This window comes from Chelon labrosus (genome assembly GCF_963514085.1).
Source record: "Chelon labrosus genome assembly, chromosome: 14".
Taxonomy (NCBI): domain Eukaryota; kingdom Metazoa; phylum Chordata; class Actinopteri; order Mugiliformes; family Mugilidae; genus Chelon; species Chelon labrosus.
The window spans coordinates 3,962,829-4,107,007 of NC_140347.1; the positions used below are offsets into that span (position 1 = coordinate 3,962,829).

At 41.7% G+C, this 144,179-nt stretch overlaps 1 protein-coding gene across 1 annotated transcript; it reads left to right on the forward strand.

Annotated features, from left to right (window-relative positions):
* The first annotated feature begins 8,454 nt into the window (after positions 1 to 8,454).
* On the forward strand, positions 8,455 to 117,339 carry col12a1b (collagen, type XII, alpha 1b). The gene is made up of 77 exons (XM_084560728.1): positions 8,455 to 8,616; positions 9,280 to 9,391; positions 13,016 to 13,132; positions 14,681 to 14,824; positions 16,731 to 16,790; positions 17,708 to 17,971; positions 18,066 to 18,230; positions 19,881 to 20,054; positions 20,460 to 20,750; positions 21,084 to 21,686; positions 25,149 to 25,430; positions 25,562 to 25,837; positions 32,844 to 33,113; positions 34,849 to 35,118; positions 36,421 to 36,613; positions 36,961 to 37,085; positions 40,498 to 40,647; positions 40,765 to 40,884; positions 41,380 to 41,544; positions 41,680 to 41,826; positions 43,573 to 43,715; positions 47,014 to 47,143; positions 48,665 to 48,804; positions 49,704 to 49,833; positions 51,165 to 51,301; positions 53,666 to 53,795; positions 54,052 to 54,191; positions 56,696 to 56,828; positions 56,950 to 56,967; positions 59,257 to 59,396; positions 63,329 to 63,458; positions 63,880 to 64,019; positions 64,264 to 64,393; positions 65,429 to 65,568; positions 65,656 to 65,785; positions 65,869 to 66,008; positions 68,149 to 68,278; positions 68,543 to 68,682; positions 69,213 to 69,342; positions 69,863 to 70,002; positions 70,092 to 70,221; positions 71,647 to 71,786; positions 72,824 to 72,953; positions 73,398 to 73,537; positions 74,033 to 74,162; positions 76,193 to 76,335; positions 79,636 to 79,765; positions 80,744 to 80,886; positions 82,125 to 82,254; positions 83,184 to 83,303; positions 84,401 to 84,547; positions 84,834 to 84,950; positions 88,138 to 88,290; positions 89,530 to 89,604; positions 91,137 to 91,276; positions 92,433 to 92,556; positions 92,640 to 92,783; positions 93,749 to 93,913; positions 93,998 to 94,036; positions 94,127 to 94,265; positions 95,058 to 95,200; positions 96,255 to 96,364; positions 101,467 to 101,625; positions 102,680 to 102,757; positions 105,649 to 105,735; positions 106,850 to 106,903; positions 107,195 to 107,290; positions 108,786 to 108,839; positions 110,688 to 110,741; positions 110,843 to 110,896; positions 111,123 to 111,194; positions 111,272 to 111,307; positions 112,389 to 112,455; positions 112,539 to 112,724; positions 113,807 to 113,875; positions 115,685 to 115,855; positions 116,371 to 117,339. The coding sequence occupies exons 2-77, from the start codon at positions 9,316 to 9,318 to the stop codon at positions 116,373 to 116,375; spliced, it is 10,557 nt and encodes a 3,518-aa protein (XP_084416854.1). The 5' UTR covers positions 8,455 to 8,616; positions 9,280 to 9,315; the 3' UTR covers positions 116,376 to 117,339.
* The last annotated feature ends 26,840 nt before the right edge of the window (positions 117,340 to 144,179 follow it).

Here is a 144,179-nt window from a genome sequence, read left to right on the forward strand (position 1 = left end):
ATATGAACTTACCATGTATTGTTGAGGAGGCTCACGGACCTCTCAGAGCATGGGGATGTGGCTTTATTTTGTGATGTATTACCGATAAAAAGAAAAGACATTTTAAAGTTATTACTGTTATTAATATATATTTTATCTACATACACTGAAATATGACGACTGTTAGTCAGCCTTAATGCAAAGTACCAGAGAGCAGAAAACAATGATACGAACAATATTCCACTTAAATAATTGTGAATTCAAAAATGAAATGGTGATATTACAGAAAAAGAAAATGCACATGCAATGACTGTGATTAGTTGAATTAAAGCCTTCATTCACCGAGTTAAATGATGTCCCCCACTGTATTGCACTCCTCAAAGCCACCAAACTCCACTTACAAAAACAGCAATTTCACTAAGCAGAGCATCTTAAAACACTTCAACCTCACCAAAATTGTTTGAGTTTGTCTGTCCAATCACCAACTCTGGTTAAGTAGTAAGAAACCCTTAATTCACAGAGTTATATGTGAAAACATTATGGCTCTACGCGGTTTTCCCACCTACATTTGTAACCACGCAGATAATCATGAAACACAACTCATTCAAACTCGACAGAAACCAAATATAACTTACCAAAACAGTAGTGGTGGGCAAGTGAAGCCTTATGAAGCCTGAGGCTTTCCCAGCAATTGTGTTGAAAAAGCTTCAACGCTTCAGTGACGGTGACATCTGGTGGCCAACTGAAGCCATAGCAACCTCTCAAGAGCATGACTGAAGTACTGACACTGTTTCAATCTCATGTCAGCAATAAAAGTTTGAGTTTAAGACTGTCTGGTCATTTACGTGTTTTGTTCATTAATACTCGCCCATACTGTAAAACAGCCCAGATTAAGCAAACAGATAAATCTAAATGATATGAAGGGTTAAATGCTGGTTAAGGGTTTATTTATTTGATCATGGTATGTGAACTCAGAAAAATCGTTTTTGTATTAAGTGTTTTACACCGGAGTCCAGATAATAGTTTGTCATAGGAGATGTTGTATGGTCGAGGAGGAATGTTTATGCACAGAAGCAGACAGGTTTTTGGTCTTCACAGGTTTTTATTCAGAAATAGATTTTTTTCCACTGTGGCAGGCTTCACAGTCTGCTCCTCTTCTGGCTCACGAGCTCCCCGGCTTTGGAGAAAATCCTTTCGCAGGGAACGGATGATGCTGGGATGCACAGATACTTGCATACAAGTTTCCACAGTGTAGGGTATACAGTCCTACGTGCCACCCAGTACTTCAGGGGATCGTCTGCTCTTGACAGAATTTGCTCCTTCAAATACCTATGACACAGACAGAAAGACAATGAATGACTGAATAAAATAACTGATGTTTCAGCAGTAATCAACATGCATACCTCTGGATCTCCACTGTAGCACTGGCAGGTGCACTGCTGGTGCGGTGCTGAGACTCAACATAGTTGTCCAGCAAAGCCCACAAGTTGTAGTTCTCCTCACTGGCACTGGTAGATGCTGTTGCAGTCTCAAGTGGCACTACTTCGGGTGGACCCATCGATAAGGCTGGCACACTCTCGTGACAGTCTTTCAATAACAACCTGAGCATTGCTTGGACCACTAAAGGCAAGCCTGTTTGAACCGTGGAGCCAAGATGGTGGCCACAGACAGGGAGGTCACCTTTTCCAAGCCACATAATTTTTCACACAAATTATTCTTTAAGTGGTTGGCAAGTGTGGCACCAACACAAGGAGCCATTTGGGCGCATTCAGCTGAAATGACGTATCTTAACATTTTCGCAATAGGAATGACCTTTGACCCTGACACTCACCTTTCCTCAGACAGCTCCACAGTTGCCTGATAGAATGGCCTTAAAACTGTGAGGCATTGGTTTATTGCTGCATATTCATCAGAAGTGAAAGGTACAACATCAGTGCTAAGTGTTGCCAAGGTTCTCTCTGCTCATAAAGCCTATGAAGCATGGCGTAAGCGCTGTTCCATCTCGTTTCCACCTCTTGGACGAGCTTTTTTTGTGCCATGCCCATATTGTCTTGATTTGTAGACAACTTCTCTTTTGCTTTTGTGCTGGACTTGAAGTGTCCGACTATTTTGCGTGCCCTAGTGCGCATGTTGTCCAGATCAGATGTCTGACAGAGTGATTTTTTTTACAATGAGATTCAGCATGTGGGCAAAGCAATAAATGTGTCTAATGTTCAACTGACTCACGCTAGCCACGATATTGTGAGCCCCATCTGTGACCATCCCACAGACCTTTTCAGTGATTCCCCACTCAGCCATCAAATTTGCAGTGGCTTCTGCAATATTAGCTGCTGAGTGGGTCAGAGGAAAATATTGCACACCTAAAAGCACAGTAGCTAGCTCTTGGCTGTCTGACACATAATGGCAAGTGACACCAAGGTAGGCATCCATGTTGACTGATGTCCACATGTCAGCAGTCAAACTAACAGCTAAACTCTGCTTAATTTCTGCCATGGCCTTCTCCTTGGTTGTGGTGTACCTTGCTTCCAACATTGCCTTTATAGTTTTGCGGCTTGGAATGGCATATGATGGGTCAAGGATTTTAATAAAATTTCTGAACCCTTCATCCTCAACGATAGAAAAAGGCTGGCCATCTTTAACTATCATGTCCACCAGGGCCTCATCCAGCTTCTGCTTTCTGGACACTGTGTGGGAAAAAGGTTGCTATATAAACATGATATACAACATCTACAGTATATATACATATATATTTAACTTACAGTCAAGAATCCCAGTGTTGACAGGGTCACGGCTTTGCTGGGCATGATTGTCTTCATGCCTGGCACGCAAGTGTCTCAGCATTGATGACGTATTGTTGCTGTAAGACAACTCTTGCAGATCTGACTTGACGTGATGCATGCTGGGATGGACGCAATGCATACTGGGATGGACGCAATGCATACTGGTTAGAAATCCTGTCCGACTTGTGTCAGCCGGGGAGGGACTTACCACCACGTCACCATGTCACATGACCTTAAAATATCGCGGGAGTCTTCGCCTGCAGTCAGATCTTGCAGTTGCTTTCCACGAACTGCACGACCGGAAACCTGCCCTCATGACGTCAGTTCAAAGACGTGATTGGGCAGTTTGGGAGGAATCTCCTCATGACGATTTTGACGTTTCTCGCTTCGTTATGTTGGAATATGCGAAAATGAACAGAAATCGAAGGGATACCTTCTTATATGTGATTTCTGCAACAATGGTAGGCTGGCCTACTGAAAACGTTGTACATCTGACTGCAGTTCAATACAGTGTTCATTTCTTCGATTAAACAGTAAAAAGGCATTTTTAACATGTTGGTAACAGTAGAATAAGCGGGATAATGGACTTCACTCCATTAGACTATCCGAAAATAAATAGCCTTGGCTATTGGCTCAACTGTCAGCACGCTCGCCTCCCAATCCGAGGTGCTGCTGATTCGAGTCCGGGCGTGTGCAGAGCTGAATCGCGCAGGTTACATCTTGTTAACGGTTAGTAGATTTTTGGGGTTCTTCTTCACACCTGTCTGTCCAAAAATGAAAACAAATGGCATTTAATCTCCATCTCAATATCTTTCTGTGAATTCGTTTCATGGTTGAGTTGCAGGTGCTAAACGACTTTGGGTGTAAAAGTAAATATTCAAATAAGTAGCCTAATCAGCAGTTCATTTTCGCCAAGATTGGAGACAAAAGCACTATGCTACTTAATCCTTATAATCCAGTAGATTTGCTGCTATTCACAATCCTTTGCATACAGCATGCTTGTTGTAACACGGGTATAAATTCCGGTAACTCCAAAGCTTCTATTTCGTCGGCAACAACGAATGCAAACGCCGCGAGATCCGCCATTGTTTACACGAAGTTGACCGTGTCCGACTTGTCTGCAGCCGTTTTATGCTCCAAGAAAAGTGCTAATTCTGATGGAAATTAATAAGATTTTCATGAATAAAAATAATCAAGGTTATAACCAGAGGGTCCTTTGCACATATGTATTGTTATTTTATAGGTTTATTTTTATTTTTTTATTAATTTAATGATTATATGCTGGCCCAATAGCCTACAAAACCAGTTGTCCTCAGATAGGAGATAATCATTTCAACTTGAATCAAAAAAGTAATAATTGAATTGAATAATATCTTTACCACATGAAATAGTACGTTGTAATGTGTGTTAAAAACTACAAACAGTGAGTTTTGAACAATATTTACTATTGTTTTGTAGTTGCTCAAAATGTGTCCCACATGTTTGTCACCACCGTCAGATATTTCTAAAAAGCAATAAAATCAGGCAACTACAAAGTCAACTACATTCCTTAGGACCCCATTTTCAAACCTTCAGGTCTATTGAAGGCTTCCAGATCACTCAAGCTCCTTTAAGTTTGCTATTTTCTGTTAAATTTGTTCATATTTTTGGACATTGCTACTGTCGCAACCATAACACGTCAACACCGTCAGTTTTGTATAAAAAAATATTACATTAGATTATGACATAAATGTATACTTTTTAAGAAGAGGTCTGAAGTAGCTAGCAACAGAGGGGAAATAAGGCGGCTAATGTGAACAACTGATGCATATCATGTGAAAGAGCTGGTTTTTGTCACCACCGTCAGACGTCACCATCGTCAGGTTTTCTGTCTGACGGTGGTGACGTACAGTCTGACGGTGCTGACCAAAACCTCCAAATGGTTCTCAGTGGAGGCTAGAATATAATTGTTGATCAAAATAAATACCAATATGACCTGTAATGTTTCATTAACCTCTTTTATATTTTTATTTATTTAATTCCCCCTATATTTCTTCCATATCGTCCAACAATAGGGAATGAGGTGTGCCTTCCCTCTCTCTCAGTTTATTGTTATGCCATGTTCATTTAGCTTACATCATTTGGGATGCACATAGTGCACCTACTACTAATCTACGTAGCACATAATATACAATATCCGTTGTAGGCTATGCATCTCCAATGAAAGCCAAATGAAAATGGCATGACAACATTAACCAAATCTAACATTCACTGTAATTCCGCCCAATTTCATAGCCATTACACTCAAGTTTGACTTTATATATTTTAGGAAGTTATGGTGGAGGAGAGTGCCACAGTGCTCACAATTGTTATTTGTTATCTGTTCTTCACGTCAAATATACAGTGTACAGAAGAATATAATGTATTATTTTATGACTAGGGGGGACTAGATGACAGTTTAAGATGACAGTGATACATTGTACATTATTCCTACTGGTAATGACTTTATTTTTGATGATGATGATTTGATATTTGATTATATGGGGATGGGGTACTTTTGACATTCGTTAATACACAGAATTAAATGTTACAATCCCTTGTGCCAAGATCCCAGGCAAAACACATTTAGAGGCCCAGTCCAACTGAGAAACTCTAATAAACCTACAAAGCATTAAGAGATATGACGATTAAACTTACAATCTAAATGAACCAAGTAAATGCTGCTGGCTTGTAGGCCCACTCAGCAGCAGACATTGGACAATTCAAACCTTGTGAAAAGCTAACCAAATGCTGCTGGCTTGTATGGCCCGCTCAGCAGCTAACCAAACAAAGAAACATCGCTACCAACCAACATGAAGACATCAGATACCTGGCCTAGTCAACAGCAGTATGCAGCATGTCATTGGGGTTTTCAAGTGGGCACCTCCCTTCCCCCATGTTTTGTTAGTTAGGCCCACAACACCTCAAGAAGGGTTAACAGTGACATCCAGCATCCTGGAGTTACCCCACGCTGCCACTGCACAACCCCGTTGTTCTCACCATTCAGTGACTATCAACAACTAATCTGTCAATCAGTTAACCTAGTCATTTTATGGAGCAATCAGAGCAAATAATCAAACGTACCCGAAACGTTGATGCGGGCTGAATCACGACCCACACAAATCTACCGTGGTTTGCCCCATTGATGATGATATTGCTTAATTGTACATTATATTCCTTGAAAAATGTTTATCACAGTGCTCATTGTTATTTTTTGGATCAAATAGTTAAATGAAGTTGTTAAGCAAGAAGCAATTGACTTGAGTGGTATACATTTTGGAATTGTATGTTGTAATGAGGCCACTGTCACCACCGTCAGGTCTGAAGTCACCACCGTCAGAGGGAGTTTTATTTGTTTTAAATGAATGTGCTTACAATATGTTCCGTCAGTGCTGTTGAGTTATTAAAGCAATAGTCTCTTTTAACACTAAAATGTGTCTGTTAAATAAAAAACATTACTTTTTCTGTTTAGGCTTAAAGTAAACGTTGTATGATGTTAGATCTTTTACAGGAGTACACGTGAAACAGTGTAAAAAATGAACAAAATTGATGATTTAAAAACTCTAAATACATATTAGACCAAATAAATAAAAAATTATTTTCTTTTTATTGTGTCTGATGGTGTTGACAAAAACAAAGTAATAACTGGAAAACCTATTTTATATAAAAAAAAATACAAATCTGGGAGGTTGCACCTGTACATTTCTGAACAGCCAAGACCTTGGTCTATAATGATATACTTTCAGATTTTGTAATTTTACAAATTTTTTATTTTCAAAATTAAAACCTGTTTTAGGTCATCAAATTTATACGTATTTCAGTTTAATTTAACAATCCTGCAGCATTTTAGAATTTCACAATGTTCAGGAATATGTTCCTATCCTTGTGAAGGAGAAAAGGAGAACAGATTTTTTTTTAAATTTGTTAGATTTTTTCTTCATTATCTTTTAAGTTTTTTAAAAAGGTTGCACTAACACTTCCTGCCACCGGCCACTAGAGGGCGACGTTTCCAAAGAGAAGAGCAGTCCTGACTCTCAGCCTCAGGTCCCCATTAGTGTTGTAGGGTTAATAATACACACATACACACACACCCACACACACACATCGAGTCCAGATGTGTAATTATTATTACATCTTGTTATTAGCTCCTCCGCATCTGTGTGAAGAATCCAACAGGAAACTCTAAATGTTTCGTTTGGCAGATGCTTCGTGTTCATCTGTGTTGTCTGTTTTAATTTAACCCAGCATACAGATGAAGGCGAGGGGCCCCGGGGCCACCTCTGATATCTGACCAGGCCCCCCCCCCCCCCCCCCACATCATCCTGTAACACTTTATAACTTCTACATGAAATGTCAGGATGAAAACCAGGACCAGATGATAAAACTGTTACCTGCACAGGTGTTTGTTCATTTATTTTCTCAGATTTTAAATAAACCTTCAATCAGCATATTAAACATATATATGTATATATATGTATGAATTAGACAAATTATCTATCTATCTATCTATCTATCTATCTATCTCCTCTGCCACCAGGGGGCGACAGAACTCTTTCTTCTGTCTTTGGTCCTGATGAAACTTTAAAACCTTTAATTAATCCTTGGACAGAGTTTAACATGAAAACATTTCACAGATTCACAAACAGAACTTGTGGGTTTTGATTTAAAAACAAATAAATAAATAAAACTTTTTATTTTATTGGCGTCTGGTAAATCTGGACCCGAGAACACTGAGGAATCTTTTCAGGAATAAAGGGAACGATAAAACTTTTTGGAAACCCTTTGGAAATGAAATTCCAAACTCGTAATTTTGGATTTAGACGAAAAAACTGAATCCAGTTTAGATTTTTATTTATTTTTAATAATTTGTGTTGGGCGTCAACTAAATATTGTGATGTTGGGATTCAGTAAAGTCAGTTCTGGATCAGCCACAGAGAGGTTTAGGAGCTCTGGGTTCATTCTTTTGGACAATGACAACCTCTCACATTTAATTTGACGCAGGATTTTGCTGCAGTACCACGTTTCTAACACAGGGGGTGCTATAACCAAGAACATCTTTGAGTGAGTGCAGATTTTGGATTCATTTTCACACACTGTGACACATTTTAGAGGACTTATAACATTATGTCACGTAGAGGGTCCTTTAATAAAGTGGATGGAAACAAATAAACAGGTTTGATGTTGTTTTAATCTGAACCAGTCCACCTCTACTTTTATAATGTCACAGTTGTTGTCTGTATTTTCACTTTGACTCTGCTCATGATGACTTTTCTTGCTCCAATGCGAATAACGTCTCAAGAATCTGGAGCTGGAAAGCGATGCATTAAAAGGGAAAACTCTGACTTGTAGGGGTTGAGTTTACAAGACCGACTAATATTTTCCCACTGATTCACGAAAAATGAAAAAGGGGGTAAAACGCAGCCCCGCGCCGCTGCTGCTGTCTCCTTGTGGCCGAGACGCACAGAAGCGCTCCTCCATCAGCGGAAAGGAATGCAGAAAACTATGTAAAAGTTTCCGAGTGAGCGTGTGTGTGTGCGTGTGTGTGTCTCCCCAGCCTTTCCAGAGGGTTACGCATCATTTTTTTCTGGCCCGGCTGGATGTCGTAAGAGCTCTCGGCGGGGCAGGCAGAGCTGGGAGCAGCCCCCCTGTTAAGTAGCAGACTGTGTGGAGAGTCTTCCCACTTGGAAAGAGGCTCGCCGACGCGTCTGGGAACCAAAAAACCTGCTGAGCTTCAATTCAACGCCGGACCACCTCTCTCTCTCCCCGTTTTTTTTCTTCCCTCTCAGGCTAAAACGTTTATTTCATTTTTTAAAGACATTCTTTCAGTCTCTTCTTATAGGTCAGTCCTGCATGGTTTATATTATAATTATTCCACATTCTAAGATCTTTAAGATTTTTTTATTCGGGTTAATTGTGGAGGCTGTGTGCGGACTGTGCCCTGGCTCTGCGGTGCGTAATTGCGCACGGCGCCAGGGTTTGGTGCTCCGATATTGCGCTCAGTGGGAAGACTTTTACTCCATGAGTCTGTCTCATCGGGTGGTTTGATAGTAATAGATGCTTGTCTGGACTCTTTGCAGAGTGAGAGAAAAGGAAGAAACGTTATTTATTTATTTTTATATATATATAAAAAAATGAAACAGACAGATTTGACTTGGTGCGTCTTTAATCCAGCAGCTTCTCCTTTAAATTAGATCAGATTATTTATCTATTTATTGACATTTAAAGCCGTTAAGTTGTGGATTTTATTCTAATTTGTCAACATAGAGTCAGTTATTTAATATTTTTTATTTATTATTTGTGGAGTTGAGGCTGTAGTTTCCATGCGTCAGGTTTGTGGACAGATGGGAATGATTCCTGCTCTGAAAGCTGCGTTTTCTGGCTCATTTATGGATTTATGGTGCTGAAGTAGATTTTAAAACGAGGACAGAGTTTTATATTTCTGAGCTTTCTGAGCGGCCAAGGTCTGGGAAGTCTAACCGCCTCCCTCGCTCCTCTCCTCCAGCTCCATTCATGCGCTGCTGAGCCGGAGGAGCTGAAGATGAAGAGCGGGCTGTCTCTGGCGGCGGCTGCCCTCCTGGCTCTGCTGCTGTCCTCCTCTCAGGCCCAGGACCAAGGTAAAGCCTCTCCTCCTCCTCCTCCTCCTCCTCCTCCCCCTCCCCTCCATCATCATCTTTCTTCCATCTCCTCTCACCTCTGCCTCTTTTTCCCACTCCTACCTTCATTTCTGATTGTGCAGCTGCATATTTTAGTCTGAATAAAATCAATCACAAAGCTAAAGCAAATGTCTTCCTGTGAGTTGTTTATTTTTAACCTGTTTTTACCTTTTCAGTTTCATCCTTGATTGATGATTTACATATTTTTTAACAGAAATAATTCACTTTTCCACCAGGAATCTGTTTAAAGAGAAAAATGTCTGCTATTTAAATTAATTGAAGAGAAGAATTCTACTTTCTGATGTAGATGAGACTCAACTATGTCACAAATCGTGGCCTCTAGATAATGATTAGGTCACTACCATGAAGAAAAACTTTAAAATGAAGCCGTCTGGTTCTTCTTTGTCAAGTTTCCAGTTTTGGAAAAGAGTAAAATGCCACAAAATAATATAAAAGTAGGAAAAGTGATGATTTTATCCCCGATTTGATGGCATGAGAAGCTGTAGGATAAGACAGAAGTAGTTTGATCTTTTTTGTCCTTTAACACCAGGAGGCGCCCTTGCTCATAACCTCAGACTGTCTATCACTATAACCCACATTTCTCCAGTAAAAAAAAAGAAAAAGCCCAGACGGCTCCTGGCCAAGTTTCCTCCCTATGTCCTTTCTCCTGATGGAACGGAAAGACAAAATATGAGTTTCACATTATTTTCCAGAGGGTTTAGAGGTTAGGAGATGAGAGAACCTGGCTCTGGATTCCCTCAGAATAGAAAAAGAAGATGAAGAAGAAAGGAAAGGGGGCGGTTAAGGAATCTGCCTGAATCCTCTCGGCTTCCAGGAGAGTTTCTGACCTCCTGTGACCCTCGCTCTATAAAGACCCACCAGGGGCCCTCGCTGCCGTCCCGGTGCAGTAATAGTGTCGTATACATATCCTACCTGTTGGAGTAGTTTGACATGTTGAGGCCCGAGTTACAGGCTCAGACACCTTGAAGATAAAAAAAACCCAAAACATTTTACAGAGTAAAACCGTTTAGAGCCTCTCGACGTCGAAGGCTTTGGAGGAGAGCGTGGATGTGAGTGTGGATGGGTAGTTTATCCATGTGGAAACAGAAGCAGCCTCCCGTACAGCAGCACTTTGATTTTAAGTCCCCAGGTTGGTGGTTCCTCCATTTTAAATTTTTTGACGTCCTTTGTTCCCCCCCTCCAAGTCAAGCCTTGACGAGGTCTGCTGACCCCGAGTCTTGGCTTCACGACAATATTTTACCATGATATTCTTCACTGCTCCACTCACCGACCGGTTGGCTGGTGGTCTAGAAACACAGGCTGCTAAACTAGATCTTCCGGGGTGTATGGTTTAGATTAGTTAAGATTACCTGCTGCACACACTAACAGCATGAAACCATTAAGAATCAGACGTTAGGTAATGTTCCAGTTAGAAGAGCTCCTCTTACAGTCAACAAATCCCACCAAGAGACGACGACCAACAGTGAATCGCTCCAAACTCTGATCTCCCGCATCTTAATACCCTCAGATACGCACCAGAGCACCAAATGTGGATGGATCAATCTGCCACAGATGCAACGTCTCCTCCTGTTTGTTTGCAAAAAACAAAATTTTTTAGTCTTAGCCCTAGTCCTCAGATGAAAAAGCTTATTAGTCTTAGTCACAGTTTAGTCATTGTTGTCTTTTATAGGTTTAATAAATGAAAAGTTCATGGAGACAACAACTAGTAAAGTTCTTACATGAGACTAATTTAACTTCATAGTTATCTTACTGACCGTGATGGAGGCTGCATCAATATCAGAGCGATGCTCCTTCGAATGTCGTGTTCTTCCACCTCATTTATAGCCACAGGGCGTTTAGCAGCCAGCTAGTTTTGGTAGCTAACGGTAACTGAGATCAGATTATCCAGTCACATGACTGGGAGGCACACTTTGAAAGACAGTCAGCCCGTATGAATGTCCAGTATTGAAATAATATCAAATCAAATAGTTTTTATCATCATATATTAGTTTTAGCTCGTCACCATCTCGGCTCAATCACAGAAAATAATGGTTGTTATCTTGGCTAACGCAATTAACACTGATATGGAAGCTGTTTGTGGGATTTTTTGACAGTAAAGAAAATACAGAAAGTTCTAATGGGACGTTTATCCTTCAGAAATCATCAGATCCACTAAAGCTAATCTTGTAATTTAGCTCTAAGATGTTAAATTGTATGTGTTTTAAAGTCACATCAAGGCCGAATGTCTTTTTTAAAGTGTGTCTTTGCGTTCAAGGTAGTGTATTTTATACCGTTATAGCCAGCTAGACTGTCAGAGTTCTCCACCCCAACCTGAAGAATATCATTCTAAAATATTATTTTTTAAAAAAAATAACCAGTCTGTGGTCTCTTGTGTACATGGAAACTTTTTGTCTGTTGATCCAAGTTGTTGCATACAACTTTCCATGTACACGTGCACGATCGTCCATGTCAGAGATCACTCCCTTAGTGTTTGTTTGTTGACGTACACGTGTCTGCTTGGACATCGTGTATTCTTTCACGAGGTTTGCAATGGAGGCGATGAAAGCCCAGATCTTTATCCATCGTATAATCAAGACTGAAATACTAGATTTATTTATTTTTTTGTCAATTCAATAAGAGTTGGATTGAGATCATGGACACTCTGGTGGATGTCAGCCAGTCCATGTTTTAGGTTCTGACAGGAGTGGATTTTTCTTTTTTAGTTAAAAAATAGAAGTAACTCTGTATGGAAGCAAAGACTGGCCAAAAAATGTCCATTTTTCTAAGCAACTATATCGTCACTATGAAAGACGTAATGTTAAACTTTCAGACATTTGAAATATTTTGATTTGAAGACGACTTTATTAAGTTTTAGCTCTGTAGGATCCAAATTCAAACAACCATTAAAAAAATTGAAGTTGATCAGATTGAACTGGCCAAAGAAATTGTCCAACTGTGTAACCGAGTCCGTTAAGTCCAGAATATTCTTGATTGATTCTCAAAATTAAATTTTGAAATTAATTTCTAAATCTTTGCAGTTTAATCCTTGCTGGTTGTTCATTTTTAAATGAATGAAGTTTGTGAAACTGAAAATTATACCAAACCATATATGTTGAGCAAAATCAGCTTAGCACCACACAAGTCAAGTAGTATTAAATACACGTCACAGTTGGTTGTTCATAAGATTTGGCCCTTGGTTGCTTCTGCACATTTGATCACAGCTAAAATTCACCAACGTTTTCATTATTCCTGTTTGTGCTGAACGTTGTAAACCGTAGGGAAGGTAGCGTTGTGTTGTTTCTTGTCTCGGTGTGTCGTTGCTTGAGCTGTTGACTGTGGCTGCTAGCTGCTAGCTGCTAGCCACACAAGCTCAAACAGAGGTCATTTTGTCTTTGTCCTAAATGGCCTCCTTCACATCTGTATTTTGGTTTGTCTTGTTGTCTTGTTTGCGCCAACAGTGAACTTACCTAACTTCATCCTAGAAGTGTTGACTGTTGGGAAAAAAACACTCTTATGTTCAGAATTACAATACAATTACCGCTTAAAGCTCGAAGGATTAACTGTGCTGATGTTTTCTGTTCACAGTGGATGCTCCGTCAGACTTGAGGTTTAAGATTTTAAATGAAAACACAGTACAAATGATCTGGAGTCGACCGCAGTCGAGGATACAGGGCTACAGAATAGAAGTGACCTCAGACACAGGTGGGTGCTCATTAAACCGGCGAGTTCTATCCTGCCGAGGCCGTAACATTACGAGTGTCATAAACTCATCGCTCTGCCTGGCAAGACCCAACACTCCCTCCAATTATCTGAAGATTTCTGCAGACACATGTTTAGCTGCAGGAGCTCTAATGATAAAAGAAGGAAAAACATTATGCGTGGATGAGGGTAATCATCAGCAGTAACTGTCAGCGGTACTTTGGCTCAGGAGAGTCTTGCTGTTCGGTTCATTTGTTTCAGAAAATTCCTATCAGCTGCTTCTCGACAATCACCCAAAACAAAACTTTAGCACCACACAAGTCTTATGTAAATAAAGGTTAACATTAATTAAATGCTAAGTGTATCTGTTAGCAAAGCAACACAGAAACAGGACTGAAACAAACGTTAGCTTGCACATATACTTTTCTTAAGTTCCTGGTTTAACTGTTATGCACATTAACTGAAAAAACGACCGTAGCTCTGTACTAACATTTATTAAGTTTAATGTCACATTCTCCTCATGTGGGAGGGAAGGTAACTATTAAGAAAAACTGTCAGAATTAATGTTAGCTTGCATATAAATACACCAATTAAGAGCCAAGTTATAGACTGTTAGCTGGCTAACTGACTGAACATTAATGTTAGCTTGCATATTTATATTAACTAATAGACATATTAGTTAATAATAGACTAATGTTGGCTTGCGTGGTTTCGTTGATTAAGAGTTTAACTGTTTAACTGTTTCAGAATATTAGCTAACTATGTGAACTGGCTAACTGATAGAACATTAATGTTAGCTTGCATATTATTACATAATTTTAGCTAACCCATTAAACTAGCTAACTGACCCTACAAATGTCAGCTTGCATGGTTACGTTAATTAACCGTAGGCCTACATAATGTTAGCTAACTAATTTAACTAGCTAACTGACAGAACATTAACGTTATTTTACATAGTTACATAAATCACAAGCATGTTTACATTCAATAGGAGGCAGGTGTAACTGTGAACAGTGTTAGCCAACTAACGGTACTAGCTAACTGACAAAACATCTCACCATGGGTAACTGTTGGTAACTGTTGTTGTATACAAATAAGAAAATGTTGCATATGGGCGTGGGGTTAATATCAGTCTCTTCCCAATATTTGCAAGAAAGCAAATAAGCACGTTGCTCAACATGATGTGACATGAACTAATCTTTAAATGTTAATATTCCCATTGACAGCATGTAAGCTTGTGCAGCACTTTCAGGGAAATGTCCTTTTAACTTTTACTGCTGAAGTCGAGGGATTTGTAAAGAATGATTACCCTTAATTTTATGGAAGAATTGAAGGTGTTTAAGGGTTAAAACAACATGTTTTGGTTTATAGTAACACGGAAAGTTTTCATTAAAGTGAATCATACTGTTGTTGCATGTTTACACCGCTATTCCAGTCCTCAGGTCAACCGTCGGAATCAGGTTTTTCTGATGCCTTGTTTTGACTCTCGCAGGAATGAAGTAATGCAATAGTTTCCTAATGGCTTCCCTCTGACTTTGTGCACTTTTGTAGGGGAACCAAAAAGAGAATTTATTCTGCCTCCATCTGCGACCAAGACCTCCATCTCAGACCTGAGTCCAGATGTGGATTATGTCGTAACAATAGCCGCGTACGCCGGATCGGAGGAGAGTTTGCCCATCTCCGGCCAGATCACACGTGAGTCTCCGTGAACTGACTGTGTAGTTTCACAAATTAGAACTGGGCATCCAACCAACAGCTGGTCAATTTTGGCAAGAAGTCATAGTGACCTGATTCAGTTTAACAGAGTGGATGAAATAACAGGGACACACCTGGCAACGTCGTATAGACCGGTATGTTTCTATTATTTGTTCCACTCTCAGTTTTTATAAGTGCATTCCTTTATTTGTTGATTAGTCAAGAAAACAATCTTACAATAATTTAGTAGCTGCTCTTGAGCTTTTGATCATATTAAATGGTCCTCTTTAGTGTGCTCAATTTACTTTTTTCTTCTTGATTGCTTTGAATTTCTCATCAGTCTTGGCTTAAAAATTGAGATTGTAATTTCATCCTTGATTTTGATAATAGCAGCTGACCGAATAGTCTCACCAAAAAGGTCCAAGTACGGTAGTCTGAATGGTGCGAGTGGTGGGACCGTTTTCTAAATTGCTGTTTTCAGCAGTTAATCAGGATAGAAAATAGACTTCATCATTGGCGGCAACAATTCAAAATCAGATAAGACGAACAAGACATCAACATTAAAGGGTGTTTTAAAGGTATAAATCTTCCTAAATTATGGAAGGGATCAGTTGGACTGCTTAGTTACTGCCTGAGACGTATTGAGATAAAGCAACAAGACAATTAAAGAAATAAGAAAGACATAACCAGTATTTTCCATTCCAAAGTTTTCCTTTTGTCTAATTGAAATCAGTCAACTTCTTACTCCTTTAGGGTCCATGAGGGGTCACAAGAAGAATGAATGAATGTGACTTGTTTCCATTGAAGTTGTTTGAACACTAAGGTCCTGTAACCGGTCTAATATAGATTTAAAGGGGTTGTATTTATAATCTCAATGAGCAAATGTGTTTAAACGTTTCAGCAACAAATGACAAAACCGTGTTTCTTAATCGGTTCCTTCAATGGTTCAAAGGCGTTGGTCGGTTCTTCTTGAATTCATGGCAGATGTTACTTTGCTACAAAGCAAAACTGGTTCAGCTACCAGTTGTTCCCCAGATCTCAATCCACTTAAAATGTAGGACTTAAAGTATCTGCTGCTAACGTCTTGTTGCCAGAGACCACATCTTCATGTAAAGGAGTCCAGGCCTCGACGGGTCAAGGCGGTTTTGGAGGCAAAAGTTGGACCTGGACAGTATAAGGCAAATGGTCATACTGTCATTGCCATGCTGGTTGTTGAGTGGTGATATGCAAACTGCTCTTTGCAACATTCACAGTCAACTTGTTGGTCTTTCATTTTAACTAAATGGACGACATCAGCAACTTCTTTGATATGATGTCAAGTTGTTTGGGAAATTAAAGTTGACATAAGTTGGACCTGAGCAGCTGGTTCCCAGTTAACGATATTTATGGTTCTCAAATCAGGACAAAAACCTGGACCTGCCATCTCGATCAAAGCTTGTGAAATGTGGATATGATGTTCCTAACTCCCTAGCTCCCAACTTCCCAACACAGTTCAGTCATTGTCATGGCAGCAGTGTAGGGGGGGACGCTTGGCACCGCCACAAACACTAATGACCCGAGAAATCCTCTAAGCTGCGGAGACTCCCTGGAAATCTTACAGGATCTATGACATCAACATATTACTTTTGCCATTTGGGAGCTCGAGTTGCACGTTTCGTTGTATCATTGGGAAGTAAATGTTGTTCAAAAAACCCTTGAGATGAGCGTTTAAGTCTCTTGAATGGAAGCAAAAACCACGACTCGTTCCAGATTTAGACGTCTGCCATGAGTTGAAGAAAAACGGTGCTAATAATAACAGAAAATTGTTCAGAGTATAACATTAGAGTAAAGATATTAGATTTCTCAGGATCATTTCAACACAATAACAGGATTGTCTTTGACTTTTACATGGTTGTTTTTCTTTCAGTTGAGTCGAGTGGCAGCGCAAGAGGACCCCCGAGGAAACCAGACCCTGCAGATTCAGTCAGTAAGTCAACCCTGTTCAATTATTATAAACCTTAATGTGATGAGGGGTTTCACTTCCTGTACAGATTATGAGTTACAGACATTCAATTCTTTGCTGTACCTCTACAAGCCCTCCTCTTTTTGTTCCTGAGTTTTTTTTTTATTTCTGGGTGGCGTCCATCAGCGTGAGCTCAGCAGCAAAGGGAGGCTCCCACCACACAACACCCCATTGTATAGCAATAATCAAAATTAGGCCCCCGTAAATCTCCGAAGTATTCGGTCATCAGCTTGGTCCCCTGCCGGTCAATTATGCCAGTGCGGAGGAAGCTGCACATGCTCAGTGGTCACGGTCGTAGGTGGGGTTGGAGGCTGCCGCTGAGAGCTCAGGGAGCAAGCCGAGAGGAGCCCAGCCCTGAAGTGCTGAGAAAAGTGGAAACCATTACAGATGCTGATTTACAAGAGCGCTGCTGCTGCCCTGGCCCCCGTTTTGCAGTAGATGACGGCCTTGTGGTGATTTTTTCCTTCTTTTCACGAGAGGAAAGTCACGAGGAAACTCCCTGAAAGTAGGGCACAGACGAGAGGCCTCTACTTCTACCTGCAACAGCACAGTTAGATTCAACAACCAGTGTCCTTTATACAGTAGAGTGTATCACAGACCAAAACCTGTTATAGTGGTGTAGGTTCTCCTTAGAAAAGCAACTACTTTGAGATACTAAGACCAAAACAACAATATTTCCTTACCATGTTATAGGAGCATGGACAAAAGTGAACAAGAGGGCGATTTTAGATGAAGCTGGGCCTTAGAAGGTAGAGTGGGTTCTCCACTAACCACAGCGGTGGACCACATGCCAAAGTGTCCTTGAGCAAGACACTGAATCCCCTAGTTGCTCCCAATGTTTAACACAACTTTTACCATCTTCCCCTTCTTTCCTTTCCTAGAATGCTCAGCCAGCACCTTCGCCGATGTGGTGTTTCTGGTGGATGGTTCCTGGAGCGTCGGCAGACCGAACTTCAAGTACATCCGTAATTTCCTCTCAGTGGCCGCCGGAGCCTTCCAGATCGGTGAGGGCAAAACCCGAGTGGCTGTGGTCCAGTATAGTGACGACGCCCGAACCGAGTTCAACCTGAACGAACACCTGACCCGACCGGCGCTGCTGAGGGCCGTTGGTTCACTGCCGTATAAAGGAGGCAGCAGAATGACAGGTGGGATCTTAGTGGCGTTTATTTCTTAAACAGATTTGTTGTTCACTTTCTTTTAATTCCAGTGGAATAAAACCGGTCTGTGTCTTCGGTCTAGGCAACGGCCTCGACTACCTCCTGAAAAACGCTTTCACCGAGTCGGTCGGCGCCAGGAAGACTTTCCCCAAAGTGCTGGTGATCATCACAGACGGCAAATCCGAGGATCCAGTGGAGCGTTACGCCAGGCAACTGAGGAGCAGGGGCGTGGAGATCTTTGTCCTCGGTACGCCGCCAGAACAAGTTTATTACCGTCCACGTCTTAACATTTTTCCATTCGCATTTAATGTTTTTAACAGTAGTCGGTAACAAAGGCAACCCGTGGTGATGTAATGACAGAGCAAGCTTTAGATTCCTTCGTCATTAACGTTACAGGCGAGTGATAGCAGGTTTTATGAATGTTTACGCTCTGGCTTCTCTCAGACTTTCCACTAATGTTGATGGAGGAACAGGGGCCGGGCTGTCGCCACGGAGATAAGGAGAGCTGAAATAATAATCACAGCTCATCGAAAATAGAAGTTTCCATTTTTTTTTTTTTTTTTTTTTGCAAAAGGAGCCGATAATATGCAGGAGTAACACCAGAAACAGACCTCTATCAGTCCGACCATAATACTTTCAAAGACCAGTTGACACAGGAACTTGGCTTTTTGTTCAGCTGCTGTTAAAACTAAATTTGTGATTGAAGTCAGCAGCTTTTAAGATTTTGCAGTTTTCCTTTTAAAGTGGCAGAGACCAGATGATGCAGGCATCAAAATGAGCTGTAAAAACAGATGAAAATATCCAGGCACAGAAACATAGAGATAGCACAAACTTACTTAATATATTTATAAATATTAACGCATAAAAACGTCAAAGTAAAAGAACTAATTGTGCAGCTGTTCTTTACTGTTAAATTATAATATATATTATACTCCTGGCAGGTATCCCTGCAGTAAAACAGTGATTTTAACGCATCATGTTAATTTATATGAAGTCTTATCTTATCTTATTATACTTGGATAATAATAACTGATGCATGAACATGTGGGGTTCTTTAATGCTGATCATTTGGTAGCCAAGAATCCAAATTATCAGCATGAAAATGGAAATACTCCAGTAAAGTCCATGCACCGTAGAACTCCATACATTGCTAAAGGACTTCCCACAACTCAGTAAGTAAGTATTAGCAGTAACATATGGAAAGAAAAGCAAACGGGATGAGGTCACATTGGCAGATTTACAATTAATCTTAAATTTAATGTAAAAATCTGTTTGAAAAAAAAGTAAAATAGCTATACTTGAGTAAACGTATTCAGATACTTTCTATGGCAGTTAAGTTTTAAACTTTAAATGCATTATGAATGCAGTCCGTCAGTGAAGAAGAGTCTCCATTTAATGCATTAAGCTTTATTTTGAAATTCTCAATCTGCAAAGTGAGCAGCGACAAGCCAAATTTTTCTGAATATGACTTTTTTGAACTTTGAATAAACTTTGTAAAGTGTTACAGCTCCTCCAACAGTGTCAAAGGGTCACGGAGGATTGGAAAAGTTTTTTAAATGGAGTCCAACCTGTTTTCATATTTACTGCCCGTGTTGTCAGACTTTCCGGCCAAAGCTGGAGAACTTTTAATATGCTAATGTGGAAAACGACTGTTCGCTCTGTTAAATATTGCTTATTTCATCCAGTATTTACAGACCTGGATCGAATACGGCCCGTTACCTCTGACACACTTAATTTTCGCATGATGCCAGTGGCTTTACAAGGATGGCTGTGAATTTGCTGGCGTCGCCTCTGTCGCCTCTGTCGCTGCCCGACTAAATTTTGGCGGGCAGTGACGACCACAGAGTTATACATTATGCATTTTCCGCAACTCTGATTTGCTTTGGTCTATCTTTAGGTATCCGACAAGCCGACGAAGAGGAGATGAAGCTCGTGGCCTCGACTCCACACCAAAGCCACATCTTTAATGTCGCCAGCTTCGACACAATCAAGAGGGTGCAGAAGGAGCTCATTGCCCAGATGTGTGCCGGTGTCAACGATCAGCTCAGCTCATTCGTCAGCGGGGACGAATGTGAGTTGTGATAAAAACTACTTCTATTCCTGCTTTATGTATGCTCCATTATATTGTTTCAGATGTGGTCTAAAGACGATTTAACTGAACCAAACAATTTAACCAAAAAAACAAGCTGAAACAAGGGCTTCTGGACTTGTAGTGTTTTAAGAAACCTTATAAGTCTCTTGAAGGGTTGAATGGTTCCTCAAGGGCTTCTTGAAACCCAACAAGTCCAGTTGTCCTTGGTTCCACTTGATTTGTGGACCTATCATGACCTGGATGACAGAAAACTTTCTAGGATTCTTTCGGAGACACCACTGTTCAACACTTGGCAGCGCTGGAATGAGCTAATTCTATGGGTTTCTAAATGGGTTTTGTTTTTCAAATCTAGGATTAGTAGTTCTTATTCTGATTTTTTTGCAGTGATTGAGCCAGCCTCTAACCTTGAAGTCGTGGAGGTGGCCTCCAAGTCCATGCGGGTAAAGTGGGACGCCTCCACTGGGGACATTTCCATGTACAAGGTTCAGGTAATGCCCATGATAGCCGGCAGCAAGCAGCAGGATCTCTATGTGCAATCGACCCAGACGTCGGTGGTGGTCAAACAGCTTTCCCCGGACACACTGTACCAGATCAGCGTGTTCGCGATGAAGGACCTGGCACCCAGCGAGCCAATCACAGCCATGCAGAAGACTCAGCCAGTCAAGGTTTCAGTAGGTTAGTGCAAAATAAACAGTATCTTTTGGCCTTTTTGTGAACCTTAACTTTGATCTAAGTTAATATACAACAGCTGAGCTTACCAAGATATAATTACACAGATAAATACATAGGTTAAGGTTTATTTGAAAAATCAGAGTCACAAACATGTGCTGATTGGACCAAATGGGAATGCTACCAAAATCACCCTACATCTTCTTTTAAAGTCTTTTAAACATGTCTCACTAAGGGTGACTAGCTTTATATACATTTTAATGTTCTGTCGTTGAATTGTAATGGCATTGGTAGTCAGCTGTACCTTTGTACTCACCTTTTTTTTCTTCTCCCATGTAGAGTGTTCCCTCGGCAGGGATGTGCAGGCCGACGTTGTCCTCCTGGTTGACGGATCCTACAGTATCGGCCTGGACAACTTTGCCAAAGTGAGAGCTTTTGTTGAGGTGTTGGTGAACACCTTTGATATTGGTCCAGACAAGGTTCAGATCAGCTTGGTCCAATACAGCAGAGACCCGCACACAGAGTTCTACCTGAACACCCACCACGACCTGAACGCCGTGGTCAAGGGGGTGAGGACTTTCCCGTATCGTGGCGGCTCCACCAATACCGGCAAGGCGATGACTTACGTGAGGGAAAAGATCTTCCAAGCCAACAGAGGAGCTCGAGCTAACGTTCCTCGAGTCACCATCCTCATCACCGACGGGAAGTCTTCTGACGCCTTCAGGGACCCGGCCACCAAGCTCAGGAACGCTGACGTGGAGATCTTTGCTGTCGGTGTTAAGGACGCTGTACGAAGTGAGCTGGAGGCCATCGCCAATGAACCTGCAGCGACCCACGTGTACACCGTCGAAGACTTTGACGCTTTCCAGAGGATTTCCAAAGAACTCACACAGTCCATCTGCCTGAGGATCGAGCAGGAACTTCGCAAAATCAACCAGAGACGTAAGTAACATTGCTCTAATCCTCTATGCAGATGACACTGTGCTTTGTATTTGTATTTGACATCCTTTCAGCAATCTGTTGTTGCTTTATTCTTGGGTACCAGTTCTCCTGTTTGATTCTGGCTTCTCCTTCAATATTTGACCAGATTCTGTATTTGTAGGGACGTCCCGATTGATATCAGGCCTGATCAAGGTATTTTCAAAATTATCGGACTGGTTTGAACTGTTTGAGCGTGTGTTTATTCCCTTTATTTCATTGGATCAGGGATGAGAGGTTGGACTGGCCTATTAGACCATGCTAGAAGATAATGGGAGTCGGTCAGTTTTGCATTCACTGTCAACGTCAGTTTTTGGTTGGAATATTGGAAGTTTTTTTTTTGTTTATTCATCATTTATTAGAGAACTAATGTGTGTGCTTCACGGACAAGCTTGTTTTGATTATTGGCACAAGATAATTTTAGCAGAATTACACTCGTTTCAACAATGATCCACAGTCAGAGATTAATTTACATATTCTAAAGGTGTGAACTTTTACTAATGGTGTTAAAACTGCAAAATGAGCTAAACACGTTTGTTGCCATCATTTCAGAGACTTATCAACAATTTTTATCTGTATTAATTCTTATCTAAGTTTGTCACACATTTAAGTGTTTTTTACTCCGAACTACAGCTTCCTCTACATAATGTCATCAAACACCTGCTTTTACTTATTTGTGAGCTTTGTGCTTTTTGACGTCTCAGCAGATTAGTTTGAAATTTGACCACGTGTTGCAGAAACTTTAGATCATTATTTGGATCACATGTAGTAATCACATCAACCTTTTAAAAATGAATTAGTGCCACAGTCAGATGTAACTCTACCGACCTTCCTGGTGGCGAGGAACACACATCAGCACCACTAGTCGTCCATGTGCACACAATTACGTTCATGTCACTTCTTCCAAGCGTGTCTTTTTTCAACTAAACCCTCTTTTTTTTTGGCCTCAATGTGTAAAACACATGTCCACCTTTTGATCTCTCAAGGGCAGGGAGAGTTCCTGCATGTGGAAATAGTAGAACTGGGTCAAATAGTGTTTGCGGAGACGTGTTTGCATTTGTTTAAACGTCCAGATGACTCGCTGTTACCACATCAAGCCAATCCATACTGTCAGGTGTCCCGTCTGTCACGTTGCTGTAAACAAAATTCGACTTTGAAATGCAATCTTGGTGCAGAAATCATCAGACAACCCCCCCCCCCCAAAAAAACATCTGGTAGTCCGGTTTTAAACAAGCGAGAACTCTCAACGCTGTTTCATCCACTTAAAAAGGCAAATAATCCTTTGCCAGCATTAGATGTGACTCACACCAGCTTTGATTACAGATTATATAATCCTTATATAATAATGACTTTGAGCAGCACAGTCACAGCTCCCATCCAACAACACATTGACTCGAAGAGCTCTCACAGTTTGATGTTTCACAGCAGTCATTATAATGGTAGAAGGATGGATTGTTGCTTCTACACCTTTATTAAAGGTATTTACCAGGTCTGCCCCCCCCCCCCCCGCGCCCCATTCTACTTTCTTTTTCCTTCAGAAGAAAGTCAAGGTAGTTGTTCTACGCTCCAGAAAGAGATGAAGGTTTAGCTCAAATTTTCTTCTTTTTTTTTTACCATCTGCTTTTAATCTACACTCGATCTGGCACAATATTAAAAGCACTTCGACAGGTGCCGCAACTTAAACTCATGCACCCACCTTTATCGGTGTGGCTGACCAAGCACCTCCACCCCATAGCAAGGTCAGCGGGATCATACCAAAAAAAAATAAACCCTTCTCAAATGACATAAAAAGTCGGCTCCAAACTCCTGATCAAGTGTCCAAATGCTGTTTCTAATAAACCCTACGAGTCCAGTTGTCCTCAATTGAGATTTATTTGTCATTTATACCATGACCTGGATGACCGAGAACCTTTACAGACCTATTAACTGTTAATAATTAGCTTGTCAGTCTTCAGGTCGAATCGTCATTCTGCTCAACTCTTAGAGCTGACCCTAGAATTGACTAATTCATTTGTCAGCGGAGAAGAATGTGAGATATGATTAAAAAGAACTACTTTTATGCAGTAGTATATAAGAGATACTGTTCATTATATCATTTTAGAGTTGGGTTAAAAGATCCTCTTGCGAAAAATACATTTACCAATCTCATGTAGCTGAAACAATGGCAACTGTAGGGTTTCTTAAAAACTCTTGTTTGAACTTGTGTTTTGCTTTTTTTTGTAAATATTACTAAAAATGTTACTTAAATGTTAAAGTCACCCTTACAGAAGGCCAGTGTCCATTCCCTGCGGAGTCAAAACTGTTTTTGAGGAACAAGAAAGACCAATCCACTATTAGGCAGGTGGTTTTAATGTTGTGGCTGATTGGTGTACACTTGGAGTAAACTGTAAAAGATTTTTTTTTTTAACGTCTCAAGGCTGAAGTAGCCCTGTTAAAGCAGAACTGACTTCAGTGAATTAATTCGTCAGGGTTGTGTTCGGTCTAATCTCAAACGACTTTTGCGGTGAAAACGCGCCGACCATAAAATCTGTTACAACAGGAATAAACGGATCTTTTTCCTGACGAGGCATCACCACACATTTCACATCTGGGGCCGGTTTCACAGAAACACTGTGACCGTGACCGTGATTAGATTTAACTTACAGACTTCACACAGATATCTATTTTTTTTTTTCTCCACCACATTAAGCCCTGAAATGAAAACTTTCAGCTGACTGTCCTGCACTGCACTGCTTCATTTATCACGTCGTTGGCTTCAATCAATTCGCATAATTTATTACATCAGTGTTATAGAACAAATAACTAAAGAAAGAGGACAAACAGGAAACCTTAAGTATTTTAACAGGATTTAACTTGAGTACCAAAGAACTTCTCGTTGATGGAGAAACTCCAGACCATTTTAAGATGAACCAACAACTTTTTCCACATTGAGAAAACATGACCGACTTGGTTGACTCCGACAGTAACAAGAATGTTTTACTGAACAACACTTGGCTTCTCAGTATAGATGGCTCTGCATAGTTTCCTTGAACAAACTAAACCCTCGTTGTTGTTTATTTCCGTCGTGCTACTGTCAGCTGCCTTCACTTTGTCATTGAGTTTTTCATTGTGGTACAACTTAAGTCTTTGGTTAGCAAGTCTGTCTTATTAGTTGCAAAATTTGCAACATTGCAGTAGTAAAAATGCAGAAAAAGAACAGGCCCGACACTACCGATAAGTCTAAATTATCTTTGTTAGCTTTGATTTAAGCGTTACTGAGAAGGTATAGTTGAATATTTGTCTGTTTTTGATTATTTTTTCCTACTTGTTACTGTCCAACCATCTTTGACATCAACTGAAAGAGTCTCTAATATTGTTTAAATTGTTTTTTTAATCATGAAATTCAAGAAATCTCACCTTAACTCTATCATCTTCCATTTCCTGCAGAACTCCTCCCACCAACGTCCCTGACCTTCTCGGACATCGGACCCAGAAACTTCAGGACCTCGTGGGAGTCTGACGGCACCAACGTCGAGTCCTATCTGGTTCAGTTTAAGCCGGCGGACGACCCCGACGGACATTACGTGTCCATCTCTGTACCCGGGGACACCCTCACCACCATCCTGCCCCCTCTCCTCAACCCTAACACCCGCTACGAGGTCAACATTTACGCTCAGTACGAGAAAGACGACAGTGTGCCTCTGACCGGATATGAAACCACTTTAGAAGGTGAAAAAATTTACATAAGAAAACCATCAAGAGCAACTGTTATACATAACATTTTAAACAACAGATTTGTGCAGGGAAGTGTTTTTGCAGATGAAATACCAGTAAAACACTAACTCATACACATGTTACAGAGCAAGGCCCGGTGCGTGACCTCAGAGTATCTGAAGAGACGACAGACAGCTTCAGAGTGTCATGGCAGCCGGCTCCGGGGGGCGTCGCCCGCTACCGCGTGACCTACGAACCAGTTGGGGACAAGAGCAAGAGGATGGAGACGACGACCTTTGGCTTGGAGACGACCACCGTTCTGCAGGAGCTTCAGCCCAAAACCACCTACAGCGTCACCGTCACGCCTGAATACCTGACCTCCTCTGGAGAGCCGCTTCAGACCGAAGGCACCACCAAAGAAGGTAATTTCTGTTTGCCTCATACTCATCAAATTTAGGCTTTTAGACTCAACAGTATCCCGTGTAATTTGTGTTACTGGTGTTTCCACATCAGTGGTGTTGGGTAGGGTTACCCAGATATTCAAACTGAGAGTTGGGCACCAACCATGATCCTGAATTGGTCTCTTTTAGAAATTAGTTGAAACAAGGACAACTGGACTTGTTGGGTTTCTTGAAGGAGTTTCATCCAAGTCTTTCGTTCTAAAAGACTGGTGGGGAGTTTAGGGTTTAGTTCTGTGGGTGATGTCTACCAATAACTCCTAAACTGACTCATCAACTTACAACACAGTCTGAACAACTTCCCCAAAAGGTGTCACCCCTGTTCACACCTTCAGACTGGAGCCTCTGGACATTAAAGGTACGTTAGAGTGCCATTCACTGTGGAGGGAAAACAGGATCAAAATAGATTCTTCCTATCACAGTTTGAGTATCTGGTTGTTAACAGACTCTAGTCATGTGAGTTTCAGGTGGACACCAACCACGGATGTTCCTGTTTAAACCCCAACCCCCCCAACCCTAACCCTAAGTCTTTTAGAACTGAAGACTTGGACGAAACACCTTCAAGAAACTCCACAAGTCCAGTTGCCCTCGTTTTGTTTGGATAAACCATGACCCATGACCTGGATGACTGAAAACCTCCACAAACATTTCACTTGAGCAAGTCAGACAGCATAGACTCTCGTAAACACAACTGGATAAATCGACAATGTCATCCAGAAATATCCCTTCATTATCAATTAAATGTTTTAGTGTGCTGAAACCTACTGCAGACAAATCAAATACTACATAAAGAGAAATAGACAACGCAGCTCACAAAACTATTTCTAATTGCATAGTTGCGTAGTATCCACTGGTGAGGAGGATTAGTGGGATGTTTGAAGCTTCAGTAGGTGGCAGTTCTCTAGTTCTAAACCTGAGCTGACATTCTGGGTGTGTTCAGTCTTTGCATCACCAGACAATGAACAGTTTATTCTAACGTCCTCAGTGAATCTATGCGTGTGATTTATTTTTTATTTTTTTTGGGTTTGCTTGTATTCCAAACTTGCCTGGGAGTGCCAGGAGTCCACACATTTCTGACCCCAGCGGAAAGTGAACTCCTAACCCTGCAGTGTTAGTACAAGCTGCCACCCATTGAGATCTGTCCTGCCTTACAGGGAAAGGAATGAAAAGCAGACAGAAGTGTACTCAGAGGTGATAAACATAGAAGGGAAGTAAACTGAAGATGCTTCTCAGTTAACAGTGCATTATGCAACAAGGGGCTCATAACTTTGCCACTTGTAAGTATTATGTATTGTCTAAAGATACTTAAGATTATAAAAATGCTGAGCACAGAGCTGGAAATGAAAAAGAAAAAAAACACTGTTTTCCAGTGTACCATGGTTACCGCATGTCTTATCCTTCAGTTCCTCCAGCTCCCTCAGACGGGGCAGCTGCTCGTCGTCTGAGGTGATTTTGATGGTTCGTGAAACGAGACGGCATTAAATCCACCTCACACCTCTTTGACATGAAACACCCAGCTGGCTCTCAGATGAATTTATGTTTTCCTCCCCAGTAAGGCTCACAATATTGTCCCCATTACAGTGTTTACTGTACCATTACACTATCTCACAACTATGAGTTGATTCTGTGCCATGAGGTTTTGCCCTTTTTCCTTGCTGTCTTTTCCATCTACTCTGGAGTTGGGAAGTAATGCATGGTTACATGGGAGCCATTTAACTCTTTATTACATTTTTCCTTCTCTGGAAACAGAATCAGTCTCTTTGTGTAAGAAGAACCCATTTGCAAATAACTACGAGCTAATACTTAGCTTTTAGCTAATGTGAATTCATCTGTGATTTAACCTGGAATCCAGATCAACTTCCCTCACCGACTTTTTTCTGTGGTGGAAAGTTGGTCTGGAGTCTCTCTGTTGGGAGAGAAGGAAGAGATCTGCCGGGCCAATCAAATCGTTTGGGCGGGGCTTTATGCAGTGAGTTGGGGACATGACACAAATTTTGGAACAAGCAGTAATTAATTTAGGTTTCTTTGGTTAAATTTGTTCTAGATTAAGATTCTGACCTTTGTTAAAGTGGCTGTTGGACGGAAAAACTTGGTAAAACCTGGCAACAAAATGAGTAGAAGTTTGTTCATGAAGAAATGGCTGCTGTTGGAGAAACAAGATGTTTAGCTTCTGCTCCCTCATCATATTGGGAATGAATTCAATTTAAAAAATGTAATTTAAGATGTAAAACAAAGATTTATTTCCCAAAAGAAACATTGAATAATTTCACAAATCAGAGAGTCTGGATCTCACAGCTAATGTGAAGATGTAAAATTAACGACACTTTATTTCTCTGTGAGCTCTCGCAGGCGGCTGATCCTCCCAGATTATCATTATTATTCTTATTTTAATATTATGACTGCACAGCTCCACAGCTTCTAAGTGTTTGTGGTTTCACTGTAATTGCTGTGACTGAGCCCTGGAAGGCACCCAGATCATCACAAGTGATTTTTGCTTCCCCTTCTTGGTTTTAGTTTATAGTACAGCTAAACTACTGAAGATCAGTCTTGACTGAAACCTGATACAGATCCAGTCATTTTAAAAGTGGCCTGGATTGGCCATCCCTAGCAGGGAGTGTGAGTATTGGTGGTCTGCGTGAAGGACATGTTGATGCAGGTTTTGTTTTGCAGACATGGGCAGAAATATTGACGTTTAAAGCAGTGAAAATGAGATCTTTTGGGGTATTGCATTGTATCCTGAGTCATCCACATCTAGTTGCAGGTATTTAAGCAGTGTTTGGTCTGATAGATTACAGTGGACTGAGCAGATGAAACACAGCAAGACTGGACAGGAATGTAACCCAGCTGAGAGCAAGGCTGGAAGGTTAGGAGGAGCCGGGAGGACTTCACTCATTCCTCTGTCTCCATTTACTTCCCCATTTTTCTCTGTTCATGTCTCTCTAAGTCCGGTCGTAGCCAAACCAAATCTGGAAGCTCAGACCAGTACGTTTCAGTGTGTCCTCACCTGTAGCCTCTAAAACACACCTGGGAAGGCCAAGTCATTTGACGGGTTCAGACGAGTCCAGGCCTGACACAACCAACAGCCACAGCGACAAAAAAATGAACCTATTACGAGCATCTCTTTGTCCAGTTTTAGATTTTACAAGGTGAAAGTTTTGAGTTTAATAGAAGAAAAAGTCATAAAAATATAAAGAACGACACTTAAAGCTCATTAGCATGTAATCAGACGATAAAACCTGTCTCCAAAACCTCTTCAAACGCACCTCGTCACTGCCTCTCTGCTCATTTTGGAGTTTTATTGTGATTTATCGCTCTGGTTTAGCAGAGTTTTCTTTTGTTTGTTTGTCTTTGTAGAAGCCATTCACAATGAATTAGGTAATTTCAAAGATGCACAGTCATCCATCTGACTGCGGCTTTTGTGGCTCCTGAATCATTCCCTCAGCTTTAAAAAGTTTTCCATCTCAGGAAGTCCTGCTTCATGTCAACTTTCTGCGGTTCTTCCAGACGAGTGTTAAAACCAAAGGCAGCAGCTGCAGCTCCTTTATATCTCGGCTGTGGACAGGTTTACGCCACACAGCTGAGCGAGTTGGACCCAATTTATACAAAATGTCGTTTGACTTTATCCTGGGATCTACTTTGCCATTGTTTGAACAAATCCTAAAGAATGAAAACAAATCCTTTGTACAGACGTTTGTGTAATGACCTGAATTAGGAGTGATGTATCACAGAAAACACTGTAACCTGCGGATGTTTGGCACCAAGGTGAGTTTTCCATTTTAGCCTCCATTTGGTCATAAACTTAAAATCTCCTGCTGACAAACGAGGCCCTGACGAAGCTCTTACTGTAAAGTTGGAGGTTTTACAGAGAAAGCATAAGCGCACTGGTTTTAATGTAGGTATAGTATCAGAGCAGCAGAGTTTCAGATGAGCAGATAGACCCTTTGTTGGCTTCTGATTGGTCTACTGATTCACCAACCAGAGGGCTCCTACCGTTGCTAACTGTACCTCTGGTTAGAGAAAGAAACCCAGTGGAAAAACCTGGATAAAAGAAGAGGCGTCACATTTGTTGACGTAATTCTCAAATGGTGATTTGGTGTGTAATGGTGGTTGGTCTCATGGGGGGAGAGATGTCCTGATCAAGTTGGTCTCCTGTAGCTTCCTAAAGTCTCTTCTTGTCTTCCTTGTCTTCTCCTAGAGTTGACTGGATTCAGTCCAATAAATCTTTCTGTCAAAGTTAATGTAGTGTGGAGAGGGTAGCTGGTACCTTGTGTTCTCTACTCCAGAAATGTTCTGGTCATCCAACACTGCCATAAACTCCCTAACCCTCTCTGGAAGATGTTTCTCCTTGACGCTGTCTCCAGGAAACTTTTCTCTTCTTTTAAACGTTCAGTATGGAAGACCTTAAATAAATAACCTCAAAAGATCAGACAAGGCTGAAGCCTGATACCGATCTGATCATTTTAAAAATTCCTGAATCTTCCCTGCTATCGATCGAGACGTCACTAATATACAAAAACAACACAGCATACAAAAGTATTAACCATAAATACACCTCAGCAAGTACCAATAAAGATCTATTTGGACACAGCAACCCAAAACATTATTATAGAAGAAATGAAAGAGAAATCTATCCTGACAAAGATCCCATTTTACATTTTATCATCTGCTCAGTCAGCGTCCTGACGTTCCATTGCATTCAAATGAGCCTAAACGCTCAAAATGGAAACTTAACTGAGTTGGACAGTGTTTCATCCTGTGATGTTTCCCTCTGTCTGGGCCACCCGTACAAAGACAGCAGTCGCTCTCCACCTTTCAAGTGGCATTAAACAGCTGATGGTAGTTGGAACATGTCAGGAGGCCAAGTTTAAACAAACTAATGAGTGGAGAGACTTTCCAGTGTGACTGTAGGCCTTCAGCGCAGAGAGACCTCCTCAGACCTGCTAGCCTAGCGTAGCCACGCTCACTTCTTATCAGAATAACTGGTAACACACCAGCAGGCGTGTTTCAACCGATACAGAGAACGCAATTGATGGCCGTTTGCTGGCCTTCTGATTGGTCTGCTGAGCCACCAACCAGAGAAAATATTTCTAGTATTAGTGGCTCTTAGCTTATTGAAATAATATTTGCCAAATAATATTTTCTGGTGCACAAGCATTCAGACGTCTGTCAATGTGCAGAGGAAGCTTTCTGAATACAGACCAGATACAGATCCTTTTTTTTCCGACTATAAACATTTGGAGAGCTCAGCGTTTTCCTTTCTTTTCTTTTTTCCTTCCTCTCTAACTGAAGATCTGGATCAACTTGCAAAAAAAATTGTTCTGCTCACGCACTTAATTATATAGCTGGCTCTAATACGCTGTGATAATTATCACGTTGTGGAAACATGGATCCTCAGTCTTTCCAGCCTCTGTACATGCTGTCGACTGCTGTTCAGACACGATATCGACTCTTCTTTCATCGTCATATGGCTGTGTGTAAACACATTGTTATAAAGTGAAGTCATTTTAGTTTTTCTTAATTTTACTTAACTTCTTATAGGAACCTTAAAGAAAAATTAATTGAGAACATCTTCCAGAGGTATCATATTTAACACATCAGGGTTTTACAGGCTTTGTTATTTTTAATTTTAGAACAAATTAAAAATACACTTCGTTGTATTTGGAACATTTAATTAGGTTTAAACAATTGGCTTTTTCATTTTGTCTAGACTAAACAAAAACTGTTCTGTTCCTGTTAAGACAAATATGGACTGAAAGACAAATGTGTGTGTGTGTGCCTCTGATTTTCTAAATATTAAAGACAATGATTACCAAGTGAACCTCTGCAACATTAGAATAAATGAATGCATATACTAAGATGACATTTTAATATTTTACATTTATTTAATTTGAAAAAATTGGCATAACACAGACAGCATCATGAAACGCATCAGAGTATCATATTTAATACAATCAACTTTCAACATGACTTTACTATAATATAATGTATAAAGTATGAAGTATTTATTGGTTGGTTCAGTAAAGTAAATATTCATATTGAAATATCAAATATCAAAGTTTGAGGAGAAAACAGAATGAATGAACCCGTTTGTCTGAAAGATTCATTTTCAGACATTTTTGCATTGAAAATCCCCAAACATATATTTTCCAACAAATATGTTAAAACCAGATTTTTCCAGCCATCAGAGGAAGCAAGGGACTCAATCTGTACACAGGATATATATTTTTTTTTACTAAAATGTTTCCCTGGTTTAACTGGAAACAGAACCACGAAAATATGATGTTAAAAAACTGAGGTCAGAGTTTTATAATACTTAAGGTTCATAAAACCAACGAAATTTAACTTGAGACTTTGTTAAAGATAAAAACATCAAAATGTAGAATATCGGTAAAGGCCAGACTATAGTCACGATCTGATGAAGTAAAGATGTCCAATAAACGACAGTGAAGTGATTTCCTCTTGGTGCTGCTGTGTTGGCTCAGTGGACCCTAACAAGTTTTATGTCTTTCCTCTTTCATGTGTCCCCTCTCCTCTCTAATGAAGCCGAAATGTCTTAAAATATCCTCAAAAAAAAGAAAGAAAAAAAAAGAATCCATTGAGTCTGGACAGCTCTTCACATGTGTTTATCCCGTCGTCTCTGCCCTTTATAGCTGTGGTGAGCTGTTTGACTCCGCCGTCCACTCCACAGCCTTTTAATAGTTTCCATTTTAAAAGATAATTTGATCTGCCGGCCCGTCCAAAGGCTTCCTTTGTTTTAAAGCAAAGATGGATTTAAAAAAAAAACTAAAAACTGACAAATACTGGAAAGAACATTTGAGGAACTCAGCCAGCATTGCTCACAGTTGACTTTTAAAACATCTGGGAGGAAATCTGGGGGTGTTTTGGTAAAATATCAATATTTATCTCATTTTGATATGTGTTTAAATGAGTAACATTAAAAAAAAAAATAACCTTCACTTGTTGTTTCCAGAGGTTGGCCCTCCTAAAAACCTTGTCACCAGCGATGTAACCGACACCAGTTTCACGGCATCCTGGACGGCAGCGCCTGGGAGCGTGGACATGTACCGGCTTCGATGGAGGTCGCTGTTCTCCTCAGAGGGCGGAGAGAAAACGCTGCCGGGGGATGTTACCAGCACCGTGCTAGACGGTCTGAGTCCAGAGACGCTTTATCAAGTCTCTGTGGTCGCCGCCTACAGTCACAAAGACAGCGACCCCCTCACTGGACAGGAGACCACAGATGGTAAGACACCACTGACTCTGGATCTATGATCTGGAAACAGAATCAGTCTCTTTCTTTAACCTGTAATAAAACTGATTTATTTAAAAAAACAAGAGTCCAAAATAGGAATTTAAATAAACGACAAAAAGAACTGAACATATTTAAAAGAACAAAATAAATGCTACTTAATACCTAGCTTTTAAATTATGTGCATTTGTCTGCGATTCAACTTCCGTTGGTCTCTCCGTTGGGAACTGATTCTGCTCCTGCAAAGATCTGCCGGGCCAATCAGATCGTTTGGGTTCAGGGCTTCATGTGGTGATGGACAGAAGAGCAACAGTATGCACGTCATCTGTTGGACAATTTTGAGAGTCTAAAGCTGTGAACACACAACGTTTACGAGTTGAGTTGTTGGGTAATTAAACACGGGGGACGAACCGTGTGACGACACGGAGCATTGATAAAGACGATGAAGATATTCATTGTTTTTTTGTAATAAAACTCACGTCCAAGCAGCTAACTCTGCTGCTCTGGAAGTTTGACAAATCCTGCCTTAACACATCCTAGAAGTCAGCCTGACTTTTACCATAAAAAAAACTAATAAATTAGTTTGGGAAAGTTGTTCTGGAGTCTCTCCTTTGGGAACTGATTCTGCTCCAGCAAAAATCTGCCAGGCCAATCAGAAAGTTTGGACGGGGCTTTATGTGGTGATGGACAGACATCGACCTCACTGACTGGCTCTGATTGGTTGGAGGACTATCCAATTAATTTTCTCTGTATCGCCCTATAATTAAATCCAGATGGAGACTCATATCCTGATCTAGTCTGATCTAAGTAGGAGAAGTAGCTCCATTGATCCAATTAGATTTTAGGTCAGGTTGTTTTTTGTGATTGGTTAGTTTGAGATCAGCTCTGCAGCACAGGTGTTGAAATTCATTGGAAGTGGTCATGAGCCTTTATCTTTAACCATCAAAGGGAAGTTAAGGACACTGTGGCTTTTGTCAGTAAACGTTTTATAGAAAATACTTAGATCACCGATTGCAAGGTCACATGATTACGAGCCAGTTCAACGTTTTCTTTTGTCTGGACAGTTCTCCAAAAGAGTTCTGGTTCCTAGTTTATGGATTTTCATTTTAAATTATTTTCAAACTGTGATTTAGAGTGAAAACCGACATGGTTTTTGTTGTGTTATGTTCCTGTGACCTCATGCAGACGTTAAAACTCTTGTCTTTCCGTGTGGACTCACGGGAAATCAGAGCGACATGTCGATAAACGTCCACACCTTAGTACGCATTGTTCCTCCGTGCATCCTTCCAGCAGCTACACCGCATCTCCTGCTTTTGTAGATTTGTTCAAATCTATCGGCACATTTAAAAGTTGGACGCAGTATTGTTTTTTCCAGCAATAAAAATCCTCCGGAGTGAAATCAAGTAGTTTGAAAGACTTCACAAGGGATCATTAAATGTACACATTATTCCATTGCTAAGCTTTCTTAATCACTTGCAGAACCATTGGAATGAGCTGATTTTATTTTACGGGACTTCGTTGTTTCGGGGTAAAAGAAAAATGTGGTTATCATTTCCTCTGGATTGATCACTTGTGGGTAAAAGCCTAATTTATAACCAATTAGTTTTGGCTTGATGTGCATGGCGTTGCTCAACAGTCATGCCTGAAGTTATGAATGCAGAACAAATACAAACAATACAGAGTAGGAGAGGCGATCGGTTGAAGCTTTAAATGAACTCTTTGATTCCAGCCTCTGCTGCCGGGAAGACACTGAGAGTGTCGGACGAGACCGAGCGAACCATGAGGGTCAGATGGACGCCAGCACCGGGCAAGGTGGTCAACTACCGGCTGAAGTACGGCCTGAGCCGCGGTGGAGGCAAAGAGATCGTCCTGAAGATCCCCGGGACGTCCACGTCCACAGTCATGAAGCGCCTGCAGCCCATGACCACCTACAACATCACCGTTCTACCCATCTACAAGCGCGGGGAAGGCAAAGCAAGGCAAGGAGTAGGAACGACACGTACGTTGGTCCATAATTCAACCCTCTGAGAGACAGTACACTGCAGAAACACGTTCCATCTTAACCAAGACGTTTAAACCTGTGCTCAGTCTAAAGATAGCTCAAATTCATAGATCCCTTTGAAAATTATGAAGAGTTCAGCTCAAAGGTTGGACGTGATGAATCTCAAATTAGGGATTAGGGATTTTTTTATTGGTTGATTGTGCCGTTGCAGATTCTGACCTGCCTGGGGGGTCCAATCTGGCCCACAGGATAAATACTGAAGAGTGAAAATTAAGAAAATTAAGACCTAGAAGACGTTGACTGCAACTTTTCAATAAAAGTAGCTGCTAATCCTAATCTGTCCACTAAGGATGCCACTATTTTAGTCAGAGTGGTGGACATAACACAGCAGAGACCCAGAACAGTTCACAGCAATGCACTGAAATTGCACTCATTTAGTTCTTATTAAATCATTTTAGGTTGCTGATAAAATTCTTTGTAAAGGAATAGCTCAGTAAATGTTAAAAAATTATATTGTAGTTGTACGTTCTAAAACAAAGGAAAAAATTTGGAGTTAATAGGTTATTATGATACTGTTACAGCCTGCTTGAGATTAAATTGAGCTGTACGTGGCCCCTGAACTAGAATGTTCAGTTTTAGGGGTCGCTCCCAAATTTCTCCTAAATTGGACTTGCAGCACCCTTTATACCTCCGTGCTGTATGGATTTCTGTACTTCCAGTACAAACTAATCAGATCTTTTAAACATAACCCTGTTCCCATAAGACCAGCATGTACAGTGACGTGTTGACCTCCATCTCAGCCAGTTTCCCGGCTGTTCTCTTTGATTGTCGGTAAATGGAAATGGAAACCCTTGGCTTGTTTTTTGATTTTATCACTCGATTGAAGGGAAAACTTATGACCGCAAGTCATACTGCCTTGGAAACAAGTGAGACTATATTATCCAAATTGTAGATTTTGTTTTTGGTTCCCCCCTGAAAAAAAAGTCTTGATTTAGAGACTGACTTCAAGTTTAAACAACCTGTTAAGATGAGTACTCCTCACACCTGCAGAGACGCAGCACTTTAAAACCACCAAAACACATGCTCAATCACACGCTAGCATTACTAACCACACAGCATGAACACTGGGCTTCTTAACGATTCACACCGGGTTCAAGGAATTGTATTATGGACTAATGAGAAAGTGGCTTGAATGTGGCGTGGCTGATCTTTAAAACCTTTGCCAAGAGTTGCAGTTGTGTCACGTTTAGCTCTGCGTGAGTTTGTCCTCAAGTTCCTGCTCGGGTTCTTCCCTTTCAGTGTCGCCCTACAAGCCCCCCAGGAACCTCCAGACCTCAGAGCCCACCAGGACCAGCTTCAGAGTCTCCTGGGATCCGGCCCCCGGAAACGTTACGGGCTACAAAGTGACCTTTCACCCCAAGGGGAATGATGTAGACCTGGGGGAACTCAGGGTCGGCCCAGATGATAACACAGTGGTTCTGGAGGAACTCAGGTAACTGCACAAACTTTTCTCAAGATACTGATTGATATTCATGATCAGAATATGTATTTAGTGTCATTAGGCATCAAGGATACAACATACAGCTGCAAATAAATCAAATAAACAGTTGTTATGGTTGGAAGCTATCAAGCTATCTGCAGCCACCATGGCCGATCTCTGCCTACAGCTGGATCAGAACCATGAACAGCTGTTTGTTGACTTGGGGAGATGATCCATATTTTGGAATAAGCTGTAAAGATAGATAGATAGATAGATAGATAGATAGATAGATAGATAGATAGTCTTCTAATGTGTGAATTACTGTTTTCGATTCATATTTTTTCCTTATTGTTCCTCAGGGCAGGAACAAAGTACTCCGTTGCCGTCTTTGGGATGTTCGAAGGAGGCGAGAGCTTGCCTCTTTCAGGAGAGGAAAAGACGACCCTGTCTGATGACCCCGAACCTCCCCCTCTGGATCCTTCTGGTAAAAGTTGATCATCACACCACACACAAATCTCCGACAGCAGCCTGCAGACCAGACGCTTTCTGATAGTTTGCAGTGTAGAATTGTTCTAACATCGAGGCATCGCCCTGATTAGCGCCAGAGAGCTGAATTATTCTCTGTCAGAGGGAATTAGTATCACTATCGGTGTGGGATCACAGACCAAAAACTCAGCGCAGATGATTGTGATTAGTACAAATTAATCTGAGCTGCTTGGCTTGCATTTCCTCAACGCCCTCTTATCTCCTTTGGAGAGTGATGTAGAGCAAAATGACATGCTAATGTAAGAGACATGCTGAGGCGCTGACACCAGCATTTATAAACTGCCCAGTTGGACGTCTCCCACCATCGCCTCACATGCTAAATACAGTGCCACTTAAAAATATAGCGTCCTTCAGAATTTTCTACATTTCTGCATAAAAATTACTCAAAGCATCAGCAGAGAATCCTGAAACTTGACAAAGTACAATGAATGTCAATGAAACACATGAAACATTATACTTGTGTATTTGCTGATTTAGGACAATGAGCCAATATTACATATCATGTCCTCCTTGTTTCCAGTATCTGCTGTGACCTCCTTGTAACTAAATGTTTCTGGTAACTGCTGATCAGTGGTCTACAGCAGCTTGGAGGAATTTTAGCCCATTCCTCAGAACAGAACCACTTCAGTTCTGAGATGTTGGTGGGTTTCCTCACATCAACTGCTTGCTTCAGGTCCTTCCACAACATTTCTATTGGATTAAGGTCAGGACTTTGACTTGGCCGTTCCTAAACATTCATCTTGTTCTTCTTTAACCGTTCTTTTGTAGAACCCCTTGTGTTCTTGGGCTCGTTGTCTTGCTGCATGACCCAGTTTCTCTTCACATTCAGCTCATGGACAGATGTCCATATTTTCTTCTAGAGTTCACTGGTAGAATTCAGAATTCATTGGTCCATGAAAGTAGTCTTAAATCTCCTCCATTTGCTCTCAACCTGTCTGACTGTGGATTATTTGTGGGTTCCAAACTCTTTAGAGATGGTTTTGGAAACTTTTCCAGCCTGATGAGCAACAACAACTCTTTTTCTGAGCTCCTCAGAAAGCTCCTTTGTCCGTTGCCATCATACACTTCCACAAACGTGTGTTGCGAAGATCAGACTGAGACAAATTCCTGATTTATTTAAGCCAAACCAGGAACTGAACGACACCTGAGTCTCATCACATTGATTGGAAACACTTCTTGACCTTGAAATTAACTTGGAATCCTAGAGGTGCAACTGACTGATACTAATATTGGCTCATTTTCCTGAATAAACAAAAACAGTTATAATATTTCTGTTTGATGTGACCATGTGATTGAGTTCTCTTTGTCTACTTTCAGGGCTTGTGTAAAAATCCTCTGATGTTTTGATTCAGTTTTATGCAGAAATGTATAAAATTCTGAATCAGCTCTGTATTTGCCACGATGTCCTGACCTTTAGTGGCATCCCCATGCGTCTTCATTAGCCCCGACAATTTACTACCAAGCTCAGCGTCTGCTGTCCAAATGTTTCTCCGGTCGTGCAAAAGAAGATATTTCCCGTTTTTATGTTGTCTGGAATTACGGAAAGCGTCTCTGCTTGCAATTAAGAGTTTTTAACCGCTGCAGGGATATAGGCAGCTAGGAAAATGTTATGCTTCTCATAAGACCTGGACACTGCGACCGTCCGCCCACCGAGCGGGGAACGGGTCAAAATGTTCCACCGAGGTTCCACCGTGAGATCCTCATTTATTAGAGCAGGCTTCAGGCCAGACATCCTGACAGGTCCATATGGTCTGGCAGAGCTGCTTCATATGCTGCTGATTTTCATCGGCCTCTAAATCCTTTATTCCTTTTTAAATTGTCGGCTTTGAACAAAGTGGGGAAACTTCACAGCCAAGCGAGAAGAAATCACTGGTTTCCACCACCTCTCCATTATTATCATTATTATTATTATTATTATTATTAAATTACATGTTATGATTCCAGCTAGAAGAAAATTTGACAAAAATAAAACCAGATAGAAGCTGGATATCAAGGCCTGGGGCTTCGACTGGTAGTAACAGCTGCTAAATGATGACGCCATATTCATAATTAAAACCAAACCTTTAGAAACACTACAGAGTTATTCTCACTCAAAAGTGTTACCAAGTGTAAACACATAAAAATCATTATTTAACCAAATAATCCCAACTGCATGAATCGAGATGATTTCCGAGTTTTCTTGAGCTTCTGTTCCTCGAGTGGAAGCTCATCACCATGGAAAACCTCCAGTCAATAAGAAGTTTTGGTGCTTAACCCCTTGAGACCATGTTTGCAAGGATTAACTACATCTAAAATGAAAAAATGTTACTTTTCACCATTGTGCATTGCAAATTTTCCTACATTATTTAAGCATTTTTAAGTAATAAAAAACAATAATTTATGCAAAAGAGGGTTGGGCTTTCCAACATTTTGGGCTTTCCCCCTCTTGTTCTGCTGTTAAGTTTCATATAGATTATCATTACTCTCATAAAGTCAACTCAGTCATGAAATAAAAACCGGATCCTTTAATGTAACGCGTGTAAATCAAAGAAAAGAAAAAAGTAAACGTCAAGTTGGTGCAACATCTGCTCCACGTGTTTTTCGAAATTTTGGAAGTTGAAAAATAACTTGAGGCTTGAGCGGCCGCTGGCCTGAGCTCAAGTGCAACAGCAGTTCAGAATTTCTGCAGGACACCAGTGATTTATATCCCGCTGTCAGAGCGAGCTGGATATTTATTTGCTCTTACTCAGAAACACTGGATCGAGCCGTCGTCTGCAGACTTCTGGAGGCCTCTTAAAGCTGCCTTCCTTCTTAATGAACGTTGTTTACCGGCGCTGGTGCACCTCAAGCGTCTGTTTCTGCAGTCTGCTGAAAACAAAACATCATGGATTGTCTCCTAACATGTTTTCAGTTGCACACGCAGGGCCCTGGTTTTTAATATCTGGGCGTGTCGTCCCAGAAAAGAGGACGAGCGGCCATTTTTCACCCCTACAGGTGCCTGGAGCAGGAATGTGCAGTAACTGTTGGGGGACCGAGGGGCCTCGTATATCACGGTGTCAAAGAGGCCAGAAAAGACCACAGGGCTGCTTCGCTGCTGGATAAAAAAACAGACGACACCGAGGGGAGAAAGACCCAGAAGCTGTTACGCAATCTGTTACCAGTGTGAATTATTTGTGTTACGTAATACTGCTGTATGAACATTGTTATTTTGTCATGTGCTCCTCAGTTCTGTCTCTCTTCCCGACACAATCCCTTTGTTTTTCCTCTCTTACTTTCTGACGGTTGATGTGTGAAACTGATGGGACGCTCGTGGCCGGGTTCCTGTTGCGTACCAGGTGCCTCTCTAACCTCCTGGTCATCTCTCCCTGCAGACACTCAGTGTAAGACCTCAGCGAAGGCCGACATGGTGCTGCTGGTCGATGGCTCCTGGAGCATCGGTCGCATCAACTTCAAGACCGTCCGCAACTTCATCTCTCGCATGGTCAGCGTGTTCGACATCGGCCCCGACAAAGTCCAGATCGGTAGCGCAGCGGCAGCATTTGCATTTCTAACTGAATTTTATAGATTTTATGAGAAATCTGACGGCGAATGCTGGCATTCCTTTGGTTTTACATGGTGTCGACTGTTATTTCCTGCAGCTCTGACTCAGTACAGCGGTGACCCGAAGACGGAGTGGCACCTGAACGCCCACCCGACTAGACAGTCCCTGCTGAACGCCGTCGCCAACCTGCCGTACAAGGGAGGAAACACCATGACGGGTGATTCAGCAGCGTTAATCTGCTTCTTTCAGGGTTAAATGCTCTAGATATAGCTGAAGTCCTGTGGTCGAGGTGATTTGTGATTCATTCCTGGAGCAAAAATAAAAACAGACGGTGAAAGGAGTCGACCAAGGAACTCACAATGTTCTTCTAAGTCGGTTTCAATCTTTTATTAAACTTTTTATAGTGTTTGTCCTATTTCCAGATAATTTAAAACACTTTGCAGCTTGTTTGGAACATTTTGCAATAAAAGTATAAATATTCTTATCTGGCTTAGGGTTAGGGCTAGGGTTAAAGGGTTAGAGGGTTAGGGGGAGGGTTAGGCTTAGGGTTAGAGGGTTAGGGCTAGGGTTAGAGGGTTGGGGATAGGGGTAAGGGTTCAAAACAAAAATAATAAGGCTGCCAAAACAGAATTGCTGTGATTTAATTGATTTATTGAGTGTATAAATCATTGATCTCAAATGGTGAAATAAACTTTTTGCTGCTTTGGTGCAGGTCTGGCTCTGAACTACATCCTGGAGAACAATTTCAATCCGAACGTGGGGCTTAGACCGGACGCACGAAAAATTGGCGTCCTGATCACCGACGGAAAGTCGCAGGACGAAATCATCTTCAACTCGCAGAAGCTGAGAGACAGCGGCATCGAGCTCTACGCTATCGGTGAGCGACCCCTCCGTTTAAACAGCTGGAGATGAAAAGGGAAGTTCATGAAGCAGTGAATCAGAACACCCTTGACGCTTCAGACACAGAGTCTTCTTTTCGAGGCACACTTCTGACGCTTCGTTTTCCTCTCAGGTGTGAAGAACGCCGACGAGAACGAGCTGAGGTCCATCGCCACCGACCCGGACGAGATCCACATGTACAACGTCAACGACTTCCAGTTCATGCTGGACATCATCGACGACCTCACCGTCAACCTGTGCAACAGTGTCAAGGGCACAGGTAGGAAAAGAGTCGCTGGGAACTACAACAAGATACATGGATCAGCAAAGAGCCGCCGTCTGGTAGCTGAGGAGGCTGAGCTGTTGTGTAGTTTGTGATGGTTAGCACTGATACCTCACAGCAGAAGGTTCTGGGTTTGATTCCATCTCCATGCTGGTTACGTTCATTGGTGATTCTAAATTGGCCGTAGGTGTGCGTGTGAATGTTTTTGTCCTTTGAATAGTTTATATACAGTGAGCTATCAATCACCACTCAAAGCCCCGCCCCCAAAACGATCTGATTGGCCCGTCAGATCTTTGCTGGAGTAGAATCTGTTCCCAACAGAGAGACTCTATGTAAACTCTCAGCCACTAAAAAAAAGTTGGTCTGTCTTCCAGACTAGTATCTACTAAATAATGGATGCCATAAAGAGAAAAATCCACATCCTGATGAAGAGACAGAGACAAGAAATGAATGTTGATTAATGTTTTAAATTTAAAAATCTGAGATAGGCAGCTATTTCCAAGTGCTTATACCCAACTAACTTCTCAAATCTAGCCTTTTTTAGCTTTTAACTAAAATATAGACAAACAAAAAAAACATGCAGGACCAGAAGCTTCTAATTTGTTTTGTCTTCTCTTGTCTTGAAGAGAAGGCTGACCTGATGACTTAAAATCAGGACATCTGAACCTGAAACACAACAACCTGAAACACAACTCTTACTGAGCACGTTTGACTAATCCATGTTAAATACTGGTAATAATTCATGGTAATAAATTGATAAATTAGCATTTATGACGACATTTGAGACAAATTAAAGGAAAAAAAAGAAGGAAGGTTGAGTTTGTTCCTGATTGTTTCTATTGTCCTGAGTTAAGTCATAATTTCACCATTTCTGTTAAAATTTCCATTTACAAGCACCTTTCTTATTCCTATGAATGTAAATGCATATACATTAGATTTATTTTCTTGATGGGGCTCACTAGAGAATGAACCTCCTTTCCTGACTGAGTATGTGCCTCTTGCAGCTGAACGTACGGCATATTCTCTAAATTCCGCTTAGTCACATTTATACCTTTCAGTAATTACTGGTGCTGGAGGTCAGATGGAAACTTTGCAGCTTCAGAAAGTTCTGCTTTTTCCGGAATTTGCAAAACCACAGTTTTCAGGACAGACAACCATAAATGTTTAGGCTTTTACTGCAGGCTTTCATTTGGGTTTTACAGGTGCTCAAGGGCACGAAAGTGGCTCAGTTTATGAAAGACGGCGTGATTTTTAAGCAGAGGTATACTTCCTTGGTGCAGCTGCTTTTACCCCGTTTAAAAGATAAAACACTAATGACGGGGGACAAGTAGAGCGGAGGAATTGGCAGCAGTGTTTTATTACTCACAAATCAATTCTTCTTTCCAAAGTAGAAAAGCAGAAGATCCGCTCGACTTGACTGAAATGACGACGTTGTGGATAAATTTGAATCTCAATTATTAATGATCATCAAAAGATGTCCCGACTCAGATCCAAGTCTGATGGAGGCCTCCACATTTTGTCTGTAAATCACTTTTAGGAGGAAATGCAGAAAAACGATTTACAGCCGTAGAAGAGCAATTTTAAAACAAAGCCTTTCATAGAGGAGTTGAGAAATACAGCCGACCGAAGCGGCCTCGCTGTCAGCGAACGCAGCGCGGGTAGATTTGTGGCGGCAGGGTTCACAGTGTGAAATACTTCTGACGTGCTGGATCACATTCGGATATTTTTTTCGTTCCATTTCAGCCACTGAACTGGAGGCGCCGACCAATCTGGTGACCTCCGAGGTGACCCACCGCTCCTTCCGCGCCACCTGGACGGGCCCCGACGGCCCCGTGGACAAATATCGCATCACGTACATGATGGTGGCAGGAGGACCCACTCTGGAGGTGAGATGAGCCTTCTCCCACTCATGCCCCGTCTCAAAACCAGAACTGAACACAAGCTTCTACCTCAAAGAAGAAGGGCCACAAGAATAATATTCTTAAATTTAACTTAAATTTAAATACAACAACACCACGTTTGGCTGTATTGAACATTGATGATCCAAATGAGACAGTGTGCAGTTTGCACACTTGCACATTGCTATAGTTGCCAGCTTAGACTGATCTGGTGTCAGTCCGCATGTGGAGGTGGTCTGGGACACATGTGACCTCCTTCCTTTGGTAGTGTGAACACACAGTGAGTCCTGGGTCACATTAAAGACCACCTACTCAGCAGGGCTGATCTGTGGAAGAGGAGTTTAACTCATTCATTCAGGAAAATGGAAGCAGCTTCCAGATCTTAGATCTTAACATGTGGATCATGTCTCCAAGTCAACAACCAGCTGTTGATGGTTCTGATTCAGTGGTAGGTAGAGATCCATTAGAGACAGCAGCTGGTACAATATTCAACTGACCACATGATGGCGCTGCTTATTTACAGACACACAAACTGAGATCAGATCTCAAGTGCTGGCTGGGGACGCATGTGGAGACACATTTATATTAAGACCAGGTGTCAACACAGGGACTTTGTGACTTAGCAGAACACAAACCAGCAGATGAACACAACAGAAGCTGCTATCAGTGAACCTTCCACTGTAGTTTAAAAACAAGTGAAGACAACTGGACTGTTTGCTCCTGCTTGTTAAAAAACACTGGGACCAGCTGTTACTTAAACTACATGCATATACCTCTTCTGTTGGAGCTTTGAGCTGAGACTGTTCATTTTTAGGTTTTATTTAAAAGGAAGTAATTTAGGTGCAGCAACACAATAGAAATGCCTTTACTTTAACCAACAAACAAAGATGTAGTCATACGCCATAAAACAAGTTTAGTTAACAAACTTGCTTGAATAGAGTTAAATAAACCAAAGAACCGAAGAGTCTCTCACCTTTTCCAGATATTCTAACCTGAAATAACTCAGTGAAGTCTCTAAAATAGCTGCACACCTTGAACACATTCCTCAGCTTTTTGATTAAGACAAAGCAACAGAGATTTCTCCTTGTCTTTTTCTCACATTCCCTGCCTGGTTTCGATATAAAGTGCTGCTTATATCATCGCTGTTTGGGACCGGTTTGAGCCGACTGTTCCAGGTTTAAATGGTCAAAAGACTCTAGATAATTGACCCATTTCACAGAACTCCACCAGAAGAATCTGCACTGTTATGTTTGCCATCTGTTCGTGCTGAATCTCTCATTAATTCCTTTTGGCTCCCATTAGACCTGTCTTCTGTTGGGTTTAAATCTGTGAGCTTTACAGCTTCCTGTCAATTTAGATAATGACAGGTTGTACGTTACACAAAAACAGATTAATTGACACTCAAACCCCCCGTCCCACCACCACCACCACCACCACCACCGCCACCCCCTGATGTTGTTTAATCATCAGGTATTTTCTTGGTCCTGTCTGATAAATGACACGTGGGTGTGTTTCCAAATGCACCGAGTCTGGATTTTATTCAAAGTCCCGATTTTCTTGGCCCTCACCAGCAAAAATCTGGATCCCAGTTGCTATGTTGAACCTGCATTGAGTTTACACTTAACCTCCTGTCAGGCCTGTCTTTAAAAACAAACAACGCTGGGCCTCTTCCATTCTTTCAGATTTTTCTTTGCCCTTGTAAGAATCCAGGCTCGTTGGAGATCAGGTTTCCACTGGATACAATTAGCTCAGCATTACGGACGCCTCTCTCTCCTAGTTAACGGGTTTACATTGGACTGCAAGGACGAGTCAGAACATGAGATATAAAATATTTGCATGTTGGCTTTTTAGTTCTCTCTGCTGCAACGAGGGATTCCTGAATTAGGAGGGTCAGCACAGATGGAACACATATCCTTGTTTGCATGAAGCAGGAAAAGAGATTGGTAACAAATTAGTCTAAACATGCTAGCATTAGCCTTTGTGAAGAGCTTGAGGACTTTCCCAATAACTTATGAACACAGCATGATAGTTCAGCTGAACACACTTTGATTATCTGTGCGTTAAATCCCTACATTAGCCTAAACAAGAAGCTAGCATTAGCCTTTGGGGACGTTGGAGCGTCTGACGTAACTGTAACATTTCAGGATGTGGATATTTGATGATATGTTTTTAATGTAAAGTTAACATCTTGCATTCTGTGAACAGATCTGGGAATGTGTTGAATTTCCAATCACACTTGGAGGCCTTCAATGTTTAGTTTGTTCTTTCTTTGACGTTTGACGTAGCAGAAATCAAGTCCAGTAAGTGAGGCTAAAGGTAAAATATTAACACATAATGTAATAACCTGAAATACACATGGAATCTGCCATTACTAGAGCTACTTTATGTAAAAAAAAAAAAAAAAAAACCCATCTTTTTGCTTTCAGGATATTTCAGTAATCCCACTTTATGTTATTTCATCCAGTACATCTACGACGGCTACCAAAGAAGCCTTTGTCCTGAAAACTATTTCAAAATATTAAACATATTTCTGCTGGTTTCTGGTAGAAGTCATCTTGTTTTGAGTGCCTCTGTTTTGATTCAACAAACTTCCAGGCAGGATGCTACACTGGAATCAAGAAAAGCTAAACCTGATTTCAGACAATACTCTAAACAACTTTATTTCCATTGAGAACAGGCTCAGCTTAATCAGTTGCAGACACAAATGACTTGATAAGAAGGAGATTTTTTTTGTTTACTCCCAACCTGCCTCTCTGCAGTCTTTGTGTTTGTCGTTTCTCCACTGGGACTGATTCCACAGTTTGAATGTGACACCGTCTATAGCAGCCAAGCTGAACGTCCCAAATGAGGACTTTCCCACCAGCCAAAACAAGCTAGCATTAGCATGTGTGGATGTTAAGTGAGGAGATTCACATGCAGCCGTCACAGTTCACCAACAGCGGCTGTAATATTTCAGGATGTGGACACCACTTCCTGCACCACCTCTACCAATCTACATGCTTTAGCTGTTGTTTAGAATAATGTTTGTGAGGATTCAAATAGCATTAGCCAAGACAGGCTGGTGCTAATGGGGATCCTATTAAACAGGACAGAAATACATTGGTAGCAGCGTTTTCATGATGTCCTAAAAAGTCAGTTAAGCTGTTTCCATGTGTGTGGACCCCAGAATGATCCCATGCACCTGTCAGTAAGTCTGACAAGAACTTTTTTGTTTAGCTGGTTCCTGTCTGAATTGAAACTGGAAACCACTGGCAACAGAATGATCATCAGTTGTTTGTCGTTTCAGCTGCTGGTTGACGGTACGGTGACCACCGTGGTGCTGGAAGGCCTGAGCCCTCTGACCGAGTACCTCGTCAATGTCTACTCTGTGGTCGGCGAGGAGAGCAGTGAGCCCCTGAAGGGCACTGAGACCACCCGTGAGTCCCTTCACCTCTTTGGGCTTCTTCCTCTAAACTTCAGATCTTCCTTCCTCTTGGCCGATCGAAGTGCTTAGTCTCTATAGATAGAGAGATAGATAGATACTGTCTAAAATTATATAGTAGCAGCAACTTGTGATAGCATCCTCGCTCTGTGGCTTTATGGTTGTGGGAAAATCTGCTGTTAAGCAACTCAATTCTTCTGCTCGTTATTCTGTTCATCTGATCTGAGGCGGAAAACTGTCCCATGATGCAATGCTATGAGCTGACGTTGGCCTGCAGCGGGCAAACAGTTAAAAGGCTATTTATGAGGGCTGCGGCCTCTGCGTATATCTTAAATAAACAGATATAATTTAACGACGTGTTAAGTGCACAGCCCTAAGTGCTTTTATTTGCTCATTTGTCCTTTAATGTTTTACTTTATTCGTTGTGAAATGTGCGAATTGTTCTGTTGTCGTCCACTCGGACGGCAGCCAGCCGCCCGTTAGATCACTGTGGCTTTATTTACGGTCACTAACACTCAGTCAGGACATGAAGTCCATCTTGAAACACTGTCTGCAGTCTGACTCAAACTTAAAGTCTGTAAAGGCTGTGAGCTGCTGGTGTGAGTGGTGATATCCTTTATTGATCTCATTGGCACTGATAGGGCTGTTTGAAACCACACTCTTAAAAAGCCCAAACCACATGTTTATGGTGTTAAAATGGTACGTCCACCCATTACTTTCTCTGTCAGATTCCATTTTTAGCATCATGCCCCTGTTAGCTAACAGTAAACCTAAGTTATGTTAACATCATATTAGCATCAATGCCCATTAGCTAACATTGATGTCTCGGTAGCCTAGTCTAGGCTGTTAGCTTCGTGCTTTGTGAACTTATGCTGGATGTATTAAAGCTGGGCTAGCTTAGGTTACCATCAGTTGATGCTAACTAGCGTCTGAAACAGACTAACAAAATACTAAAATAGTCAATTATGTACAATCTTTTTTGCCACATGCACTCAAGAAATCATCATTCAGATATCTCTTCTGTCCCCAAACCTTATTTAAATGGAGTAACTAATTTAGACGTAGTCATTTTAACTTTAAGGTCCTTTCTCAGTGTTTCCATTACAGTATTCAAGAGGTCAAGTATCTCCAGCAGAAACCTGTGTGAACCCGGTTTGTCTTAATCTCTGAAGGCCATTAAAGAGAGCAGGTTCCTTGTTTACATGTCACCTTAGTAATCAAACAAGCCCATAAAAATATCCTTGAAAACCAGAAGCCTGACCTTAACGATATGATCTCTCTGGGACATCCTGGGATTCAAAAAAAATATGAGTTTTATATTGCTTGCCTGTTTGCATCATTATTCTTTTATTGTTCCAAAGCCTCCTCCAAATATTTTTACTGCAACAGGTTTCCAATAGTTTGTCTTCTTCAGACACTCTTGAAATTCTTGTAACAAACAGTAAACGCAGATAATTGTCAAGACATCATACTTCTAGGACATTTGGTAATCTGGGTTTTGTCGTTGTCCTCTTAGTGCCGCTGGCAGCAGTGACTAACATGAGGGTCTATGACGAGACCACAACCACCATGAGGGTGAGCTGGGACGAGGCGGTCGGTGCCTCAGGCTACATGTTGCTCTACAGACCCGTCAGTGCAACTGAGCTGGAGAAAGAGGTAAAGTGGCGCTACCGGCAACGTGAGAAAAAATTGTTTTTCACATAGACGTAGTTTGAAATAATCAGTTCTAAGATGAGTGATTCAATCTTAATGAGCAGCTGTAAGTACTGCATGTCAGTTCACATCTGGTATTAGGATGCACTGCATGTGTCCGGAGTGACCACTTGTGATTGGATCCCACTGCCAAAAAGAATGTGCCCCAGGCCACCTCTGAATGTAGCACGAACAATTGGATCCTAATGCGCCCTGGGTTAGTTCACATCTGTGCTTGTGATCAGATCGCCCAAGACGCATGAGGTCCATGAGCACTGGCTGATTCCCCTGTTAGCTCAAACTACAAAAAGCAGAGTGCTTTTCATGCAAAGGAAGAAAATCTCCGCTCTCATTTGCACAATCTAATTCAATAATGTGTTTTGCTGTCTACACACTTTTTGGATCTAAACTATTTTAAGCTAGCAGCAGGAATTTGCTCCAATTCAGGCACAAAAACATTAATGATGTTCAACACTGAATGTGTTTAATATGATCTGCATACTAGTCTGTTCCTGTTCCAGATCTCGTTGGATTCACACCAAACAGAGGAAACCAATTCTTTATGTGCTCTCGTTCATGGGAGAGGGACAACCCTTAGCTGTTGACACAAAGTTGGACAATCACTGCTGAGTCTGCTTTCATATTCCCCAAACTAGGGAAAACATGCAAACATACACGTTTATGTCCATAGTTACGGAAGTATAGCGTCCTGCAGGGAATCTGTAATAAATTGAAACTGGTGACAACGTTAAATCTTTAGCGTTATTCTGCACATGTTCTCCAGGAGTCGCTTGAAAAACAAAAGAAACAAAAAATAACACATCGCTTTACAAGTTCTGTCTCCTCTGCTGTCTAATCTGTAGATACGTGTTGGAGGAGATATAACTGGCGTCCAGCTGACGGAGCTGATTCCCGAAACGAAGTACGGCATCACGATTTATGCCCTGTATGGTGAAGCTGCCAGCGACGCTCTGGAGGGGACAGGAACCACCTGTACGTAACGCTAAACTGATTCTGTACTATTCACAATATGAGCTCTGCAGACATTTGACCTGAGGCAAGGTTAATGTGGAGACTGAAATGATGTGCCTGGAAGGCAAAAGAACCACAGCTAGATAGAAGCTCAGGTAGGAGTGAGACAACAAGTGGTCAGAGTGGGAAAAAAGTCTCCACAGAAGTGCTATCAAATACTTCTGCTGCATAATTCTTCCTCTGTAGTCCATTGGATGAAACATACAACAAGCATCCTTCTGGGTTACATATTTGAATGTGCTGAGATGAAAATAACCACACAGCTCTTCTAGACTTTGCAAATGTGACTGAACCACATGTATGAAATTCTGATGCTGACAGGAGTTCTTTTGTTTGGTTTTGAAAATCTCCCTCCTTTTCAGTAATTAAAAAGTTTTTGGTGCAGTGTTCATCAGGTGATGAATGTAGGAGGTGTAGTAACATGGTTTGGCCACAGCACTAGAATTAGCCCATAACCCAGCACTGTTCCTTAGGCCTTAGGGTTCCTTAGCCTGGCATCAGCCTGGGACACGACACTGGGATTTCATTATGAGGTGACACCTCCGCATCAATGGGATAGCCCTTAAACCAATCAGAGACATTTAAACAAATTCAACTACGCAGTGCTCAGATGATTAGATGACTCTTCTGTCCATCACCACATTAAGCCCCGCCCCCAAACAATCTGATTGGTCTTTGATGGAACTGAACCAATTCCCAACGGAGAGACTCCAGAACGAGTTTTCTCTGCAAACGTTTTGTGGATGGGGGAAGTTCAGACTGTCTTCCAGGCTAGCTTGGTAGCAGACCTCTGAATTAACCGACCATCCCCCAACCATTGCCCAAAAAGAAATCGTTAACATGATCATCATACTATTTCGGAAAGATTCAAGTTCAAAGCCTGCCTCAGAGGAAATTTCCAAACGAGTGTCGGGTTATCTGCCTAATCTTCACCAGAACCTCCATTCCTTAAGCTTTTGTTTGTTTGGGGAAAGGTAAAAGCTTTAATAGAATTTAACAGTTTTATTTTCTTGTCAGCAATTGTTTTATAAGAGCTGGATCCCATCTCCCACATGCTGGAGTTTATATTTTGGACTGAGAACTTATAGATAGAAAACAGATGCACTGCAGAACCAAAAAACACAAAGCAAACGGCGGTCTGTTTTTACACTACTCACTAAGTTTTGGTCCCATTACGTCTTTTAATGTTCCCACAAAAATATTGTCAGTGATGCTGGGATCTGGAATGCTTTTGTAGCTCAGTCTGGATGGCTATAGTTTTAACTGTCGCCCTGTTCCCTGTTCTCCCTCAGTGCCCATGGCTCCTGCAGGAGTCCTGAGAATCACCGACGTTACTCACAGCACCATGCTGCTCAACTGGGATGCTGCTCCCGGGGCCGTCCGCAATTACCTGATCACCTACAAACCAGAGGAAGGGGACGAGAAGGAGGTAAAACCAGGATTTAATCTTTCTGTGGTACTCCCACAACTCAGGAATTTAGGTTTGAAGGTGCTGAAGGTGCACATGTGAAAAATATTAAAGCAAAAAGAACAAATATACTCAGGTCTCTTTGCTGCTTTTCTGAAGATTCTCAGTTCTCCAGGTCGTGGTATGTTCCAAAAAGAAAAGCAAGCCGAAACAAAGAGAGCTGGACTTGTGGAGTTTCTTGAAGACGTTTCATCCAAGTCTTCTCTTCTAAAAGATTAGTTTGGGATGATGTTCAAGACCCCCGTTCAAGTCCAGCTGCCCTTGTTTTCTTGGAAGTAGATAGAGTACTTGGGCTGATGACGTTTCACGAGAACACAAGTACAGACAAGAACACGTATTGATAAACGCCCTAGGTGTTTTATTAGGAACACCTGTGGGCGGTGCATACCTGAAACCCACAGGACTCGCGTCGGTTAACGACCCATCAATGAGCAGGTGAAGGTTCACTCCTTGGGTATTGACCTTCTAGAGATTATTGGTTCATGAAGGTACCACCAAAGTTAATCCGAACGACATCCTCTAATTCTGGTGATTGTCAAGCTAGTTGCTAATGGCTGCCCTGCTAATGGAGGACTTGCAGCTAAGCTAAAGAGGATCATCGAGCTAGTCCAAAGCAGCTCTCTAAAAGATTTCCTCTGGTCAAGTTATTTAGGTTCCTCTTGGCTCCCTGCACATGTGAATGTTCTTCCAGCTTCTCTGAGTGTTACTGGACAAGTCTAAAGAATATGTTCTTTTCCTGAGACGCCTGTTCAGAGGCCAGATCACTGCTAATGTGGGATCTGCAGCAAGGATAAAGAGGATCGTCAAGCTAGTTGAAAACAGCAGTCAAGTTATTTTACTTCCTTGGTTCCGTGCACATGTGAATGTTCTTCCAGCCTCTCTGAATGTCACTGGACAGGTCCGCCAACGTAAACGCTTCTCTTTCTGAGCGGCATGTTTAGAATCCTGATCAGTGCTAATGTGGGATCTGCAGCTCGGATAACGAGGATTGCATGGAAAGTTGAAAGTAACGCCTAAGAGACTTTCACAGATCGATATGTCAGCTTTGGAGGATTTGTAGCTCGGCTGAAGGGGATCGTCAGTGAAGGTTGTGTAGGTGGAATCGGAGGTGAATTTTCTAGTCTAACTGGTCGAAGTCAGGTCCATGTTAACAGCAGAGATCTAGCTGTGACCTTTTCCTTTGGCAGGAATCAGGCGTTACACTCCCTCACCATATAAAAAGAAGTTCAGATTGCTTGTGAGGTCAATGAGAGGTGACTTTAAACAATAGAGCCTCTCTGAGAGCTTCATAAAGGTGACGGTTTAGTCGGCAGTGGTATCTTCGCTCTGGGAGAGCCGGGACCGAGTCGTGAGTTATGGCAGCTCCTTTGTTGGCCGATGCTTATGAGAAAAGCAGTCTGCTGGCAGAGCAGCGGCACTCAGGCCGCCAGCCCAGCCTGACTGGATCATCCCAGCTCCACTCTGTCCTCATAATTTCTCCCTTGGATGTCAGCGGAGGACAAACAGTCTGGGACAAATCTGCAGCTGAAAGGTGCCATCGGCGGACACCTGTGAGACGTTTCCAGGAAGTTCTGATGGATGACACGCACCAGCTCAACTCCTCTTAAGGATTACAGCTAAATGCCTCTTGTCTCAGCAGAAGAAGACGACGCTGGATTCGTTCCTGCTGACTGCTGACATTTTTTTTTTTTTTCACTGCTTATGTTACGCAACTCTCCCCTGAAATGGAAAACCCAAACTGCAGCGACGTGTCTCAAAGCCTGGCTCTTTTATTTTCTTTACTTTCATCTAAGTTCATTTAAACTCTAAAAGGCTCTAAAAGAGTGGCCTTTCCAAATCAGACTCTACATGTTGCTGTCAGTAATGTGGCTACTAAGGAAGGAGCATTAGGGTTCGACAAATTAAGCTCAAAGATCCATTTCGTTATGAGCACATACATTGAGGATTTCCAGCTGTCCTGCTCAAATTTCCAGGTTCTTTGTGAGCACTTTAAAGGCCTTGGTTCAAGAGCACTATTGGTTAGGTGGCATCCCACACTGTGGACAGAGTAAGGTCCATATCCAAAGTTCTCCAAGCCTCAGTGTTTGACTCAAGAGCCGGGACCTTCAGGAAACCATGAAGTGGGATTCAGTACTTCGTTAAAACGTGGTTTAAATCTTCATATTTCAAGAACAGATTTGTGTCTTCTCCATAAACTCACTGTGTGTGTTTTCATGCAGATTACCAGAAATTACCATGAAGATGAATCAAACTGTTGGATTATGGTGTAGGCGTGCACCCTGTGAGTGATGTTCAGTTGTTGATGATATATTTTGCCTCCTGCAGGTCGAAGTCAACGGTGACATCACCACCCTGCCGCTGTCCGGCCTCATCTCCCAGACTGAGTACGAAGTGAATGTCACCCCGTTGTACGACGAGGGACCTGGAAACCCGATGGCCGGAACCGCTATCACAGGTCTGAACACACTTTTTGTTGATGTCTCTTGGTCAAGTATTCTATTATTTCTGCGGCAGAACAAGCTCAAAACTCTTTGAGATACATGAAATCAAAGTAAGAGTTAGAATCTCAACACAAACTTTAATTGAAGGAGTCGATTAAGTTCATCTAACATCTGGTCATCACCAACACTTCCTAAAACACTGACCCACAGTAGAGAGTCTTCATGTTGCCTCGTAAACACCTCTGTTATCTTCCTTGTCTCTGAGAACAGATGTTGTTCCTGCTCCCAAGAACCTGAAGTTCTCTGAGGTGACCCAGACTTCGTTCAGAGCCACCTGGGAGCACGGGGCCCCAGATGTGGCCCTCTACCGCATCGGCTGGACCAAGAAGGGGGAGGTCAACTACCAGTATGTAAGTCATGGAGCGAGGACCAGAGAGACCGGTCCTTAAATTCTCTTTCTCTACAGATCCAGTTCTACAGATTTCAATCCAGGCCTCATTGTACCGGAAAATGTCAGCCACAGGTTTCGTTTTGCTTCGACCTGAAACTGGCTTTACATCAGTCGTACATTACGGAGAACTGTTCTTCAGCTTTATGACAGATGGACTCGGTTCTTGACAGAGGATGGTAACACGGAATCTGGATTTCATTATGAGGCGTTTTTTTAACTGATACCAAAATTAAAACTCTGCATCAAATGGATAGTACTCCAACCAATCAGAGACATTTAACTGTTAACTAATTAGTCTCTGTGGTGCTCAGATGATGTGTGTGACTGTTCCTCTTCTGTCCATCACCACATGAAGCCCCAAACAAACTATGTGATTGGCCCAGGAGATCTTTCCTGGAGCAGAACTGATTCCCAAACTAACATTTTCTTTTGCCAGCTAATGTTCAGGCTGACTTCTAAGATATGTTAAGACAGGATTTGGAAAACTGAACGTGTCATTCTTTCTGCATCTTCTGCTTCGACTGATCAAAAAAACCCCAAAAAAACCAAACATCTGGAGCTAAACTAAAGGGACTGGTACTGATTTCATCCTATTCACAGATTTTCGTGTTGGTGTGTACGTATGAATGTGGGCCCAGAGACGACCTTGGAGGGCCAAGAGAAGAAAACAAAGAGAACACTATTGTAGCTTTGTTTGAACTGGATGTCTTTACTTAAGCCTTGGCGTAGATGATAACTAAGCTCTGTGAGGCTTGGCAGTTTTAAGGCATCTGTGAAACCATAACGTAATGATGCTTCTTTCTTGAGACAAAATCTCACATGACGTCTCTGCAGAATGACAGATTTAAACATCTTCAGTTTTATAATCGTAACTTAATCGACCGTCGCTGCGGAGCAGCAGGGGAACGGCAACGCTTTACTGCAGGTGTGCTTCAACCCCCTTAGACTGAACTCTGATCTGAGTTCAGACTCCAGTTTTAATCAGAGGAAGGAAACTCTTCACTGAGCTACAGGCAAAACTCACCAACACGGACACGGATGAAGCAACTGAAACCAGATGTTTACCGTCACTGCAGACAGACGCAAAACTCGTTTGCATATTTCAAGAGAATTATTTGTTCAGCTGCTAAAGATGCTTTTTTTTGTTTCCATCCAGATCCCTTTACTTGCAGTAAATATCGCTTCTCGGGAATATGAAAATTAAGTCATTAATAATTAATTAATTTTCAACTAATAAATTCACTGTTGAAGGATTGCTGAAATGTTCCTGATGTTTTAAAACTGATTTGCAAACTTCTAGCCAGCTTGTTGGTTTCAGTTCATTTAAGTCTGCTTTCAAAGTCAACTTAAACAAACAGGAAAAAGAAATAATAAATCTGATGTTCTGGGACGTTGGATACTGGAAATGGAGACTAAAGCTGGAATGCACTTTGCTTGTGAGTTGAGTTGTTGGGTAATTAAACACAGGAGACAAACCATGCGCTGCCATGGAGTATTGATAAAGACGATGAGGATGTTCATTGTTATTCGTTGAAGCAGCTAACTCTGCTGCTCTGGAGGTTTTTCAAATCCTGTCTTAACACATCCTAGAAGCCAGCCTGACCTTTAGGGTTTGAGTTTGGGAAAGCTGATCTGGAGTTGATCCACCGGGAACTGATTCTGCTCCAGGAAAGATCTGCCGAACCAATCAGATCACGTGGGCGTGGCCCAAAGCAGATCTGTGATGGTTGGAGGACTATACAAATGATGCAGAGGTATTTTGTTTTTTTTATTTGTATCAGTTGAAACATGCCCCATGATGAAATCCAGATGGAGTGTTACCAGACTCTGATTCAGAAACATTTTTGTCTGATCGGATTATCAACATCATCTGACACATTATTAATGTCAGATATATAAAATCGTACATTTCTAATGTCTAATGTCTTCAGAAAGATGGTGACAGACTCATACCGATGGTCCCAAGCTCAGAAAAGCCTAAAAAGAACTTTTAAAATGATCTTTGATGTATATGTGGGTGGCATTAAAAGCTGTCTGTCTGTGCTCTGGGCTCTGACTGGTCTTCAGCATCTCAGAGACATTGTGAATGATTTTTGTCTTTCTGTTTTCATGTAGTTTACACTGGATGGTTTTAAAAGTCTGAATGATGAACTCTAAACATCTGGAAATGCTCTCGTCTTCCCCTAGAATCAGAGGAGAAGATCGATATCAGTTTCAGTCCAGGGATAGATCCAGCTGATAGGCAACTCTTTACTCAATGAATAACTTTGAAAAGGTTTAAAAAAATGCACCTTATAGTAACTCCTTCAAACAGTCTGTTTTATTTTATTTGTAACATCCTCTGAGTGCAAGTGTCCTGGTGTAGCAGATCTCATGCCCTTCTTCCCGGGCAACACTGAGACCTCACATTTTTCTTGTGTTAAGATCGACCGTTTGTCTTTTCTTGTCTTCGTCCACCCAAAGGCCATCCTGGGCAACGACGAGACCACCCACGTCCTGCAGAACCTGGACCCTGACACCGTTTACACGGTCACTGTTACGGCCATCTACCCCGATGAGTCCGAGAGCGAAGACCTAATGGGAGACGAGCGCACACGTAAGCGAGCCGCCGCGACCTCCAATGCCTGACCAGCGGCCCAACACCATGATGTTTTACTCTCAGAGCTGTAACTCCCTTTTGAAAATAACGCTGTTGTCTTCTTGACGTCTCTTTCTAGTGTTGAAGGCTCCGGACGGTATGTTGCACAAGAAGGACAGCTTCCCCTTTTTTTCATTGTGTTGTTCATGATTTTGTGTGGATTAGGAATAAGAGCGGACGTTAAACACACTTTTTTTATTTTTTCTAAACTGCATGCTGTGTGCATTTCAGTGCTTCCGCTGTGCGTTCACACCACGGACAAACGTCGCTCAGTGGACATTTCTTAACTCCTGCTTTTGTAAATGAATCTTTTCATTTACTGAAGGCCCAGATATTTAAGGAATTAATTCCCATGGAAATGGACAGTTCTGTAGGTTAGGACTGCGCAAATATATTTTTAATAGTGTCAAATATCTGTGTAGTCAGTGTTAAGAGGAAAACATCTTTATAGTTTAAAGGGGAACTACCGTTATTTTACAACCTGGACCTTATTTCTGGCATAAACTACGATCGTTTATTCACCCATGTAGCTTTGGTCTCATTTGGAGTTGTTCCGAAGATATTTAGATCCAGTGGAGTGCTGCGTATATCCATATAGTGGGAGTGACTGGGGCACCGAAAGGCAGCCTCTAAATAACGCATTATCTGCCGCGAAACTCATTAATTTCACCAATATTTTATTATGATATGCTAGTGCTATTCCCCGTTGAGTCCAGAGTTACCTGTTGTCTATTCGCAGACGTGCAGCGATTTATTGTTATTTAGAGGCTGCATTTCGGTGCCCCAGTCACTCTCACTATATGGATATATGCGGCGCTCCACAGGATCTAAATGTCTTCCGAAGGACTCCAAATGACACCAAAGTTATATGGGTGAGTAAACGGTCTTATTTTATGCCAGAAATAAGGTCCAGTTTGTAAAAAACAGTAGTTCCCCTTTAACTCAGAGTTCATATGATTTGCATATTTTTAATGAGACATATACACTCAAAAAAAAATCTTGAATCAGACCAGGTCATATCTGTTGTCTACCTCGTCACTGCTACATGCAAATTGACCTTTTTACTTTCCCTCCTTGAGGAAACTAGACATCAGAGCTTACAAAACTTAATTTATTTTAATAAATTCAATAAGAACAAGCTAAACTAGGCAACAGTGACAAGTGGTGAGCAATCAAGGACACTTGAACCGAATCACAATAGGATTTATTGAAGAAACTGCATCCAGACGTGCGTCTCAGCAGTAAGTTGTGGTGTGAACGTAGATTCATTCATTAAGCGTGACAACTGACCAGTAACACGTCGTCCCCCACAGATGTTCTGGTTCCATCCCGTCCTCCGTGTCGTCACTGTTAACACTCGTTGTCACATTCATGTCACATCGTAACATCATTTTATCATCCCGTGTTCATCTCATGTCAGTGCTGGTGTTGCATGTTGTCATTTGTTGTTTGGTGGTTCAGCAGCAGAGCTGGAGGTTCGTTCAGATCTCTAATGTGTCTGGATTAAAAACCGAAATGTAGTACAAACCAGACGAAAGAGTTACAGAAATGAATGGTTTTATTTGTACCAGTGCAAGGCCAGTGGGGGTGCAGAAGGATTGAACAGCTACCAAAACCCGTTGTAATGCCCTTCACATAAACAGAGACTTTATGAATCATCCCAGATTTGTTCTAGTTTCCAAAACAAGACAGTTTTATGTCACCGCCCCTAAAGTTGCATGCTCTGGTTAGTGTTTGTTTACAGAGATCGATGTGGCCCTCATGTTTCCTGAAGTCCAGCTAGTAACCTGTTTGGTAAAAGCCATCTTACCAGAATGAGACAAAACAATTTATTTTTTCCTGGCAAATATTTGCTGGAGTATAATCAGTTCCCAAAGGAGTGACTCCAAACCAACTTTCCTAAACTTACATTTTTTGGGTGGTTAAAGGTCAGGGTAACGTCTCGGCGATGTTGAATCAGGATTTGGAAAACTTCCAGTGCTGCAGAGTCAGCTGCTTGAGCGAGAGCTTCAGAAAACAGTGAATATCCTGTTTGTCTTTATCAGCACTCCGTGTCGGCACACGGTTTGTCACGGTTTGTTAATTACCCAACAACTCACCCATACGCAGTGCTTTCCAGTTTAAGACTCTCGCAGTCAATATGTCCAACTCCTCAGAATGTCAAAGGACACTTCACTCTAATGTCGTCAAACTGAACTCCAGCTCTGCTCTGAACAGCTTCGTTCACCACATAGCTTTAAAGCCTCGTCATTGTGCTGCAGCTCCCTGACCCGCTGGATCGTGGGAGCATCACCATCACCCCCATCACCATCGTCATCACCATTATCATCATCATCATCGTCTGATTGTACTGTTTATCTCACTGGATGTGTTCGTGTCCTTTCAGTGCTTCCTGAGCCTCCTCGAAACTTGCGGGTTTTCAACGCCACCACCTCCTCGCTGTCAGTGAAGTGGGACCACGCCCCCGGCCCCGTACAGAACTACAAGATCACCTACAATCCCATCGCTGGAGGGGAGCCTATCTCTGTAAGTTTCTGGATAAAAAATACAGCGGCATCTCACTAAAGTGCACCAAAAGTCAGATACTTTAAATTTGTCCAGTTTGCGCAAATAAAATTCTGGTTAAATGTGAATGAGGAACACTTCACTGTGGTACATCCGAAGATGTCTGATGCACCTAGTATGGAGTCAGAAATAATTTGCGGCCTGGATTACACACCTGAATCACTGGTCGGTTTTCATTGTGGGTAATGCAGTCAGTAGATTTTAGGTCAAGAAGAAGAAACCGACAATATTTCTGTTTCATCAATTTTGATCATTTTCCTTAAAGAATCAATGTTCTGCAGGACTGTTTCATAAATTACTCCTTCTCCAATAGAAGCAAAGATTGTTTTTGACCAGGGCTGTCAAAGTTAACCCAGATTCCTTTTAGCTCCTCTAATTTCAGGGAATCAGGAAGCGATCAAAAGAGCAGTAACGCTGTAGAAGGAAAGAATCTGAAGTGCGCTCGTAGTAAATAATTTTTTCCTCGCAAGCAGAGACAAACAAAGAAAAATGGATCAAAGAAGTCATTCTCCACTTAAAGTGATGACTGACTGTTAATCATGCATGTTAGGTTGTTATTGTGACCTCGATCCTAACCATAGTTTGGGAAATCAGGAAGTGATGAAAGTAGCAGTAATGATGTGGAAAGCAAGCAGAGTCTGAAGTGTGGTCGTAGTAGATCATTTTACCCTGAAACTCAAAACTCCCAAAAGAGGAAGAAGAATTAGAAAGCAATCAGAGACAAACAATGAGAAATGGATAAAAAAAAAATTGGTCTATTGAACAACAAGTTCATCTTCAAAATCCTTGTCAGACATCTGATTAATGTCCTGAGGTTTAAAAACTGGACTTCGAGTTCTCCAGACCTGCAGCTGCAAGCTGTATTACACACGGTTGAAGCACAATAATGCATGTGTTTTCTGTTATTGTGACCTCTGTCCGTACATACAGTACGTACTCAAAACTAAACTTCTCTTTCTGTGTCTGTCCTTATTGACCTCTACGAACTGATTCAGTCAGTCCAAAACTCAAAATTACTCAAAAACGAGATCAAAAGTCAAATTTAATTTTGATCAATTGAATTCAAGCTCATGCAGGTCACTTTACTGTATTGGATGTCAAACTCATACGAACAGATCTGAAGTCAAGGTTCACAGTTGTCCTTGCTCTTAGCTTGTCTTTTGGACAGACATTTGTTCTTATTTCAACCATCAGGACAGACATGACCCAACGTCAAGTCCTCATCATTTAGGATTTATTAGGAGACTCAGTTTGATATATTTATATAACCTCAGATTTCCAGCCGTTAGTCTCATGGACACTAACTGTGAACCAAACAACAGATTCCACATAAACTACTGCCTTCCTAAAAACACTTACATCACCGCTGGAGCTGCAGCGCCGTCACTCAACAATAGGCTCACCTCAGAGATTTCTGAAATGTTTATTTTTTTACACCCAAAGAAGCCTTGGGTTCAAGGATTGTTGCACTCACCAGAAAATGAATTTCCGTCTCCCGCTAGTTCTGTTAGTCCAGGATCAGAAGAACAATATAAATAAATTCCTTTTCCGGGCGGATTTTCCATGATATTGTTCTGTTCTTGTTCTGCTGTTGTCGGGCTGCGGTGGTTCCCAGCTGTGTTGCTTTGTGACCAAACATCTCCAGTGTGCTCGATGATAGATCAGCAACTATCGCAACGTGATGGAGAGCTTTAAATCTGTCATGAGAGTCCCAGAGCTCATTGAGAAACAAATCTTCCTCCTGAGATACCATTTCAAAATCTGCAAAATGAGAAATGACATAAAACTCTACAGGGAAGGAAGCTACAAGCCTAAAAAAAGGAAATAGTGTTTCACTCTCAGGCAGAAAACACGTCATTTCAAGTTACTAGTAGGAAGGTATTAAATCTGTAAGAAATGAAGTCAGAACTTCTGACTCATGCGCTCGTATGCAAAATAGATCAACTCAAAATATTCCTTGTTAATATAAGTAACAATTGCATTATATATATGTATGTAATAATTAAGATGCCATTCTGCAAACTAAAATGACAAAAGTTCAAAACCCCGAATTCTCTGTTATCTGTCTCTCAGCAAACTGTTTATGCCCTGCCTGAATGTGTTTACGTATCCATTTCATGATATACTGCAGAGTTGTTTGCTCGGGGTCTCCCCAGGGCCCACTTGGACTCTATTCTTAAAGACATCCTTAAATAATGTAAATAGTTTGCTGACATGGTCCTCAGAGATGGAGGATCGCTCTGCAGACAGCGTCTCACTGTGAGTCATTGGAGTGAGTTTAACTTCGGTGTTTGGACGACTGACAGACGAGAGCAGAGATAAGTGATTACAGACTCCTAGAAGGTTTGAGGCCTGGTTGATGCGGCGACACCTGCGGCTACCGGTGGTAAAGGCAGCTGGACTTCTTCAGTTTGAAAAGTTTCTTGCGTGGCTAGAGTCTGTTGAGGATCCCAGCTCCACCTCTTTGACCCTTTCTGAGTTAGCTGGGAGTTAGGTGTAGTCAGGCAAAGATGGACGCGACTAGAGACGCCACTTTGAGCTTCAGAACCGCTGACAACAGTCCTGTTGAGCAGCTCCATTCATGTGAGACTTTGAAACTAGGAAGAAGAGTCATACATCAAACTGACTCTGGGATAGCTTTGACACAGTTGCATATATCTGGAGTTAGCTGCTAATGTTAGCCACTGTAAGTTAATGGACATCCCAAGTTAAGGACTGTTGCAGCAAAGCTCCTGAGTGCAGGGTTGTTAACTTTTAAATTTGTTTAAGGATTAGTTATTTAGCCATTTAAAAATATATATATTATTCTCTTCTATGAATAGAAAATGCAATTTAATTTATGTTCCCTGGTCAGAGAACTGTTATATCTTGATTCAAAGACAAGAAACTGAAACAAGGACAACTGGACTTGTTGGGTTTCTTGAAGACGTTTCATTGACGTCTTCAGTTCTAAAAGACTGGTGGGAGGTTGGAACCTATGTGGGTGGTGTCCACCTGAAGATCACACGACTAGAGTCTGTAACAAGTTAATTGAGCTTTACCAGCTGAGAATACTTTGTTTAGGCTCGACATTTGAGATCCGATCACAGTTTCAACATTAATTCGGGTGTAGTAGAATATTGTACCAGCTGCTGTCTCTAATGGATCTCTACCAGAACCATGAACAGCTGGTTGTTGACTTGGAGACATGATCCAGATTTTAGAACAAGATGGAAAGACTCTCACATGTTAAGATCTGATTTATTTTAGAGACAAAGCTCAGATTAGAACTGAACCCTGGAAGCTTCCATCCTCAGATGAACCAGGTCACTGTTGAGTTGTTTGTAGCAACAAAAATAATCAAATCAAATGTCTCCCCGTATGTTTTAGGATTGATTTTAAGCTTTTAGAGTTTGCATACACTAAAATATCACCGAGTAGCCTGACTCCAACATATACATTAAGGTGGCTCAGGTCTGCTGACCACTGTCTTCTGGTCGTCTCTAAAACAAGCATGTCAGGCTGGCCCAGACACTGCCTGTTATTAAATCCCTTCTTACAGCTCAGTTTAATCCACTTTAAGAGCTCTCTGCTGTTTTTGTTCTAACAAAGTCTGGTTTCATTCAGTACTTTTATTTTTGTGTTTTTAAGTTCCACCTCTTCTTTGCCTTTGAGTTGACCTCATCTATTGTGTTGCATGCTCCGGCAACTCTGTTTGTTCAGCACTTTGGTCGTCAGTTGTTGTTTTTAAATGTGCTCCAGACAAAAATGCACATTAAAAACACTTTAAATAAAACTATATAGTATTTTTAGTTTGATCTTGTCATTTGTAACTCAGCACGCTGACTCCATCACCACTAGACAGTTTTGTTCACGAGTCACTTAGCTCAGATTATCTATTTTACCGTATACAGACGCAGGTTGGTGGGAAGAAGACGAGCATCATCCTGCAGAAGCTGCTGCCTGACACGCCGTACTCCGTCACCGTCGCTGCCGTGTACGCCACCGGTGTCAGTAAAGACATCTCTGGAGAAGGAAAAACCAGTAAGAGATACCGAGAGAGTCGTTGATGCTGTGCTGCAGAATCCAATGTGACATCTGTCAATGTTTGATACTTAACTCAGTTAGCTTTGCTGTCAGTTAATACATTAAATGTTCCGTCAATAAAATGTCAAGATAAAATAAGATCAGGGTAAATTCAAAGTGGCACAGTAGAAACAGAATATAAGCTATATAATATATGTGAATACTCAATTTACTGACCCAGCCTAGAAAAGAATGAATTCTTCACATTTGTTATCTTCATCACTTGTAAATTAGGAAAAAGCTGCTGAAAACAGTTCTGTTCTTACTTTAACACATCAACATTTTAACATAGTAGGACATAATGACAAATGAACAGAAGACCAGGAAGGGTTGAAAAAGAGCCTCTCGCTGATTAAACGCCGTGTTCGTGTTCTTTCAGAGCCTCTGGGTGGAGTCAGGAACCTGCAGGTGCTGAACCCGACCATGACCACCCTGAACGTCCGCTGGGAGCCCGCCGAGGGCCGAGTGAAGGAGTACAAAGTCATTTATGCTCCTGCAGCCGGAGGAGCCGAGAGCATGGTAGGACTGGTAGGATAACAGTCTGCTAGATCTGAAAGTAAATCTGACAAATGTATGTGAAGAAAACAAACTGAGCTCCACACCTCCTCTCAGTATTGACATTGATTCAGTCGTGCATGTTGCTAAGATCCTGCTTCGTGAATCACTGCTCAGCTACGTAGAAAACTGGAGGTATTTCTAGTTGCACGTGTCTCCTGTTTGTCTGTCAGCAGCTAAATTTTGTCATTTGCTGTCAAAAACTCAGGAAACAGTGTCGACAGGCACAACCACCACCCTCCTCCGAGGCCTGACGCCCGACACCCTCTACACCGTCTCCCTGGTGCCGGTTTATGCCGAAAAGGATGGAAAGATGATGTCTGAAAACGGAAAGACAAGTAAGACCTGTAACACCCAGCTCACGATGAAGCTAGGCAGTTTTAACGCTGACAGCCAATTATGATTCAGTCTCAGTTTTACCCGGCAAGAAGTCATTACGTTTTTATTTATTACATTTAGTCAAACTGCAACTAACGACATTCCTTTCCTACGTCATCATTGGACAAAATAGTAATCAGAAATGTTCTCACTTTAGACCAGTTTAATGAACTAGGAACCACGGGAACTACATTTATGGACAATTTTTGGACAGTTTGCTAAATGCTAATCCATTATACACGCTAGTCAGAAGGCAAAAACTTCATGTAGTGTAAACAGCAACTGGCTCAATACACACCTCTCGATGCCAACCGAAACACATCATCAGTGATGTAACCTGGGGTCATCGGGTGTTTCGGGTCTTTCAACATCATGCACCCTCGCCCAGGCAACGCACCCAGGGGTGATCAGTCCCAGGCTTGTGTCTATGTAGCTTGTGTGGTTCACGGATCGCCCCTCTTAATCTACAGCCATCTTGACACCTTCTAAGCATTGTCAGTGATGTTCTTGATGGCTTATGCCCAACAGCTTGAGAGCCCTCCAGAGTGACTGGCCAGCTAACCCTCTGCACCCAACCTCAATAGGGCTGCATCGTGTCTTCCAGCTCCTTATACTTGGCCCACTTCTGCTCAAAACCCAAATGGGCCACAGAAGTGTCAGCTCCAGTAGGACCACCTGCCTCCATGATTCTGACACAAGAACCAAGTCAGGCCTGAGTGTGGTCACTGCAATGGTATCTGGAAATTGAAGCTGTCTCCCTAGGTCTGCCTTCAGCTGCCAGTCCCTAGCTGTATGTAGTGTAAACAGCACCTTATAAAGTACTTCGATGAGACTTCTTTAACTTCATAGTTAGCTTACTGACCGTGATGGAGGATCCATAAATAGTCTCCCAGTTTACTCAGAATCAACACAGTTAAATCATGAACACAACCGACTGAAACGATTTACTCAGGTCTAAAAAGATTCTGAGCACCTTGACCTGCTGTCTTGTTCAGGGCCCCTGGGAGGAGTGAAGAACCTGAGGGTGACGGACCCCACCATGACCTCTCTGGCGGTGAACTGGGATCCAGCTGACGGAGCCGTTCGCCTCTACAAGGTCTTCTATGTACCCACTGCTGGTGGCCTAGAGGAGATGGTGAGACTCTATATCAGTCTGAATCTTCTGGAAACTCATTCAGCTGCAAACCGAACATTTTTCATTTTTTGAAATCTTGCTTAACAGGAGCAAGTTCCTGCAGGCTCCACCTCCATCATCCTCAGGAACCTGACGCCCGATACGCAGTATACCGTGTCACTGGTACCGGTGTACCCCGCCAGGGAAGGAAAACGCCAGTCAGAGGACGGAAAGACATGTAAGTGGCCGTGGAGCTGTAACTTTTTTATATAAATCTTTGACATAAAAACACATTTTCATTGAATGGTGCATTCGTTTTAGTGCCTTTGAGCGGAATCGGCGGCATGAGGGTGACCAACCCGACCATCACCACTCTCACGGTGACCTGGAACCCAGCTGACGGCAACGTTCAGGGATACAAAGTGATCTATATTCCTGCAGCCGGAGGACTGGAGATTGTGGTAAGGTCCTCCTACAAACAGAAAATCACTTGGTTTAAGATATGTTTTGTAGAGTGGAGTCAAATTAAGTTGATTTGAGTTGAGTAATTTTCAGTCCAGTCAAGTTAAGTCCAGTTTGAACATCCTGAAGCTTTAATATCTTTGAAGTCTCCATCTAATACAAAGTGTTCCACCAAAAATGTTGAAGTAGAGCTGAGTCAAGTCAAGATGAAAGTTGATTTAATGTGACTTGAGTCAAGCTTGGCCAACTTGAGGAAAGCCAAGATAACTTATCTTTGTGGAGCTTACATCCAGTTAACTTCACTCTAGTTGAGCCAGACTAACTTGGGTTAACTTGAGTTGATTAGGGCTAAGTTAAGATGAGTAAAGTCGACTTTATTTAGCTTGAGTTGAGACAAGCTAAGCAATGCTAACTGAACTAGAGTCAGGTCAATCGAATTGGGGAGTCTTGAGTTGGGCCGTTTGTAGTTAACAAGCGTTGAGTAGAACTATCTTACCTTGAGAGATGTTGAACAAAATAAACTTGGTTCAGGTTGATCTGAGTTAACTTGAGAGTTGGGTAAACTTGAGTCAATTCAAGCTCAGTTGACCTGAGTAAAGAACAAGCTAGCATGACTTGAAAGCTGAGTTAACTTGAGTCTGGCTAACTTCACTTGAGTCAAGTTGAGCTTAGTTAACTCTGGTTGGACTGAGAAAACTTTAGAGTTGACTTAACTTGAGCTCAGTCAAACATTTGTCGAGTCAAGTTAACCCAAGTGGAGTTAAATCTAATTGGTTGATTCTGGTTTAAGTTTATTAAAGCTGAATTAAAGTAACCTAAAGTTTATAGATTGATTTGTACTGAATTAGATTCTTGCATCAAAACAAAATAACTGAGATACTAAAAATTTCAAAAACTACTGCTTGTCAGCACATGTCAAACAAAGGCTGTTTAATTACAGCAGCACTAACCATAAAATAACCCAGAAGGAGGAATCTGAACTCAGAGCAGTGTCATTTGTTTCATATCTGAGTGGTTGTTTGTGTCTGACAGACTTTTGGGGACTGTTTCAGCACTTGCAGTAAACATCTGGTCAAATGTTCCAGAAGAAATTGCAAAACGAAATGTTTGCCGATCACTCAGTTTTGACACGTCAACAGTGTCGCTCCAGAAGTTAATAAAACCGCCGTTGTACCTCAAAAGAAAAGGCGATCAAAGCTCTCAGCGGGGTCTCACTGACGTCACGCCTTTTGACAGAATAATCCCACCACTCAGCCGCCGCACAATCGCATCTAAAGCCTTCGGGCTGAGCGAATCCCTCGTCGTCGCATGGTGTGTTTGTGTGGGGCTCATGTGTCTGGAGCGCAGCATTCAGAGAATAAGTATGTGTAAATCCTGCTAATCAGACGCCTGCCATGAGTCTGACGGGGTTTGGGTCGTAAAAAGTCCAGTGACGTAACAACGCAGCTGGCTGCAAGTGGCTCAGTGTTGAAGAACGTTTGACAGATTTCATGCTTTCATAACTCACTTCTTCACTTAAAAAGAAAACAAATGGAACCAGCAACAATTAAAAAACAAAAAAGCTATGGAGGAAAATCAGTTTAATATTTTTACCACAATTTATACTCAGTATAAATATAAACCGTAACCCTATCTTATCTTATCTTCTCTTATCCTAGCTTAGTTTAGTTTATCCTGCTTTAGCTTAGCCTAGCTTATCATACTTTAGTTTATCTTATCTTGTTAAAATGTTAAAATCCAATTTATACTCCTGTGATGTGACTATGATTCTGCTTTACTGAGATAAGATAATCTAGTTTATTTTATCTTATCTCAGCTGACTTTAGCTTATTTTATCTTATCTTAGTTTAGTTTAGTTTAGCTTAACTTCGTTTATCTTAGATTTTTAGAAAAGCCATAGAGAGAGAAATGTGGTAAACTGCTTTTATGAATGGTTCTGATTTTAAAACGAATACTTCTACTTTTTCAACATAAAAATAACATTAAAAAGTAGCCTCAGTAGCAGTACGGTCATTTCCAGCGCTGACTCCTCAGGGGGACGTTTGTGTTTTATTCTGCTGGAGGCCAGAGGTCAGGGCTCTTGGAGCTTTTAGGAATTTGGTCCCTTGGTAAAGATTGCATCTCGTGTTTCTTTTGCAGGAACAAGTGTCTGAGAGCACCACCACCACCGTCCTGCAGAAACTGCTGCCAGACACCCGCTACACCGTCACCGTGATCCCCGTCTACGCCGAGGGAGATGGGCCGAGCCTGACCGACTCCGGCAAGACAAGTGAGCATCTGTGGCTGCAGAAACTATTCAGTAGATCTGTTGCGCTCGGGCCGAACAAGCTGCTTTAGGTTTCAGAACAAATGAAATAAAATGAGATTGAAAGTAAATACGAAACCAAAAGCCTCGGTCTCAGTAACAGCTGAATAACACTGGGCCTGAGCCAGAAGACCTGCAGGAAAGAAACACCATACCAGAATCCAGTAACCTCCGACTAGACAGCAGCTGGATCCAAACGCTGACTTCCTGTTTCCTGTCTCTGCGTAGAGCCGCTGGGTTTCGTGAGGAACCTGCAGGTTACTGATCCAACCACCAGCACCTTGAACGTACGCTGGGAGCCGCCCGAGGGAAAAGTACGAGAGTACATTGTGATCTGGGTGCCGACGACCGGAGGAGATCAGGATGTGGTAAGAGCTCGTCAATATCTGTAAGGCTTTCAGTAGAAAGTAGAAAGTGGTGGTAAATATGCAGCAGCCTTGCAGAGATGACTGCTCTAGATTCCAGGAAGTTTCATGCAACGATTTTCTTTTATTGTCCCAGAAAAGTTTTACTGTCAAAGTATGAACAGATGAAAACTGGATGAGGTTGTTGTCCTGAAAATGTTCTTGCAACAACTGGAAAACATTTGACAGTGAAGCGGGACAGTGTGACTCATTTATTTTAGGACAGTATCAAGTATTTTCTATGAAACTGTTCATTTCACTGCTCCCATGACACGTCTGTTTGAAGTGGTGGCTGTCTGCTGAAATCCATTTTCATCCCTGAGCCTTTACTCCTCCTGGTACTGAGCTGTGGAGAGAGACGCCGACTGAAGCCAGGAAAATAATAAACCTTGTCGGCCAAACCTCTCTTTCTTTCCTGTGCCATCTTAAGGGGTCTCCAAATCTTCAAGGTTCACCCAGTTCACAGTTTGTTTCTCTTCCTCTTCGATAACCAGGACCAAGTTTCCGGAACCACCACCGCCACCGTCCTGAAGAACCTGGAGCCGAACACAGAGTACACCGTCACCGTGGTGCCTGTCTACCACGAGATGGAGGGGAAGCCCCAGTCGGAGAACGGGAAGACAAGTGAGGCCAAATCTACTGGACAAGCCTGCCTTGTCTTGTCTTAGATTAGCCTAGCGCGTCTTATTTTATTTTATTTTGTTTTATTTTATTTTGTCTTGTTTTTGTCTTGTCTTGTCTTGTCTTGTCTCGTCTTGTCTTGTCTTGTCTTGCCTTATCTTTATTTTATTTTATTTTATTTTATTTTATTTTATTTTATTTATTTTGTCTTGTTTTTATTTTATTTTATTTTATTTTTGTCTGTCATTGCCTTGTCTTATCTTGTTTTTATTTTATTTTATTTTATTATATTTTATTTATTTTGTCTTGTTTTTATTTTATTTTGTTTTATTTTATTTTATTTTATTTCGTCTTGTTTTTATTTTATTTTATTTTATTTTATTTTGTCTTTCATTGCCTTGTCTTATCTAGTTTTTATTTTATTTTATTTTGTCTTGTCTTGTCTTAGCTTAAACTCTCCTTTACACAACTTTAATTATTCTATCGTTTGAGCGCTAACTGAGAACCTGCTGCTCCTCCTCAGATCCTTTGGGCGGAGTGAAGAACCTGAAGGTGATCGACCCGACCATCAGCACGCTGACGGTGCGCTGGGATCCAGCGGTGGGCAACGTCAGAAGCTACAAGGTCTTCTACACCGCCCAGCCAGAGGGAGAAGAGCGAATGGTAGGAAGTGTTTACTGGATCAGGGCACAGTCATCGTCGCTATAATCAGATCACATTGTTAACGGAGGTTTCAACATGTGGTCGGACAGGAGGAATTGTCAGGCGGCACCACCACCACCATCCTGAGGAACCTGGAGTCCGACACGCTCTATAACGTGGCCGTTGTTCCCATCTACCCGGATGTGGAGGGCATAAGGCAGGCTGACAAGGGGAAGACAAGTGAGTCAACGCTTGGACACGTTCAGCTCATGAGTGCAGCTGTAGACGGGGTCACATTCCTGCCGTGGCGTGGATGTTATTCCAGAGAGAGATCGTGCTTTGTGTTGGAGAGTTGGTGTCAGATGACTTTAGCAGAGCAGACACAGAGAGGAAGAGGTCCCTTAACCTGATAGGGATCTTAAAGCATCATGTTTAGACCTTGTATTAACATTCATCCTGGTTGGTCTAATCACAGGTGACCACCTTTAAGTCCAGGTGTGAAGACACCCAGGACACATTTGACTGATCTGATCTCAGACCACATGTACTTCATTAAAGTAGAATCCATCCTTGGGACACCTGTGTCTCAACAAACAAGCTACCCTGAGCTAAACCAAAAGAAAACTCTTTCTGTCTGTTCACATGTGAACTGATTCATCCATCATCCATCTCTTTGTAGCTGACATGAACATTTTGCTTGTGTATGGATGGAGCTAGCTCTCCTTCTACTACAGCGTCTCCATCTGGGATCACCTGACGCTCCAAGCCTCTATCAGAGGATTTGGTGGTAGGAACCAAAATGGTGGACCGTGTTTGTATCAGTGGCTCCCATCGGTCATTGAGAGTTGAGTTGAGTTGTATCAGCTCTCTGAATATCATTAACATTCATGGTTGCCATGGTCTAACCAGAAGCCTGACTTTGTGTTTGCTTTTAAAGTCAGGATCCTTCATAGAAACCTCTTGATATGAGATTGATATAAACGGTCCGCACGTAAACACTACGCTACAAAACATTTCAGCCACTTGAGATGTTTAGATTAGAGTGCATTATGTGATATCAGCACCATCAGGGAGGTGTCATCGTCCGATCGTCGGAGCTTGTGAAGAGCTTTCTGCAGCCACATGAAGGACACGCTGATAAATGTGAAATGTCTCAGCTAACCCTCAGATGGAGCTGCATTCCTGCTCAAACCACCAGAAGTATGGTTTTCAAAACGGTCTCTGCAACAACATGCCTTGTTATGAAACCACTGGTGTAAAGTAAACTCAGTTTTTACAGTTACTGGGCTAAGGCATGGTACGACCTTCGTAAGGCAGACAGTGTGAATGCTCTCTTTTTTTATTTGTGGCTCACACATGAACATAATGAATGCCAGAGAGTTTAGGCAACGACTGTGATACATCTGGAAACCCGTCCATCTGGTGCACCCTGCAGGATAAAACAAATGCAGAGGATTATTTGCAGCTTTTATTCAAACTGAGGAATTCTTTTAAGACTAAGAAACAGTTTAATGGGGATGTTTTCTCTCATGGAATACCAGAAAGTTTAGACGGGTCACAGGAAAGGGGAAAAGAAAGGGGTTGAGACATCTGGCCCCGTCCTGATGAGGTGAGCCCCACCCTGCAGGATCAAGCCCTGGCTTCACGTGTCCCGTCTCTTTTCAGAGCCTCTGGGCGGAGTGAAGAATCTCCAGGTGATTGACCCCACCATCAACTCCCTGAGGGTCCGCTGGGAGCCGGCCGAGGGCGACGTCAGGCAGTACCAGATCATCTACGTCCCCGCCGCCGGAGGAACCGAGAGCAGGGTTGGTTTCAACTATTTTCTGTGCCTGTCCAGACCGATTGTTTAAACCGACGAGAATTAGCCCTCGGCAAGTGTTTGGAAAGAGGCAGACTGATGAGATTCAAAAACTGTAGGTTGGGTGATTCTTTGATAGGCAGGTTTGTGCGAAAAAGTCCATTTTAGGAGTGTCCATATTCACATAGCTGCCAGTAGTTTCTCTCAGGACGATTATCTGTGTTGATTAGACACCAACAATGTGGCTTAAAGCTCGGGTGGATGCATTATTGTGTGATCCAAGAATCTCCTGAGAATCCAGCTGCCTCGAAATCCACCTACACAGTCATAGCTCTGTGTCAGAAAGCACTGAGAGAGCACTTTTTATCTTTATTTGCTGCAAAAACATTGAATTCCTCCTTGGTTTATTTAGCCCAGAAACAAGCAGTCAGTGTAACCATGTGTCTGGACAGCGTCTCAGTAGATGATTCTTCCCGTCTTAAGCTTTTGTTTTACCTTAGGATCTCTAGTCATTTGGAATAAATGCTGTTTGTCTGCGATCTTAATCCCGTGTGAATCACCCATGTCCGTAAATCACGCTGCAAATTGCCAACCATATTTCTGCTAACACGGAGGTCTTATGATGAAATTAATCCAGCCTGTGATTTGGGGCTTTGTTTGATTTCTGCCTCGAATAAGGCAAGAACGATGGAGGCTGTGTTATTCATTTAAAGCTTGGACGTGCTCTTAGGGTGAAAGATCAAGATATATAAGATTACCTGAATCAGTTTCTGCCACTGCAAAGCTTGTTGGGGCTTAACAAGGATTGACCAATGTGACCTAGCTGTCAGGAGATCCTCTCAGGACCATGACCAGTCCATGTAGCCTAAAGCCTGACAGGATGGATCATCACGTGATCTCAACAAACGACATACTCATGAATCTGTATCAGGGACCGAGGGTTTACGAGCTGCAAAAGAATCCAAAGACCTTTTTCTTTCTTTCATAAAATCTCGTCTTACTCACTCCGTAACCCTGTTGCTTCTCCGATCCTGTGTTCTGCAGACTCAGGTGTCCGGGATGACGACCAACACGGTGCTGAGAGAGCTGCGTCCGGACACCGAGTACAAAGTGACGCTGGTGCCCATTTACACTGAAGTGGAGGGAAAACGGATGACGGAGAACGGGAAGACGAGTGAGTTCAGGTCACACCGGAGCAGCCGTGGCCACATCTGGTCCGGGCTAGTGAAAGTGTCCGTGTTCAGATCATCATTACTTTGACTGATCAGTAACAGCTCCGCTACTACGTCACATTTCGTTTGTGTTTTGTGGAACTAGTTTCAGAAAGGATGGATTATAGAAGATAAATGTGGTCTCTACTATATCCAGTCTCTTTTTTTATGCACTAATGAGACAATGTGGTGCAACAACAACAGCAGGAAGTTTAGATAAGCGCCGTGTTTGATCACTTTCCTGTGATTGGCAGCAGACTCTGTAAACGCCCTGAAGCAGGAAACCCTCTCCCATCTGTTACTCTGACAGGGTCAAGACAAACAAATCATTTACAGCTGACCTGACTCTGGCTATAACTCAAACAGGAAATTAACAATCGTGTAATGGTTCTCCGTCGTGTTGACAGAGGCTCTGGGTGGCGTGAAGAACCTCCAGGTCACAGATCCCACCACCAGCTCGCTCCGGGTCCGCTGGGAGCCGGCCGAGGGCAACGTGAGGCAGTACCGCATCTTCTATGTGCCGGCGTCCGGAGGCGCCGAGGACATGGTGAGACATGAAACACGTCAACTTTTACTTTACTCTCTCACTTTGTAGGAATGTAATTGTGCAGGTTACAAACAGCAAACTAACCTGGTGTAGAATGTGAGTCTGCTGAAATTAAACTATGGGGACGCGCTTTAACTGATACAGAGGAAAAAATACCTCTGCGTCAACTGGATTGTCCTCCAACCAATCAGAGACATTTAGCTGTAAACGAATTCAACTCCATGATGACCCTTACTCTTCTGTCCATCACCACACAAAGCCCCGCCCAAATGATTTTAATTGATCAGCTCCCAACGGAGAGACTCCAGACCAACTTTCCTACACGAAAACATTTGTAGACGTGATCTGGCTTCTAGCAAACATGAGTGTTGCTGAAACGTTTGAAACAAGAACCTTTAATATCCCAGAGGTCACAGCTCCACCTCTTCTCGTTAAACTCCTACACCTATTTTTTTTAAATGATTGCTACTTGTGTGTTTGTGTCTCTGGGAACAGGAGCAGGTGTCAGGAGGCACCACAAACACCGTCCTCAGGAACTTGCTGTCGGACACTCCCTACACCGTGACCGTGGTTCCGGTTTACCCAGAGGGAGAAGGTCTGCGCCAGTCCGACAACGGAAAGACACGTAAGTCCTGAAGATCCTGAAAGCAGACCAAGAGAACCCAATCACACTAATGAGACAGAAATATTATACTTGTGGATTTGTTTATTCAAGAAAATTTGCCAATATTACATATCTGCGAGTTGCAAAAGTATGTGAACCTCCAGTTATTTCAAGGCCATCTGTTCAATAGTGTTTCCAATCAATGTAATGAGACTCAGGAGTTGTTCACCGCCTCGTTCTTCTTCATCTGGACCAGGACGGCTTGTCATCATTGATGGACCAATGAATTCTGAATTCTACCAGTGAACTCTAAAAGAAAATGTCAGGACATCTGTCCATGAGCTGAATGTGAAGAGAAACTGGGTCATGCATCAAGACAACGAGAACCAAGAACACAAGTGGTTCTACAAAAGAACGGTTAAAGAAGAACAAGATGAATGTTTAGGAACGGCCAAGTCAAAGTCCTGACCTCAATCCAATAGAAATGTTGTGGAAGGACCTGAAGCAAGCAGTTGATGTGAGGAAACCCACCAACATCTCATAGCTAAAGCAATGAAGCTAAAATTCTTCCAAGCTGCTGTAGACGACTGGTCAGCAGTTACCAGAAACATTTAGGATACAGCAGATACTGGAAAGAAGGCTTCACTTAGTTTTGCAACTCACAGATATGAACAAATGATTAATTTTATTTAATAAACACATGCACAAGTATAACATTTCTGTTTTGTTCGTGTGATTGGGTTCTCTTTCTGGACTTTTGTGAAAATCCACTGATGATTTGAGAATTTTTTAAGCAGAAGTGAAAATTTAAGCAGCTGTACTGTAGCTATAATACAGAGAAAAGTTTTAGTCTGTAAACCAGAACCAATATTTGTTGCATAAGTTGGTCTTTAGTCTCCGCTGGGAACTGATTCTGCTCCAGCAAAGATCTGCCGGATCAATCAAACAGTTTGGACGGTGACGGACAACAGAGTTACAGCAACGGTTTAGCTGTCCTGAGGTGACCCTGGATCTCCTGGACTTTTATTATTCAGACATCAGACACGTCTTCCTAAAGAAACATTTATCTCTCAGGTGAACTCTAAACCTTTATGGAAAAGAACTACTGTAATCTGCTGAATAGGCCAAAACCAATAAATCCCAGAATGCCTCAGGAGGAGCCAAAGATAACTGTTAGCATCTGAAGACACTCACAGATTAGATCGCCTGGTTTTGGAGAGCTGGTGGTCGATGTGTGTCTGTGGTTTGATGTCTTGTCGTGTTGGTTTCAGGCAGCATGCTCAGTCTGCAGAAATACGTCCTTGGCATCCTTTTTTGTTGGGGAGCTAAAAAACTTTAAGCCGTTTAACCCTCATACCGTTTCATTCCTTCTCCTTTTACGCCAAAGAAGTCTATCATTGGATGCGAGTCTGTGTGTGACATTAATAATATTTTATCTCCAGCATATTTTACTTTGTCACATTGTACCTGGACAAAAACAATATTTCTGTCCAAAGTTGAAGAGATAAGAGATAGACCCAATGTCTGTGAAGGAGTGACAGTAACAGGATTTAACGTGATCAAACAGCAACGGAGACAATGGTTTTGCTCCTTTCACGTCTACCTACTGCGTCTGGTTTTACTTTTATTTGGGCAGAGCTCCAGATACCAGCGGGATGTGCACATCTGGTTTGGTTTAATAGGGAAGTTAAGGGCTTTTGCATAAACCCCAAACTGAGCTACTTCTCCCTGCACGTCCTCCACGCAAGACGTTGTGAAAGCGACTCTGGTTCGGGAGTCCTTCTGCTGCACTCAGCGTCTGGCTGCGACGCCGATTCTTCCAGCGTTTATTCCAACACAAATCACACTGGTTTTCATTTACAGAATCAGAATAAAATCATTTTCTACTTCACAGCTCTGTGGCTGTATTTTTTTTTTAACATGCCGAACCTGAACATCTGCTCCTTGTTTCCGTTTAGCACAGTCATCAACTGTGTGTTTGAAGAGGCTCTCAGTTTTGAAGTGTTCCCTTCTTCTTTCTCACTTTCTCTTCACCTCTCTGGCCTTTGCAGTCCCACGGACGCCACCCAGGAACATCCAGGTGTACAACCCCACCCCCAACAGCCTGAACGTGCGCTGGGAGCCCGCCTCCGGCCAGGTTCAGCAGTACCGCGTGGCCTACTCCCCCGTGTCCGGAGTCAGACCCACCGAGTCGGTGAGTTACTTTCTCCAGGTCGTTAAAACACAAACATGCCATTAGCAGCAGGACTGGCCCGGAGGCCAGGAGGAGGCGGTTTCTCCTGAGATCACTGCGTCAACTCAGGGGGGATCAAGATTAGAGCAGAGAAAGTAAAAGCTAGCTAACGCCGGCGCGTTGTTTCTCTTTTTAATGGCCGTAAAAGCCCTGCCAGTGATGTCGGGATAATTATTTTCTTTCCCAGTCCACGTCTTCTCGTTGCAGAGGTTGCAGGTCAGATCTTGTCAGATGTTTTGTGCCTCCAGGAAATTCTTGAGATAAGTGAAATGATCTCATCCCAGTTTGTGTCCTGTTTGTTTTTAAGATAAAGGAGATATTATAACTAAACGTGGAGAGGATGTCAGAACCTTCCAGAGCTGGACCTGACCTGAAAAAAATCCAGTTATTCGTTGATTTTCTTCTGATTGATTTTTAAAAGAATTACAGACAATTAAATCAGATGGATTTCAGATTTGATTTGAGACTTGGTTTGTCTTGGCTCATGAGTTGGAAGAGTTAGTCTTGATTTGGGTCTTCTTGACTCAGGGCATGTTGTCGTTGACTCTGATCATGTCTGCTCCATGTGGAGTCATCATCAGGTTGAGGAGTCTCCAGGAGGGACAGAAACATGGAGGTAGAGAAACAAGATGAACCAAGATGGAATCCATGTGGACAGAGACGATGGAGACGTCGTCTTCTACCTCCTCTCCACCTCCTCCTTCTGCTCCTGCTCTTTCTTCTCCTCTTCATCTTCCTTCCTCTTTTGCTTCTTCTCCTTCTCCTCCACCTCCTCCTTCTCCTCCTCCTCTTTCTTCTCCTCCTTCTTGTTCTCGTTCTTCGTCTCCTCATCCTCCTCCTTCTTCTACTTCTGTTGCTCCTATGCCTCCTTGTTTATTTTGTTCCTCTTCATCTTCTCCTTCCTCCTCTTCCTTCAGTTGCTTCTCGTCCCTGTTTGTTTCCTCTTGTTCCTTCTTCTTCTCCTCAACATTCTTTTTCTTCGTCTTCTCCTGTATAGTCTATAGTTCCTCCTTCTTCTCCTCCTTCTAGTTCTTCTTCCTTCTCCTCCTCCTTCTCCTTCTCCTCCTCCTCCTCCTCCTCCTCCTCCCTCTTCTTCTTCTTCTTCCTATTTTCTCCTCCTTCTTCTACTTATTTTGCTCCTATGTGTCCTTGTTTATTTTGTCCATCTTCATCTTCTCATTCCTCCTCTTCCTTCAGTTTTCTTTTCGTCCCTGTTTGTCTTCTCTTCTTCCTCTTTCTTCTCCTCAACATTCTTTTTCTTCTTATTCCTCCTCCTCTTCCTTCTCTTCTTCTCCTTCATTTAGTCCTTCTTCCTCCTCCTCCTCCTCCTCCTCCTTCTTCTTCTTCTACTACTCCTTCTTCTCCTTATTTATTTCCTCCTTCTTCATCTTCTCCTTCCTCCTTTTCTGCACTCTCCTGTTGGTTCTCCTGTGAAGTTATTGGGAGTCGCTGCTTTCCCCGGGTCAGTCTATTTCATGGAAACAACAGGTGGCCCGTTGCAGTCGTTCCTCTTCGTTTCACCGATAGCTGGTGTTGATGCTGGACAGATGTTTTCACAGCGGTGATTCTGGTAAAGCTCTTAAATATGGAAATCAGGACTTGTCAGCTTTTCGTTGGTCTCCATTAGCACTGGTTTCACGCACCGGTGAAAATATCTGGAGGAGAAAAAAACCAAAAAAAAACATTAATCGCTTTATTTCCCACAAAGGGTTTGGAGACGATGCACATCTGGACACATGCGAAGTTTCCGAAGCTGTGATCTAATGACGCTGTAGATGAGGCTCTGATTTGATAATGCTGTGAAGTGTTTTGTGCTTTTATCATCCCCGCTTCCTTTGTCTATTTTCGCTTGAGTTGCATTTTGTTTTAACTGGCTCTGGTTTAGTTTTGCCCTGAGAGGAAAGTTGGTTAGTGAAGACGCAGAGGATAGTTCAGATGAATAAAGATTCAATGGCTCCTGGCGACTGATCAAGTATAACTGAGATCAATCTGTCTTTGAATTAGTTCAGCTGAAGGAGCTGCTCAGAATATATTAGGTCACAGTGTTATTCATATTTGGGCGCCTCGGCTCTACTATTTCTGGTGTATCCCAGTCCATCTATCCAGAATGATGAAGATCACTCTGATTGGCTGTTTAGCTTTAGAGAACCATTAGAGACACAGAAATGACAAAAGTGATCAAAACAACAAAGTGTGCAAGAGAGTTTACGTCTTGTTCCAAAATCTGGATCATGTCTCCAAGTCAACAACCAGCTGTTGATGGTTCTGATCCAGCGGTAGGTAGAGATCCATTAGAGACAGCAGCTGGTACAATATTCTACTGACCACATGATGGCGCTGCTTGTTTACAGATGTACCAGTGTGATTGGGTTGCTCAGGTCGCCAACGCTAAAATTGCGTGACAACATTTTTAAGTCATTAACAAAGAACTAGTTTGAGTCCCTGTGTTTAATGTTATGCTGTGTTCAACTCTGAGAAATAGTTTTGTGTTATATGGCACGATAAACAGACTTCTCAGAGGTCTCTTAATTACCCAGAACAACTGGTCTGTTTGGCCCTCAAGAGTAGCGCTGCTCTCAGGATATGACTGTATGACTAAAGCTCCACTTAAACATAATGTTTCAAAGGGACAGAGTCCAACCCTGTTGAGTTTACTGGTGGGATTTAACCCCTGGCCAGTAGGCGAATATATGTACTTGTAGTTGTGGTATGTGAGTCACTACATCATCGCTGAGAAACCCTCTTCATGCCAAAATTCTTTGAGATATTTGCTTGAGCCAAAACAAAAAGCTCATCCAGCAGATATGTTTCCCATGACGTAACTGAGTCGTGGAGTTTTACGGCGTTCAAAGAGGCTGAAGAGCCGAGCGTAGATGCCGTGATAATCCCAGCGACACACAATGGTCTGCGGTCCACGGTCGTCCTTGTTGGAAAACATGTCTGAACCTGCTCCGAGCTGCTGACAGATGCAGCTTTTTAGCACAAACTGTTTATCTGTCAGTCCACTCACTGAATGACGGATCTGTTTGGCGTCTAACCTCCGAGGCGTTTGTTAGTGTTTGAGGAAAACTTTGGCAGCTGGATGCCTGGGAGATAACTACATGTGTGATGAGCACTGAGCTCATTATGTACATTACTCCTGCCAGATCTTTATGTCATACATGAAGAGACTCATTTGAATAGGCAGAGCTTCCTCACCTTGGCTTTCATCATGGGTATACGTTGTATTTTTGACCCCTGGGTTTTCTTCTCCAAACAAAGGTCCTGGTTCCAGGAAGTGTAAACAACGGCTTCCTGGACAACCTGATCCCAGACACTCCGTACTCGATCACCGTTTCAGCTATGTACGCCGACGGAGAGGGATCGGATGTGAAGGGGAAGGGCAAAACATGTAAGCAGTCTCACGATGTACAGTATATCTACCCATGAAGAATCTGTCTTAACAAACCGGTTGGGAACCCCTCTCCTTCTTAGGCCACTCCAAAAAGAATGTAAACACCAGCTACAATTAAAAAAAAGCCAAAGAAGGATTCAGAACACTTGTTTTATTTATATTTTTACATAATCTCTTGTAACGTCAGGTTTCAAAGTTTCAAGGTCTTTCTTGTTACTCCAAAACATGAGGTACATGAAAAAGGAATAAGTTAATATGAAATAATAATTAATATTAATAATAAAGGGAGTTAGTACTGAGTACAGTCACAGCACAATGGAAAACAAGAGGATACATATTAAATCTAACAAGATCAATTACCTAAATAAGCTAAATAATCTTAAAGCAAGGATAAAACCAGCAGTGCAACTGGCCTAAAGTCGGTGTTAATAAATAAATATGTGTGTAATATGCAGATATTGGGTTGTTTGGGAAACCAGGAAGTGATCAAATCAGCAGTAGCGCTGTGGAAAGCAAGCAGCATCTGAAGTGCATAATGGATGGATAAAGAAACGTTTCTCTACATGGATAAAATTTTCTACATTTACTGATGTGAGCTGAGTTAACACCGGATGAAACAGCTGGATAAATTGCAACAGAGATGTCTGGACAATAATACTCTGGCCAGTATTTGTCATTGTTGCAACAGTAATAATTATAACATACGTATTTGTCCTCTCCCACGTTGATAAGAGTAAGAAAAACTTGGTAAATATCTCTAAATGGTACATTTAAGACAAATTTTAATCGCTCATTAACTATGGATATCATGCGATTAATCGTGATTTAACATATTTATCTAATGACAACTCTAATTAATACATAATGTCAATTTTAAATCATATTTAAACATGTTTTTACATAAAAAAAACTAATCTTCATTTGTTAATTTATGAGTAGAAACTAAAAAGACATGTTAATGTGTTTTGGCTGCAGTGCCCCGGGCCGGACCCAGGAACATGCGTGTGTTCGATGCCACCACCAGCACCCTGACCATCGGCTGGGACCACGCTGAGGGCCCCGTGAGGCAGTACAGGATCGGCTACGCCCCCATGACCGGAGACCCCATCACTGAATTTGTAAGCACGTCTTTAGACTCATTTACACAACATTAAGTTCCTATTTCTCGTCTCTTCTCTAAACGTCGTCTTCTTCTGTCATAATTCCAGAACAGTTGATGCTCCACAGAAACCACTTTGTTAATAATATTGACAGATTTTTTTTTGGGGCCTGTGAACACATTTATCTTGTCAGATCATTAATTAACAATAAATCAACAGTGGATCAGAATGATTTATTAGGCTGGAGGCGTATTGGCCGTATTGCAGTAGCTAGTGTTTGACGGCTTCAAGTCATAACAGAGGAAACACATCCAGCCACACGTCTTTCTTGGTTCTCTGTAAGGCCAGGCTGCAGTGAGAGATTAATTTCAGGTAATAATGTGTTTTGTTTTGGATAAACTCTCGGTAAACTCTCGCTGCGACATTCCCCTGGAGGGATGCGGTGATGTCACATTTCAGGATTCCCTCTCCTCGTTATGAATCACCGATCAGTCGGACTAATTACAGGCTCACTTAAACAAACAGGATAATTTGGGGCATATTACCGTTATTAATAGTTCTGAATAATGAGTTGGAGCTCCAGCTGTGTTTCCTCTCTGCTTGTTAGTGAAGCACCTGTTCTTTATGACTCAGCTGACTGCAGCACAGGGAGGCATGAAAGCATGAATTTATACTGTATCTACACACGAGAGAGGCATGGGCAGTGGTTTAATTGCTAGAGGGTTCATCTTCCTCTTCTTCTTCTTCTTCTTCTTTGAGGGCCTGGAGGTTTTTTCTTCTTCTTTGATGACCTAGATGTTTCTTCTTTGTCTTCTTCTACTTCTTTTATGTCTTCTTCTACTTCATAGGCATAGAGGTTTCTTCTGCTTCTTCTGCCTTTTCTACTTCTGCTCCTTCTTCTTGTTCAAGGGGAATTGAGGTTTCTTTGTCTTCTTCTTCTTCTTCTTAGAGGGGCCTACAGAGTTCTTCTTCTTCTGTCTCGCAGATTTACAGGAAGTTATTGCACCACAGTCTGTATTTTGTTTACATCTGAGATCGCAGGATGGTGCGTTCAATGCTCCCTGACGTGTCAGGATAATCCAAGTGTGTCATGCAACCTGGTTTCAAAATATGTTAGCCCTGCCTACTAGTCACATGTACCTGCAGGAGATGAGAAAACAAGAAGCCAAGAGAACGTCACTGTGTGCTAGCTAGCATTATCTACTCATTTCTTCCTGATCTTCTCCCTCTGACCCTGTGGCGTTTTCGATTCTCAGACTGTGGTTCAAGGAAACAGGAACAACGCCATGTTGCAGAACCTGCAACCAGACACCCCGTACAACATCACTGTGGAGGCCATCTACGCCGAGGGGCCTGGAGGGTCCCTGAACGGAAACGGACGCACAGGTGAGGCAATGAAAAAATGGCTCTTGTGGAAGTATTTTCTTCTTTATGTTGGTTGAAATGGCCCATGACGAAAAGCCAAACGTCGTGGAAGAGTCTTTAAAATCTTTGGGGATTTCCAAGTGAGATATTGAGGCAATACTTGGAGATTTAATTTTGAGACAAAATGGAAGACTTCCTCTTTTTAAGGCCTAGAGGTTTCTTCTTCTTCTTCTCCTTTTGTCTCCTTTTGAACTGATTCTGCAGATTGTTTGGGGGTGGGGCTTAATGTGGTGATGGATAGAAGAGTAACAGTAGTCACACGTCAGCTAAGAGACGTGGAGTTGAATAAGTTCACAACTAAATGTCTCTGATTGGTTGGAGGACTATCCAGTTGATGCTGAGGTATTTTTGTCTCCCATTCAGTTGAAATACGCCTCATAATGAAATCCAGATGTCATGGACAGGTCGTTAGATTTCACCATGAGGCAGCCATGTTGAGCCGCCATGTTTCTACATTGGGAAGTTTTAATTAGTCTAGCTTCTGAGGTTACATTTGTGTGAACTGTGGTTTTGCGGGTCGAGCTGCTGTTGAGGCTAACACGTCGACAGCCCTCGGCTCTGAGTGTGGAAATAAATACGGCAGACGTACGTTGGTCAACAGAGCCAGCGGGTGTTGAGTTCAGACCCCTGGGAGCTCACAGGGAGTACTCTGGAGCAGCGTGACTGGTAAGCTGGAACATTAGTTATACAAACAGCAGAGGCTCGTTCTGGCTTCAGTCCAGGTCTAAACCGGCCGGCTTGTTCAACATGACCCAAATCTAAACACTGGGCAGAATGAATGAAAAGTGAGCCTCTGCTGCTGAAGAGGTGCAAGTGTTGGTCCACTTGAGAAATAACCACAGACTGAAATACCAGCACTTGTAAATAAAGCCGTCTCCTCTCTGTCGCAGTCGGCATGCTGAGTCCCAGGAACCTCCGAGTCTCAGACGAGTGGTACACTCGGTTCAGGGTGTCCTGGGAAGCGGTGGCTGCTCCGGTCCAGGGATACAAGCTCATCTACTCCCCTGAAGGTAAGGCTGCCGTCAACACAGTTATGGACATGTGGGATGTGTTGCTTACAGTGTTGTTCCTTTCCTCTTCTAAGATTGTGCAGATGACAAATTCAACAAACTTTTTCCCATGAAAAAAAAAAGAAAATCAGGATTAGAGTAAAACAAGAAAAACCACAAACAAGATGTTTCTCCTCGTTAGTCATCGTCTGGTTGCTTACATTTAGGCCTCTCAAAGGTATTAACCAGCTTTATATTCCACATTAGTCGTGTTTGAGATCTGAGCCAAAACTGCCTAGACCTTAAAATAATATTTTTTTAAAAGAAAAATTAGTCTACCATTCGTCACTTCTGTAGCTTACAGATAATTAATTAATGCTATTATTAGGACAGGTTGGATATACAGTTATTAGGAATGCCAAAAAAAAACAAAAAACAAACAAAAACAAGATGAAACAAGGACAACTGGACTTTTCGTCCAAGTCTCCGGTTTTAAAAGACTGGTGGGGAGTTGAGGTTTTAGTTGGAATATCTGTAGGTGTTGCCTTCAAAATCAACCATATACTTACCTGTAATTGGAGAAAACAGTTTTGTACCCTTTGTACAACCCATCATCGGCCATATACTCTTATCTCAAGGTCTGTCAAGAGTTAGAGCACCATTCACTGAGGAAAGAAAACAGCATCAAGACAGTTTCCTCCAACTACAACAAAGTGTCTGCTCTTTACAGACTCTAGTCATGTGAGTTCCAGGTGATCATGGCCACAGATGAACCCCTCACCAGTCTTTTAGAACTGAAGACTTAGATGAAATGTCTTCAAGAAACTCAACAGGTCCAGTTGTCCTTGTTTCAGCTTGTTTTTTTGTCTTTTTGGGGGATATACCATGACCTGGATGACTGAGAACTTTAACAGAGTGTTTAAGATTGACTAGGTGTGACACACACTTGGTTTTATTGTCTGTACAGGATTTCCATTGATATTTTTGGCTGTTTGACAATGATAAACTGTTGGTAACAAAAAGTCTTACATTTACCGTCTTTAACGTTGTGGAGAACCTGATCATAGTTGTCTTAAGATGCATTCTACCTTATTCAGTCCTGCTCTTCTTACTTCCAGGCACAAACCAGCCAATCGATATCTTTGTGGGCGACGTGACGTCCTACACTCTGCACAACCTGCAGCCTGGGACCACCTACGACGTCAAAGTGCTGGCTCAGTACACCAGCGGCGCCAGTGCACCGCTCGAGGGACAGGGAACGACATGTATGTACAGCAGAACATCACATTATCTAAATTTATAGATTTGTATCTGCCAGAGCTCAAGTCAGATCTTCCAGTTTTAGTTTTAATCTAATTTAAATTCATGTTGTATTTATTAATGGAATAATAAATTAAATATATGACTAAAATTCCACATACAAAAGATTTGATATAATTCTCTGCCTGATAACAGATGATTAATTCATAGCTCGTAGCTTACCACGTAAACCTGAAGCTTCTCAAGTCTTCTGAATGAACACTGTGTTTCTGCCGTGTCTGATTTGTGCAGTGTACCTGAACGTCACAAACATCGAGACCTACAACGTCGACCACGACAAGTTCTGCATCAAATGGACTCCTCACAGAGCGGCCACGTCGTACCGCATCAAACTCAACCCTGTGGACCGTGAGTCTTCTCCTCTACACTTTAAATACCTCTTTACGGCATGAAAATTGTTACTATTATTACAAGTAGTAGTATTAGTAGTAGTGGTAGTAGTAGTAAGAGTTTATTTGTGTAATCAGTCACAGTGAACAGTAGGTTTTCACTGTGAACTGTTTTTGGATTGTTGGAGATTATTACTGAAATTCACCAGAGAATATGTTACTGAAATTTGTCCAAGAGTTTATTACTTAAATTCTTCAGAGAGCCGAACACCAAAACTTGTTGCACTGCAAGAGTATGTTTGTTGCTAAAATTTGATTTGACAGTTTGTTGCTGAAATGTGTCTGAGGGTTATTTAGAATTTACTAAATTGTTACTTAAAACAGTTGCTGAAATTTCTCGGAGAGCTTGATCCTTAAATTTATTACAGAATTTGAGTTCATTGCTGCAATTAATTGGAGAACTTGATACTGAAACTGAGAGTTTGTTACTTAAACTCGTTGCAGAGTTTTTAACTAAACTTAGTTGCTGAAATTGTTCTTTGCAAAAGTTTGTTGCTGAAATTTGTCGCAGAGTTTGATACTGAAATTAGTCAGAACATTTGTTGCTGAAATCTGAATTCATTACTTAAATCTTTCAAAGCGCTGGTTACCAATACTTGACACTTAAATGTGTTACAGGGTTTGAGTTAATTACTGCAATTAATTGGAGAACTCGATACTGAAATTGGTTGCAGACTTTTTTACTTAAATTAGTTGCTGAAATTGTTCATTTCAAGAGTTTGTTGCTAAAATCTGCCGGACAGTTCGTCGCTGAAATATCTCTGAGGGTTACGTAAATTTGTTACTTAAGGTAGTTGCTGAAATTTGTCTGAGAGCTTGATACTTAAATTTATAATAGAATTTGTCTGAAAGTCCATGGGAGAACTGGATACTGAACTTTGTTGGAGAGTTTATTACTTAAATTTGTTATTTACTTTAAAACAAAGTAAAGGTGAAGCAACAAATGCTCAGAATGGAGACGTTTTACTGATTTTAATGATTATCTAAGTTGCTTCTGGTTAATTTTCTGTTTTGATTATTAGTTTCAAACGCGGTCCTTTAGCTCCACCTGGATCACATCACAGATAAATGATTCCTCTACAGAAGTGATGGATAAAGTGTTTTCGTTCTCCCGCTGCGACCCTCTGCGGATACATTAGGTTCATGTGTTCACCTGCAGACAGATGGTGGCGTGTTATACTTCCACCGTCGGATGCTGATCGGGGCTGACTTGTTGGAGGTGATGCATGCTGCAGCGTGTGCAGTGAGACACATGTTTGCAGTCATGTCTCCAGATGAGGTCGTCTCCGTGGACACCAGAGATCCTTCGCAGCGTTTAGCAGACTGTGTCGGATCAGATTGGGATTTATTGTGTTCAGGCCTCGAAGCTGAAAGCGTCTGGGCACCGAGCTCTTTAGTTCGTTCATTCTTTTCGGTTTCTTCAGGGACTTTGAGTCTGATCTGGTTCATATTCACATGTGGACACGGGTTAGCGGTTAGGAGAAAGCAGGCAGGGTGCATCAATATTTAAATATCTATATGGTAGTCGTTAGCTGTTAGAGCCTCTGTGACGGGCTGCCAGGACCAATATGGTAGCTCGCGTGAGACAGATTGGTTAACCATGACCAGAGGAGCGATAGGCAGCAGACAGACGCTCGAGTCAACAAATCAGTCAACTGTTTGTTCTCAAGTGGAAATGCAAACAGCGGTCAGACGGCGGTGAGATGAGTGAGTGGAAAAGCCTCCCGCCACCATGTTTCCTTCATATTTTAAACGCTGTGGAAACTCTGATGAGAAGTTGTCTAATATCCAGCTGGAACGGTTCAGGGGCTATATTTTGTCAACATCTTCTGCCTCCGTACACGAGGGCCACTGTTCTGGAGGCGATCTTCTCCGAGAGGCGAGTGTTTTCCCCAAAATGATTTACACCGGTCGGACCGCGCCGATCCTCCGGAGCTCATTCTGAAAATATGAACGGCAGAGGATGAAGAAATCCCGCGTCCGACCCCCGGTCACTGAAAAGTAGCAGTCGTCATCTGTGGCAGCTGCCTCGGAAATAAACAGGAGTGTTTGTTTGTGCTGACTGGAGACGTGGGTGTAAATAGAATATCTTATTATCAATGTATCATAGCTGAGCGACGCGGAGATGTAAACAGGGCCGGGCGAAGGTTTAAGAGACGGCTTTATTTTCCTGGGTTAGCAACAAAACAGAAAAAAAAAATCTAAATTATGAATTAAAAAAATTTAGCATAATTCGATAAATGCTTATGCCTATTTGAAATACATTTAGGAAGAAATTAAAAACGTGCATTCTCAATCAGTTTCTGATGCGGAAGACACGCGACAAAGCCTTTTGCACAACGAAATAAAGCGATTATATAACATATATTTTAAGGTTCATAGGAAATCAAAATTGTCGCTTTTATTATCCAGAAATCCAAATATTCAGTTGTGATGATTCTGAGCTAAAAAGCAAAACTAATGATCTGGAATCAGAGCAGTCACAATCAATTTGTTGCTTAAATCTATCATAGAATTTGTTATAAATTCTCCAAAAAAACCCTCATAATACTGAAGGACGAATGCTCAGATTGGAGAAGTTTTACTGATTTCATCATTTATCAGATTTGCTGCGCGTTAAAACGTGGCCCTTTAACTCCTCCACCTGGAACACATTACAGAAACCTGACTCCTCGTTCCACCGCGCCCCTTCTGTACGATGCCATAAAGCAGTTATATAATATTTTTTTTTAATATTTATTGGAAATCTAAATTGTCACTTTTATTGTCCAGAAATCCAAACATCCAAGCGGCTGAGAAACGAGCCCAGAGTTTCTGCAGAGTGAAAGCTCTCCAGCTGTTTGTCATGCATGCTGCGTTTGCCAGCGCCCCTCGCTGTTTGATCCTGGGAAGTGATCTTTGAGTCATTGTAAATGCAAATAATGTACAACAATTAATCATGTCAGCTCTATATTAATCTGTTGTCATGATTCAGAGCTTAAAGAACGACAGAGAACCTTCTGGCTGTGTTTTATAAGGTCGTCTGGAACAGTCTGAAGGTCATGAATCAGCTGATGAGTCCCAGAAAAGGTTTAAATGGACCGTTTGCAGTGAGCTTGATCCAGTTTGCTGTGACTTGATTCGTCTTTCCTTTGGTTCCTCTGCAGCCTCCAGTAAAGGACAGCATGAGATCACCATCCCCGCCGGCATGCCTCAGTACTGCTTCGACGGGCTCTCCCCCGACGCCCTGTACACCGCCACCGTCTTCGTACAGACCCCAAACCTGGAAGGTCCAGGAGTCAGCGCCAACGAGCGCACCTGTAAGTGTTGCATGTGTGAAATGTGAACGTACCTGGGACTGCACTCACAGGGGAGGGTTTACTCTTTGGACACAGAAGAAAATTCAGGTCAGTCTGTCTCAAAGAAAAGTCTGAAACAAAACTGAAGTTGGCTTGAATGCATCAAAGGTTTTAGTTAAATGCTGACGTTCTTTTCTGCTCCGGGTTTGGACAAAACGTTGCTCCACTCATTGATCCCTCACCCTAACCCTATTTCTTAGAGAGCAGGGATTAGAAATTACTGTTAAAAAGCACTAAACACATCAGGGTTCTTTAAGGACAAGACAATGAAGTACGGGACTTCTCTATATCTGTGTGTGTTGCTTAGTTATTTGTGTTAACTTTGTTGGAAAGTTTGCCACTTAAATTAGTTGATTAAATCTCCTGGGGAGTTTGTTTGTCAGTGAGCTTGTTCCATTAGTCAGTTATTACCAGGGGACCTTTAATAATTTGCTGTAGTTGCGTCGTCGCCTGTGACCTTAATCCTGAGTGAATCGGTTGTGTCTGTAATTTGTAAAACATCTAAATTACACAGCAAATTACCAGAAACACTGGTCCAAACACACACAGATGTCGTGTGATTCTCCTAGTCCAGTTCAATATTTGTGCAGCTGCTTGGGCACAAATTCAGGAGGAAGTTGCTGCTCAACAGAGAGACCATTCACAGAAAGATCTAGTTTAAAACCATCAGAAAGAGGATGAGATGGACAAATTTTGTGGATTTGATTTACTGCTGCGTTGATGTGTTTGTCACGTCTTTAAAGATGGAGCTGATTGGAAAACAAATTTTATTATTAATGCATATCTGCAACTTAAGCTCTTAAAAAGTGTAGCAGAGCCTTGGGACCATATTTTTGGATAGTTAGTTTTGTCCATAGGGAGTTTAATAGATACCAGATAATACCAATCAGATTAACTGATCAATAACGCAGCTATTACATATTACAGCTGGTAAAGGAACTGAATGTTTGTCTGAGAACTGAAAACTGATTTTGTAAAATGAGTTGGACCAAAGTTAATGAAACTTGTCTGAGATGGAAAACAAAAAGAGAAAGAATGTGATTGTTGAGAGAAGCAGCTTCGCTCTAACACGCCCGCTTTTACTGTCATATGAAGAGTTATCTCCAAAACAATGACTTCATCATGCGACGTGTTTACAGCTGTTTTGTGTTTATGACTGGAGCGTTGAAGATGGTTTGTAACTGCTGTTGTTTCTCTCAGTGGTGAAGCCAACTCCAGTTCCAACTCTCCCACCAACTCCAACGCCTCTACCTACCATCCCTCCTGCATGGGCAGGTAAGACCATAAAACTCCTTTTATATTTGATCTATTTGGGTGAAAAACATTTGTCCAGAGGATCTGAGTTTATGACTTGAACATGTTCTCAACTGGAGAGTAATGTTCTTCATTCCAGAATATGCAAATGTTGGACTTGATAGTTCTGACTTAATGAGTTTGACTCTGATTAATGATGTTATTCGGACTGATCAGGGAGCATTGAATGCATCACCGTGTGACCTCAGATATAAACAAAACACAGACTGTGGTGGAAGAACTTATCCAGTCTGGTAGGTGGTGTTAATGCACCTGGAAGCTGGCCACCGCCAATCAAACCAGAAGAAGAAGAACCCTCCAGGTTTTTGTAGAAGAAGATGGAGAAGAACCCTCCAGACTCTTGGTGAAGAAGAAGAAGAAGAAGAAGAAGAAGAACCCTCTGGGTCCTCGTAAGAAGGAGAAGAACAAGAAGAACCCTCCAGGGTCTTGTAGAAGAAGAAAGAGAAGAAGAAGAACATTCCAGGGTCTTGTAGAAGAAGAAGAATAACCCTCCAAGCTCTTGTAGAAAAAGAAGAAGAAGAACCCTCTAGGCTCCTGTGGAAGAAGAAGAAGAACCCTGTAGGCTCTTGTGGAGGAAGAAGAAGAACCCTCTAGGCTCCTGTGGAAGAAAAAGAAGAACCCCGTAGGCTCTTGTAGAGGAAGAAGAAGAACCATCTAGGCTCTTATGGAGGAAGAAGGATAAGAGCCCTCCAGGATCTCATAAAAAAAGTTCCCATGTGTTTGTTTTTTACTCCACACATTTAACACAGGGACATATCCAAAAAAACAATGAAACAAGGTCCAGATGACTGAGAACCTTCACAGACAATACAGGAACATTCGCTGGTTTTCATCTTTAATGGAGTCATTCAGCTGAATTATCCTCGTTACTACTTCCTCCAGGAACATTCAAGAACCTCAGCCAGAAAACATGGATGATCAGAGTGGATCGAGTCCTTACGCTCAGTGGAAACTCCTCCATGCAGATGTTTTTGGCGGCGGCCAGCAGTGAATTAAGAGCCACCACATGTGGATGCCGGCGCCGCAGGGCTCGTGAAGAGCCGACAGCTTAGGTGTTGAAAAAGGAAGACAGACCAGTCCAAGGAATCTGTTGTTGTTGTCTTTCGGTGTTATGTGAAACTTGTTTATGGATCCGAGCAGGAGGGAAAGACAGAGATGATCACAGAGCGAGCTGCATCACATACGGCAAAGATTATTTGAGAGGGAGATTCGTGTTCAACGGAGTGAAAGCCATAAACGAGAGCTCAGCCCTTCTGGTGACCAAATGTTGCTTGTTTTGTTTCGTCGGTATTATTTTTATCAGTGAAGCCCATAATTACCATACCGTCATTGGTCTCCATCGTTTTGTTCTGCTCTCAGCTGACTCTTTTTATGCAGCTCACAAACAATAATTATGCCATTTTCTCTGCTGGTGTTTGCGACGCTGCCCTGAGGACTGACCGGTGGACTTTAAAGATCCACATTCACTTGTTTTTTTGTTTTTCTCTCATCAGTTTGCAAAGGTGCCAAAGCAGATGTGGTGTTCCTCATCGACGGCTCGTGGAGCATCGGCGAGGAGAGCTTCACCAAGGTGGTGCACTTCGTCAAAGACATGATCGGAGCGTTTGACGTGATCGGCCCTTCGGGGATGCAGGTTTGTACCGAAGGTTGACGTCACGCTGCAACTGTTCTGTTGTTGTTTTCACAAATAACACGATGAATAAATTCTTGAATCAGTGCGAATAAAAAAATAGAATTCAGTCAGCAACGCTTGACGACAAACAATGAAGACAAATAGAAGCAAGGTGGAAAAACACAAATAGATCTACAAATGAAATAAAAGCTTTTTTGGCAATGTAAATCATTTTCTGAGTCCACCTGTAAAGAAGCAGATGATTAAGATATTGAGTGGATGTGAATTGATATTTTAAAAAAACGTCACAGAGACGATCAAAAATGTAATTTAAGACTCAAACTGCAGCTTTCTGAACTTATAAGACCTTCTTCGGAGTTAAAATCATCTCACGGAGGTATACTGGATGTTACAACAGTCAAAAAAAGGAGTTTTTCCAATTTTTGTTCCATTTGGATTAAGAAAAATAAGTTTACAGGTACATTTGATCTTCTAATAAAAAACAAAAATATCACTATGTGTTGACACGTATTTAAATTTCCCCACATAAAGCCCCGCCCCAAACAAACTGATTGGCCCGGCAAATGTTTGCAGTCCAAAACAATCTTTATTTTCCATTTATATCTTCAGGGTGAGCATAGCTAAACAAACCAACTAACCAACATAATTACTAACTGACTACCAAACTAATATGGAATAAAATACAGGGGTTCTTACCTGACTCCCTAACCCAAAAACAAACATTAAATATTGCACTTTGAGAGAACTTGCAGCTGAATGTCTCCCTGCATTATATTTGTGAGAAAACCAACAATAATGTCAAAGACAAACTTCAGCTGAAGTCTGGAGGTCAAATATTTGTTACTGGTGGGTCACCACTGATCTACATTGATGTTAGGGACACAAACTCCTGCAAAACAAGCTTGGTGATTTCGTTATTTTCATATGTGACATTTTTATTAATTTTTTGTGTGTCATAGAGTGTGTCCCACAATTATTGGTTGACTTCTGTTATTCTCTTTTCCTGCTTATGAGAGTAAACTTCTTGCTTGTTTGCTGTGTTTTCTCCTTGCGATAGTCTTACTTGTGTCTGTAGCGAAGCAGGAACATACCTGCTGCTTTGTCTGATTAACTTTTATGTTCTTGTCATGATAAATCATGATTTTTTTCCACACAGCTGTCATTCGTGCAGTACAGCGACGGAGCAAAGACTGAGTTCAGGCTGAACGCTTACCAGGACAAAGGCGTGGCCATGGCGGCACTTCACCACATTCGCTACCGAGGAGGAAACACCAAGACAGGTTCGATCACACACTCGTGCTGCAACGACGGTGGTGAGGCCGCGAAGCAGCTGCTCTTCTGACGGCTTTGTTTTGTTGAGCAGGAATGGCGCTGAAACACACCTACGAGAAGGCCTTTTCTCTTGAAAATGGGATGAGGAGAAACGTCCCCAGGGTGGTGGTAGCGATCACCGATGGACGCTCTCAGGACGAGGTGAAAAAGAACGCCGCCCGGCTGCAACATGCAGGTAAGCGTGACCTGTCATTTTAAAGCTTTTTGTTTTTCTTCACAAGTCCTGAAAGTAGACAAAGAGAACCCAATCAAACACATGAGGCAGAAATACTATACTTGTGCATTTGTTTATTCAGGAAAATGAGCCAATATTAGTATCAGTTAGCTGCACCTCTAGGATTCCAAGTTAACTTCCAGGTCCAATCAGAGTCCATGTGTTCAGAAGTGTTTCCATCAATGTAATGAGACTCAGGTGTGGTTCAGTTCCTGGTTTAGTTTAAATAAATCAGAGATTTGTCTCAATCTGATCTTCACAACACATGTTTGTGGAGGTGTATGATGGCAACGGACAAAGGAGCTTTCTGAGGAGCTCAGAAAAAGAGTTGTTGTTGCTCATCAGGCTGGAAAAGGTTGGACCACTGATTTCTGAAACTCTTAAAGAAAATGTCAGGACATCTGTCCATGAGCTGAATGTGTAGAGAAACTGGGTCATGCAGCAAGACAACGAGAACCAAGAACACAAGTGGTTCTACAAAAGAACGGTTAAAGAAGAACAAGATGAATGTTTAGGAACGACCAAGTCAAAGTCCTGACCTTAATCCAATAGAAATGTTGTGGAAGGACCTGAAGCAAGCAGTTGATGTGAGGAAACCCACCAACATCTCAGAACTGAGATGGTTCTGTTCTGAGGAATGGGCTAAAATTCCTCCAAGCTGCTGTAGACCACTGATCAGCAGTTACCAGAAACATTTAGGGTACAGCAGATACTGGAAACAAGGCTTCACTTAGTTGTACAATTCACAGATATGTAAGAGTGGCTCATTTTATAATATATCTGTTTCATTAGTTTGATTGGGTTCTCCGTGTCTAGTTTCAGGACTTGTTCTGAGTCGCTTCTATTCAGAAATGTAGAAAAGTAGAAATGTAATCGTTTCCGTCATGAAAAATCAGCTGACTGTCATTCTGACCGTCTCTCCTCAGGTTACAGCGTCTTCGCCATCGGTGTCGCTGACGTGGACTTCGTGGAGCTGCAGGAGATTGGCAGCAAACCCAGCGACAGACACGTCTTTGTGGTGGACGACTTTGATGCCTTCGACACCATCAAGGAAAACCTGATCACCTTCATCTGTGAAACGGCGACTTCATGTCAGTTTGTAAACTCAGCAGAGAATAGATTCAGGCTTCGTTCAGGCGATATTTGTCTTAACGTTACTTGTGTCTCCTCCACAGCCTGTCCCTTGATTTTCCTGAATGGATTTACCTCACCTGGTAAACATGAATAATTCATTATTATTCACCATAAACGTTCCTTAGAGAGATCTCTCCTTTAAAGACAAATCTCCTGATCTGTTATTTCAGGCTTCAGGATGCTCGAAGCGTTCAACCTGACCGAGAAGACCTACAGCTCCACCAAAGGCGTCTCTATGGAGCCCGGCTCCTTCAACAGCTACACGGCCTACAGGCTTCACAAGAACGCCTTCTTGAGCCAGCCCACCACGTGAGTCTCAGTCGGGATAAAAAGGACTTTATTGAATTAAGTCTTAAATTCCAAACCTAACCAGGTAATATGTTGGTGAGTCTGCAGACTTTTAAACCTTAGACTTGTTCCCAGAGTGCAGCAGCTTCCGACCGCCTGAGCTCACTTCTTTTCACACCAGCTCTGTGGGTTTACGAGGCCGGACTGGGCTGCAGCGCCACTTAAAAGAGGCTTTTCGCTTTCGTTGCGAGGCCTCCTCTTACACCGAGTCAGGACACCGACCGCAAAACGCTGGCTGCCTCCCAGATCATCCCGAAAACAGCAAGCAGCCGCAGCAGCAGCAGACTTCTGAATGCTCAACAAGTCTGATTTAAAAAATGTGTCGTGACATGAGGAGGACAAATGAGAAACATCCTGCTTGGTTTTGAAAAAGAATTATTCAAATCGCCACAAACAAAACCTATGATGATCAGATTAGTCATGTATACGGCCGGGTAACAATTCAATATCAGTTTATTTAGAGATGTTTCTGTGACGAAACTGGTTCCAGAGACTTGTGGTATCTCCACAATCTCCTTCTAGTTTCTCATCTTTCAAATAAAGACTGATTTGAATTGGAAAATCGATATTAAAAGCCCGGTTTTACTGAAAGCTGCTGCACATATGTTTATAAAAGAGATCTGAAACTTGATTATGAAACTTTTTAGTTTCTCCGTTGAACCTGGAAACTCCCTTCACTAACGAGGTCCATCTAGGAGCTGATCTGACCACCCTTTAAATCTAACGCCCTCTTTCTTGTCGCCCCGTCAACAGGGACATCCACCCCGACGGTCTTCCCCATGCCTACACCATCATCCTGATGTTCCGCCTCCTGCCCGACTCGCCCAAAGACGCCTTCGACATCTGGCAGGTGTCGACCAAAGATCACAAGCCAGAGACGGGCGTCACCATTGATCGTAAGCATCAGCGTCTCTTCCCTTACCCTTGGACTTGCTGGATGTGTGGTGCAAACAAAAAATAAATGTCCACCTAATGTCGTCGTGGGCTGCATCAGAAACCCTCCAGGGTGTTTTGGTTTTAGTTATAACTCTTTGTCTTTGAGGCTCAGGTAGAAGAAAGGCTGAGATAAGGACAGATATGAGCGTGGTGTCCATCGTCTGGTGTTGTAGGGTTTGTCCACCGTAGGTTGGGGTCAGGAAGGGAAGCTAATGCCAGGGAAGTAGAAGGACGTTTCAGAAATATTCCTGAGATCTAAGTTTCTTGAAGGTGTTTCATCCAAGTAGCTTCTTCGGTTCCCAGTAACTGGTGGGGAGTCAGGGTTTGTTTCACAATTCATGGACCCTTTATGTCAGTCCACCTACACCTAGGTCTGGGTCAAATCTATGCCGTACGTAGTCTGGATGCTGGGCCAGCTTCCCCACCTTAAATTTTTTTTGTGAGGGAAAGATCTTCTTTGGGTTTCTCAAGATCACCCAAAATAAAAATAGACAGAAACTCTTGAAGCTGTTCCTGCCGCATCGTCCACTCCAGCACCACATGATGACTGGGATGAACCGTCTTCTAGGAACCCATCAAGTGCAATAGTCTTTATTTTAGATGTTTTCGTTGGCATTTAAGGGGAAACATTTGAGAAAATAACTCAATCCTGAAGACAGTTTGTAGACTTTGAAAGGTCGGAGCATATATCAGGGAGCAGTGCTGCCAGAACCAGCTGATGGTTTCCAGCCTAGAAGTTGTTCAAAAACCGGCAAACGAACACAAAACCAGCCACGATAAAAGGCCGATGTGTAGGACTCTAGCTGGGAGGCTAGGACGTTTAAATCACGTTTGAAGAAAGAAAACGAAGTGTCTTTAACAGTTGTTTTTCCACTTTTTGTTTCTGGTTTTAAAAACAAACTTGAAATACCACAAAAGTGCACGGACCCTCTCGGAGTATTTTCCTTGAATCTTTGAATCAAAGTGTTTTTCCTGCCGCTGCAGACACTGACGTCTAATCTCCTTCTGCCTCAGCCTCCAGCCAGACCGTGTCCTTCTACAACAAAGACGAGCGTGGCGAGATCCAGAAGGTCACCTTCGACAGCAGCCCAGTGAAGAGGATCTTCCACGGAAGCTTCCACAAGGTAAAGCTCCTCAGTGCGACACTTAGCCTCTCATGACGTCGGCGGCAGACAAGGCTGCAGACTCTGCCTGCAGACCATGTGAATCGTCTTTAAGTTGAAGAGATTGAAGCCGAAGCCAAATGTGTCTCTAGCGAATGAGTTATTGGGTGTTTTTTTCGTCCGATCCTCAAAATATATAAATGCCGACACTCTGCTCTGCTCTGCTCTGCTCTCACCGGACGTCCCGAGGTTAAACAGATCCTGCACATGCCTGAGATTCCAGATGTGTTGTATATTTCAGGCAGCAGATGGTTCGTCTGCAGGTTCAAACGCTGGACTGGAGGAGATCATCTGCAGCTTCTTGTAGGATTTTAAAACAATCGCTAGACAAGACGAAACGATTCTGGTTTGATCATGGCGGTGGAGGGTTTTATGGGGCTGCATTTGGGATGTTTTTGTTTTTTTTCTTTGCCTGGTAGCTGTTTCCAGTCAGACCGAATGTGTTGTCAGAGTGGTGGTGCTGGTGTCGACGCTGGTTTAAAGGATGTGCAGCAGCGTGGACGGCCGTGCAGCTATACCACAACGTTTCATGGGGGGTGAGGGAGGGGGGGTTGTTACAAAAAGATCGGCAGTCGCTGCTGGGACGCTCGCCTGGAAAATATTGGGTCACTGCTTTCGCTATTAAACAATTACATCAGAGCAGCTGAGCCGCGCCAGCAGGGAGGAAGGGGGGGGCGGTGGCGGGGGTTCACCTCCCTGCGTGCATCTGTACGCTGCAATAACAAGAGAGAGTCAGTGGTTCAGGCTGCAGAGAACCTGCTGCTCCTCTGTATTTTACCTAGAATTCCTTACTGATGAAGAAGATCTTTTGGACGAAGAGGACGAGTCTAAACAGGAGTAAATATTAGGGATGTCCTGATCGGTATCAGGACATCCAGACGTTTAATGAAAAAAAACATCAGGCTTCAGCCAAGTCTGATTTTTTGTAGTTATTTGCTTTAGTTTAAACCAAAACCACGTCACTGCAGCGTCAAAACGTCTTCTTCTGTTATAATGGAGGTTGGCTGGCGACAAAGCTGCCACATATCCAAGAAGAAGAAGAAGAAGAAGAATCACATGTCTGCTGTGTTACTCTGGTCGGTTAGTGTGGATGTTTGGTGAGGTGGTAGTAGGAGATCATCATTCAGTGCGACCAACTTTTATTTTTATTTTAACTTTCTTGATTGAAAAGGGAATTTCCGTGAACCCAGACATGCATCTCCTCCATCTTCTCCCTCTGGTTTCTCATCTTTGATGTGATTTTCCTTCTGTCCAGCTCTCCTCTGTCATCATACTTTTTAAATCCAATCATCTTTCAGTCCTGGCGCTCCTGTCACGTTCTGGATCGTCCCTCATACGTCGACTAATCTCGTTTTTCTCGCAAGATTTGTCGTTCAAAACCGCGACGTGATTTCTACCGAGAGGATGAAGGAAAAGGCGAGTGTTTATATAACAGTCTGAGGATTTAATGCATCAAATCCAGATCAATTTCAATCTGAACGTTGATTTTGGGAACTACTTTCACCGAGGTCCGATTAGGAGTTAATCTGGAGTTTCTGGTCAAATCAAATGATTACTATTAAGAAAAATGATCTCAGAAAATCAGATCCTTCAAATTAAGATTGATTTGTGAAATGTTGTTTGATTGTCTAAGTGTCTCTCCAGACTCTTTCTGAGCTCAGACACATTTCCACCAACGTCAGGATCAGTTTTAGTCGGTACTATTCGGTTCTTCTTAATTCAGACAGATTTGATCCCTGAGGTGAAATTCTTCTCTTCCCAGAGTTCAGAGGTCAGGCTCGGCTGTAAACCTCGCTTTCTTGCTCATGGGCACTGCAGCAGGTCGGACGCCTCCAGCAGCAATCATAGAAAAACAGTTCAGCTGAAGAAGCGATTTTAAGATTTAAATGCAGAAAAATTATTTATGAACCTGGCTGAAGGTTCCTAGAGCTGCTGATAGATGTCAGGGTCATCTCTAATCTCCTTCCCCTTCAAAAAAACAACTTAAAAACAGCCAACTCAGCTCTGGATGAATTTTTGAAAAAGACTTGAAGGTTTCTAGGGATTAAATGATCAGCGCCGACTGAGGAGAAACAGATCGAGCTGCCGGCCAGCGGCTGGAACAACAAGAACAGAGGACGGAAAAACAAGATGGATGAAGACAAATGAACGCTTCTTGAGTTTCATTTGAGTTTGGATTTAAACATTCAGACCCTTTGGATCAGTAAATATTTGTCTTTATTTATAACCGAGGCAGGTTTTCTTTGGGAAACTTCGAGCACAACCTGACCTAACTTGGCTCCTCCGGCGTTTGTTAAATGATTTGCACAAAGACGTCTCCGAATTCCTCCGTTTAAATCCAGAGATTAATATTCCCAAATGTTTGAAAATGAAACCTTATCGGACTCGGCTTTAGTGTCGCTCTGTGTCCTGAGAGATAAATCCAGCGTGAGTGGCAGCAGATCAACGCGAGGCTCAGCACAGATGGCGTAAACTTCCTCCTGTGGCTCAAACGCTGCTTCCACACTTAAAAAAAAACATTTTTCAAAGAAGAATTATAGTTCAGTTTTTTAAAAAAGGCTCAGTAATTCCATGAATCGTCTGGACTCTGCAGACGTTAGCAAACACGTTGAGGCTGAGGATACAAACAGTAGGTCTGTCACAGTTAATTACGGAATAATTTAAGCCGACCGCGATCAGTTTTTGTAATTGTTTCCATTCTCCTGTGTAAAAACATCTGGATGGAACCAACAGAGATGTCATACTTTGATGCGTTTCCTCGTCGTTTTCCAATCGTTTGACGATGCATGCCCTTTAAAAACACAGTCATCTTCTTCTTCTTCTTCTTCTGTGGTGTAAAGGCATCTGAGAGGACACCAACTCTTTATCTACAGCTAGTCAGTGTCATTGAAATGCAAGGATTTAAAGAACCTCTGCAAAAGTTAAATTTGAGTGACAGTTAATCGTCAATTGAACCATAGCAATCGTGACCTAAAGGTCCGGACACATGAAATTAAGTCAATCTCAGTTAGCTGGGAGGCTAGGAAGCTAAGAAGAGCTACTGTTAGCGGGGAGGCTAGCAAGCTAGGAAGAGCTACTGTTAGCTGGGAGGCTAGCAAGCTAGGAAGAGCTAGTATTAACTAGGAGGCAGCATTCTTCTTTGTTTTGTGTTGAAACGACTTTGAAGGACTGCATACTAAAACTAAAAACAATATATGACTACAAAAGCAGCAAAAAGTTGTATCCAGGTGGTTCATGCCGGTCATTACCTGGTACGTTTGAAGGCTCTCAGTCATCCAGGTCACGGTATATCCATTGGACATTGGAAACCCTACAAGTCTAGTTGCCCTCGTTTCAGCTTGTTTTTGTTTGTTTGTTTTTTTTGGAGGTTACCTGAACAAATGGGATTTACGTGGTATTGCCAGAAATATGTGGACACGGCTCCTTGGATTCTGGCTAGGAAGCTAGCAACAGCTACTGTTAGCTGGGAGGCTAGGAAGCTAGGATGAACTACAAACGGTCGTACAGGGCTGTCCTCTCTTAAATCATGCTGGTCTACACTTTGTTTATTCCAGATCATCATGTTGTCGTGGAGACATTTTAATGTTCTCAGTCATCCAGGTCATGGTATATCCACAAAAACAAAGTTGAAACAAGGACAGCTGGACTTGTATGGTTTCTTGGTGACTTTTTGTTTGTTTACTTTCTTCTCTTCCTGTTTCTCTTCTCAGTTCTGTGTTCAGCTCTGCCTTTATTTTATCACTTCTCTGTAACTGGGGGATTAGCTCAAATGGTAGAGCGCTCGCTTAGCATGCGAGAGGCAGCGGGATCGATGCCCGCATCCTCCAACTGCTCTTTAGCTGAATGAAGCACTACACTCAGTCCTGTTACTGACCTTTAAAATCCATGTCCTCTGAACATGATCAGTGCTTCCTGTTCAGGCGTTGAGGTCAACCTGCTGACCCGCGTCCTATAAATGTCTTACAGTGTAAACAGACACTTTTCTGGACGTCTCGGCGTCTCCGTGCTCTGTCAAACATGACTTTGCGTTTCTGACTCGACCAGTCTCCGCCGCCAGCAGCTGGACTCCCTCCGACTGGCCTCGGGCTTCGAGGAAATAGTCCTGTGGCTGAAGGCGGCACTCGTTCCTTCACCACAGAATGACGACATGAGATGGAACTCGAGAGAAATCCAAACTGTGGTTTTGGAGGGCAGAGCAGAGCGGCCCCAGTTATTTTACAGACGTAATGTGTCCATCGGCGACAGGGATGTTGAGGAGATCTGACCTAGAAAATGTGAACTCCCAGCTGAAACTGGAATATTTGGATTCAGCGGAGGAATCTTTGAGATGTGAGCAGTAAATAGTTTTATTTCTGTAAAGCAGCTGCTTCTGGAATCTGTTTTCATAACAACCTCCAGAAACTTATTGTTGAATTGCTGCGAGACAACTAATTTTACAGATTCCAATACCTGAACTCATCGTATTGACCCGATATCAGTTCTTTTTCCTCCAGATTAAAGCACTGATTGCTAGCATTGGCCTTTATTAAATTAGCTGGGAGTTAAGGTGGAGTCAGACTCTGGCTCTCTTATGTTTCATACTTGCAGATTTCCTGAATTTAGCTATGAGAGTACTGGTGCATCTTTATCGGTTTATTCATAAAGTAACCTCTTTAAAAGCCGCTATATTCAACTTCAGGTCATTTGAATAAACACATATGACAGTGTGGAATGAAAAAAAGTGATGTTTCATTTTGACTTATTCATATTTGGAGCAAGAATGAGATTAAAGTTCAACTCCAAAGCATTGTTTGATGGTTTGAACCTTAATGTGTTCATGGAGGACGTCTTCTTTCTGAATGAAGCGAGAGCTTTTCCCTTGCGTGAACTCTCTTACATTCCAGCGGCGTTTCAATAAACAGGACTACAGCGAAGACAGCCTCGAGCCCGTCCAGCCACACTCTCACACGAGCCTAATAATTTACAGACCCTGAGGATAGAAGCCAGACTCTCAGACTTGGTCGTGGAACAAAGGATGGTGCCAGTAAAACTCCCCTCCTTTCTTTTTTTCTTTCTCTCTGTAGCTCCACATCCTGGTGTCACCCACCGGCGTCAAGCTCAACATCGACTGCCAAGAGGTGGCTGAGAAGAAGATCAAGGACGCGGGGAACACGTCCAGCGATGGCTACCAGGTCCTGGGGAAGATGTCCAAGTCCATCGGCTCCAAAGGAGAGTCAGCAACTGTAAGTGACCTCTGGAGGAGAGAGGAGGAGGGGAAGCTTCAACTAGAATCCTTGACTAAATGACCTCTAGTGACGTGAAGACGACTCAAGGAGGAATATGTTGGTCTGCAGATAATAATAATAAGTTACACTTAGATTTATTAGAATATGTTTTTTATGCAATTTATTGTCATCTGTATGCAATTAAAGTAGATATACGCTTGGTTTCCTCTCTAAGCTCGAGCTAGTTAGGATTTGAACTAGTTTTAGAAAAATAAAACTAAAATAAGGGTATTTGAGTATGAACCGCTCGTTCTATTCATGGCTGATGTTGCATTCACTGCAAATATCACAAAAAAAACAACAATAATAAATCAAAAATCAAAACTTACATTCAGTGAAGTCAGATTTATTCAGATATCTTTTATTTATTTTCCAGTTCATCGTCGTCAGGCTTTATATGTTTGCTCCTACACAGCGAGTTAGCATTAGCTGCTAGTCCAACGCATGAGATTGTAAGGGTGAATTTTATTTCCTCTCTAAGCTAACGTTAGTTAGGCTTTCAATGACTGGTTTTATTGAAATAAAACTAAAATAAGGCTGTTTGAGTATGAACCGCTCGTTCTATTCATGGCTGATGTTGCATTCACTGCAAATAACACAAAAAACAAAAATAAATATATCAAAAATCAAAACTTACATTCAGTGAAGTCAGATTTATTAAAATATCTTTTATTGTTTTCCCGTTTATCATCATCAGGCTTTATATGTTTGTTCCTACGCAACGAATTAGCATTAGCCGCTACTCTTACAAATGAGATTGTAAAGGTGAATTTTATCTGTATGTGATTAATCAGATTAGATGTTCCTCTCTAAGCTCACGCTAGTTATGATTTGAATGACTGGTTTTAGTGAATTAAAACTAAAATAAGGGCATTTAAATGTGAACCGCTCGTTCCATTCATGGCTGATGACCTATGCTGGAGTCTTCTACTATGAAGGGCGTATCACAGACACAACTCCATTCCAATGTTTTGTTTCGCTTTTTTTTTTTTCTTCCCTCCTTTCTCCACAGTTCCAGCTCCAGATGTTCGACATCGTCTGCAACTTGGCGTGGACTAGCAGGGACAGATGTTGTGACCTGCCGTCAATGGTAAGGGAACCCCACACCACCAACACCACCTCCTCTAGGGAACACAGAGCCTCTGAGCTTAATATGGTCAACGTCCTCCAACAAACTGGCTGTGGCTTCATCTTTAATGTCTGGATAATCAACCGTGTGAAGGGGGGGCCGCCCCCCTGGCTGGATTACACTGTGTAAAAATGGCTGATGAAGTTTTTGGACTGCAGAGGAACAGATTTTCTGCCCTGATACTTTGAATTCAACTAAAAAAAAAATCAAAATAATGGGAAGATAAAGCACGCTTTGTGGATTTCAACTGTCCTGATTAGACACATGCTTTCAATGTTTTTTAGTCTTTAAGTAAAGAAGACGCTGTTGCTCGCTGCCACAGCAGTGAGGTCATCTTGACAAGTGAGGCTCAAAGGGAAAAAACAAGGCAGTATTTTATTTTATACAGTGTCCTGAGATTATTTCTGCATCCAAAAAAAAGAAGAAGAAAACTCACATCTGCTGGTGTGTAAGTGCATATTTTCCTGCTAGTGTTTGTTTTCACATCTGTGCTGCATCTTGGGGACGTTGTTCATCTTCTTAAAGAATCTGACCACCTGGTTTTCCTCTGACGTTCCCGGTAACCAGACGTAACCAGCGTTCAGTCGCACTTTAAAGTAATTGGATGTTCATGGCGGTGACATGGAGACGAGTGTGTGTTCGTAAAACTGTAACGCTCGGCTGTCAGCGGCCGGAGCACGTCCTTGACTTTCTCAGCAGCAGCAGCAGCAGATCAAAGAAGTCGTAATCAGAACTTGCTTGAATCGCACAGAATAATAAACAGGGTGTATATGATACATGGAGCTAGAGTGAGTCAGCCAACACATGTAAGGTGCTTATGCAGCAGGTTATGTTTCAGGAGATTCTGTAGAATCGATTTTGAGGATTAAAAGGAAACTTCTGTAGATTCTGCCATTGATGGCCACCTCTCTGAATAACCTGGCCTGTCCATGTTGCCCTCAAAGTTGATGTTAGAACCCGGACAAAATGTGATTTTAGGGATTTTGACAAGAAACAAACTGTGATGTCTATAGATGAGTAGGTCAGAACATCTCCAGGTCAGCACCTATCAACAATGATCCAAGGAAGGAGAAGAACCAGAACCAGGGTCACGGAGCCAGGATCATTGAGTCTGACCCATGTGGTTCTGGTTCTGGCAAAAAGGAGTCAGAGTGGATCTCTGACCATTCAGGGTATCCATTCTGACCTCTGACCTCTGATGGAAGCTCCTACAATGGACACATCAAGACGTGGAGGAGGAAGGTGGTTCTGGTCTGATGGATCATGTTTTCTTGGGGAGCACAAGAATGCAAAAGAGGAACCCACACAATATTAGACAGGTGGTCATAATGTTATGGCTGATTGGTGTACAGAACGTGCAGCAGCTAATGCAGAAAATGTCTTACCTCTTATTTAAACCACACTCTGAATAGAAATTAGTCAGAACCGGCAAATAGCGTTTCATGCAATCGGCACTTGGTGATCGGCTGCAAAAAATTAGTCGATCCTCGTTAAACACAAACTTCAACTAAACACATGCTGGTGTTCCTTGAGGTCTCGGCGGACTAAAAAAAGAGAGGAGCATTGTTTCGGTGCAGTCAAATGTCTGCAGCCACGGTGTGAGATTTTAAAACTCTGGCCTTTGTCTCAGTTCGGTCCCAGCAGAGATCTCCAGAGACGCTGGAACAAGTAAAGCTTTGTCTGAGGAGCACTGGGCTCCAGAACCGGACTGTTGTCTGAATGGCTGCTTCATTGGACCGATTGCTGACAATTATTAAAACGAGGGGGTCGCTGTTGAGTCTGTGGGGATATCCAGCCAGACAGCCGGGGCTTCTCATCCAAACCAGGATGACATAGGACAGATGATTATCTTATAAATGAATATTTCAGAAAATGTGTGTTCACTGTAAACAAACCTAAAAGACATCCAGTCCCTGTTATGTAAGAGGCCGTAGGAGACCTCTGGCAAGTCAATAAATCAGCTGATCACTGCAGCTCTGATGACATATTTTACCTTTTGTTTCTGGAGGTTTCTTTCTGGACTGATGTGCAGCTTGGAGAAACTTTCTTTAAGGACGCAAAGAGACAAAATAGGAAATAATCTGTTGCTAATGACGACGAGTTAGAACCTTTAACAGTTACATCACTTGAAAGTCGTGGATGATTCCTTTCTTGCAGTGTGAAGATTTACTCAGTAGCTAATGTATGTAGGATTCAGTCAAGCATCAGATCTGCTGGAAATAGAATAGAAGAAGATGAATGAGGAGGAGGAAGATGAGAAGAAGAAGGAGAAGGAAAAGCAGAAGAAGAAGAAGAATGAGAAGATGGTGGAGAAGGGGTTCAGAAGAAGGAGAAAAACAAGGAAGAGGAGGAAGAAGGAGAAGAAGAAGTAGGAAGATGTGAAGATGGAGGAGGAAAAGAAGGAGAAGAAGGACGAGAAGGTGAAGATGAAGCAGGAGAAGAAGCAAGAGGAGGATGAAAGAGAAGAAGAAGAAGAAGAACTAGGAGGAATAGTATGTGAAACAGGATCGGAAGACAAAATTTCTCTCCAGTCCTGAATGTCCAGAGTCTTAGAAGACGACCAAGATGTCTCCACGTCTCCAACGTCTCTGTCCACATGGATTCCATCTTGGTTCATCTTGTTTTTCTACCTCCATGTTTCTGTCCCTCCTGGAAACTCCTCACCTGGTGATGATTACTAAAGGTTACCATGGTTACCACCACCAGAACCTCTACTCCTCATCCATCAGTCTGAGGTTTTTATTCTGATTAGTGGAAGAAGAACTAGAGTCCATGTGAACATAGCCCCTGCCTTGTCTTTCTTGTTTCTGGTTTCATCTTCTGATTGTTGACTTCATCTGTTTCTCCTCCAGAGAGATGAACTCAAGTGTCCTTCTCTTCCCAACTCCTGCACCTGCACCTCAGAGGCCAACGGGCAGCCGGGGCCTCAGGGGCCAGTGGTAAGAATCACCTCAGAATCACCTCCTATCAGTGTCTGTTACAACCTCTTATTTCTGTACAACATTAATGTAAAAGCTCAAAGCCGACCACTGAAAAGTTAGCAGGAAGTATGAAGACCTTCGTTCATGTGCTTTTGGTTTTAGCTTAGTCCAGGTTGAACTACTCCACCAATTAAAATAAACACTCTAGATTTTGAGGCAACAAAGTCAGAGTTTGAGGAATTTATTTTATTATTTGTTATTTTACTCCAGATGAGATCTGACTTTACGTGTTTTCACAGATATTTGTCAGAAAACGTCTCAATCTTTATGTGTAATTGATCATCTGCAGAAACGAACAAACTGATTCATGAGTCAGAATAATAGCTGAGAGACATTGCAGGTTTTGGTCTTTTCAAGCCGATAACACCAAAGATCTAGAATAAGAGCAGCTTATCTTTCCATCAGCAGCAGGAGGAGGAGGAGGAGGAGGAGGAGGAGGAGGAGGAGGAGGAGGAGGAGGTTCATCCATTAACTGTCAGACAGACTCCACACTTTACCTTCTCCCCTCTCTGTAAAGATTTTATGAGGCGTTGCAGAGAGGTCCTCTGTGGTTAATGTGCTGCTGTTAATGTGCAATAGTCTCCCCTGTACAACAAACAGCGTATTAATAACCAAAAATAACCAGAGGAGAGCTTTTACTGGTGCATTAGGCAGTAGCAACCCCACAGTGGAAAAATGTTCCATTACAAATAAAAGTCCCGAATTACTTCAATCGAGTCAACGGCGAAAAGTAATGTAAGTACCAGCTCACTGTCAGGATGTTAAATCCCTGAGATTTGAGGTTCAGAACATCTAGGTAAGAAGTGTCCACCTCTAAGTCCCTGTGTCTCCACCTGGTCTTAATTAAAATGTGTCTCCACATGCGTCCCCAGCCAGCACTTGAGATCTGATCTCAGTTTGTGTGTCTGTAAATAAGCAGCGTTGGTGCATTATGGTTAATGTAGGAGTCACCTTTAGACCAGGAAGAAGAAATAAAGATGAGTAATATAGGACGTGAAACCAGCTTTTCGAGGATCGTTGTCTCCTCTCGTCTTTGTTGAGTTGAACATAACAAACGTTCCTCTCTCTGCAGGGCGCCCCTGGCAGCAAAGGACCCCGAGGTGAAAGAGGAGAGACCGGTCCGGCTGTAAGTACCTTTTTAAAAAAAGAAAACCCTGCTGCTTCACCTTTTCATTAACACAAAACATCCTCAGCTGTTCAGAAAAAGCCGTCACATCTGATTCCACTTATTGGGCAAGTGGTTTTTGCTCTCCGTCCCTGGTATGAAGGGAGATCCAGTCCGATTCCTCGTCTACTACCCGCTTTTTTTTATTTTCCACAGTTTACAACAGTAGCGTACTTGAACTTGAACAAACTCCTCCTGAGAAAATATTTCTTTATCAGACTTTCTCTCTCTTTCTCTGTGTGTTTTTCACAGGGACCGGTCGGCCCTAGAGGAGATAACGGACCACCTGGGCCCATGGGTCTGCCCGGCCCTCAAGGTCCCAGCGGGATGTCGATTCCAGGAGAGGCTGTACGTCTGTAAACACACAGGGAGAAGGGGGATTATTTGGAGATTTATCATGAAGGGAAATTTACAAGCTGGGGAGTAGCTGTGGCAGAGAATTACATTCTTTCATGTCTGACCCTCACTGGATGTTGATAAATCACAGCTTGGATCTCGAGGATGAGACAGAAATGTTCCCTCGGTTCGCCTCCAGAAAGTCAGATGGACGTTCTTACATAATTTACCTGATCTGTTACGCTGCAGATTAAGCTTTTTTTTAAAAAAACATCTGATCTGTCTGTCTGGTTTCAAGCCTGCAGATAGGTCTCCAGCTACGATTCACGAAGCCTAGAAGGCAAAACAAAAAAAAAGCAAAAAAAGCTAATAACTATCATTTTAAAAAAGTCTCATGTGTGGATTCTATATCCTGCTTTTGTCTTTTTAAATCAGAATTACATCAGGTTTAATTCTTGAAAGCTACATGAGCAAAAGAAACTTTAGTTCTCAGCGTTAAAATGAGACGAGCAGCAGAAGATGAAATATCTGCTGCAGCCTGCGTCATTTTTAATGACCTACTTGATCTTGAAGTCTTGATTCATAACTGATAAGATAAACAATATTACATGTTGATATAACTCTCTTGCTAGTTCATTGGGTACACTAGTGAATGCTTTCTAATGTAACAGTCCCGCTCTAACTCTTCTCTTCATGAAGGTTCTGGTATTCAGCGTCAGTTTAAAATAACTGAGAGAGCTTGTTTTCATTTTGAAGGCTGGGGCTGGTAATCCCACTGTCCCCGTATGTCTGCGCAGAATCACATGCATTGGTCAGGGTCATGTTAAGTGCAGGTTAATTATACTTTTTTTCTTATATTTAACGTACAGCTGGACGCAATGACAGAAACGAGATTATACATTCTTGACAAAAAAAAGGTATGAAAAACTGTGCTAAATGCTAACAGCAGCACGCTAACATGATAATGCTGTTTCTACTGGTACCACACGAGAAGTTTCATTGTGGAGGCTGTGGTTTGTAGAACTATCAGTATCTTCGTATGTTGTTCCAAAATATGTATCACCTCCCCAAATCATTCCAGTTTAACAGCACCACAAACTCCATCCTCCACAGTGATCATCCAGTTGAATTACCGCCTTTAAACTGAACTTTTGAACAGTCAGGGAGGAGGGTTTAGATTAGAATGCATTCACTGGGTACCTAATGAACTGGCAAGATAGTGCAGATAAGCCAGACAAGACACTTCTTTTCTCTGTGAAATGGCCGGCGTTCAGAGAGAACAGTAATCTGACAATATCTACAGAATTAACATTCGTTAGAGACGTCTGTTGCTTTAAGAGGGTGAAAAATAAGCGGCTAGAATTAGATTTTAGTTTTCAGGACTTAGACTGCTGATGTCTCAGGTTAACTCCAGATTATCTGTATTTCTGAATTCTGATCAAACACGTGGATGAACCCCTGCCCACATTTATCACAGCTCTACTGTTTTGCTATTTTTTGCCTTCAGGGCCGTCCTGGACCAAAGGGAGACCCTGGCGACTCTGGTCTACCTGGACAGAAAGTAAGTGCAGCCTCCTTTTCAAAAATATTTCTGGTATTTGAAAAAGGAAAAAAAAAAAAAAAAAAAAAAACGGGATCAGCAGGATAATTCACCTTCGCTCGTGGCAGATGCTCTTCCAGCTGGGGAGAATTCGGAGCGGGGGTGCGTCTCTCTGTCCGCTGCTGGTTTTCTGAATATTACTTTTAAATTAAATGTGTGCGCCGAATGAGCCAAGATCAAGTCACGTTGATTAACAGCGCTGGTTAAGCGTTGGCCTTCAATCGGCTGCTGCATCCTGTCCTGCTCTTAGCTCTTAATGCGGGCTGTTTTATCTGAGAATCTATGAGGAGCTGGAGGAGAAGTTTGACATCTAGACTTCGTTGGCAAGAAAGTAAAGAACCTTACTGCTGAACCTCTGAACAGCATCTGTCTGGGGCTGAAATATTGATGAGATTATCAGTTAGCGTTTTCATCTCTATGTACGTTTTATGAGGTAGAAAGAAATGGAAGTCAGGAGGTGAAGACAGATGAGGTTAAAGTTCATGCTTAGATCAGATAGTGGCAACACCTGAAACACCTAAAAACATGGTGAGCTGCCTCCAGGCCTGTGGAGCTTTCTGTTGCTCTGAGTTCTGTCATCCTTCTGTGGAGATACGATCCAGTAACTCTGTTTATAGATGCCATCAGAAGAAACTGAGGTTCTTTCAGCTTTGGAGGATTTCAAAAGAATTTAATGCAGAGTTCATCTCCCAGAGCCCTTCAGCAAACTTCAGGAAATTCACCTTCAGACTCAAACAACATGTATTTATATAGAGATAATTCCATTTTTTTTCTACCTGCTGTATCTCCTATTAATATGATATCGCCATTGTGGCTCAAGGTGTCATGCTAACATTGGACAGTCTATCTCGGCTGCAAAAATTCTACAGAGATTTGGAGGTTATAGAAAGATCTTTAGAGAGTCCTTAGAGATTCTTTATAGATTATTTATTTAAAGATTCTGCTGAAGAATCTTTTGAGATTCTTTAGACCAGGGTGTCCCAATACGTCGCTGGCCATTGACCAGTGGATCGCCATAGTAGCGCAGGTAGAAGTGTTTTAGATGTTAGTCTGTCATCTAATATTTTGACCATGTCCAGCATATATTTAACCAGTCATCTTCAGATAAACTTATATTTGCCCCTTTTTTCCCAGTAAAGAGTTTTTCATATCTAACCATGGTCTGATGATAACGACATGGACAGTCTCCCAGGTGTCCAGTTTCTTGTTTGGACCGTGCACATGTGGAGTCATTTCCGATTCACTGATTTGGAGTTTTTCAAGCACAGATTCCAAAAAGTCGTACAGGTCATTTGGTGACACCGACATCAACCTCTAGAAAATGTCTTGTGTTTTCACTCAAAGACACTAGAGGAGGACTAGTGGGGAATCAAACCCGTGACCCTTCGGCTACAGCTGCACACTCATGAGTAAGACTGATTATTCAGCTGTTTGTTCCAGTAAAACAAAACCTCTGAGTGGTTGGTGTTGATGGAAGGACGGGCTGCAGGTGATGGTGTTGGAGCAGATGCTATAGCAACATGCATTTAATGACTAGCAGACCACGCGGGCTCTGGGTTATAATGGCCAATAAAACGGATCTGGAATATATTATGTTCCTTGTAAATGCTATGCCACGGCATCAAAGACCAGAGACAATAAAATAGTGAGCAGGGTTTCTGAGCAAATGAGAGCAAAGAAGGAGATTTAGCATCGGACATGCAGAGCTCCGACAAACCCGTTCAAGTTGGTCAGTCGGAGCAAACGTGACATTTCAGGACATTGGATATAAAACTGGCTCTGATCTGAGATGTTTACTTGTGTTTCCAGGGCTCACCCGGTCCTCCTGGTGCTGTCGGCCCAATCGGACCAGCTGGAGTGAGGGTGAGTGCAGACAGGCTGGTTTTAATGGCAACCATCCTCCAGATTCTTTTAACATGATCAGCACCAATTCAGGGTTTTCAGCTCTGATCTTCTGTTTCCAGGGCCCTCCAGGAAAGGAAGGACCGGCTGGACCCAGAGGCCCCTCGGGGCCCATGGTAAGACTTTTAATGGCTCGACACATGTTGGCTTGGTCAGCAAGGTACGTAAGAGCCGGCTGAGAACGAAGCATTTAGACGCCTTGCTCAAGGACAAACTGGCGCCAGTTTTAGAAGAGAAAGAGGCTTGTGGATCGAGAGGAACCTCACAACTGACTGTACAGATCAAGGAGCTTTGTACTTTCCTGAGAGTCAGTCACAGAATATTTCTGATGTTTCCTTGCAGGGACCTCCAGGATCTCCAGGAATACCAGGTGGTGCAGGAAAACCAGGAAACCCTGGAGACTCTGGTCCTCCTGTAAGTGTCCTCACGTTCATGGCAGCGTTAATTAGACGTGTTGAGTGGTGTTAATAGTCTTGTTCTTCTGGTTTCAGGGTGCCGTTGGTCCCAAGGGAGACAAAGGAGAGAGAGTGAGTGATCCTGAACTGTTATTACCTTATCTGAAAATATGAAACGTTGTAATCCAAAGAAGGAAAGAAATGTCCACTGCAGCTTGTGTTTGAGGAATTTTCTGGAAATTAGTTTAAGTAATTTGACACTTGACAGATGTGGCAAACTGGGTTAATTTAATAAGACTTTAATAAGATGTGACAGAGAGTTTCAGATTTTAAATCATCAAAGGTTAAAAGTATTTTCACCCCTCAGAGTTTTCTACATTTCTGCATAAAATTTACTCAAAACATCTGCAGATTATCAAACAAGTCCTGAAAGTAAACAGATGGAACCCAATCAAACCTGTGTATTTGTTCTTTCAGTAAAATGAGCCAATATATTACATATCTGTGAAGCCTTGTTTCCAGTATCTGCTGTACCCTAAACATTTCTGGTAACTGCTGATCAGTTGCTTTAGCCCATTCCTCAGAACAGAACATGAACTGCTTGCTTCAGGTCCTTCCACAACATTTCTATTGGATTAAGGTCAGGACTTTGACTTGGCCGTTCCTAAACATTCATCTTGTTCTTCTTCAACCGTTCATTTGTAGAACCACTTGTGTTCTTGGGCTCAGATGGAGTTCCCTAAATTGTTAAACATGTGTTGTGAAGATCAGATTGAGACTAAACGAGGCACTGAGTAACACCTGAGTCTCATCACATTGATTGGAAACATGTCTGAACAGATGGACTCTAATTTGACCCTGAAATCAACTTGTAATCCCAGAGGTGTACTTACTTTGCAACTCACAGATGTAATATTGACTCATTTTCCTGAATAATGAACAATACATGTGTAATATTTCTCTTTTATTTGTTTGACTGGTTTCTCTTTGTCTACTTTCAGGACTTTCACTGATGTTTTGAGTCATTTTTAGGCAGAAATGTAGAAAATTGTGAAGCTGCACTGTACATAGAAAGCGCCACAAACACATTCAATGCAAATATGAAATAATGATAATTAAAATACATGAAATGTGAACTGAGTGAGTCAGTCCAGTAGCTTGATTCCTAAACCACTTCCTTTGTCTCTAACTAATCCTGCCTCTGTGCTCGTAGGGCGACTTTGCTCCTCAAAACATGATGCGTTCCATCGCCAGACAAGTGTGTGTGCAGCTAGTCAACGGTGAGTCGGCCTTTAAAGACTCATGATGTTGCAGGTCTAGTCATTTGATTTTGCTGTAACGCTCCTCTTCCTCCTCTGTGCAGAACAAATGACCCGTGTCAACACGTTACTGAACCAGATACCAAACGGTATGCAAGCCAACAATAACCCGGGCCCCCCGGGGCCTCCTGGTCCTCAGGGCAGACAGGGACCACGCGGAGAGCCAGGCAGCGCAGGAAGGAACGGATTCCCTGGAAATCCTGGTCAACCGGGCCAGCAGGGAGAGAGAGGTACGACCCGGGAGAAAAACCTGGTCTCAGTGATTTATTTATTTAAATTGCACTAAACCGTCACCAGATACTGAAGAGGCTTCATCAGTCAGGCTTGATTTTAAATTGTGACGAAGTTAAAGTCCTGCAGTTTAAATACACCTTAAGCAAAAGTACATAAGTATAATCAGGACTGCTGATACATCTTCAAATGAACAAATCTACAAATAGTTTTAGCAAATTCTCACATTTCATATGCAATATTGTAAAGTAAGTAGTAATGGCAGCATGTAAAAATGTAGTGGAGCGGAACAATAGTGGAAAAAAAGAACTAATCCAGGAGACATTAACGCTTCAAACCTCAGTGAATATATTCTCATAAAGATACTGCAGTAGACGACGAGGCTTAGCTGAAGAAGGTGATGATCTTCTTCCACTGACACCACCAGAAACATTTACAGTGTAAGAGCAGCTGTAAACATGCTGGCAACATCTGGTTCTTAGAGAGTGAACAGGACTGTCTGTGATTTTATTGGTTTGGCTTTTTGCTTTGTTACAGTGGATCACAAGACGATCTGTGTCTGTTAGTGCTTTACTGTCTGTCTCACGTGTGTTCAACAACTATATTTATTTATTAATTCTTTTATCATCCTGTTTTGAGGTCAGAAATCTGGCAGCTCTTCTGTGTTGAGATGACTTTCTGCTCTGACCCAGAAAGTGGACATCTTTGTCCACATCTTTTTTTCATTTTTTTTTTGTGGTTGAAAGTTAAAGTTGGTCCGGGGTTTTTCCGTTGGAAACTATGTTTTTACTAAATAACGTCGTCTTGACATTAGAGAAAAGTGTTCATTTTGAAAAAAGTCAGCAAAATGTTCTCTCTAGGAAGTTGAACATGAATTTTGAGAGTTTAACGCTGGAGAAAGCAACGTTTATGAGCTGAGTCATTGGACAATTAAACACGTGTGACAAACCATGTGCCGACATGGAGTATTGATAAAGACAATGAGGCTGTTCATTGTTTTCTTGCAATAAAACTTGCGTTACAGCAGAGTCTGGATATGACTGGTATAACTATAACTTTACTTGACTCTGTGTTTCTTCAGGTCCTGCAGGAGAGAAAGGAGATCGAGGACCTCCAGGAGTGGGACAGAAAGGACCGAGGGGGCCGGCAGGTACGTCTTGATATCTTAACAAAATGTCAACCCAAAACAGTCCAAATCAGCGCCGCTGCAGCGTCGGTGATCAGCGCCCGGACAAACAGCCGACCATTGATCTGATGTTAGAAATGTTTCCTAGAAAACTATCTACAAAACGTGTATTATTTCACGATGAGCAGCCTGGCAATGTCTTGCGTTATTAGTTGTGCTGTACGACGGTTTGTAGCTCTTGTAGCTTCATAGACTCCCAGCTAATACTAGCTTTTCCTAGCTTCCTATCCTTCCAGCTAATAGTAGCGCTTCCTAGCTTCCTAGCCTTCCAGTTAATAGTAACTATTCCTAGATTCATAGACTCCCAGCTAATAGTAACTCTTCCTAGCTTCCTAGCCTCCCAGCTAATAGTAGCTCTTCTAGATTGAGATGTTATGTTTCACTATCCTTCGCCACTTGCCAAGCAATAGAATCCTGTAATTACCAGATGTGGCGACAAAAGCCACTGTTGACAGATCACATCGACGGTTTTGAATTTTATTTTGCAGGTAAAAATAGATTTGGGCTGGTTTGGGATCATCTTAATGCTGATTTGGAACAAAACCAAAGGACTTTTACTTCTTTCCTCCTCTGGCGTACTGGGAGTTTTCCTGTCCTGCTAATGTTTTTGATGGAGTCTTGGTGGTTTTTTAACAACTTTTAGGGCTGGAAACCATCAACTTGATCTGGCAGCATTGCTCAGCTAAGGTTACATGGTGTTGCTTTTACTTTCAAATTGGCATTAAAGATAAATAGACGTCACTTCCTGCGAAGCTGCAGCTCATCATGCATAAAGACAACAAGCAGCCATAAATTGAGTCCAGCAGCCTGATTACAGCTTCACAACAACGCAGCCCGTCAGAGCAGAAAAAGAAAACAGTTAATTTTGAAACGCTAACAAGGCTGAGTTGGAAAAGGAGGAACACATGCTGAGGACGGCAAGGATGAAGACGGTTAGTGAGGAAAGTTTCCAAGCCGGTCCAAGTCTAGACATAACACAGAGAGGGAAAAAGGATCAGCAAATCCTGCTTCTTCTTTTTCCTCCTCATAGTTTTACTTCACTTCATTTCTGTGTTCCAGTCACTTTTAATTGATTTACGATGTTTCCAGCTGGAGTGGAACGCCATGATGATACTGAACCGTAATTATATGTTTGTTTCAGAGATCATAAAACGCTGCTCGAGGATATTTTAGAATAGCACGATGACATTTGGATTCATCTCTAAACTATTCAGAAATTAAAAGAGTCAAAAGTGGAGTGATTAAAACACACGACCACATGGAGGACAGACACTCAGAGAATCAGTGTTTCTGAGAATCAACAATCGATTAAACCAATGACAACAAAGTGACGACAGTTACTCCTAGGAGCGATAAAACACAGAGCTGGACACGCAAAGACTCTTCTCATTTTTCATCTTAATCACAATTTAATATTCAAATATTTCCACAACAACATGATGATCCAGAATGAATAAACTATTGACCAACCGATCAGCTGATTCAGGAGAGGACAGCCCAGCTAATGGTAGCTCTTCGTGGCTTCCTAGCCACCAAGCTAACAGCTCTCCCTAGATTTCTTAATGAACTCTAGTTCTCCCTAGCTTCCAAGCTAATAGAAGCTCTTCCTAGCGTCACAGCTAATGTCGTTATGTGTGATTTGAGATTTTCAAATGAAGAATGGTTTGAATCACAAAATCCATCCTTAAACAAAACATCTTACTTTTACTCCAGTCAGTTTCTCGTCGTTGCTGCTGACCTTCATGATAAATTTCTGCCATGTGCTTCCACCAGGTCCACCAGGAGAGAGCAGGACAGGACCTCCAGGCCCTTCTGGTTCTGCTGGACCTCGTGGCCCCCCCGGGCGTCCCGGTTATGCTGGAGTCCGTGGGCCCCCTGGACCTCCTGGATACTGCGACTCCTCTCAGTGCGTCGGCATTCCTTACAACGGGCAGGGATACGGAGGTATGTATCGCTAACCAGCGTTGGAACGTCCTGTAGCTGTTGAAGCCAGAGATTCACTTGTTCCTGTGTTCCACCTGAGCCAGGCAACGAGTTTGGGTCCAGGACGTGGTTAGCTTAGCTTAGACACAAACACTGGAAGCAGGAGCACAAAGCTAGATACCCATAGATAAGACAGTTACTGAGCCACCTGTACCACAAGATAACTCTAGAAACGGTGATTTGACCATTTCAGAACTTTATTCCTTACTATTTTCTGTCTACATATTTGTGCTGCATGTTGTAGAAAACAGTCTTACTTCCAGTCTCGGTGATGAGCTTGGTTAACACGTCCTGAACCGTCTATGTAGGATTTACTCACATTATACTGACTCTGGTTTACACAGGAAGAGGTGTTTCCCTAAAAAGCACTTTTCCACGATGATTAATGCATGCGTGAAACTTACAGTAACTAATCGTTAGACTTGTTTATTCTCCTGACCTGACTGACACCTTCCATCCTCTTTGGCCTGTTCCAGGTTGACCATAGTAGAGTTTTTATGCCGCCTGTGCTGCTTTCACTGACTTCCTGAAAACAAAACAAAAAAAAAAAAACAAAAAAAAAAAAGTCCTGTAACTGAAACTTGCTCATAACGCCAAAGGAAACCATTAACAAACTGTGCTGAAAACCAAAACAACAACAAAGAGGAACAAGTACTAACAACGACTCACAGCCAGTAGAACAAAACACCAGCGGCAGCAGCAGCAGCAGTGGTGATGGCACCGACCTGTTTAGTGGCCTGTTTGCATCTTGAAGCCAAAGACCAAACCAAGCAGCCTTGTGCTGAGTGGAGGAGCATGCACCAAACAACAGCACCAACAAACAACCCAAACCAATACTAACAAAGGTGGATTTGTAGCAGAGAAACCAGAGCAGCTACCACAGCATCACCAGCATCAGCAGCCTCAGCAGCAGCATCTCTGTTAACAGCATTTCTCACCACGTGTAAATAAACTAATTTGTGTCTTGTAAATGATGTTTGAATCAAGTCCTCTACATTTAGCCTTTAACATCTGTAGTTTTAAAGCTTGTGCCTTGCAAACAACAACAACCTGCCGCTTGCTGAATGCCAACAAAACGCCTCTTTGATTGTTTTTTTATTTTTATTTTCCTGCCCATATGTTTGTAGCTGTTTAAAAAAAACACTCAGGGCCAAACTGAAGGTTCACATTTGCAACTTCATGTAGAAAAATCAGTTTTTATTGGTTTTCCTTTTCTTCCCTAAATCACCTTCACTGTCACCTGGATGTTATAAAACACTAACAATGCTACCTTGCTGGAGGTAGAGGGTAGTACTTGACTTTTATGTCGTTGACATGTTTCGTTGTTGTATTTTGTAAATGAGTGAGTTGTGGAGAAATGACAGTGTTGGTAATTCCTGGCTAACACCTGAACGGCTAACATCAACGCAAAGGGAGAACATGGCAGAAATGTTTAGTAGGTGTGTGTCCACGGTGGGAGGAGGGGGTGGGGGGGGGGGGGGGTTGGCTAGGTTGGCTAGGTTAGGTTAGGTTAGTTAGATGGCTAGGTTAGTTAGCTGTTTGCATCCAACTTGAGTTACTGTTTCTTAAAATGATTCCAACAAAGACAAACTGAAAGCAACAATTAGCGGAAGATTCTGTATTTTTTTTTTAATAATTTTTGATTTTTGATAGCATTCCTTCAGGTCTATTTTGTATAATAATATAATTATCCCCACTGCTTAATTAGCTTCTGGCTGCTCTGTCTCATCTCTGCTAATGTTGTTAGCGCTGCTTAGTTTTAGCCAGCAGCTCCAATTATCTTTTTAGGCTAATTGGATATATATATTTATATATATATATATATATATATACACATACAAAAAACCTTAGTAGAAAGCCAAAGAGAGATCATTGTTAATTCTTAGCTAGGCTAGTTAGCTTTATTAGATGTTACTTTTTGACATAGGGTTCAGTTTGGCTATTAAGGTGTTGGACATCAAAATTTAGTTAATTTAATTCAACGACACAAAACATAGGTAAACTAGCTTTAGCTGAAGCGAACAGTTAGCCTTTACCAGCCTGAGCTGAATTAAAAGGTTTGGTTTTCTAGTTCTTGTGAAAATTGTGCAAAATTAAAGTCAAATTTGACCAAACGTAGTTTGTGTGTTTTAGCTGTAAAGGCTTATTTCACCGTCAATATCTTTTACAACAGACATGATAGTGGCTTGAGCTAAGACTAACAATTAGCAGTCAAATGCTTGCGCTAGCTTGAGTGCAACTGAGGAGTTTGGTTTTGTAGTTCTTGCTAAGATTGTGCAAAATTAAACAATCCACAAAAAAGTCCAATTTGGTCAAACATAGTTTATGTATTTTGGCTTTATAGGCTAGTCCAGACTACAGACATCACTACTTCCTGTTTGGAGTTACAAGACTTGTACTGTACTGCCTGGGTAACACAAGCCACCCCTTTAAAACCACCGTGGCCACGCCCCTGCTCATTACTAACCACCTGTGTCAGAGCTTCACCTACGAACCACTTCCTCTTGTGCATGCTGAGACAAACCAAGAGAAACTTACTCCAGTTTATTCTCAACTGGCCCCATTTCCGAGCAGGACAGTTCCCATCTGAACCAGAAACCCGAGTAATCCCAGAACACGCCGTGGACGAGGTGTCGCAGCGCAGAAAGAGATCACTATCAAGAAAGACACCCAACTGGCTATCATCATAAGACATGCTCTCTGTGTTCCTCTTATTTCTTTCTCAACCTGTGTGAGTTGTTGGAATTATACACAAACAAACAAAAAAGGGGTTTGACACCTCAAATTTATCAGAAATAGCTTTTAATGCCTTCAAACGTATGTGAATATTCCTTTTTGTGGCAGGTGAAGGGTTTGGATGAATGGATGGATGGAGGGAGGGAGCTCGGGGTGATTGTTTGGCAATTTTTTTTTTTTTTTAAATGGAAGAAAAAAAAAGTTAAGAAGCCAAGGAAACCTGTAAGTTTTTTATTCCACTAGTGTCTTTTTGCTTGTAACATATTTGCATCGAGTTTGTATTGACTAGCAGCATTGAGCAGTACACTCACTGTTCATCAAGCTAGCGACAGTAGCGCTGGAAAGACAACATTCACAGTGTCGGGACATCAGATGAGGGTTTTTTTGTGTTTTATTTTCTGTCACAGTTCATCCAGTATGTTGACTATAACTCTTCTCAATCAGCTCTCTTCTCAATCAGCTCACTGTCGTCTTTTAGGAGGTTCAGTTTCATTATGGTAGTTAAACAACGCTTTTCATTTTTGTATCTCTTAGTCTTAATATTTATCGGTTTTCCTTTTATTCCGTCACAGCTAATTTTACCAAAGGTGGAATTGCATGTCTGTGGTGTATATTTAGTACATGTTTTTTTTTTTGTTTGTTTTTTTTTTTACATTTCAATTTGTTTTTAACCAGAATATAGTTGTTGTCATTCCTGTCATTTTCTCAGTATAAAATGCGGTCAAAAATCTGCGTGCAAGACTATGGAAATGGTATTGCTGCTTCATGTTTTAGCTGCAGATTGTGAATTCCACAGCCTTATTTTCTTATTTATTTCTGAAATCAGAAGAGGCATTTTTCAATAAAACTACTGAAAATCTACACGTTTTGTTTTTTATTTGGGAACCTCAGGGGTCTGAACAGCCTTGGTAATGGGCCGGAAATAGAAGAAATTGGTTGGACTGAGCAGAGAAACATTTAAGAGGTGGACTAGGGCCAAACATGTGAAGGCACTTAGAATAACTAGTTGGACTAGATCAGTTATTGGAGAAACGGAAAGTACCAAGATCACAAAGGACTCTATTTGGGACTTAGCCACTCTACACAACACTAGAGATTTACAAATATTCGGTCTGGTAAGAAAAATCATAGAGCCACTTTGATCAGATATTGGGTCTTTAGCACTATTTGGACATTTGAAGTTCCAAAGTTGGGTTCGTTAGAGGTTCAATTGGACAAACATTTGCTGAGTTCATTCCACGAGGAACAAAAGCTACAACTCGGTCATTGTTGTACATTGTCACCAAGTTGCAGCTGGATTGGCGGGAGTTGGTTGACTGTATATAAACCATGAAAACAGATGACACAAATGTATTTGATTGGTTGACACATCAATGCATTTGAGGGGCAACAAAAGAATTTGGAAGTCGGCTCGTTGATTCATATCACCGGCTTCTGTTGCTGCTCGTGTGAACGCACCTTTACTCAAGGGGCATTTGATCAACCTTAGAGAGGCTAGCTAGAAAAGCTCTTGAGGGAGACAAGTTGGCTTCAGGTTTACTTCAGAAGCATTTGGACAAGAAATGACAATCATAATAAACTCTGTGGCTAGCTGAAGGGGCGCACTGGCTAACTAGTTAACAAGAGCTTTGACAAATAGCGGGGCAAACTAGAGGTTCTCCTTCCTGGGTATATCATAAAGGAACTCTGGGCTGGTAGAAGGGCACAATAATCAACCTGATGTGCACTTGGGTTGACTTGAAGGCCACCTGGACTCACAGTGGCAAAAGAGGAGGACTTGGACTAATGAGGAGACCATCTGGACCGATCGGGGCAGATCTTGGGCCAAACCAAAGAGTGGCAACTGGGGGACACAAGGAAACTTCGGGCAAACCACAGGGGAACAATTTCAGTAACAACAATATTTAACTGGCACAGACAGACTGATGTTAAGTAAATATATTCTAAAAAAAAAAGAAAAAGAAAAGGATCAGGGCTCTGAGCAGGATTATCAGCTCGGTCCCAGAGCTCATCTGCACATTTTCACTGTTTTATTTCTCTGAAGGAAAGACCTCCATCCTGCAGTGGAAACTTGGAAAGGCAGGTATAAATACAGCAGTCAGGAAATTGGGGAAAGTGCCTTAAAGTACGATTATCCTCCCTTTTAAAGGCTTTTTTATTATTATATTTTTTTTACGACCTTGAAGTGAGGAGCTGTTGAGAATCGGCTAACTTCACTGGCATGGTTCTCTTGCTGCTATTTTCTCTTCGGATATTTTCCCTCTGAATCACTGCCACAAACATAAAGCCTAATAGCCAAGCGCACGGGTGAGACATACTAATCATCTATAAGCTGTAAACATCAGCCCTCCGCCATGGAAACATCTCATCATTGGCGTTGGGCTTCTCAGATGAGTTCATCTCTACTCGAGTGTGACTCATCTGGAGCTACTAGTTACTACACAAGGCATCCCACGAAGACGATTCAGATGATCGGGGAGGAAATAAATACCCACTGGCCTAAACGTCACATCTGCACTTTGTTTCTGGACCATTTTGGTTTGATTTACAAGAAGGAATGTACGAGATGAAGCGTCGAACTAATTAAAAAAGACAAGCAACTTAATAAATGTGAAAACTAGGGCTGCTACGAGTTGTCAACATCATTGTAAATACATCAATTGCATAGAATCCAGTGACGTGTTGCAATGTTTAATTAAAAGGCCGAACCAAAATGTCAAAAGTAAGGACATTCTTTAAACAGAGACAGAGACTCTTAATATACACTGTGTCCAAAAAAAAAAAGTCTCCACATGGATTTAACTAATCAAATAGGTAGGAGCCTCCTATTTGATAATTACTGCATGGGTGATTATCTTTCAGCTGGCAACAAGTTATTTAACCCCAACTGATGCGATGAGTAGCTTCTCATTTCTTAAACAACCATGTCTAAAGACACATCCTGTGGTCGTGGAAAAGATGTTAAGAGATGTCTGTTTCAGAAGGGTCAAATCATTGGCATGCATTAAGCAGAGAAAACATCTAAGGAGATTGAAGAAGCTACTAAAACTGGGTTAAGAACTGTCCAACACTTTATTAAAAACTGGAAGGATAGTGGAGAACCATCAGGGTAAGAAGAGAGGCAGATGAAGTGATGCACCCATCATGCCTAGTGTCTACTGTACAAGCCTGTGGGGGCAGTGCTATGATCTGGGGTTGCTGCAGTTGCTCAGGTCTAGGTTCAGCAACATTATGTGTCCAAAGAATGAAGTCAGCTGACTACCTGAATATACTGAATGACCAGGTTATTCTATCAATGGATTTTTTCTTCCCTGATGTTCACGGGCATATTCCAAGATGACAATGCCAGGATTCATGGGGCTCAGATTGTGAAAGAGTGGTTCAGGGAGCATGAGACATCATTTTCACACATGGATTGGCCACCACAGAGTCCAGACCTTAACCCCATTAAGAATCTCTGGGATGTGCTGTAGAAGGCTTTGTGCAGTGGTCAGACTCTCCCATCATCAATACAAGATCTTGGTGAAAAACGAATGCAACACTGGATGGAAATAAATCTGGTGACATTGGAGAAGCTTATTGAAACAATGCCACAGAGAATGTGTGTTGTAATCAAAGCTAAAGGAGGTCCAACAAAATATTAGAATGTGGGACCTTTTATGTGGCCAGGCAGTGTATATTTATCTTGCAGAGGGCAGTAATATGACCGGTAGAAACAAACCTGGCAGGACCCCAAAAGAAGAAGACAAAGCGGTTGCACGCTTCCTTAAACTTAAACTATTCCCAACTGTAGCTGAGTCGCTGAATATTTGGACGGTTACAGAGAGTTTAGTCTGGTTGTTAGTTGGTGGTCAGAGCCTGGGAGTCGGTGTTGTGTCCTCATCACTTGTTTTGGAGAAAAGAATTCAACAGAGACTCCAAAGCAGATGCTAATGGCTAGCATGTCAGCACCTTCTGCACACAGAGACCTCTAAAACCAAACGTTGTGCTCTAAGTGGGTGTTAGCAGCCTTTAGCAGTGGTTAGCGTCACAGCCTGAAGGTTGTGGGTTCTGGGGTCTTTCTCTGTGGAGTTTCCATGTTCTCCCTGTGTCTGCTGTGTTTCCTCTCATTACAATCAACACACGTCAGTGAAGTTAAATCAAACTCAATCAATGCTAATTAATGACAGATTCCCTAGATTCTCCTAATTACACTGAACTTTGGTTGAATTGTGCCATTTGGTAAAACTTCAAGTTTAAAATGTGTTCTTCATTCGTAGATATCATGTTTGAATTTGTCATCATTATGTCTGAATAACATTTATTAGGAATAGTTCTGTTATATGTTAATAGTTAAGATTAACTGACTTCTCAGAAAGATTTTTTATTGTTTTGGTGCAACCTTAAATAAAATAATTCAACAGTAATCATTTGCAGCCCTGCTTTAGTGGAGGGTGAAGGCCAGATGGTTTCCTGAAGGTTTAACGATTCAGGATCCAAACATATTTTCCTCACTTGTTAAGTCAGACTGCGGGACACAGGTATCTGAGAAATAAAGTAAAACAAGAGCAGCAGAAAGTGCAGTGTGTGGTGTTTTTAATCAGAAACCTCCAGCGGCTCTAATTGAAACGGGATGAGGAGGGCGGGCCGACCTTGTTCCCTCATCGGCAGCTTTGATGTTCCTCCCGCAGAAGAAGACGGAGACAGGAGGTTTGACGGCGACGCGAACCAAAACACATTCAAGCACGAGGGAAGTCAATGTGAAGGTCATTAAGAATGAACTCAGCTCTGTGTGCACGTTCTCCTGCTGAGTTAATCTGATTAAAGACACCAATATGTTCACCTTCATACATTACTGCTATAAATCTGCAAAGCTGTGTTGGAGATGACTGGTAGCGGCCGTTTAACTCTGAATCTACAAATTATGACCACATTTCCCGCAAAGCTCGTTGTTTCTGGTTGAAGCAGAGAGATGATCTTTACAGAAGACAGTAAGCATGAAAACATTAGCACAGTGTACGGTAATCGGGTCAGGGGTGATATTTATCCAAATGTTGATCTTTTCATACCCAACTTCAATTCAACAATATAAAAGTTTCTTTTTTAATTTAAAATTTTCTTCCAAAATTTTAAGCTTTAAGTTTTAAGAAGCTTTAAGAAATATGGTCCAGATCTCGATCTGTTAGTGTGAGACGTTCACAGATCCTCTCAGGGCCGTCCCAGTTCTTTTTAATCGTGTTCAATATTTAGAATTTAAAATCTGGATGGCTAATGTCAGTACATTCATAATAACCTGCAAGAGAAATTAATCTACAGGGACACGGAGCAGCTGATGGTGTGCTTAAGTTATCATAAGCTAATTAGCTCTCTAGGCTAACGTAAGCTAGCATACCACTGTCGAAACAAAGGCTTCTGCTCAGTTTTTGTTTCCTTCTCACTGCTAACTATTCTGCTGCTGCTTCTTTTTCCTGTTGGTTTAATTTGCAGTTGGCAAACCAGCTTTCAGATGCACTACTGCCACCTGCTGGACAGGAGTGTGTATGGACAGATTTACTGTAAGTTCGTTGCACTGCGATTGTGTTCACATCCATTCAAGTCACTGAAGTTTGAGAGCAGAATGCCTGTAAAGTTTCTCCTGGAGTGTGTGGTGCACACACCTGATTCCAAATCCTTTTATTTTAAAACTCCTGTAGTGTGAGCCCGCAGAGCCTTAAACAGAACCAACTTATTTTACATCAGTAGCCAGTCATTTGTTTTATGGAGGAAAGTTGGTCAAGAGTCTCTCCGTTGGGAACTGATTATGCTTTCATCTGCTGGACCAATCAGATCGCTTGGGCGGAGCTTTATATGGTGAATTTGTTTACAGGTTGATGTCTGGAGTGTTGGCTGGAGGACTAACCAAATGATGCAGAGGTAACTTTTTCTATTTCCCCATAATGAAATCTAAATGTTACCAGACTCTGTTGTTCTTGTAATAAGAACTGATTCACCGGTCTGTCAGTAACGTACAGTGTCCATGAAGAACATTTGTAAATCTGTTCAGGCTAATCCAGTAAATCCAGATAAATCAAGGTTTTGGAATCGTCTCCCAGTCTCAACAATAACTGATTTAAACCTCCGTGGATAAAGCAAATGTTCCTCGATGTCTTTGTAAACTGACTCCTGATGAGGCGAGCTCCTCTATCAAACCAGACCAGTCATCAGTGTTGTAGCTGAAGCGTTGCTGGCTTCGTTTCTGCCGCCGACGGCTGCTGGGACACCTCGAACCGAGCGAACCGCCGCCGATGCCAGACTTTCCATGAGGTCATCCCTGGCCGACCAACCCCTCAGAGTTTATAGCTCTGCTCAGAGCCCGAGCTGGAGGATGAGTTTTTATAACACTCGGCAGCGACGTATAAACTCTCTCTCAGCATCGACCTCCGTACACAGCGAGGTGTCAACAAAGGGATTTAGTTTATTTCTGTAGCGAAGTGATTCACAAGAGACATGAACAACAAAGACAGAGGAGAAACAGAAGGCTGGATTAAAGTTGATGTCACGTCAATAATGATTCAGAGATGCTTCACAGAACCAAGAGCTTGGAACCTCCAAAGAAACTACATGCTGCAAATAACATGGTATAGCTGATGTATGTTATATAAGAGACTGACAAGAAATAAAAAATGAATGGGTCAAGCTCGCATTGAAAAAATACTCACAGTAGAAACATGTAGTGGTTTTACAGAAGAGGAATGCAAAGACGTCGACATAAAAACATCTCTCCTAATTAAATTCAATAAATCTGTGTTGAATAGGATCATTTGGTAAAATGTACAGTTATTAACCATTCCTATGTTTATAATATAGATTTACTTCTGCCTCTATTTCTTGTACATTTGTTCATATGCAAATTTTGTAAATTGTTGCTTATACTGTATTATTTTACTTTATTTTATTTTACTAGATTATAATTATTTTGTATTCTTTATAAAAAATATATAAAAAATATTTTTTATTATTTTATTATTTTCATTATTTTGTATTTTTTAACTATCTTCACCTATTTTTTATTTATTTATTTTTACTTGTGTTTCTCAAGAGCGTTTTTTTTTCTTTATGTGCAACTGAGCTACTGTGACCAAGCAATTTCCCTTGTGGATGAATAAGTTTAAAATGTGTTTATAATTCATAGATAGCATGTTTTATGTTTTAATAACATTTATTAGAAAAAGTTCAAATTTTTTAGTTTTAGTAGTTAAACAATTAATCAAGGACACTCAAAAGAGTCGATACAGTAATTGAAAAATTAATCATTTTTGCAGTCGCGTACAGACTAGACCTTTGACTGGAATCCTTCAGGTTAATGCTCATGTTGCTGCAACGGTTCCATCTGTTAAGATTAAGAAACTCTCATTGAATAACCCGTGACTAACTCCACGTCACGGGATCAAGTCCAGTCGCCGCAGTAAAACAAACACAGACAGTTCCAGTGAAAACTAAATAAATGTCCACTTCACAGTTTATCTGGTCTGCAGGACGTCAGCCTGAAATAATTTAAATCCATGACGCACAATTAGGTTTTTAAACTTCAATGACTGATTTACCTCAACACATCCAGCCGTTACCCCTCTATGATTTCACCAAGGCTACCGAGCTAATCCCGTTAGCATTCCTGTTAGCATTGCTGTGATTCGTCGGCTTCCCTGCTGCTGAGTTTGTGGCTCCGTCGCATCAGCTTTGACGCCGTCCTCCACTTTGATCAGCTGCTTGTTAAATATCACACCGCTCACACGAACATCTGTAACAAAGTGTGAACAGCACAACGCAACATCTGGATGCTGTGTGTTTAGTGTTAGAAATGTAGAGTTGATTTAAGAAGCGTTTCTAGGGATAATTCTTGCATCAATCAACATAATATTTACCGCGAGCTGGAGGTCTTTGGGGGGGGGGGCTGGGGGGTTGATGTGTGTTATTTCTTGGCGTGTTGCGGCTTCTGAAGGCGTTCTCCGTTCATTTATCAGCGTAATGAACCTGCCCGAGGCCTGACCCAGAAGAGAACGTCTCCTGGGCTTCTGAAGATAACCGTTAATGAACTTCCTCTAAACGAGCCGAGTCAGCGGGCGCAGCTCGTCCAAACTAAAGTCAGACGATCTCCAGAGGAAATTAAAGGAGTTCAGCTCAATATTTAGATGTTCAGGCAAAACCCACAAAGTGTTGTCACTTGATAACGGAGGCATCGTCATCAATCATGTACGACCAAGTGAATGATAACTAAACAGAAACACTAGCCCTGAAGTCTGAAACCACGATGGGCTAATTTTTTATTATTAGGATCTAATTAACGAACATCTGAGAATCATATTCTTATTTTCTCTTTGTGTGGCTGCAGATATCTCTCACATAATTTGTGATCGGTCAATCTGAAGTTAAGATTTTTGATTCAATACAAAAGATCAGTTTATGGTATTTCTATGAAACCTGATGCAACAAAGACATTTCATCCATGTTTTCAGCTCCAAGCGGCTGGTGGGGGGTTGGGGTTTAATCAGGATCATCTGTGGATGGAGTCCACCTAAAACTCACCTGACTAGAGTCTGTTAACGACCACATACTCACCTGGAGGTGGAGGTTGGAGATCCAAACTGAAGGTATGAAACTTTTTGAGGACGGTAGATTATATGTCAGTCACACAGTCATGTTTTTCTTTACTCCTCTTTCAAACCATCTGTCTATTGAGACTAAAATGTGGACATTGCTGTGCTCAAAGGAGTGTCCATCATCCTTCAGGTGGACGGAGAAGAGACAGTTCTTTAGGCTGATTGGTTGGACGACTATCTACTCTTGTGCAATGGTATTTTTTGATTGAAACGCGCCTCATAATGAAATCCAGGGGTGTTACCAGACCCTGATTCTGGATCCACCAAAGATGAACCTGTATATTTATGAGATATTAAATTTGTCATTTTACTGTCACAAAAAGTGACGCAAAAAGTCCAAAGCATCCCACACTGCACTTTCTGTGCGTTTGTAAAACTCAAAACTCAAAATTTAATGACATGAAGTTCAGGGGGAAGGCTCTACTGCTCAGTTTGTGTTAGCTCGTAAAGTGTTAGGAACAAACAACAATTAAAATTCAACGCAAATGACAGAATCTCAACTTGTTAATTGGGTCCGCTCGTTCTGTTTGTGGGTTTCACGTTGTTCTCTGATGTCATGTTTAACAGAAGTGATCCTGGTCGTTAATAGAGGGCGGATGGTTTAATTTCCACAGGGAACTTATTTCAGACTATGAAACAGAAGCTGAGTACGGCCGTTAAATTAGACGTTCACCTCCTCCTTCTCCTCCAGGATCGACCATAAGATCAGAATGTGTCTGATGACCATCGTCCTGCAGCTGAAGCTTCCTCCTCCAGGTTTATTTGAGGTAAACAGCCGGCTTCTCCTCCTGCTCGCCAGTCTTTTTATTCTTTTTAACGAGTTGCTGCTCATATAGGATTAACACGGCTGCTGATAGTAAACAAACAGGGGAGCGTTTAACGGCCGTGTGCCCCGTTCATTATCATAACATAAGGCTTCACATTCCTGGCTGGCCGACAAGCTGCAGGTAAACACTCTGGGTTTTAATCGGCCAATAAAACGTAGTTACAGTGATTAGATTCCTGTTTTTATTTTATTTCTACTTTCCATAAAGTGTGACGGGCAGATTGAGTTCTACTGCTGCAACAAAGTCACCACTGGAAATCTGACTTTATATGAATGTCTAACAAACATGTTGAAAAAACAAGCTAGAGGAAGAAGAGGAGGAGAACGAATATGGAGGAAGAGGAGGAGGAAGAAGGAGGAGGAGGAGGAGGAAGAAGAAGGAGGAGGAGGAGGAAGAAGAAGAAATAAAAAGAATGAGAGTAAAGAGAAGAAGAACATGGGAGAGGAAGGAGGAGGAGGAGGAGGAGAAGGAGGAGGAAGCAGAAGAGGAGGAGGAAGAAGAATGAGGAGGAGGATGAAGATGAAGGAGAAGAAGGAGGAGGATGAGGAGGAGAAAAGAAAAAGAATGGGAGGAAGGAGAAGAAGAAGGGGGAGGAGAAGGTAGGAGCAGGAAAAGAAGGAGGAGGAGAAGGGGGAGGAGAAGGGGGAAGAAGAAGAGGAGAAAAGAAAAAGAATGGGAGGAAGGAGAAGAAGAACATGATGGAGGAAGGAGGACAAAGAGGAGGAGAAGCTCAAGAAGAAAAGGGAGGAAGAAGAGAAGAATAGGGTGGAAAAGTAAGAGGACAAGAGAAGAAGAAGACAGAGGAGTAGGAAGACAAAAAAGGAAGAGGACAAGTATATAACAGAAGTATGTCCTCCTCCATGTTCTCCTCCATGTCCTGAATGTGTCCTGAAAGTCTTAGAAGACGACCAAGATGTCTCCACGTCTCCAACGTCTCTGTCCACATGGATTCCAGCCTGGTTCATCGACCTCCATGTTTCTGTGTCACGTTTATTGACTTATTAACATATACACTACCTGGACAAAAATAAAAAGTCTCCACCTGGATTTAACTAAGCAAATAGGTAGGAGCCTCCTATTGGATAATTACTGCATGGGTGATTATCTTTCAGCTGGAAACAAGTTATTTAACCCCAACTGATGCAATGAGTAGCTTCTCATTTCTTAAACAACCATGTCTAAAGACACATCCTGTGGTCGTGGAAAAGATGTTAGTCTGTTTGAGAATGGTCAAATCATTGGCATGCATCAAGCAGAGAAAACATCTAAGGAGATTGTAGAAACTACTAAAACTGGGTTAAGAACTTTCCAACGCATTATTAAGAACTGGAAGGATGGTAGGGAACCATAGTCTTCCAGGAAGAAATGGGGTGATCAGGGATCACTTAAACGTTTGGTGAAATCAAATGGAAGAAAAACAACAGTAGAACTCAGGGCTATGTTTAATAGTGAAAGTAAGAGCATTTCCACACGTACAATGTGAAGGGAACTCAAGGGATTGGGACTGAACAGTTGTGTAGCCTTAAGAAAACCACTAATCAGTGAGGCCAACTGGAAAAAAAGGCTTCAATTTGCTAGGGAGCATAAAGATTGGACTCTGGAGCAATGGAAGAAGGTCATGTGGTCTGATGAGTCCAGATGTACCCTGTTCCAGAGTGATGGGGGCATCAGGGTAAGAAGAGAGGCAGATGAAGTGATGCACCCATCATGCCTAGTGTCTACTGTACAAGCCTGTGGGGGCAGTGCTATGATCTGGGGTTGCTGCAGTTGCTCAGGTCTAGGTTCAGCAACACTATGTGTCCAAAGAATGAGGTCAGCTGACTACCTGAATATACTGAATAACCAGGTCATTCCATCAATGGATTTTTTCTTCCCTGATGTTCACGGGCATATTCCAAGATGACAGTGCCAGGATTCATGAGGCTCAGATTGTGAAAGAGTGGTTCAGGGAGCATGAGACATCATTTTCACACATGGATTGGCCACCACAGAGTCCAGACCTTAACCCCATTGAGAATCTCTGGGATGTGCCGGAGAAGGCTTTGTGCAGTGGTCAGACTCTCCCATCATCAATAACAAGACCTTGGTGAAAAATGAATGCAACACTGGATGGAAATAAATCTGGTGTCATTGGAGAAGCTTATTGAAACAATGACACAGAGAATGTGTGCTGTAATCAAAGATAAAGGAGGTCCAACGAAGTACTTGAGTGTGGGACCTTTTTATTTTGGTGGTGACTTTTTGTTTGGCAGTGTAGATTGATTCTTATTGCATTGGTGGGTTCTTTGGGAGAAACCCTAACCTTGAGTGACAGGAGAGGGCTCTGCAGCTCTGTTTTCTCGTACATAGCAGCCTGGTTGCCACCTATCCATGTGATTAAGGATCTTCTTCTCTGGCTATTAACTGTGACTCACTCTTGACACAGTTCCACGCAGCAAGCTGGTGCATATTACCTCAGATGATCGGGATGTGCAGACGTTGCATTGTGAAGCCTCCTGCAGCAAAGAGACTCTGAAGTTTCTGGACCGCTACGAGGGTGTTCCCTCTCTGTGCCTTGTTTACATGTAGTTATCTAACTCCCCATTATTAACATTTCCTCTCGCTGAACTCGCTGCCAAATAAAAGCCTCCCAGGAGAAGCCTGCAGGCAGCAGCTCCTCACCTCCCGACGCCTTCACTGCACTTGAAAAGTAACAGAGAGCCTTAATGATCGTATTCCTTGGAGCAGTTCTGGCAGAAAAACCCGATCATTGAGCTGCATATCGTGCTTCCTTCTCATTGTGGTTTTGGTCAAACAAACAGATCATCAGATAGGGTTGGCTCACATGTCCAACTGTACGCAAACACAACACCTATGTGATAGCCAGCACTAACTCTCATACATATCAACATGTCAGGGTTAGACAAATAGAGATGGATTCACACACCCACATGTCTGAGTATTACAGTGCTTGTAAATATGTTCGATCTGCCCGAGTTATGATTGATTTAGTGCATTCCTACATTTCCAGAAGGCCCACAGCCACCAAGTGAGTCATATGTTGCCTTCAAGTGGTTCAGTGTTAAGCAGAAGCACATTCCAAAACCATGCTGGTGTGTTTTTCACACATGTGTAAGGGAAATGTTACTCAGAGCCCAGAAAACGCAAGTTGTCACCAACGGAAATTACTTATTCCAAATTATTTTATTGCTCAACTTTTTTTTTTTTCTTGAGCTGATTGTGTATTAAAATGCATAAAACACTTAATCTGTTTTTGATTGTTGGTAATCTGGCTGCTGAGCTCCACTAAGGTAATATAGACTAGAGCATCGTCCGCGTATGAAGTGATTCTCTCGTTATCTCTTCGTAGCTGACACTTGGGGTGCATCCGAATAGTCAGTCCATACTAATGTCGGTTAGAACGTACTACTCAACCGTAAATTTAGTACGTTATTTATGTATGCGAGCGAGTAGTAGGCATACAGTTCGGACGTACTGGGCAGCCATCTTGCCTGTCCTTAGACCCCGGATGTTTACATGTGACGCCGACACATATGACGCACACCGGCGGATGCCGCGAAATTTTAAAGCCACCTCAGAGAAGTATTTTCGAAACAACCAACATTTTAAACTCAACATTTATCCTAATATACTTACATTTATAAACTTCTTTTGTCGTAGCTGTAGCTGTCACAACGGTCTCAGCCATTTTGTCTGATTTGATTTTCCCGGCGGCTCGTCTTCTTCTACGCTTAGCGGGCTCCCGCTGAATTGTGGGATAGCGTAGTGAGCTACCGTTGTATACTGTGGAGGTAGTAGGCCATCCGGGTATTTTTCGCCTACTAGTCGATGTCTACTAAGAATTCGGACGTACTACTGCTGTGGCGTACTGCGTCTCGCCTACTGAACAGTACGTTAGTATGGGTTTCCGGATGCACCCTTGGTCTCTAGTGAGTGTTCAAGGCTCTGGTTGCCTAGGTAACCCTCTTGTATATTTCCAAGTGAAACAAGCAGAACATGAAAATATGTCTAGTGTATGGATGGACTTAGCTCTTCTTCTGTTTGAAAAGAAAATACAGCAAACGCCGTCGTTCATTCTATGTTCACTCATGCTGGTGGTAGGAACCAAAATGGTGGACGTTGTTTCCTCCAGGTATATGTTTCGTTAAACTCGGTGTTTGAGTCACGTGTCAATCAACTGTATGAGTTGCTCCCATTGTTCCTCAAAGTTGAGATTAGTTGAATGAGTTGGATTAGTTGAAGTTTTTTCTTGTTATCATCACTACAACTCTGAATATCTTTAACACTGATTGTCATGATATTTTATGGTATCTCTACAGCAGCGGTATAAATGACATCGCAAAAAATAATAGCATTCAACAATTATATCTTTGGCTACGAGATTAGCATACAGTCTGACAGCACTGAAGGTGTACTTTGATCTGAAACAGCAAAACTTTAACTTGGAAGCCAGACAAACTTATCCAAGTATTTCATGGAGGAAACTTATTCTGGAGTCTCTCCATTGGGAACTGATGATGCTCCTCCAAAGATCTGCCAGGCCAATCAAACCTTTTAGGTGTGGCTTTATGCAGTGATGGACAGAAGACTAACAACGACAAATGGCTCTGAGTGGACAATCTAATTGTGTGCAGAGGATTTTTTTTTCTCTTTCTCAGTTGAAACACGCCCCGTAATGAAATCCAGATGGAGAGTTACCAGACTCTGATTCTGGCTAAGCTAAGGCTTGGTTGGTGGCCTGTTGTGATGGGCTCGCTTGGGAACATTGACTTCATGAGGACACACATATTCATTTTTCTAGCAGCAATCTGCAGACACAATCTGGGAAAGCACCGACCACTAACTTTTCAGAAACAACTCTTTAAATACATCCTGCTGGCCTTTTAATAAAGCAGCAGCAGTGTCAGGGTGACATTTGTGAGGCTGCACGCTGGTTTACTAGCTACATGCTGCATTTGTGACTTTTACTGGCTAAAATAATGTGCGCATGCATGTATGTATGAAAGTATGTAGGTCTGCAACTGTGTCCAACTGTGACTCAAGAAGTAATTTATTTGCTTTGAGCTTCAGCGGGACCCACTCGGGCGGGGTTTACCACAACTGAGAGGGTTAGGTGAAGTCAAATTGACCTTAAAATGCTCTGCTGCGGTTGACTGACTGTTTTTTTATTTTTTGCTCGAGCTGTAATGGAGACATAAACTAAAGAGTGGCTCCATCGCAAAAAAGTAGCAAGACTCTTATCAGATTACAGTGAGGAAGATGATAGAAATATATGTACACTGTCTTTTTCTAGTCAAAAAGAAACATAATAAAATAAATGCATTTAATCAGATTTGATTCTGTTATTTTAAAGATGTTGGTAAATAAATCCAGGACACTCATTTTCTTTTTTCTAATACCATCAAAATACAGCATATTTTAAAAAAGTGCATGAAATTTAAGCAGTCTACAACCTCCATAACATTAAAACAATATAAACACCAAACATGTGTAATCAGTTAAACCTTCATGAACTCAAAGCACAAATGCATGAAATTTAGGTAGCAAAAATAATTCAATATAATAAATTATAGGCTTTGTTATTAATTAATCTCGATTAATCACATTTTAATCTCATAACAATATTTGCCCCCAAAAGCAATATTTTTTAATTTAAATAGATTTTAGTGGACTACTGAATCAAATAATAGACACAGACATGAATACTGTAAACTCAGGCTCTTTTAATGTCTAGAAAAATGCGTTTAATTGCATTTCGATTCAAAACAGTAGAAAAAGAAAGAAAATATTCCTGGCCACAGCTGAACAGACCTAAAGTTTGTGCTGCCAACACGTCTTGTCCGTGGTCAGACCAGCTCTGACGGTTTCTGTGCTCACTGCAACATGCTTTGCATTTGGATGGTACCGTAGGGTTGAAGTGCTTCTGTGGTATAAAAACTCTGTTTTTTGCACAATTTGCACAAAACCCCACTTTTATCAAGGTGTCCATCAAGTATTTGTTTTAAATAAAATTTGCGTTCCATCAATCCTAGCAATGTGCTTTCACCCGATTCCTCCATTCTGGTAGCCGTTAGCCGAGCTCTGATGTGTACATCAGTGTAATCAGTGTACCAGGAAATCGTGCACTGACAAAAGTTCCAAGTTGTTTGGAACGCAAACTGCGATTAAACATGTTTATTTTTTTGTAATTAATTAATCAGAATTAACGCGTTAAAGTCCCACCCCTAGTATTAAGATAGTACTTTGCAGGAATTGGTGTTTGTATTTGATTGTTTCTTTATCAGCTCCTTCTCTTTATTTACATGTGTAACATTTCCATAGTTATCTATGACTAGTCCTTTTTCTGAGAGTTGTTTTGTTTCCTACCTGTCACTATTTACAGTGGGTAAAAATGGACTGAGAAAGATAAAGTGGTGTGTGCAATGTGTTGTTGGTGATTAAAGAAGACGGCGTAACGCTAAATTGTAACCTGCATTTCACCCACAGCTCAAAGACTCTGGAGAACAATACTAAACAATAAGTCAGGGTTAAACAAACTTAGAAGGTGAAAATATTTCATTCTGGTTTGCACAACTTGTATTCCTGCCAGTGCAACAAGGAGAGGACCAGAACCATTTGTGGACATGAAGGGCTCATTATAAACTAATGAAAACATAATTATGAAAACTAAAAACCATTTCTGCAATACACCGGTCAATTAAACTGAATGAAATTAATAGCTTTTGAAGGCTTTGTTGTATCAGATCTTCCCACTGGGACCCATAAACCTTTTCCTGAGTGTGAGTTTAACACATAATTCAGTAAAGTTTCCCCTCAACATGTGCGTATCTGTTTATCCAAAGCGTACAGTGTATGACACGGTCTGGTTGCAGTTATGATGATCTCTGTTTGACCTGATTGTGTTTAGATCGGAGCCTTCTTGGCCGCTGTACAACAATGTTTTCAGTTCAAGGTGGAAGTAAGGCAAAGGTTGCAGGAACCGCATAGCGCTAACAAGTCAGCAGCTGCTTCAAATTGAGCCGGTAACTGATGCTGATCAGACAAGATGGCCGTGGCACAGAGCGGGAGCAGATCCTCTAACTGGACATGATGTCAGTGGAAACATTTACTTTTTTAAATAAATGGGCCTTTCTGAGAGGGGAGCCCTCCTCCTCCTCATCATCATCATCATCATCATCTCAGCTGAGGTCTGCTAAAGTCCAGTCTGATGTGGAGTAGAAGAGTCAGATGATCTGTGCAGGCTATTCAACTCCACATTGCTCAGTGTAGGACCACCGTTACTCTTTTGTCAATCACCACATAAAGCCCCGCCCAGGATCAAGACAGAATCAGTTCCCAATGAACAGACTCTGAACAACTGTCCCAAATAAAAATTCATGCTGACTTCTTGGATATGTTGAGGCATAAACTTCCAGAGCAGCAGAGTTAGCTGCTTGAACACGAGTTTTACTGCAAGAAAACAATGAATATCCTCATTGTCTTTGTCAATGCTCCATGTCGGCACATGGTTCGCCCCCTGTGTTTAATTACCAACAACTCAACTCACAAACACAATGCTTTCCAGCTTTAGACTCCATGTCTTACTTCCTAGAACATCAATTTTTGCCGCCTTTTTCAAAACGATCTCTTCGCTCTAACTTTAACTATTTCTAAAAAAATAGCTCTGCATCAACTGGATGGTCCAATCAAAGATATTCAGTTGGAAACTAATTCAATTCCACAGTGGCTTGTAGAAATAATAAAGACAGACAGTGTGTCCAAGCTGTTACTCTTCTGTCCATCACCACATTAAGCCCCACCCCCAAACAATCTGATTGGCCCAGGAGCAGAATGAGTTCCCAACAGAGAGTCTCCAGACCACGGGCATTTATCAGCATGTGTTCTTGTCTTTTGTTGTGAAACATCATCAGTCGCTGTCCAAGTAGTGTTTCCAGTTCAAAGCACCATCTGACCAAGTACAATCTAGATACCAGGATATGTTCTTGCCCCGTTTTTATTGAGGCTGCATCAGATGGTAACTTCCGAGGCTTGGACTTCCAAGGTCTTCCAATTCCAGGATGACAGGAAGTCCTGTGTCCTCAAGAGTCTATCCTTCAGAATCAAACTTGTCAAGTCCGAACTACCTAGTATGCAAGTCTGAAGTTTGCATACTTGGTATGATAAATGATTATGTTACATGCCCTAACTTTGCCCAAGAAAATCCCACAAATGCATGCTACACAAGACTCAGCTGATAACTGAAAACCATTCTACGTGTCTACCTCATGAAGCTGATTGAGAGAAAGAAGAGTGAACAAAACTGTCAAAACAAAAGGACTTTAAAGACTCTAAAATATCAGACATATTCTGATTTGTTTAACACTTTCTTTTGTTTACTGCATAATTCTATATGTGTTCCTTCATAGTTTTAGTGTTCAGTATAAATCTATGTAGAAAAGAAATAATAAAAACAGACGGTGTGTCCAAACTTTTGACTGAGAGTCCATATAAAAAGATGGTCTGCTGTGGCCCCTGGGAGCCTCAAGCAGCTGCTTTACTGGTACACTTGGCACTTGGCACACACATAGCTACAGCCTCAGTAATACCTTTCCACTTGGGACAATGACACTTAATAAATGTGAGCTGATAAAACTGAATGATACTGTCAGTTATGTGACTTTATGAGGGTCCACAGAGTCCAAACTGGATGAGACTGAACAAAAAGCCTCAATAAAGAACAATATTTAAATTGTGTTTGCATCTGGCAGTTGATTTTACCAGCCATTATCGGCAGCGATAATGTTTCGACCTACAGTAAAATGTTTAATTAAATCGCTGGAGCCAGGACTACATTAGCTGGAGATTAACCTGGAAGAACAGAGGAGCTTTACTGGATACACGCAAGCATTTGTAAACAGAAATATGGTTTACAAGCCACAAAATAGAGTGTTGCTTAAAAGTATATGTGTCCTTCCCAAATTTTCTACATTTCCGCATAAAAACGACTCAAAACATCAGCGAATTTCTGAAAGTGGTCCTGAAAGTAGACAAAGAGAATCCGATCAAACACATAAAACAGAAATATTTATTTATTAAAGCTACAAATCATTTGTACATATCTGTGAGGTGCAAAAGTTTCAGTATCTGCTGTGACCTCCTTGTAACTGAACATTTCCGGTAACTGCTGAACAGTCGTCTACAGCGGCTGGGAGGAATTTTAGCCCATTCCTTAGCCATCCTGTATAGTTGTATATATCAATAACAATATTACTTACTTATAGAGTTTTGTTTTTGCACCTACAGCTGCCCTTGTATAGTTGCACAATGCTGCTTAAAAGTTTTTGTGTCCTTCTGAATCTACATTTCTGCATAAAAGTGATTTAAAACATCAGTGGATTTTCACACAAGTCCCCAAAGTAGACAAAGAAACACATGAAACTGAAATATTAAACTTGTGCATTTATTTCTTCAAGAAAACGAATCGATAGTACATATCTGTGAGTTGCAAAAGTAAAGGAACACATGTTGTCAGCATCTGGTGTGACCCCCAGCTAAATGTTTCCGGTAACTGCTGATCTGTTGCCAGAGGCTTGGAGGCTTTTTAAGCCCAATCTCAGATATCCTGTATAGTTTAATCTATCAACAGCAATGTACATTCACTATACAACTAGTTCCCAACTGTAACTCTTATTTTTACTATTCTTTTGTGTATTTGGTGTCGCAATATGTTGTAGTTGAAGTAGTTAAAGTGGTAACAGTGGAGCGGTTGTAGTTGTAGAAGTAGTTATTGTCTGTCTTCTCTGTATATTCTGTATGAAACATAGTGGGAGCAAGAGAAACAGTGTCTTTCATTAACTTGTTGTCTTGAATCTTTTGAATATGTAGCTGTGTCAATAAACCGGTCAGATGGAAGGTGAGTTTGGAGATGATAAATCGGTACTTTAGCACAGGGACATTTCACTGAGAGTTTCTGTGAGCTTGAATTTAAAGCATTGCATTTGTGGAAAGTTCGTCTTCTGGAAAAATCATAAAACAAGCCCACAGCATGGATTAAAGGATATTTTTAACCAGCCACATTTTCAGTGTCATTACTCATGACCCGGTGTGGAGAGCATGAAGCGTCTTTTAAGGGCTTATTTGTGACAGATCTCACTCTATTTCATTAAGATTCACAACTTGGGGGGTAAAACTCCATTACGTAGAGTGCTCCAGGAAATTCCTGAGTAAATATTCTAGAGTTGATTTAAGCAAACTGCTGCTTTTTACATGTGCAATTAAATCTGACCGGTCTTAAATTTGGGATTTTAAAACCTCATATACAACGTTCAGATTTGGTTTATACTCCACTCTTATCTCAGTCAACCCATGAGAAAAGCATTTATTGTCTGAACTAATGTTCGTGTCTTTACGAGAGTTAAGATTTAGATTCAGGAACATTACCATCGGCTACAGAAACAGACATGTTCTTCCAGCAATGATGGAATTTTTTCAAATATAAACATAGAACTTCTAAAGAAACTGGAGCCATGTTTCAACAAAAAAAAAAAAAAACAAAAAAAAACCAAGAAAATTATTCATTTGAAGAAGAAGCAGCTGCATCCCTGCACGTGCATGAAACATAAGCTAAGCAAGGAATTATATTTTTATTTGAAAACTGTATTTGGAAAAATATGAGTCCGGTAACTCAACATCTGGATTTTATTATGAGACGTGTTTCAACCGAAACAGAGAATAAAAATAACTCTGCATCAACTGTGTAGTTCTCCAGCCAATCAGAGATGTTTAGCTGTAAGCTAATTCAACTCCATGGTGCTAAGATGATGTGTATGACTACTTTTACTCTGCAGTTCAAAGGGAACACACAAGGCAGAGATGATCAATATTCCCAGCCTCCCAGCTAATATTAGCTCTTCCTAGCCTCCCAGCTAATAGAAGCTCTTCCTAGCCTTCCAGCCAATAATAGTAGCTCTTCTTAGCTTCCTGTCCAAAATCCACTGCCCTCATAGTTTTGGCCATATACTGCATCATATATAATATTTTAAAGATGATATAAGATATGTAAGATATAGAAGATATGTATCTTCGCTACAGTTGCGACTATTGACAAAATCTCAGATAAATATTTTATTATAAATCAAGAGTCATTTAGAGCTCAGCTGCAATGTGGTTTATATTTACTTTGAAAAAAAAATAAAACCTTATAAAAATAAACCCATCGCGTTCCTGTGAAATTAAGAGGATGCAGCTGGTGAAAGAATTTCATCCACTGAGGATGAGCAGCATCAATAAATCATCATAAAATGAGCCCAAACAAAAACAATGCATCTTCATATTACAGCACATATCATCACTCTGCACACAACAAAGCTCTGTAGTCCTTGATATTTCACTGTTGATTTGGCTTTTTGTTTTTTAAGCGAGGCATCTGGAAAACACAAGTAACTCTGAGAAAAAAGAAGGGGTTAGATATTAAGACAAAACTTGAATAAATAAATCAACCATCAAAACAGGAGAATAATTTATAGGAAACTTTAAGTTAAGGATGTTTTATGAGCTAAATGAATGTGAAATATAAGCTCTATACTATTTATTATTTTAGATGATGTTTTTAGCTCGTCCCTCCACTTAACTCAGTCCTGTGGTTTTTAGGGGTCGGGCCCCTCCACAGAGTCAGAAGATAAATCTGAGGGTCGAGAGGTAATTGATGAGAGAGGAAAGATGAAACAGATCAAGTTTGCGCAGCATGGTTTACGCAGTTTATATATTTATGTAGCGTATTTATACGAAAGCAAATGAGACACGTTAACAGAGAAACTCAAACTTCAAAGAGAAACAAAAATAAAAGAACAAAATACGAAACCAGATGTCAAAGCACCACAAGAACAGAGAACACAAAGTCATAGAAAGTGACCAATCACAGACACATCAAAGACGGCCAACATGAAAAATGACACAGACGCAAAAAGATGCAAAACAGCCACAAAAGATACACAAACACACACAAAACAAACACAGAGACAAAAGATACTCACAAAACACACAGAATTACCACAAAGAGACACACAACCACCAAAAACTCACAGAAAAACTACAAAGACACAAAACAACCACAAAAAAAAAACATCTAAATACACTGAACACCAACACAGACACAAAACAACCACAAGAACAATCACAAAAGATAGAAAATGACAACAGAAACATGAAGTGACCACAAAATGACACAAAACAACCACAAAGAGTCAGGAAAACAGCCACAAGGAGTCACAAAACACTTAAATACACTAAACACCAACAAAGACACAAGAAATAACATTAGAGACAGGAAAGGGCCTCAAAAGAGATGTAAAATAACCACAAAGAGACTCAAAACAATCACCAACAGACACAAAATGACCACAAAAGACACACAGAACCATAAGAACAGTCACAGGGTGAAACAAAACAACTATAAAGAAACAACAAGTACCAAAAAGGACACACATTATGACTTTAAAGAGACAAAAAACTATCACATAATGTCATAAAACAACCAAAAAGAAAACAAAATGGTTATAAACAAAATTTAGATAATAAGAGAATGAATCAAATCCATAAATGTTACTAAAACACTTGTATCTGAACATCTCAGTCTGTTAATTTGAGGTGCATTTGACGTCCAATAAAAGGTTTAATCACATATAAACAACATGTAGAATCCACTAAATATGTTTTTACCATCGAAGTGTTTGGATTTATTAATTTTCTTCACCAAGTCCCTTTAATGTGAGGAATAAAGAAAAACTATTTTGCAACTTTCTTTGATAGTTTTAGGACATAATCTGACGTCTTTGGAGCTCGGCCACTTAAATTAAACCATATGAGAAGATTAAAGGAGGAAACGTCTCTAAGACGCCTCAGTGATACACCTCATGTGCTTTAATGTGAAATCCAAAAATGTGTTGTATGGTTATGTTAGGTCATAATAAAGCTTAATTATACAAGAGTTTCCTGATTTCCATGTCATGCTTTCAGGTGGAGGTTAAACAATGAACCCTTGAGAAAACCCGATGGTTCAGCTCCAGTAAACTCCACATTTCCATGGAGACTAAAAGCTGTTCAGAAACATGTGGTCTGTCTGCTCGCTGTGTGACTCAAGGTTTACCGACAGTTTATTCAGTGTTTGACCACACACTCGTCTCGGATGACTTCCCTGGACTGGACGCTCGTAATACAAGAGGTTTGAGGTAACGCTCAGAGGTAAGTGTAAAAATCCTAATGAAGGCCACGAAACGACTCATGAATCCACAGTCTAGTGTTGTGTCTAGTGTTCATGGACCAAAATAACACAAACATTTTGTATGGTTTTGGTGGTTTTGTGTCTTGTTTTTTTTTTGTCTCTTTGTAGTTTGTGTTTGTTTTTAGTACCTCTGAGCTTGGTTTTACATATTTTTGTGGTTGTTCTGTGTCTCTTTGTAGTAGTTTTGTTTACCTCTATTTTGTTTGGTGTTTCTTTATGTTTGTTTTGTGTCTCTTTTTGTGCCTGTTTTACATCTCTGTTTGTTTTGCATTGCTTTGTGGTTGTTTCGTATCATTTCGTGGTTGTTTTGTGTCTCTTTGTATTTTTGTGTTTGTTTCACATCTGTTTGAGTCCCTTCGAGGCCATTTTTTGTCTCTTTGTAGTTTGTGTTTGTTTTTAGTAACTCTGAGTTTGGTTTTGCATCTTTTTTTCGGTTGTTTTGTTTCTCTTTGTAGTAGCTCTTTATCTCTTTTGTAGTTTTGTATCAGTTTGTGGTTGTTTTGTGTCTCTTTGTAGTTGTTTTGTATTCCTCTGTATTTGTTTTGTGTTTATTTCACATCTGTTTATGTTTGAGTTGCATCCCTTTGAGGCCATTTTTTGTCTCTTTTGTAGTTTGTGTTTGTTTTTATTACCTCTGAGTTTGGTTTTGCATATTTTTGGGGTTGTTTTTGTTTTTCTTTGTAGTAGTTTTGTATCTCTCTGAGCGTTTGGTTTTTCTTTGTGTTTGTTTTGCATCTGTTTTGCCTGTTTTGTTGTTTTTTTGTATCTTTTTGTGGTCATTTTTTGTCTTCTGCTTGTTTTCAGTGTGTCTTCATTGTAGTTTTGTATCTATCTATGGCTGTTTTGTATCTCTTGGATGTTTTGCGTGTTGTGGTTGTTTTGGGTCATGTCTTTTTTCGTGATCTGATTGACTTCCCTCAGGAGCCTTTAACAGTCCCTTCACAAAGAGCCTCTGGGCCTGGAAGAAATGTTCTGTAATCTCTCCGTGCAGACTAACTAATCTGCGTTACGATGCCACATGAAACTATCTATCACTGGGACTAAACCGCATTAGCTGCTCTACAGAGTATCTGTGTGTTGGACTGAGTTTAAATAAACTTCAGCTGTCCCAGGCAGGTCGTGTAGTCAGGGGAAACTCTGTTATGAATGTGTGGTGAGTGTATAAATGATTAGCTTGATGTTCACAGAGCTTACATGAAAGTCTTTCCTATGATGAAAGGATGTCGCACGACAACACGAAGACCATATTTGCACCGTTTCAGTCCAAAATATAATCTTCACCATCTGAGGCGTCGGTTACTCACATGATAAAAAGCTCTCGGTGGATTACTGTGAAGATTTCCGTCCTTTCTAGACCTTCTCGCTCTGCTGCTGATGACAGAAATTTTCCGGTCTGAGCAAAATCTCATTATAATGTTGTACAAACAAACAAACTCTCTGCTCGAACCTGTTGTCACTTGATGAGTAAATGTCCTTCTGGGACGTCCATGTCACTGATTCAGTCCACATGTGACACAGGTGCTGCACATAGGTCAGAAATAATGAAAGAAACCATGTGATAGTTTGTGTTTCAAATCAGGTTAAAGGTTAAGATAAGAGAGCTGAGGTTTGTGGAAGTCTGTGTTAATGTAAATGAAATGAAGAATGCTGGAAGGAAGATTAAAGGAAGAATAAAAGGACTAGACGCTCATGATCAGCTACTGAGGGGCCGTCCACACGGAAACGCAAAAACGCTGAAACGCATAAGTTTTTCATCGTTTTGGCCTTTCGTCCACACGTATCCTGTAAACGCATTGCCCTAAAACGCACTTTTCTGAAAACTGGTCCCAGGGTGGAGAAATTCGCAAACGCAACTCTTGCGTTTCTATGTGGACGGCGAAAACGGGGAAAACGATGACGTCATCGCCACAATCCCGAGCAGCCTTCCACATCCCGCGAGACGTCTCCTAACAACATCAACAACAATGGCGGACTACATGCTAGTTTTCATGCTGGAGAAGATATTGAGCCTATTAGGGTTACTAGGGCAAAACATCATGCTCCTGTGCCACCACGCTGAGCAAAAAAGGCGATTTGTAAACAGCGCTCAAGATTTGTGCGCATGCTCCGCCTCTTCCTCTCCGTTTTTGGTGAATTTCTGAAACTGAAACAGCGCCACCTATAGGCCTGGAATATGAAGTAGCGTTTTCGGTGTGTGGACGCGACCTGTGTGGACGCGGATATTTCTTGAAACGATGCCCTCGAAAACGGAGAGGGAAAAGATCGTTTTCGTACGTGTGGACGAGGCCTGACAGAGGTCCTTTAAATCTGAGCTGATAACATATGTTGTCTTTTAGTATTAACTTCCTCTCCATTCAATCACTGTTTAAACCCTAAACTGAGACTGTATCATGCAGAGTCATTTGTTGATGTACAAAAACTGTTACAAAACTAAGACAGAGATGCAAAACTACCTCAGTGGGAAAGTGTCACAGTTCTGGGTTTTGAGTATTTTCTTTGACCCTGTTTGGTTTTCCTTGCGTTTCCTGGTTTTAGTTTGCACAGCTCTTCTTTGGTGTTTCTTGTCTTATTTTACTTCCTGTGTTTACCCTCTTTAATTGTTGGATTGGTTTCTCCTTGTGGCTCCGCCCCCATTAGTGTCACCTGTGTCTTGTCAACCCTTTGCCATGTGTGTATATATATAGCTCTGCCTTTCCCTTTGTTCTCTGATGAGTCGTCTGCTGTGTTACCTCTGTCAAGTCTTTGTTGGATCTTCTTCTGTGGTGTGAGTTCACTCCTGTCTGTGTTCCTGCTCAGTTCCTCGTATTCTTGGTATTTGGTTTATACCTGTTTTTGGAGGTCTGTTCTTG

What these genes read in the sequence shown, in the direction of transcription:
- col12a1b (XM_084560728.1), top strand. Translation starts at nt 9,316, where the DNA reads ATGAAGAGCGGGCTGTCTCTGGCGGCGGCTGCCCTCCTGGCTCTGCTG. An exon ending in CAACTGAGCTGGAGAAAGAG is followed by an intron (nt 48,805 to 49,703) that starts GTAAAGTGGCGC and finishes TCTAATCTGTAG; the next exon opens with ATACGTGTTGGAGGAGATAT. An exon ending in GTCGGAGAACGGGAAGACAA is followed by an intron (nt 69,343 to 69,862) that starts GTGAGGCCAAAT and finishes GCTCCTCCTCAG; the next exon opens with ATCCTTTGGGCGGAGTGAAG.